Source organism: Ursus arctos, unplaced genomic scaffold, assembly GCF_023065955.2.
Source record: "Ursus arctos isolate Adak ecotype North America unplaced genomic scaffold, UrsArc2.0 scaffold_21, whole genome shotgun sequence".
Classification (NCBI taxonomy): Eukaryota; Metazoa; Chordata; class Mammalia; order Carnivora; family Ursidae; genus Ursus; species Ursus arctos.
Genome location: NW_026622886.1, coordinates 36,004,604 through 36,148,782, shown reverse-complemented (window position 1 = coordinate 36,148,782; position 144,179 = coordinate 36,004,604). Strand labels below are relative to the sequence as shown.

Below are 144,179 nucleotides of genomic sequence, written 5' to 3'. Positions count from 1 at the left end.
AGTGTAAAGGCAATAAGGAGCAGAAGCCAGATCAATTTTTTGCTGGCTTTATTATTGCTTTTAAAATCTCTGTGTGCAATAAACACCCTTACTGCCTGCACCAAGGAGAATCTGCTCCTCTTCCATCTCAGTACCATTCTATAATGGCTTGCTGCATCTTACAGGTCAGCATACAGGCCATAGCACAGGTGGATGTCACAACTAGTGGCCAGCAAAAGGCAGAAGTGTAGAAGACTTCTCACATAGGAAGGTTGGTTTTCCATGGCTGCTGATTTTGAGAAACTCTACATAATGTATTTAGGACAAAGGTGTTTTTTAGAGTGTATCTGGGATAAGGTTGAGTAGAGAGCTGAGTTTTTGCTGGTCTGGTGGTCTTTCAGATTTAACCAAGTGAAAACTCTGTTCATTACTCATGCATCTCACAATTTCTAAACAGAGACATGGCAGAGGTTTGAAGCACAAAGTGGACATAGGCAACCCCCCTATGCTTTTAATGCAACTATTAAAAAATACTTTTGTAAACAAAAGGAAAATCTATGAATATGGAAAAATAAGACAAGACCTTGGAACCACATTCTGATTAAGAAAAAAAAAAAAAAGTAAGTTGGGGTTCCTTGAGAAAACTTATAAAGATATGCACTCAGTGTGATCCCAAGCCTGGAGAGTATGAGACAGCAAGCAGTCAGGGTCCTCAGAAGGAAAACAACAACAACTCTTTTTCAGAGAACTGATCAATATCCAGAGAAAAACAATGTTATGGTGAATTGTGATTCTACTATCCTACTCTCAACAAACGGACATAAGACTTAAGAGTTGGCCTGCCCTGAGCTCCACTACAGCCAAAAACTTCTGAAATGACAAGTCGAAGTCTTGTTTAAACCCATTACTTACTTCCCTTTGTGCAACTTCAGGGCTTCTGCCTTTACAAGTCTCACCCTTACCTTTGCTCACAGAGACTGTGATCCAAAGCCTAATCCCACTCTCTACCTCTATCTCATCTATTTATCATCTATCTATCTATCTATCTATCTATCTATCTATCTATCTATCTAATCTATCCATTTGTCCATCCTATGCTTTAAACAAATTTTCTCTCGATTATTCTTTGACAAATAATCCATAGGCACCATTTGACTCAGCCCAAACTCTTTGTTTTGGATCGGGTTTTCCTGACTTGGTTTGGTAATAAACTCAGATTAATTCTCACTATAAGCATTTCTCATTTTATTGTACCTCACTTTTTTGTGCTTCATAGATACTGTGCTTTTTACATATTCAAAGTTTGTGGCAACTCCTACCTTGACAAAGTCTATTGGCACCATTTTTTCCAACAGTATTTGACCACTTCATGTCTCTGTGTCACATTTTAGTAAGTATTGCAATATTTCAAACTTTTTCATTATTATTATATTTGTTATGATGAATCATGATCAGTGATTTTTGACGTTACAATTGTAATGGTTTTAGGGTGATATGAACCATGTCCATATAAGACAGTGAACTTAGTAAATGGGTGTGTTTGGCGTGTGTTCCACTGACTGACCATCCCCCCATCTCTCTTCCTTTCCTTGGGCTTCCTTATTCCCTGAGACACAACAGTATTGAAATTAAGCCAATTAATAACCCTACAATGCCTCTAGGTGTTCAAGTGAAAGAAGAGTTGCATGTATCTCACTTTCAATCAATAGCTAGAAATAATGAAGCTAATGAGGAAGGCGTGTCAAAAGCTGAGTTAGGCTATAAGCTAGGCCTCTCGCACCAAACAGACAAACCGTGAATACAAAGGGAAATTCTTGAGAGAAATTAAGAATGCTACTCTAGTGAAGATACGAATGATAAGAAAGCGAAACAACTTTATTGCTGATGTGGAGAAAATTTGAGTGGTCTGGATAGAAGATGAAACCAGTCATAACATCCCTCTAAGCCAAAGACTGATCCAGAGCGAGGCCCTAACTTTTCACTTCAGTGAAGGCTGGAAAAGGTGAGGAAGCTGCAGAAGAATAGCCTGAAGCTAGCAGAGATTGGTTCATGAAGTTTAAGGAAAGAAGCCATCTCCATAACTTAGAAGTGTAAGGTTAAGCAGCAAGTGCTGATGTAGAAACTTCAGCAAATTATCCAGAAGACCTAGCTAAGATAATTAATGAAGGTGGCTACACTAAAACAACAGATTTTCAACATAAACAAAACAGCCTTCTATTGGAAGAAGATGTCATCTAGGGCTTTCATAGCTAGGGAGTACTCAAGCCTGGCTTCAAAGCTTCAAAGCCCAGTCTGACTCTCTTGGTAGGGGCTAATATAGCTGGTGACTTTAAGTTGAGCTAATACTCATTTACCATCCCCAAAATTCTAGGGCCCTTAAGAATTATGCTAAATATGCTCTGCCTGTGCTCTATAAATGGAATAACAGAGCTTAGAGCATGGTTTACTGGATATTTTTAGCCCACTCTTGAGAACTACTATTCAGAAAAAAAAAAAAAAAAGATTCCTTTCAAAATATCACTGCTCATTGACAATGCACCTGCTCACCCAAGAGCTCTGATGGAGATGTATGAGATTAATGTTTTCATGCCTGTTGACACAACATCGACTCTGCAGCCCATGGATCAAGGAGTCATTTTTTCAAGTTTTACTATTTAAGAAATACAATTCATAAGGCTATAGCTGCCATTAATGGTGATTCCTCTTATGGATATGGACAAAGTAAATTGAAAACTTACTGGAAAGGATTCAGTATTCTAGATATAAACTAAGTGCATTCACGATTCATGGGGAGAGGTCAAAATACCAACATTAACAGGCTTTTGGAAGACACTGATTACAACCTCATGGATGACTTTGAGGGATTCAAGACCCCAGTAGAAGAAGTAACTGCAGATACGGTGGAAATAGCAAAAGAATCCGAATTAGAAGTGGAGTTTTAGATGTGACTGAATTGCTGCAATCTCCCATAAAACTTTAATGGATGAGCAAAGAAAGTGGTTTCCTGAGATGGAATCTACTCCTGGTGAAGATGCTGTGAAGACTGCTGAAATGACAACAAAGGAATAGATTTAGACAACAAAGCATTTACATAAACTTAGTTGATAAAGCAGTGGCAGGGTTAGAGGATTACTCCAATTTTGAAAGAAATTCTACTGTGGGTAAAATGCTATTAAACAACATTGTGTGCTTCAGAGAGATTGTTCATGAACGGAAGTCAACCAATGAAGCAAACTTCATTGTTGTCTTATTTTAAGAAATTGTCACAGCCACCCTAACCTTCTGCTATCACCACCCTGTTAAGTCAGCAGCCATTAATATCAAGACAAGACCATGCACCAGCTAAAAGTTATGCTTCATGGAAAGCTCAGTAATGATTAGCACTTTTTAGCAATACTGTGTTTTTTAAATTAAGGTATATATATATTTTTTTAAGATGTAATGCTATTGCATAGTTAACAGACTACAATATAATGTAAACATAACTTTTATATGCACTAGAAAGCAACAAAAAATACCTATTTGACTCTCTTGTGATGTTCACTTTACTGCCATAGAACTTCTGTTCCATTTAATATCTCTGAGGTATGCCTGTATATCTCTGAGATTGTGTTTTCCTTTTTTCAAAGTATAAATCAGAACTGTCCTAGGCAAACCAGAGTCCACATTTACTTTAGAGTTAGCAACATGAGTTTTTCAATTCAATCTATCTTCTACTTAAATTATATCTTTCTGAAAATGTCAGAACATTCTCATCTGATGAATGGGAATTCATCAATTCCAAAGTGGTCTTTTGGAAGACCAACTGGTGCCTAAAAAAAATTACATACCATGGGTGCAATAATTTTTGATGTGTTTAAAATATTTTATTTTGAGCAAGACTAACTATAAAAAAGACACGTCCTGTTTTATGTGGAAGAAAAATCAGAGAGGTTTACACAGAACAGTGACTGAAACAACTTAGTTGATGTCTTCTCTCAAAGTCTCTTCTTCCCCATTCCTTTGTATCAATTGTTTAAATCTTACATTCCACTTCATTTGTAATTTACTCATCTGCCTTGACTTTCATTTTAGCCTAGTAGCTCTCAGTCAGTCAATCAGCAGACGGAATAAAGCTTAGACCTTTATTCAGCTGCTCAAGGGATTCTCTATGCTCTTTAATAGCAAATGCATCTTCATTAGTAGTTATTTCTAGCACGGGAGAGACAAAATCTGTATAGATACTAGAAAGCAAGTTATAGCCAGAATTAAGTGAATGGAATACTAGTGTTGAAAGGTATAAACATCAAGTATAAAATGACATTATTTCAGGTATTAGAACTCTGAGTAGCAGAATGAAAGCAAGTATTTAGGTCAATGTCAGCAAAAAAACTTCTTAATGATGATGACTTCTTAATGGTGATGAGTGTGTAAGACTCTCTCCAGGGAAGAAATAGAAGCTATCATTTACAAACTCTGTAGCTTAACTGGGTAAAGGATAAACCACCAGATAACATCCTTTTGGGAAAAATATGTACTGGCAAGTAAGATGAGATAGTCTCAAATTAAGAATGGAAAATAAATTTATGACTCTTTTTATGCTATAATTTTATCTATAAAATTAAATTGTCATTCACTATTCTGAATAAGAAAAAATAACAAACTAAAGTTACTTCTTTAACCATATTTGAATGAAAAACTCAGCCAAGTTGTCCTTCTTGGAGTTACCTTTCTAATAGCTATAGCTGCCCTACATGTATTTTGACTGATTTTACCATTGCTAGTTTTTACGTTCTTAGCTAAGGAGATAGCAAATGCTGGAAAACCACCACACTTGCTGGAAGAGGACCTGGAAGTCCTGATCCCAGTCAATAAGAAATGCACCACATGGGGGCACCTGGGTGGCACAGTTGTTAAGCGGCTGCCTTCGGCTCAGGGCGTGATACCAGCATTCTGGGATTAAGCCCCACATCAGGCTCCTCCGCTGGGAGCCTGCTTCTTCCTCTCCCACTCCCCCTGCTTGTGTTCCCTCTCTCGCTAGCTGTCTCTCTCTCTCTGTCAAATAAATAAATAAAATCTAAAAAACAAAATGCACCACATGTTGGGCGCCTGGGTAGCTCAGTCAGTTAAGCATCTGACTCTTGATCTCAGGTCTTGATTTCAGGGTCAGGTGTTTAAGCCCCACATTGGGCTCCATTCTGGGTATGGAGCCTTCTTTAAAAAAATTGTCTGTATTTTGGGTGCCTGAGTGACTCAGTCAGTTAAGCATCAACTCTTGGTTTCAGCTCAGGTCATGATCTCAGAGTCCTGAGATGGAGCCCCATGTTGGGGAGCATGGAGTCTGCTTGAGTTCTTTTCCCCTCCCCCTCCTCCTCCCCCCTGCTCACACTCTCTTTCTCAAATAAATAAATAAATAAATAAATAAAATCTTTAAAAAAAATGTACCACATGTCAATCATTAATATTTTCAGTCACATGAAAAGTAGCACCATCTACCAATTATTTTTCAATACAGAAAACGATGAATAAATTATGTCAAGATTTCCAGCAGCTTGTTGATCTCAGCAAAAGCACTTTAACTGTGTTCTTTGACTATGAACAATAAGAAATTTTCAGGGTTGTGATATAAAATAAGGTTGTTTTCTTTCTCAAGAAAAGCCTTTCTGTGAATCAAGGCTAGAGTTAGGCACAAACAGAGCAACATATAATTTCACAGAATTCTATTACCCCTTTGACACTTAGGAGAAAATACACTAGAAATGGTTTCCTGCCAAATAGAGAACATATGCATTGCAAGATTTCGTTTTGAAAAATATCTTTAATCAACTTGTGACCAATGTTCCCAAGAAACATTCATGCCAAGTGTGTTGTCAGAGTTCTTCCCTTCACACAGGTGTCTGTTAAGGATGCGAAGAAGAAAAAGAAAACCAAATAGAAAACTGTGGACCTCAGTTTTATTCTGCAAGACAATTTAGCATGGAAGAGTTTACATTATTTTTAACAGGGAAGACTAAGTGGTAAACCTTCTTAAAAATTTTAGTCAGCTAAGAAACATTATTTCATCTTTATGTATTACTTCTCATTAAGGGTTTTAGAAAGTATGTCTGAAAAATGACTGAGTGAAAATAAGTTTACTGCTCAAAACATGTTTTTTTTTTTAATAACAGCTAAAATCGATAATTGGGTGAGCTATTTAGAACATGCTTCTGGAAATTGACAATTGTTAACCACAACAAAACAAAACAAAAACAAAACACAAACAAACAAAGCACCTAAATTGGGATCCACCAGTGAATGGTACCATATTAACTAGAGTTTATTACATATTTGGAACTGTCTCTTCTGTTTTCCTAAACATTGTTTAAATTTACAAGTAAAACAAAATTATGCAGAACTTGAAATATTAATGTGAGTAAACCTTTGCTGAAGTGGTAATTTTGTGTAAATTTAGGATCGATCAAAAACTGAAAGGTAAAAGAGCCAATAGTATTGATTTCCTAATAACTTTATTTATTAGACATGAATCTAAACATTCCACCAGTATATGTCAGAAAAACACTATGTGACTATAAGGATGATCTCACTAAAGTAGATTCTATTTATAACAACTATAAATTATAGAACACTGCATTTATACAGTCTGTTACACATTTATTTGAGGCTGCATTTTTGTTTAAAAGCATTGAAAAATCTCTGCTGAGCTCTTTCTATTGTGAAACTTCCTATTTGATGCAATCAGTTTACCTTTGCTTAATCACACAAAGTATTCCTCATGGTTTGTTTCTTTGTTTATATTAAATATAATGGCCATAGGATGGGAAATAGTTCCATTACTCAGGATCCAAGACATATGTATTTTCAGGATACATTGTGCCTTTCTTCCCCCAATATTCCCAACTTGGGTAGCTATTTATATGAGCTAAATATAGATCGTGGTTAAAATAATTATCACAATCATTAAAATTATAGTTAGTATCTATATAGGAAACATACTAGGTATCTATTAGGTTATATCAGCATGGAAACAGTGAAATGTGAAATAGAATCCATTAGATTCTGGAATGTGTGGATTTTAAGAATTCTTCAGTCTTGGAAGAATCAGCAGTTCCCAAAGGTCAGTTCTGATATAAACATAAGATATATTTAGATCAAGCTATGGAGCTGGTAATGTGCCCTGCTATTCTTTAATCCTTTTTACATATTCAAAGCCTGCAAGCAGTCAGGGCAGGATTTACTTGAGTTTCACTTTACACTTAGATTTCCCACTCAGTAGCATTAAGGTGGAACTCCCGAAAGATAACAACAAGCTAAGATGAGCTCATCTAAATGCACCCAGTCATTCAGGTTTAGATAATAGCCACTGCCAAGATAATTTATGGTTTTCAACATTTGTTAGCATTGGTAACCAACCAGGCCCTAGCAACTATATTAAGTCCTGAGCTGACACAAGTGCAAAGTAATTTGCACAGGCTGAAAAAGGAGAGTCACAGAGAGCTTTAATAATGTAAGTTTTATTTGAACTTTGCCATCACCCTAGTTTACAGAAGTTAATTCCTACCCTCAGTTTCAAAAGACAAAGATTAATTGACCCTCCTTATCTGAGTGTTCTTCGATTAGAAATGTTCTTTTCTCACCTATATCTTCCATCATAGATGGTGGTCGCTCAATAAAAAGATGTGCCCTGAACGAATGCTTCCATTTTTCAGAAGAGCAATATGTGGCTACAGGTTACTACTTTTGTAAAGCTATTACTTTTACTGTCAACATGACTGCTGCCCTAAGATGTCTCATTAGGTGGAATAAATTGAAGCAAACAAGCACAACAGTTGACCAAACACCCTCTCCGCCCCCAAATATCTGCTGCAGTGATAAAAAATAATAATAAATAAATAAAAGCTTTTGTTATCAGCCACTGTAGAGAAAGTGGAGAATGGAAGTTAACCCTAACTGTTCCTCCAAGAGATATGTTGTTGGACAACACCAGGAGAGTAACAAGATTCCTCCTGTTACTCTAAAAAACAGAAAACAAGGAGCTTTTCTATGATACGGTCCACTATACCACAAACATAAAGAAAACTATTCAGATATAAAGACAAACCAAAAATTCCACATCTAAGAAAAGCAATTGATTTACTTATGAAAGCTATTTTAAACATATTATTTGTCTGTGTGACAGATTCATTTAAATTCTAATTCCTGAGGGAAAGTAGATGAAAGCTTGAATTAAGCCAACACTGAAGTTTTGGCTTGTACTGTTATTTATAATTAGGGCTTTAAGTCTCTGGTTTGATTTCTTATTGAGGAATGGTCAAATCTCTTAAAATACGCAGCCAAAAAGAATGATTTATTTGTATAAAATATTTAGTGAATGAAAAAAGCCCAAGAAGTCTTGTCTTAAACTAATCCTTATTAACATTAGCATTAATCCGTACTTATTTTTAGGACCACTCACATAATGACCCAACAACTAGCTATGTCTCATATAGATTTCAGATTTTTCTTTTTATGATATTAGATACACAAGCAATTTTATTCGTCATCTACCTGCACATCATTTAGACTCTCATACTCCCTCTAATAGTTTGAGGGGAAAACAATTATCCTGTATAATTCTACTTGTCAATATATGAGTGTTATAGGTCAAATTGATTTCCCCCCACAAAAGGATATGTGAAAGTCCTAATCCCCAGTACTTCTGAATACGACTTTATGTAAAAATAGGGTTGTTGTAGATATGATTAGTTAAGATGAGGTGATACTGAAGTACAGTGGGGTTCTGGTCCAATATGACCGGTAAGAATATGGCCTTTTGAAGATACAGAAAGAGAGGGAAAAAATTATGTGATGAGGGAAGCAGAGACTGAAGTAACAATGTGCCAAGAAATGTCACGAATTTTGGAGTAATACTAGAAGCTAAGAGAAAGGTGTGGGCTAAAGTCTTTCCTAGAACTTTCCATAAAGCATGACCCTGCTGATAACTTCATTTTAGACTTCTAGCCCCCAGAACTGTACAACAAACAACAACAACAAAGTTACAACAACAAATTTCTGGGGTTGTTTTGTTTTGGTTTGTTTTATTTTTTAAAGCCACCTAGCTTGTGGTACTTTGTTATAACAGGAAAGCAACACATTAGGTTAAACCAAATAAAGTTGTGTTTATGATAAAGACTTTTTAAACTTGGATTTTTTTCATCTGTCTCTCTTCCCCTTAAATATGAACCCAACATTTTCCTGTGTAACTGGAAAGTTGCTGACTTCCCAGAGCCAACCCAATAATGTAAGAGCCAAGCCATGTTTTATGGCTGGAGAAAAGGTCTGGTTATTCTTATTCTAAAACATACACATAAGCCCAAAACACAAAACTTGAAAACTCTAAACATGAACTGAACATTTCAGTAACTGACAAACCATTGTCAGGACAATGCTGAAGTGCCATAAATGTGGCTGAGTAGAATAGAAGGCTTGAAGAACCAATACAGGTCATAAAAGGTACAATTTTTAAAGGCTATGTATGACACAGGTATGGTTCAGGCAAACTGTTGAAATAAACTATTAGAGTTAGACTTAATGAAAGCTGAGATCTCACTGTATAACCTATACCTAAAGGAGGGAAAGCATGTAGAAGGCATTTGGATAAACAGACAGACTATAGAATGGGATTCAGTGCTAGGATGCAGTCATACAAATTGGGTAAACACAAAAAAGAGGCTAGAAAATAATTTTACTAAATCTTCCCTGTCACATTGATTACCAGAACTAGCTAGGAACACAGTGTGATTTGTATAAAATATTTAGTGAATGATTAGCCCTATTGCTTGCCAATTTTTCGATTACGCTTTACTTCTTAATCCCACCGTGACTACTACTGAAAATATTCTAACATTTTCATCTGTTTTCATCACTTATAGACCACTGGCCCAGTCTTACCCTTGTTGAAGACAGATTCTCACCAGGGTAAGAACATTTGAAACTTCAAATACCAACGTGGTTTGATAGCATGATACTCTTCTTCCCATGGCCACCATATATCCATTCCTTTCCCTATATTTTCCTCTACTTTCTCAATTTCTCTAATTCTCTTCTTTTTGGTACAGTTTGCTTTGGCTTTCCATCTTGTGTTTCTTAAAATTAACACCATCATTGTAGGTAACACGAGAGAACATAAACACATTTTTGTGATAAATTAATGCCAAATACTTTGTAGGTATTTTGTAAAGCACCATTCCTAAAGCTTGACAATTTTAAAGACTTTTTTTTTCCTTTTCTATATCTACAGTTATCTCCATTCTCTAAGTTTTTAGCTGCTTTCCCGATTTTGGAATTTTTTGATGTCCTTAATACCTCCAACTCTTACTTCATTTATGTAATAATTCTGCTCTTTGCTATCTTGCTTTTGTCTTCTTGCCTTAGTCAGGAGTCTCACTCAGTGTGTGTTTTTCATTGTAATCTGTGAATAATTGCTTAGGGAACGTTCTAGAGTCTAATTAAATTTGACATTAATTGCTTTCTAACTCTGTAAGTTGTTCTAAATGAAAGTGAGCATCTCATGGAGTATTGGAGGTTTCTTAGGATGAAATGTGATTCAAAATAGTGAGAATCACATTATGGTCTTTTCTACAGAATCTGACATCACAGAGTGTAACATAAAATAATAAAATACAAAAGCAGAACTAAATATAAAATATTGAACAATGTCATAAATGAAAAACCCAAAGTAAATGACATAAAAAATATCTCTCTTCAATCAATCATTCCAGTAAACATGTATTTTTTAAAAAATCTATTATGAACCATTAGTGCTATAAATTTAAAGAGACATAATAAGCTTTTTTTTTTGAGACATATATAAGCTTTGATTTTGGGCAATCCACCCTGTGACAAAACTCATGTACATGAAATAATAAACTCTATTAAAGTTAAATTGTGAATATGCTGACTATAAATCCATGAAATGTTCAGAAAATGAAAATATCAAGTGTAGGCAAAAACGGATTTGGAATGAAGTGGCTACATGAACCTTCTACAAATAACAATTATAAAAAAAAAACTATATCAATTATTTTCAAAAACTCATTATTTAAAGGTACTAGAAAGCATCCAAGCATAGACAGAAACCCAAGGAGAGTTTACTTTGGAAAAATTTCAACTAGAAATGTAAGAATTGTGAGTCTGTGGCTTTCTGGTTATAAGGGTAAAAAATAATAGCACAAGCTGCAGGTTTATTGATGTTGTGAGAGAAATACTGGGATGAGACCAAAAATCTGAATATAAAATCTGCCTGATTCCAGGAATGCAGCTACATTATGCAGACACAAGGGAAAGCCCAAGGGACCCAGTGATAAACATAGGTACCACCTCTTAACCTTTATAGATTAAGTTAAAGATCTGTGGGTTTCCTGCTTTATTTTTATTACTATTATTTTTATTTTTTTAACAGAGTGCATTTCCCAAGCTTACACAATTTGGAGAACAAAATGGTGACCCCTCACAGACTTGACATCTTAGAAGATAATAATAAACTAGCAGAACAGCTAGAAATTTGGAATTCTTAGGAATAAAGAGTCACAAAGAGAAAAAGCCCCCAAAATATGACTAAATATTTGGTCAAGTCCTTGGCCGGCCCCCAAATTATTCAGGCACAGAAGAGGAGGTTCACTTAAAAGCACAAGAATTCATAAAAACAAAGCAAAGACATTAGAAGCTATATAACCCAGGGAACAAAAAAGTCTGTAGTTTGAGTGTAGGCAAGTTCAGTATCTACTAGAACAAAGAAACAAAATAAAGGATCACAAAATAGAATAGAGAGGTGCAGCTAGATACTATGTACAAAACCTAGCCTTCTGTATCTCAAGGCAAGTATCCTCAGATATTTACATCTGTTACCTGATTTGATTCTCAGAATAACCTTATGAGGTCAGTAGTGACAACACCATTCACGTCTTACACACATGTGGAAATGGAAAATCTGAGTTTTTCTTTCCCCCTGAAATTGCTAGTAAAGTCTATATTACTTAGATGGGAGACTTTAAAAACACACAACCATAATGAATGCAGACTTACCTGAAGAAAATCATGGGCATTTTATTTGCCAAATAATATGAGTAACAGCTTTCACAGCTCTAAAACAAGTGCATATTAACACTGGTAATATTTCTGTGATCAGAGAAGGTAAATTAACTGAGACATAATAGATCTATATCTGTATATATCACTAAACTTCTATTTCCAAATTATATATTTTTGGTTTTTAGTTTCCTCTATCTTCCAATTATAAGATTATACTTTATAAAATATAAATGATAAAATTATTATTTGCTTTAAAATCTAGTGCTATAGGCATATATCAATCAAGTCTTTAATACATGTTTTAATAACTCTTATGCTGCTGTTTTAAATGTTTTGCCTGTAGAATCCCATTCATTTAGAAGTGGAGTGACTTTCTATAAGATCAGAATATAAATCAAATTAACAATTTTCATATAAATATCAAATTATTTCCAACACTTAGATCCAAGAACTATAGTTCTTAAATTTTACTCTGAATAAGAATCACTAGTGATAATGTTAAAATTAAACTTATCACCCTTACTCCAAAAGTTTCTGATTTAATGGACCCAAGTGGGCTTTGGAAGCTGATTTTTAACAAGCTATTTCATACACACTACATCTCAATTAATAGTAAATAATAATGTGTACCAGTTGTTCCTTGATGCCTTAATTTTACTTACTTTCAGGTCCTTTTTCAGGACAGACATAATCTTGGGTTTTTTAGAGAACCACTTTAAAACAATGGTTTTCAAATAAAAATTATCTGGGGGCATGATTAAAATTAAACGGACTTGGTTTACCAACTCCTGACAAGATGAGAAACTAGCATGGGTGTTAGTCTTATTACCCTGAAACTCAACCCTAGGATTGTCACAAAAGGGAGAGGGATCTTGACTGGTTGAATGACTAAAGAGGAAACACAACGAGAAGTCCTAAGAGAGTCCATTTTGTGAGGGAATGATAGCTTAATGCAGTGTCAATAAATATAGATGAGGCATAGGTTGGAGAAGAATTTATAAATTGTCTTGGGGCCTCTGACTCCTGGTTTCAGCTCAGGTTATGATCTCAGGGTCAGGAGATTGAGCACCAAGTTGGCTCTGTGCTCAGCAGGGAGTCAGCTGGAAGATTCTCGCCCTCTCCCCCCCACCCACGTTCTCTCTCTCTCAAGATAAATACATAAATCTTTAAAATAAATTGTCTAGTGACATTTTGCCTCCCCCATGTTATTAATATATATTACAAAAGCAGCTGGACTAACATCAGATTCTTGGGAGGCTGCGAGGAAGGGAAATTAAAAATTATTTTGGGTAGTATTATTTCTGGTCTCTGTGCTTCTCAACTGTGACTTATTCCTACATCTAGGTATACATTCTTAGCCAAAAATAGATGACAGTCTTAGGAAATATACATTTATGGAGAAAAATGACAAGATGTTTAAGGAGTACTAACACAAGAAAGAACAAATGGGAGAAAACATCTATACCAGTAAGTGACACTAGTTCAAAGAAAAGTATAAGAGTAAACACTTTGAGTCACAAATTTTAATGCACTTGTATGTGGAAGTGATAGAACATTCAGATAACATTATTAAAATATATAGACTATATAAATAACACAATTAATAAGCCTTAACAAACTTAATCCTACAATATTTTAAAATGTTTCTTCACCTTGATAACCTAAAGAAAAAATTATCAGATTATTTTGATAGAAGCTGCAAAATATTAGATATGATAAAATACTTATTTAAACAATTCTATTTCACAAGCAAGAAATATAAGAAAACATTCTTAAAAGTTATATCTAAAAATATCCAGTATGAAACATACTTAATGGAGAAATTTTAAGCAATCCTTCTAAAGACAAACACAAGACAAAGAAGCCCTTTTTTACTGCTCTTAATCACAATAGTTACAAATATCCTGATCAATATATTAAGATGAAAAATAGAATAGGATATGTAAAGAATGCGATAGAATAGAATAGAATAGAATAGTGTCATCATTTACTAATAACATAATTATACTAAAAAACAGTAAATCAATAAGCAAAAATGTTTGAAATAATAGAGGAGATTTTAGCAAGGGTCAGTTTATGAAAATTCATAGATTTCATATTTATCAGCAACAACCAATTAGAAAATTTAAGTAGAAATTTAAAAATTATAAGTAGCAACAACAAAAACTTATAGATTACCATGAAATTAAATTTGTGCAAGAAAAAATTAAAACAATTGAACAGTTGTTTAAACATTAAGCAATTTGAGTATATGAAGTTGTGTACTATCTTTTTGGATAATAAATTAACATCATAAAGGAGAAAGAAGATAATATTTAAAATATAAAAATTGATAGATGAATGCATTCATAATAAAGACAATTCATAAAAGGATACTCAACCAAATTTCTAATAGCTAACTAGAAAAATATTTGCAAAGTTTAAAATAAACAAGTGGTTAATAATTGAAATACTGAGGAGCTCTCACTCCAGTCAGAGTGCACAGGGAATAAAGATAAAAGCAAGAAAGAAAACACAAGAAAAAAAAAAAAGGGACGGGTATTAGGAACATGAAATTCAAAGAGGAGAAAATAATACTAATATAGACAAATATGTCTCATCTATAAAAAAACTAAATTAGCATAATAATAAACTATATGCATAGGACATTATAAGTTAAATCAAAATACTACCTACACATATCCTTTTTCATATTCACCAGCAACTAAAGATACATAAAGTAAAAAATACACTGAATATTCTAAAGTAGGTATCTATGGGGGATTAAGGACATTGAAAATTGAAAACGGAATGGGAGGGAAGGGGGAAATGTAACTTAAAAGGGGGTTTTGTCTGGACCAGTCTTGATAGTAAGCCATAATCAGAGAAAGATGAACACCTCAGAGGGGTTTGTGTGTGCGTTTTTAATTCCTGAGATCCTTAAACAGAAAAATAAAATTATAAATGAAAATATTGAGAATCGACTCCTGATCTACTAAAGTAGAAGATCCAAAATGGGGATCTATAACCTATATTTGAACAATTAATTTACTACCATCACAGAAACAATCACAGAATTTTCAATTAAAAAGTATATTTTCTAACGACCTGAATCCTTGTTTTTAATCTCTGTTCTTTGGATGCCTGGGTATCTCAGTTGGTTAAGTGTCACCTTCTGCTCGGCTCATGATCCCAGGTGCCTAGAATCGAGTCCTGCATCAGGCTCCCTGCTCAGCAGGGACCCTGCTTCTCCCTCTCCCGCTCCTCCAGCTTGTTCTCTCTCTCCCCCCATCAAATAAATAAATAAAATATTTAAAAATAAATAAATAAACAAATAAATAAATAAACAAAATGAACTCTTTTCTCTAATATAAGTAATCAGAGAGGAATAGTCATGAGTCCATACTGATATAAAGAAATGATTGAATAAGTAAACAAATGAAATAAAAGAGACAGTTCTTTCTTACAGAAGAATCAAATAATATATATAGATACTACATCCTCCCCAAATATGATATGGTTTTAGTTATTCACTTCCCAGAAGAATATGAAAAGGAGAAAACTAACTTTATAGTGGAGAAGCTTAACAAATACTACCTTAACTGAGTGATCAAGGTTAATATCAGTAGTGATAAAGTCATATTGATAGTATGTATGATGGAAAGAGCATTTCAGTTGCATAATATTCTTTAAAAAAAGAACCCTAGTATAATGAGGAAAACATCAGACAAACCAAAACTGAGGAACATTCTATAAAATATCTAACCCACACTCTTCAAAACTGTCAGAGTCATTAAAAGTGAGGAAAAACTGTGAAACAGTCACAGCCCAGAGGTGACTAAGGAAGTTTCACTAAATGCAACATGGTATCCCGAGTTGGATCCAGGAAAAAAAAAAGGACATTTGTGGAAAAAGTGAAAAGAGTAAAGTGAATTAAGAATACTAATTCAAGAGTAAAGCTGAATAATAAAAGAGAATAAAGAGCAAAGTTGAATTAATAATATTGCACTAATGTTAATTTCTTAATTTTGATAAATATACCATGGTGATAAGATGATAGCATTACGGGGAACTAGATGCAGGTAAATGGGAACCTTCTCTACCATCTTTGCAACTTTTCTATAAAATTTAAAATTTATAGATATTTTAATAACAAGTTTATTAAAAAGAAAAAAACAACCAAGCAAAAGGACACCCCCCCCCCCCCACACACACACTGCTCAGAAGAATTGGCTAAGGTTTGCTGACTTCATATTAGAAAAATAACCCTTACTCTTAGTCACTGGGAAAGAAAAATTGCACGGGAAAGAGTAAACAAGCAAGGAAGACTTCATACAAGATTCTTGAAATAGGAGGTAGAGATTTAACTCAACTCCCCAGAAAACAAAAGCTGGGAGTGTTTAAGAGCTAGGGTGAGTTCATAGGAAAGTACTGGAGGATGTTAGGTGGGAAGTGGGAGGTTGGTCATTGTGCTAAGGTCATTGGTTTGCTAATTGTCATCCACTGAAGTTAAGCTCTTACTTTCCCACAGAGTCTGATAGGGGCACTCTTTCTGGATGATCACATTTCAAAGGGATGCCCTTTAGGTCTTTAAGGAAGGACATTCTTAGACTGTAAAACTGGCATGAGGCTAGGAGAAGATTTATACCTGCAAGGGGGAAGAAAAATAATTTGCAATTACAAGTTTCCAAAGTAAATAGTTTGATAGAAGAGAGGTGAGGGGCCTATAGTCAGGAAGAAATCTGTGGTAAACTTCAGACAAGCTGAGAGAACATAAAAGCTGTCTTGATCATTCCTATTCTTTATGTTTCCATGTAGAGAGCTTTCCTTTCTTATAAAGCTCCATGTCTCCCTTTGCTCCCTTACTAACTAGGGCCTAGAGGAGAAAGCTTAGCTGTCTGACTGGCAGGTCTGGGAAATAAACATAGGCATGAGACCTCAGCCTCTTTTGTGAGCTCTTGCTCAGCTTTGGCTGCTTGCTTAGTGCCCACATTCTGCTCTGTTCTCTGTTAGGAGTCAGCTCTGTAGATGCTGGCCTACGGTTTCCAGATGTGGTATTTTGAAAAATTTATTCATATTTGTTCTTTCCCTCTAGATCTTTACCACTGTTTAATCCTCCTGACATTGATATTGTGTTTGGCTACATACTTGCTTTAAGTAATGGAACCCTGAAACCAGGGACAGGCTTGAAAAGGGATCCTGTGATTCTGTTTGCTCCTCTTACACTTCTGACTTCCGCAGTGCGAAGAGCATGCTCTGGGTAGCCATAATTCCTAGAATGAGAGACAAGTGGAACAGAGCTATATCTGACTTGCAGTCTGAGGCAGAGCCACTCCAGCTAACCCACAGACGATGAAGAGGAGAAATAAATCCTGTGTTAATTCAGCCACCAAGACTATGGGGTTGTTAGTTTTACAGCATTATCACATACATGATCAGTGTTAAGACTAAGTAAATAAGGGGTGCCTGGGTAGCGCAGTCGTTAAAAGCGTCTGCCTTCAGCTCAGGGTGTGATCCTGGTGTTCCGGGATCGAGTCCCACATCGGGCTCTTCTGCTGGGAGCCTGCTTCTTCCTCTCCCACTCCCCCTGCTTGTGTTCCCTCTCTCGCTGGCTGTCTCTCTCTCTGTCAAATAAATAAATAAAATCTTTAAAAAAAAAAAAAAGACTAAGTAAATAAGAATATCTAATTTTGCACAGGATTTGAAGGCAAAAACATTCTCAGCAGGTCCCGTAAATGTAGATATAAAGCCAAGTCTCCTAATCCAGATTTTATCCTTAATAATTCTGAAATGATTTTTATCTGTGAGATTATTTTATTTCTCACTCGGTTAAATTTTTTTTTTTTTTCATTTCAGACAGATTCACTAGTGGAACAATTCGGAAAAAGAAAGACTTAAAAAGAAAGTAATGTTAAAATAGAAATGTTTAAAAAGTAGTATTTTCAATCTTACACAAATTGTTAGAAAATTTAAAAAAGGAAATATTTTCTAATATGTCCTTTGGAGAATAAGCTTTACAGTAAACCTTATAAATAATTAAACAAAAGGAACTTAAAAGGCAATATCATTTATAATTGTTTTTAAGATTTTATTTATTTATTTGACAGAGAGACAGCGAGAGAGGAAACAAGCAGGTGGAGTGGGAGAGGGAGAAGTAGGCTCCCTGCTCAGCAAGGAGCCTGATTGGGGCTTGATCCCAGGACCCCGGGATCATGAATGGAGCTGAAGGCAGACGCTTAACAATTGCCACCCAGGTGTCCCCTCATTTACGATTTTAAGTGAACCTTGATATAAAAGGAAATAACCTTGTGATTAGATACAGAAAAATACAAGATCAAATTCAATGTCCATTCATGACTAAAACTTTTATCAAACTTAAAAAAGGAAATATCTTTGCTTTGATAAAGATATCCATAAAACGTATGTTAAACATCATTAATCAATGATGAAACGTTTACAGTTTTCCATTTGAGTGCCAAAATAAAACAAGGATGACTAATGTCACCTCTAGATACTGAATACATTGACCATTTTAATGCAGTGCTTATCCGGTACAATAAAGAAAATAAATTAATAAATAACATAAGGAAAGAAAGAAATAGACATTATTTGAGAATTATCCTTAGTATTAAGTTCATTTAAAACATTTTTCTGATAAAGAGTCAGCATAAAATAATTAATTATATTTCTGTATACCAAGAAAAATAACTTGGAAAATAAAATTTAAATAATACTTATGGGAGAAATCATTTAATAAAAACAAGTTAGGGAGATTTTAGTATCTACCTATAAAGTACTAGAATTAATAAGTAAATTTTACAGGGTTGCCAGGTCAAGGTAAATATATGCAAATCAATTATATTTCTATATGCTAGCAAGAATCTGCTTGAAAGGAAAAATTTAAATACATCATGAAAAAACACACACTAAATTAAGATTCAGAAAGATTTTAGATAGAGAAATGTAAAACTTATAAAGTATGTCTTCTGTTGAATTTTCTGAAATCTAGTAGACATCTCTTAGCACTAACCTGAATGAGAGATCACTGTTTTCAAGAATAAATAATTTATCTTTAGAAACTGTCAGACCTTGACTTTCCTACGTTTTCAGCTTCAATTCATTCTCTTAATAGCATTTTAAAGCAATCAGTTATCTATATATGTGTAGCAATATTAACTACTATGAACTGAGTGAGCAATGTCTCTGCTTCTCCATAATTACGTATCAGATGTCTGAAATCCAGAAGCAAGATTTCAGCTTCAAATAACCTAAATGAAATGTTGACTAGAGAGATGCATTTTGCTGGTGGGGTGTACATTTCCTGCTCTTTTTCTCCACGAGATTTATTTCCATCTTACAAATGTTCTCAGGAAAAAGGAGAATAGACTGGTAGATACAGCACCATAAAACTGACCAAGTATTAGGTAAGTGACCACTACATAGAAACATAATTCTATCAGTTTTGTTGTATTACTCCTCACAATATTTATCAAAAACTCACAACAGAATTGATTTCCCATTCTGGACAAGTCAAAGATGATTGGGAAATTTAAAATTAAAGAGAATATACTCTGCAAGTACTCACTGATGAGTCAAGAATGTTAAGAGATTTAAAATGTTTGTGAGATTGGATATAACATCAACAAGACTGAGAGTCCTAAAATATGCCTTCTTTAAGCTGAAAATTACATGTCACCTCCATGATACTTTCCCTTAACTATGGCTAATTCTATTCGGCCAGTAGTTCAAATATTTTATTCTAAATAATGTAATATCCTAAGTGTAATCTTGAGGAAGCATTGAATATGTGTGATTCATTGGGATAAACTGCCTCTTTCTGAATATTTGGGTAGGGTTTAGAGGACCAGAAGTTCAACAGAGAAGACCGAGTACACTGCTATTAGAACTATGGATGTTACAGCTCACATTCTTTGAATTGTCATATTAATACTCTTCCCTATTTTTTCGTGATTATAAATAATGGGGCTGCTTAAACCACTCCAATAAAGTCTCCAGATATTCCTTATCCTCAGTGTTGAGGCTTCAATTTTCAAAACCCAGTCACCAGTCTGTCATTTTCTTTCCAAGGATAATTTATAGCAAGGATATTCATTGTTTTCAGGGAAAATATCTGGTTTTATCACAGAATGTGTTTGACCCCCATTTTCCAGTGTAGTTCTCAGAGTCTAACTTATTTAAGCTTAAATAGCACAACATTATGGACTCCAAGATTCCAGCCCAGTACAGACTATATCAGAACTAGTCTAGTTAAAACTTAGTCTTGTCTCAAATGTGAAGTGAAAAGCATGTATGTTCTACATGGCCCTTCTAGCACGATTCTTCCCTCAAAATCTCACGTCAATAAACGTGGGGATAATAAGAGCTCATCTCTCCTAAGATCACTGTCCCTAAAACCAAAAATTTTAGGCACCCTCAACTGTAAACCCATATTCTGGAATCTATAATACTGTAAAAGTTTCTCTAACACAGCTAAAGATGCACTTAGTTTACATTGCTACGCACAACTCCTAACTTAAATCTGCAGCATTTACTTTCAGGTTAATGAACTGGTCAGAGTTTATGCCAAGAAAACCACAGGTGCATTTGCTTTACATTTCTGTAACAGAAGGGCTTATTACAGTGCTTTAGAATGTTGCTTTTGTTTACATTATTGATCTCCACTTTCTGGAGGAAAAATGATCATATTAATTACTTGTAAATACATAATCTGCCCTGGAAGCACAAGAACAAATGGAAATCCCAAAAGTACTGTGTTGTAATCTATTTTTTAAATTGTGTCAGAATCCCAGAATTCTCCAACAGCACACCTACAACCTCTGACATTGTTATTGTTTTCCTATTTTTTAAGAATAATCCTGCAATTTAAAAATCATATAAACAAATAAAAAGGGAAAAATCCTCCTTATTACCTGTTATTTCCTCTTTTCAAAAACAACTTTTATTAGAGGTATATCATTTAATTAAGAAGGTTTCAGCTAGAATAATGAAAGACAGCTGATTTTATTTTTCTTATTCACATGAGTGGCTTTAACTGCTCACTCAACATAATGAGTTTTTTTTTTAAAGGAAATGGATTTTATAAACTATAGATGTACAAGCATACTACATATATGTATATATGTATACATATGTATAACAGAATAGATCTTTGTTCATTCATTCACTTTCAATCTTTTGTGGTCCTTTAACTTTGACTCTTCCCAAAATATAAACGAACTTTGTATTTTTGTCCAATGTGAGATTTTTAACCATTCAGTTCACTGTGATCACTGATACATTTGATATTAATTCTTTTTTTCTATCATATAATTTTATATTTATCATCCCCTTTACTTTTCAAATTTTTGCAAAATAAATCATATTTTAGTTCATGTTTTCATCTTTAGATTTTTTTATTTTAATAATGGTTAACTTTAAACTCTTGACAAGACATATCTCTACTTATAAAATCCTCTACCCAAAATATATTATTAGGTTCACATATTCACAATATGCTCAATGTTAGAAGGAAATACAACTTATTTTTACAAGTACACACATATGATCATATGTGTATTCATCATGATATTCTCCAATGATACTGGCTTCCTTCTAATATGTGGTGACTGCCTGTTGTGTGATATCATTCTTTAAAATGAATACCTTTAGAAAGTGCCAACATCAATATTCCTTACACCACAGTGCCTTTTGTATCAAAAGTAGTGCTAGCAAGTCCCAAGTTTCTCTAATTAATGAAAGAAATATATATAGTTATAAACAAAACTATAAACATGATCTTGAACAGAGAACCTTTGATTGATTCTTAAATCTATTCTTAATTTCTATATGTCATGAGAACATCAGGTTTCTTGTGTGAAGAATACAAACACTTATAAATATAAGATGATGGCCTTTAGATTATCTCCTAAATTCCATAGACATTCCCTAGCATTTTAACTAGAGTGTCGAAATGGTTTTTCAAGATCATGTGAAAGTTAATTTATCTCGCCTTCTCTGTCAAATATTTCTATTTTATCCTTGGCTATTTTTGAATGCAGATTGGAACCCAAAGAACAGTAGTCTTTTATACAAGTCAGTCTTCCTGCATAATATCTAATGGTTAGATTTATCCCTGAGGAAGGATGTAAATTCATTGCAAATGATACTTTAATGGAGCCCAGCTTTTTTGTCATGCAAAGAGATCCAAATGAATGTGGCAGCCAGCAGCAATTCCTATGGGAAGCACTGCAACATGAAGCAAGTGATCTTGTCAGAAATAAGTAAATAAATACCTCTCGGTTTACCATTCTAACAATTTTATCCCATCAAAGAAATGCAGAAACATGATTTACATGTTGTTGATAATCTTTTTAAAGAACGAGTCCAAGTGCTAGGATTTGTTTGCACTTATTGTAATAGATGTGACAGGTGTCTTACTCATGATATGCTAGAGAAAATATTAACTCCCACAAAGTTGCAAAATGCTTATAAGTGAATATACATTCATTTACTTTAGATAAATGACCCCTTTTCATTGCCATAGGTTATGTTAATTTGTTGGATGTCTGTTCTAAAACACTGTATGCTATCATTTTTACATATAGTTTCCTCCACATTTGATCGTACCTTATAATAATAACACCCACAGCTTTGAAAGAATTGACAAAGCTGTGAAATTGAAGACGAAGACAAAGATGAAGAAGGAGAAAGATGTGGAGGAGGAAGAGGAAGAGGAGGTGAAGGAGAGTCAGCACATAACAATAATGGTGAAAAGTCTTCACTCTCCATCATCCTGGCTAACAATAGCAGGTAGCTCCTACATAGGGAATTCTTTAAACTTAACAACCTTTTAACCTTACTAAATTAAAATGGGTAGTGAATTTGTTATAGTGATTTTAATGATAATTACTTGAAATCATTTTGAAATGCTAACAAATATACTGCTGAATTACTAAGGGAATGGTGTGCTGTGAGAATTTACATGGGCGACAGTATAAAGTCTGGGGCCTTGTAAAAGTTTTATCTAATTCCAAAGTCCTTTTGAAAGCAGGACAAGTTGGCTACTCATGAATCAGTGAGATACCTGACTGGAGTTAACATTCTCTTCAGGGAAGAGAAGCAATTTCCGTAAGTAATTGTTGTAAACTTAATGAGATTCTAAATAGTTGCAATAGGAGATAACAGTAATTTTATATTGGAGTTAATCTTTTCAGTATGTCTCATTATAGAAGTCTGCTATGCTGTTCATTTATTTTATTTCTATTTTATTTTGAGATATATAATCCCTATAGAAAATTATATAAAGTGGTAGGTGAATGGGTAAAGGGGTCAAAAGGTACTAACTTCCAGTTTAAAATAAATAAGTCATGGAGATGTAATACACAGCATGGTGACTATAATTAATAATATTGTATTGTATTGCTAGAAGAGTAGATCTTAAAAGATCTCATAACAAGAAAAAAGTCTGTAACTATATTTGGTGGTGGATATTAACTAGGCTTATTGTGATCATTTTGCAATACATACAAATATGGAATTATTATACTATACACATGAAGCTAATATAATGTTATATGTCAATTTTACCTCAATAAAAAAGAAAAAAAACATATAACATAGATATATGTAATTTAAAGAATAATTATAATGTGATCATATATATACTACCACACAGGTCAAGAAAAGGAACATTGATAACACTTCAGAAGCTCACTATGACCACCTTCCTTAACACAAATCCCTTCATTCCTCCAGAATTAACCAATCTTGTGACATTTGTGATAATCATCTTTGCTTCTTAAGAATAGTTTACCTCATATGCATTCCTTAATAATTTAGATTTTTTAAATCATTTTAATATTTATCTATGCTGCATGTAGCTGTGATTATTTCATTTTTATTACTTATAGAATTCCATTGTATGATTATACTAGAATTTATACATTTATTCTGTATCATTTCCAGCTTTTATAAACAGTACTGAGATGTAAAGGTGTATATGTGTTTCTGTGTGTTTAGGTGAGGGTGGGGTGTGTATGCACAGTGGGGTATACATTTTCTACAGAGCACTGGTCTTCAAAGTGAAGCCGCTGGACCAGCAGAGGGAATGGCATTACCCTGGGTACGCATGTGTATTTTTTAGTTCTACCTCAGAAACTGAACTTGAGACCAGCTATGCGTTTTAACAAGTCTTCTAGTTGATTCTGACATATATTTAAGTTCAAGAACCATGTACAGTTGTAAGTGGAATAGCTAGATTATAGGATGTGTACATCTATGCCTTTATTAGGTAATTCCAAATTGTTCTAACTGGTTGTAGCAACTGACAAAAAACTCCAGTTCACATACATTGTGAACATCACATACATTGTGAACATGGAGATACACTGTTCAGATCCTCTTTGAAAGAAGAACTCCTGGGCTCAATTGCTGTCAGGTCTGACAGTGTATAACCTTCTGCTGTGAACTCCTTCCAGGATTGGCTCAGGTGCACAGAGCTTTCTCTCCATGGTCACACAATTCCACAAGATGGCCCACATCCAGTGACTTGCTCAGGTGCAGCTGTAAAAGCCTAGCCATTTCAACCTAACGCAGGACAGCTCTGATGGGACATTTTAGCTGCAGAATACCCTGTAGCTTCTATGGGAGACTGTCTTCTGGGCTTGCTTCACAGCTTGGCTTTCCCAACTTCCTATTTTGCTAATTTCCTTTCCTTCTTCAAAAACATCCTGAATGTTAAATCCTGTCTCCATGTCTACTTCCCAGAACATCTTAACTGCTACCATATTCTCTTAAATTCTTGGCAATTTACTAAATCTAACATTTTCTCTGTGTTTTGGAGTTTTAATAATACTTAATTACACTTTCCTGATTACTACTACTGTTGAGCAGAATTTAATTTAGAATTTCTCTTTTGTGAAGTTCCATTTCAAGTATTTTGTCCAATTATCTATTATGTTGCAAGTCTTTTTTTTTCTTATTAATTGGTAGAATTTTCACATATGCTACATATCGGATCTTTGTTATTACAAGCTTTACAATATATTTTATTACTTGTATTATCATTTGTATTATTATTAATAGCGGATAATTACCAAATTTTAATAAGGTTGAATTTTTCAATCTTTACATTTATGCTAGTCAATTTTGCATTCTGTTTTAGAAATCTTTTCTTAACCCTAGGACATGAAAACGTTGTATGGATTTTTAGGCAGATTAAATAGAATAATCAGTTTGGGAATGATATAAATCTTCACCATTCTTTCTTTTTTTAATTGAAGTACAATTAAGATACAGTGTATATTAGTTTTAGGTGTATAATGTAATGAATCAATTCTATACATTACTCACTGCTCATAAAGACGTTTATTCTTTTTTCTTTTTTTCAGTCTTTTTCCCGTTTGCATTTCAGTTTTGAAAGTTTCTACTGGCATATCCTAATGCTCACAGATTCTTTCCTCAGCCATGTCCAGTCTACTAATGAGCTTATTAAAGTCCTTCATTTCTGTTACAGTGTTTCTTATGTCTAATATATCTTTCTTATCCCTTCTTAGAATTTCCATAACCCATGTTTCTTATAGGTTGTTTACTTTTTAGACATTAGAACTCTTGAAACCCTTAGAATAATAATCATAGTTCTTAAAATTTTACATTCTATTTCCAAATTCCCTGCCATATCTGAGTTTGGTTCTGATGCTTGCTGTGTCTCTTCTGTGTTTCTTGCGTTTTAATATGACGTAATTTTTTGCTGAAGGCTGGACATGATATACTAGGTGAAGACATTTACCTGAGTAAACAGGCCTTTAATAATGTGGTGGTTATGCATACAGGGAGAAGAGTATTCTATAGTCCTGTAATTAGGTCTTAATCTTTTAGTGAGCCTGTGCTGGTAGGCTGTGAAATTCACAGGTGCATATCAGTTTTTTCCTTTGCCTTAGGTGGAAAGTATGGCTGGTGGGGGCTGAGTTGGTACTTCCCTTCCTCTTCATGGAAGGCTAGAGCAAACTGGAGTTGCATATTTCCCTTTTATCAGGTAGGTTAGGCTCTGATAGTACCCTGACAGGTTAAACTCTGGTAAAATAGGTTTCTTAAAAGCAAGCCTTGTTTAGAACAGAATGATCTAGTTATTTCAAATTGGTTACTTTTCCTCTCTCCCTATAAAACCCAGAATGATTTTTTTCTCTGATATTCACTGTGAGAACCTGAACTATAGGATGTGAAACCCACAAAACTGTGGGTTGCCTTTCCCTTCTTCCCCAGTTTTTAACTCTCAGATTTGTCACACTGAACCTCCAGCAATACATCCATTACTGATCATACGTACCTTCCCAGGTATTAGATCCAAAGGAGACTGGAACTTGTAAATTTCTGATCAAGTAAGTTGTGATTTTCTGCATCCTTCCTGCCTCTCAGTTTTGGAGGCAGTGGCATGCTCTATGACCTCACTTCTCTAGTGGATCTAAGAAAACTGTTGATGTTTCACTTTGTTCAATTTTTTACTTGTTGTTAAAATGGACTGGTGACTTCCAAACTCTTTCTATGCCAGTTTAGAAACCAGAAGTCTGGATGTCTTTTGTATGTATCATTTTTGTGATTTCTTTGTCATTTTGAATGTGTGGGTTGATTAATTTTATCAATTCTAGAAAACTGTCAGCCATTTATTCCTGCCAAATATTGCCTCTACCCATTCTTTCTCTACTTTCCTTTTAAAACCCAATTAGATATATGTTAAATTTTTATTTCATACCATTTTCGTACCTCTTTTTTTTACTTTCCATCTTTCCATTTTTATGTGTTGTGTTCTGTAAAAATTATTTTGACCAATCTTCCAGCTTACCGGTTCCTTTTTCATGTGTGGTCTGTCTAATCTGATGTTGAATATATTCATGGAGATTTTTCTTTATTTATATATTTCTAGAAGGTTTACCTATTTTCCATAAATATGTTAGATTTTTTGTAGTTTTTATTTCTTAGCAGATTGTTTTTGACATTTATTTTCTTTGTATATGGTAGAACATCTTTTTTCTTTAGATAATTTGTGTCTGATAATTCCAATATTGAAGTATATTTAAGTCTGTTTTAACTATTTACTATTTAAGCCATTTTTCATTCATGGGCCTCAGTCATGATGCTTATATGCTTGGATACTTTTTGTATGCGCACTTCTCATTTTCCTCATAAAATTGTTTGTGAGAAGTGTTTTTCCTATTTATTTTATTTTTGAACTTTTTGCTGATTACTGATAATGACGCAAAGAAAATATTTTAAGAAAGAGAAAGAAGAGAAAGAATGAGAGAGAATGAATTAACATGCCTACTTTTATCTTGACCCCAGAACTCTATACAATATGTAGCTTGCACAATCAGCAATTCTTCCGTTTCTTTGGGATGTTCAATTTTTTATCAGAATCATTTCTGAGGATTTTATCTTTTCATCAGTGTTCCTTATGATAGTGAGATATGTATTTTTCTCTCTCTATATTTTATTAAACTATGTGTTAGCTTTTAGCTCTCTCATGTAAGTACTGAGTATATGGATTACATATTGAGGCTTATTTTCACCTCAGTCAACACACACCAATTATAGAAGAAAAATTCCTTTAATTTTTGAATTAGCAGTTTACATCCATTTATATTGTTTTAAAGACTGAATGGAGTGAAGAAAAGTGTGTGCAAAATTTCTATAGCAAACTTATAGAATAGATATGGAAAAAGGTAAAATCTTCAATATGTTCAGTCCCTTGTTAAACATTTTAATTTTCTCTCTATTGCCTTAATAAGGCAATGTTCTTATAAATAAGCACTCTTTCATATGCTATTCAAGTTCTTTACTTCTCTGGATCTTGTTTGTTCTTATCGCATTCCAATAAGAAAGCATTACTTCTTGCCCTTGTTCTTTCTCCTTATCACCCAAAATTTATGCTTCAGCTCTATTGATTTATTTTTGTCTCAAACTCCTGCTACTTTTGAGCATGACTACCAGACCACATTCCCAACAAGAGAAGAAATCAAATGTCAACTTCCTCATTTTCTCAAGAGTAGAACTACAGATCTACCCACATTCATGCATCTTTTACCATTTTCTTCCATTCACAAAAGAGGAGCTGTCTAGCCTATCAGAAAAAAGCCCTTCTCTTTCTGTATTCTTTGGAGACAATTTATTCCAAGCATTTAAGAAATTCTCCACTAATAGTCATTCCTTATTTTTCCAACCTTTTCTCTTAATGTATTCAACCACTGAAGGACAGACACAGTATATCTTCCCTTCTACTATATACCAGAGCTAAGTGGTTTTTGTCCTCCCTGAGATCTTTTCAGGGCAGAATACTAAATGATAGATTGTCCTAGAGTAGGTCATCTTCCATTTTTGTTGTCGTTGTTCTCTTGTGAAATATCATGGTTTTAAATGAAGTCTCTACCAATAAAAAACCTGATCACATATCACACCATTCCCCTTCCCTTTTCCCTATTCCAGATGCAGAGGTCTCCTCTCTTAGCTTTCTCCTTTCCATGGAGACCAACGTTATTGAAAAAAAAATTCATATATCCATATTTCATTGACTCCATATCCTGTTTATTTCTTACTCTAAGTTTGCTTCCCTGCCAATCTCAACCATTGATATGTTTGGGTTTTTTTTTTTTTTATATATATCTATAAGCACATGAACTTACAAATTTATTTCTCTAGCCCAGAACTTCTTTATGAATGATGAAACTCATACCCCAAATCCTCCTTTACATTTACCGTTAGATATGAAAAAGGCACATTAAATTCGAAATATCCAAAACCAGAAGTAATCATTTCTTTGTGCCTGAACTTAGCCTTCCTTTTAGGTCCTCTTTCTAAGTGAATGCTATAAATATCTGTAATTCTAGAATGTTAGGATCTTTCTATTCCCATTTCTCCATATGTAAACTATTTCTAAGTTTTATTATTTACTTTAAGAGCTTTTTTCTTTAAAGTATAATATAGTTTATACAGAAAAAAGTATAAATCATCAATATACACAACTCAGTAAATTATTATATAATTAATAGTACTCAAGAAATCTGTGTCTCTTCTTAGTTATTTCTCCTCTATCCTCTCCAAAAATAAATACTATTCTGATTTCTAACACCATGAATTAGTTTTGAGTAATTCTGAACTATATAAAATGGCATCACATAATATGTATTTGTTTGTTCCTGTCTTTTATCAGTCACATTATGTTTGCCACATTCATCCATAGTTTCGCTTACAGCAGTGGCTCATTAATTTTTCATTTCTGTATATTATTTCATCGTATGAACATAGAAAATTTAATTAACCATTCTTCTGTTGATGATTTATCAGTTATTTCCAATTTTGGGCTATTACACTTAGCCTAATGTAAACATCCTTTTGTGAGTTTTTGTGCCCATACATACATATATTTCTGCTAGGTTTATCTATCAGTCTAATTCCTGGATTATAACATATGTATAGATTTGACTTAAAAAAATATTTTAAAAAAAAGATAGTGAAACTACTAAATTAATGCAATAACCTCCCCCCCGGTCTTTAAAATCAACACAGGTTCCTCTTCAATAATATTACCTTACTGTAGATTCATTAATATTTTTAAAAATAAATATATGACCCTTACTTACACTTCTATCCCATCTGCATATGCAGCACCCTACTCCCCACTTCCTGTACAACCATCACCAGAACCACACTATTTGCCTAGTCACCTCCATCCTTCCACTTAAATTATTGCTCATATTTGTTTGCATTTGTAGTATAATGACATAACACAGCTACAATTATACATATATTCCTGTGATTCTTTTATGTGTGTTTCTCTTTGCCACAAGATTGTAAATTCTGTGAAGACAGAGATTTTGGATTATTCTCCTCCAACTTTGGATCCCCAATGCCTAAAACAATGTGTAGGACATAGTAAGTGTTCAAAACAGATGGTTGTTGAATGAATACATTCATGCCTGAATACATGAATAAATGAGTGCTATTAACCCAAATAGAAAATTCTTTTCTTCTCCCTCTTCTGTCTCTCACTTTGCCAAGTAAATTACAATTCATCCTTCATATTTTGTCCTATACATTGTTGGCTAAAATATCTTTCTGAACCAAAACTTTATTAAAATGCCCTTTTACTAGTTCTTATTCTAACTTAGCATATTATGCAACAATGTCTATCTTTTGTCTATCTTCTTCACTAGTTTGTAAGCTCCCTGAGATACAGGCTGTGTCATAGTCATAAGAAAATCCCAGTTCCTAGAACAATTACTAAAATAACAGAAAAAAAGTCTTAAAATTTTCTTTTCCTGACTTGCTTCTGTTTTTCCATTTAAGAAAAAGTAATGTCTTCATTTTTATTTACTCTTAGAGTATCATATGCTTCATTACATTAGTCCCAGAATAAATATGAATTATTCTAGGAATGACAGTGTCAAAAGTAATTCATTATCTGAGAAGATAAAGATGAAGACGAAGAAAAGCAAGAGGAAAGGAGGAGGAGAACAGGATAGAGGAGGAAATGGAGAAAAAGAGAAGAGGAACTAGGAGGAACAGAAAATTTGTAATATAAAGATGAAAACTATTTTCTCTCATTTCCTCTTTTCACCTGTACTGACCTCAGCCTTCAATATTCCTAACTTTCATTGCTTTTTCACTTCAAAGCTCCAACCACAATAGATTTCTAAAATATGTCAAGAAAGGTATTACTTTGAAGTATGCCTATCAGAGTCAGTACTCACATGACTGACTTGGGGCAATCCACATTTCTGAAATTTGAATAGCTCCCCATTTCTAGAAATGACTGAAGACTGAGTAGAAGAAATAAACAGATGAGTATATTTCATCTGATGTATATATGATTTATATTTATATAGATTCTATAAATTCATTTCAAAGTTATTTTATCCAAGTTCAACAACTTGCAAAAATTCATTAGTAATGTTGACCAATAATTTTTTTTTCAAAATTTTAAGAATTCTACACATTTGATCTTTGTCTGATATTTATTAAGAATAATTAAATGTATCTCATGTCATTAAATTACACAACTGTTACAAGTTGTTTAAAAAAGAAAGAGAGTCTTGATTGCAATTCAGAATATCAGTGTTGGTTGAAATGGAAATTATGCCCTTTATATAAAGATGATATTTTTTCACAGATGGCAAAGATGATACTATTTAGTGGTATGACAACTATAGTACACAAGGAAGAGTAATGGTAAGCAATCTGTAGTTTATTGGGACATTATTAGAGTGATTTAAGGGTTAAGAAACCTCTGAGAAGCTAATGATCAATAACTGTCAGTATTTGTATTGATTAACTATATACAAAGCACATGGTTAAGTATTTGAAGATCATGCTATGAAATATATCCTCTGGGCAATAGAAATATCATTATAATTGGAAGAAAAAAGATGAGATTGACTCTCATTGGATTTATGTTATTTAAAAGCTAAAATGTCTTTTACATTAATGATTGCTTTCAGAATTAAAAGGATCACAAATATATACTAAAATTGTAAGTGCCAATAACTCCTCTATTTTCCAATAAATTAATACAGACTTAGTAATCGCACTTGTAATTTTTACGTATTAGGATAAACACAAAAAGGGATTATAAAATAAGATTATATGGGAGTCAAATGGCTATGGCTAATCTAAGCAACATAAATATTTATTATTATTATTGAATATCATCAAATGAATCCAATGTTATCTTTTTAGACTAGAGGAGCCATAAGAAAAAGTAAGTCTTTTTAATAACAGTATAATTTTATTCTATTTTATCAGTGAGTTTTACTTTTTTATTTTTTTTAACCTTATTCATGTTTACTTATTTAATTTATTTTATTCTTCATTCATTTATTCATTTTGTTTAATCACCCACTCATTTTGTAGCCTGTTTGCTGTCATCAGTGAGCTTTAAATTATTCAACAATATATTTTTCTCAAACCAAAATTTTTTCTTATTCAATTATTTCCACACAAATTAATATTATATGTTTACTTCCATTAGAATCTTCAGCTTTATCTAAAATATACATTTTTATTCACCTCATGAATTCAATTCAGGAACAATATTTAGGAGAATTTCTGTCATTAAGATACTACTGATCTAGTTCTTCATGATTTTCCAAAGATAACTGTACACTGTACCTTATAGTCTTTAAAATGATGATCAATACTGGAAATTTATGCTTTCTATTCTTGAATATAGACAGAAATCATAGTTTTATGTTTATGATTACAGTAACACAATAACAAACCTATGACTCCTAACACAACTGGTGTGGTCTCTACAGTACTTTAAAATTAAAATCAATAAAATGCAGAAGCCCTACAACTTTGGATAACCTCATGCTCTCCTTGTTCACACATGGTGAGCATCATTGCTAGAAATCAAATGTGCAGATCTAATATTGTATAGTCCTAAAAAATACAACTGTGAAAGCTATTAAAATATACTTACTTTTTCATATGTGATTAAAATCACATCTAACCCTATGTCCAAATTACATGGCAAGATATCTCTCCTGTTGTGTTGATATGTCCTACTGTGAGGATATGTACAGTCATGGTGATATTCATCAAAAGTAATATTGAGGGAAGCCTGGATGGCTCAGTAGATTAAGCAACTGCCTTCAGCTCAGGTCGTGATCCCAGGGTCCTGGGATTGAGTCCTGCATCAGGCTCCTTGCTACTTGGCTGCTTCTCCCTCTGCCTGTCTCTCCCCCTGCTTTTGTTCTCTCTCACTCTCTGACAAATAAACAAAATCTTTTAAAAAGAAAGTAATATTGAACTACAGATCATGTGATGTGAATGTAGTAGTACAATTTATTGAAAGTAAGAGATAAAAAGCATGATAAAATATCAATACTTCAAAAAAAATCCATATTATAAAAGCTCAGGCATGGCAGTAAATTCTACAAAAACAGCAGAGTAGGGAAGAGTAAAATAATGATGAGTAGCCAAAACCTATAGTATATTAAATTGCATTAAAAAACTGAATATGTTGAGAACCACTGATTTACTGGATAAGTACTGGGATCAAAATTGACTAGTTGTCAGATCCATGTTCAAATTCCATTTCTATCACATAATAGACACAGTTTTTTGGTTTTACCCATCTTTCTCCTGCTGGTGCCTATGTCCTGGCAGCTGTATCCCACTGCTGCCCAAGGCCATCTATAAAGTGGGGACTCTGCTGATGGGGCAAGGGCCTGAAACTGCAGTGGAATCTTGGTCCAAGAGAAATGCCTTACCTCCAGTCAAATAGCCCAAATTGAGAGAGCCAACGGTCTCCGGGAGGAGGAAGGGCATGTCATGGGGATCGGGGAGTCACTGGGGCAGAAACTAAGATAAGTGTCCAGCCTCCCTGATCCTACCCCCAAGCCACCAGGGCCCTTCTGCTCACTTTGTTGCTCTTCTCCAGAGACTGTCCCCAGGTGATGGAAAATAAGTGTAAAATGCAGGCACCACCCATGTGGACCTATCCCAGGTGGTGGGGAATAGGGTGAGGAAGGAATTCCCTCTCTTTTTGCCTATGTAGCTACATAATATCATCTATTTTGCCTCTTGGCCTGCAAAAGTCTAATATTTACTATTTGGCTCTTTATAGTTCTGTGATGTTGGTGGAAATCCAATCGAATTTTCATCCTCAGCAATCACATATAGATAATGAAGGATTCTTTTTTTCCCAAGAGACTTAGTGCTCCATGACGGAATCCATGCTCAACTATCTGGGACAAGGACAGCATTTTCTTCTTATGTGTGATTGGACTTTTCCTTCTTTCCTTTCCTCTCTACAGAGGAATAAATTTTTACCAAGATGGAGAAAAAATTGAGGCATCTGTGAGGTAAGGAAACCCTAGAGCCAGACCACCAAATAGAATAACTTTATTTCTTGTTTTTTCCACTTTTCTAAATTAATTGGGTTGGCACTGAGAGATATGTGGATAGAGATGAACAGACCATTAACCTCTTGCAGAACAGGAACCCTACAATTAACATCAAAGTTAATAGCAAAAGACTGAATGTTTTCCTCTAAAATCAGGAACCAGTTCAAGAAGTCTTCCTATTCAATGTGTACATAATATTCTAGCTAGTTTATAGGCAAAAAAAAAAAAAAAAAAGGTAGTGAGAAAAAAACAAACTTCTCTTTTCTTTATTTGAATATGACATGATTATCCATGAGGAAAATCCAAAGGATCTATAAAAAAGCTACTAGAACATGTTATTTAAGCAAATTTATGCAAGTTCAATAAATAGAAATCAGAAATTAAAACTAAATGAGCTATCCCATTTATAATAGCAACAAATAGTACAATATTCTTAGGGATAAATCTGTCAAAAGATGTGCAGCACTTCTACACTAAATCATTGCATTTAGTGGTCATCATTCTTCAGTTTTCTTTAATCCAGTTGAATTTAGGTGGATTATCTTCCTCAGAAGCCACTCCCACAATTTTAGTGTTTGTTATGGCAGCATACTACTCCAATATCAAAATAGTATTTGTTATCAATTGTTCTGTAAAAATTACCTGAATCTCTGCTTCAGCAGTCTTCTGGGACTGTAAACATCCTAAGGCTCTACTGGGTAAAGATATTCTTTCAAGATCACTCACCTGGTTTTTGGTAGGGCTTTGTTCCTTGATTGCTGTTGGCCAGAGGCTGCCCTCAGCAGTTCATGATGTGGCAACTGGCTTCATCAGAAAAATCCTGGGAGATAATGAGAGAGAGAAAGCTAGAATGAGATGGAGCAAGACAGAAGTCTTTGGTATCTGAATATTAGAAGTGACACTTCATCACTTTTGCCATATTGTGGCAGGATTATAGGAGGATAGGTTTGTGCTGGGAAGCATTTCCAAACTGCCTACTGCAGTTTTCCTATGATACCAAATAATTTGTGTCCCTTCCATGCAAAAACCATTCACTTCCCTCTCAAACTCTACAAAGTTTTCATCTCATTATGTCATGTCAAAGTTCACAAACTCATTATTTAAATCAGATCCAGGTGTGGATAAGCCCCCTAGAGCAGAAGTCCTCTAGATTTGAAAATCTGTGAAAATAAAAAAAATTAAGAAGCAAGTTATTTGCTCCCCTCACCCTACACAGACTTAATATACAATGATAAAACAAGCAATGGATACTCCTGTTCAAAATGGGGGGGGGGGGGGGGGATGGAGGACAGGAGACACAAAGAACCCACTGGTCCATAGCAATTCTGAAATTTGCCTGGACGAATTTGGGTAATAAGATTAGATTTTACCTGTGAATAATTTTCTACAGTTTTAGCTTTACTCTCTGGGGTCTTCCAATTGTCCCCTGAGTCATTCCTTCTTCTCATGTGTTTGCAGCTTAGTTGCTCAGTTAGCTCCCTGCTGATAGAGTTTTGGGGGCCCTAGAATCTCTTTTATTTTATACGGTCCTTATCTCTTTCAGCCCAAGCTGGCTGTATTTCCAAAGATAGTTTTCTCACAAACTTTGTGGGTGTCTGTGAATATCTTTGGGGTTTATTCCATTAGGTAAAATCCACAGCCACATATCTTTTCAAGATAATTTTTCTTCCCACCTTGGGATCCTGCTCAGATGGCTGAGGAATAATGCTCTTAAGCTCCTTAGAAGGCCTATTTTTTTATTAAAAGTATGTTAGCAAACCCACTACCTTTTTAAAGAGCCTTTGTATGACTGAATTATACTGATTGTTTTATCATTCTGAGGTCTTAATAAAAGGTTGTATGTTCTCAGTTTTGGGTTACTTCTAGACCACATCTTTATGGAAGGCCTCGGAAGCCATTTCTTCATTTTAGTACGTTTTCCTTTTAGAGACGCTGAGGATTTTCAAACCATCAAGTTCTGGTTCTCCTTGGTTTGGAGGTTGTCTTCTGAGTTTATCTCTTTCCACCTATATTTTACTATAAGCAGCAAGAAGAAATCAAGAATCTATACCTTCAAACTGCTTTGAAATCTCCTTTGTCACATCACTAAATTCATTAGGCACATGTTCTGATTTCCACATACTGCAGATGACCATGTTGTTATTTCTTCTGCTACTATGTAATAAGGATAAGTCTTCTGCAGTTTTCAATAACATTTCCCCACTTCATCTAGAATCCTTACTAGGAATTAATTTCTTTATTTTCACAGATTTTCAAATCTAGAGGACTTCTGCTCTAGGGGGCTTATCCACACCTGGATCTGATTTAAATAATGAGTTCCTTACTAGGAAGTCTTCAACCCCATATTTCTATTAACAGTCTGTCCAGAACAAGTTAGGCATTATCTAACATGCTCTTCAAAATCCTTACAGTCTTTACACACCATTTCCAAAGCCACTTGCACATTTTTAGTGTTTCTTAGACTTTCATCCAATAAAATGGTATATTAGTATACCATAAAATATATAAAATGGCATTTGTCTTCTATTGTTGTATAACAGTACACAATTAGTGGCTTTAACCCACAATACATATTACCTCCCAGTTTGATAGGTCAGATATCCAAGTACAGGTTAACAGTGTTCTCTGATTCAGATTCTCTCAAGGTTGCAGTCCTGGTGTCACCCAGGGCCTCAGTCATCTTAAGATTCAACTAGGAAAGGATCTAATTTCAACCTCACTGACATGGGCTGTTGGAAGGAGTCAATTCTTCATAAGCTGTTGACCTGAGGCCACCTTCAGTAACTTGCATGTGGGCTTTTCCAAGGTAGCTCACAATTAGGCAGCTGGCTTCACCAAATCAAGCAAGAATGAAAAGAGTGCAAGCAAGACGGAATTATACAAAGGAACTATTTGTGAGCTATTATTAGTAACATCCTATCTCTTTTGTTGCATTCTATTCATTAGAAGCAAGTCAAAAGGCCCAGACTACACAAGGTGTTACAAGGGCATGAATGCAGAGGTAGAGATCACTGGGAGCCATTTCAGAAGCTGCCCACTATACAATCACTGTCAAATTATACAATTACTTTGCACATAACTGTTGGGGAAAAGCACTCATTTTCACATTATTCCAAGGAGTTATAGAGGGGGATGGGAAATATTTGTTCAGGAGAGGCTATCTATGTTAATGGAACTAAAAATTCATTAATGTCCTTATCATTTGATTATTTTTCTAATGATGGAGAAGAGCAGACAAGGTGAGGTTGATGAGAGATCTTAGCTTCCAAAATGTATTGAAATTTTGGAAGAAAGAACTTCTAGAATGTACATAAACCTAAAGGCATTTTGATTTTATGAAATACCAGAACAAATTTTTACTCTTACCAATCAACTTTTCACTCTCCCTTTCCCAAAAAAGACAGCTTCCATTCTTATAAAGATTAAAGATAAAGCTCTCAATTAAGCCTAGACCTTTCACTATTTGGAAAAAAAAAATGTTTTAAACCTAATTCTTCAGCAATTCTGTTTAAGTGCTAATATATGTGAAATAGTTAAACAGATACATAAAATCAAAGAAATGAAACGTTCTTGCTATGATCTAAAATTTTGGGTCCTTTCCAAATTCATATGTTGAAATCTTTACCTCCAAGGTGATGGTTTTAGGAGGTGAATTTAGGATGATATTAACAAAAACAGATATATTAGAATATGTGCAGATGGAGGATTTCATAAAAGTTATAACAGTATTTATATCATCTAGTTTTTAACAAAATAAGGTATAAAACAAATATAAATATTACCATGCTTAAAATCTGGTTGGCTAAAAAAAAATTTAAAAAATAAAATCTGGTTGGGTATATATGACTGTTATCTTGGCCTCATAATTTTAAAAGAAGCAAATAAAAAAAATACCTTTTTAGTCAACATTTTGGTAAAAACCCAGGGAGTATGTAGGGGGATGAGTTAAAGAAAGCTTTGACCTTCACATACATACATTTTTCCACAGTGGAAATATGAAGGCAGTAATTTCACTCTAAAATATATAAGGAGACTGCTTTTCAAGGGAGCAAGACGAACTGCTTTGTACGTACAACCTTGTATGAAGTAATTCAGAGTATTTAATATTCTGATCGGGGACAGCTTCCTTGGAAGACTGTAACTTTAATTAATTGTTTAGAAAATAAAACAGTCACTTTTTCCTAAACAAAACTGATTAAAAAGGCTATTATTTTCTTAGAATTAATTTTAAATGTCTTGAAATGGATGATTTGGGCTGTAAGGATAATATTGTCATGGGGCGCCTGGGTGGCACAGCGGTTGGGCGTCTGCCTTCGGCTCAGGGCGTGATCCTGGCATTATGGGATCGAGCCCCACATCAGGCTCCTCCGCTGTGAGCCTGCTTCTTCCTCTCCCACTCCCCCTGCTTGTGTTCCCTCTCTCGCTGGCTGTCTCTATCTCTGTCGAATAAATAAATAAAATCTTTAAAAAAAAAAAAAGGATAATATTGTCATAAAAATGGTCAAGAGGTCAAGTGAGTGTGTAATCATGAAATTTCTATGTCACAAATTGCTCATGGAATTAAATATATATAAATCATATATATATATGTATAAATATATACACATTTATTGAATAACTATAAGAGATCATATGCTTCCATTTGCAGCAGATTACAGTGCTAATTTCCGAATGGGAACTTCTCCAGATTGGTGTAACTTTCCTTGAATAGTTTAATTACTAATGGTATACCCACAGTCTATCTATTAATTGCTTGAGCTGCTCCCAAATCCCATCATTAGTCATTATTTTTAACTTTAATATGATTGAAGATTTACCTGTGGGGATCTATTAAGGCAAAGGAAAAATCTCATCATACAGCTCCATGATTCTTAAGTCATTAGTCAGGTTACCCAGTAAATCAGTTACTAGTATGTTCAGCTGGAAATAGTAGATCATGGAAATTTATCTGAATTCCCAAAAAGAAATCAAGAGAAACACAGTCCAGTAGTCATACTGTGTGGCTTAGTGATGTAATCAAGGACCCATAATTCTTTTATATCTTTATTCTAGCTAATATTAACGTAGCTTCTATTCCCATGCTTGATGCTTCACGTTTTCTGGATGGCTCTTGCTGCTCTTAATCATTGGTGTTATAGGTAGAAAGAAGATGGAAAAGGGGGGTAAACAAAGATCAAACCCAGACTGAGGGGGGGAAACAACTTTCTAGACATCCTCAGCGTACATTACACTGGCCAGAAATGTGTCACGTGATTGCCTTAGGTAATGGAGTCTGAGAAAGACAATATTTTGCGATCAGAATATTGCTGCATTGTGCAAATTTGGGGTTTTGTTATTAAGGAAGAATGGGAAATTGATACTGGATAAGCAATCCAACAATATGAATTAAAATAGCATCTTCTCTAGGTTACGGTAAATTTGGAATATAGAAAATACATCTCATTGAAAAAGATATTAATTTACACAAAGTAAAGTATAATAATACTTAATATTAATTGACAACTTATTCTTTAAAAAAAAGGATGTCAGTACTTTGTAAGTATTAATTAAAAACAAACACTTTATGCAATGGGAATCATTATCCCAGGCATACAAATGAGAACCTGAGGCATAAATAATTTGTTTGTATTACTCAGCTATTAAGTAGTGAATCAAAGGTTAAAATTAGATATTAAATTCCCTAACTTTAATGCCCTCCTTCGTACAATGGAGAAAATAACAGTACATATTCACAGTGATGTGAAAAGGATAAAAAAAATATAGATGAAAATACCTCAAAAACTAAGTTCTCAGTAAACTTCAGCTGTTATTATTATCCCAGCTGCTTCACTGCATTTCAAAAATATTTGGAAAAAAATCATTTGCCTAGATTAGCTTTTTCATATATACTCAGTTCTATACTTGACCATTTAAAAGCGTGCCATGAATGCATTTAAAAACAGATTCGTTACATCTTAAAGATAGTCCAGTTAAATACACAAAACAGAATGATAATAGAAATTAATTTTCCTACTAATAATTTAAAAATAAAATATTTTCTTTTAAAAAAAATCTTGTTAAAGTACTGAAAGGCACAAAGGTGTCTACTTTATAGCACTTTCAAAAAGTATAAAAACTATCTTGTTTAATCTTCACAGTAACAAAATTTAAAAAGTTCTCAATTCCCTTTTTTTAAAAAAAATGATAAAATTAAAACTGCATGATCAAATAATTGCCTATCAAAAGCCTTAGAACCTGGCAGAGGAGGGACAAGAACCCAGTCTGCTGTACTAAACTGTAAATCCAGTGATTTATATAACTTGCAGTGAATACTGTAATGATAACATCTTACCTCCATATTTCTGTTGATTCAGAAATTAGAAGAAAATAAGCATTTATTCAAATGTATAAAAATGAGAATTTTTTGGCTGAATAATTTTTGAATATCCTAACTGTTCATATGAATACAGAATACTTTTTGTACAAAAGACTACTTACTTGACTTTTATCTTTTATGTGTTGAAAACAGACCGACTTAAACACAAGTCAATAAAAGGTTAGTGAAATAATTCAAAACCTTACTTTAAATACTGTTTCTGCAACTGATTTGTCGAATGGCCTCAGGAAAATGGTCTAACACATTTGTATCTCTTTCCTCATTTGTAAAATGAGAAGTAAAATGTTTATTTTCCTACCTCACATACGTGTTATATGAACTAATTAGTCAAGTGTAATTAGCAGGTAAAGGCAAGTTCTGATTAGTTACCTCTACAGAATAGAGAATTGACTGGGCAAGCTTCCTAACATTTGCTAAAAAGTAGAATTGACTGAAAAACAATGCAGGTTTATTGTAAGATATTCTGGTAAATTTAAGAGTCATTTAACAAAAGAAATAAATATTGAATTGGGTTTGTTCTTAAAAAAGAATTACCTCTGTGTTTCTAGTTAGTTACAGAAAGATCACAACCGAAAAGTTTATTAGAATTTCCCTATTACAACACTTGAAGAAATCATGGAACATAGATTCTTCGCACTAAAACAGACATGTATTCTGGAAGCCCACCAACTTCATATGTTTGAAACCTCTCTTTAAATTACCTATCAGGCTTATCTTTTCTTCTAATATTTCCAGGGCACCCATTATATTCAAGCATACATACTTAAATTTTTATGAAGTAAAACATACATCAGCAAGTACATAAAATACAAATGCTTAACTCATCAGCTATAGCTTAATACATCATCAGAAAGTACATACATATGTACTATCAAGTTGGGTAAAGAAAAACATTTTTAGCATCACCTGAGTCCATCTCAAATCCTTTTCCAATTAACATTATCTGCATCCTCCCCAAAGTAGAGTTGCCAAATAAAAATACAAAATGCAATATTTGGTACATACTTAAAATAAATACATTTCCATTATTTATCTAAAATTCAAATATAACTGGGTGTCATTTTTTTCTTTCCAAATCTGTTAATTCTTAACTCTTCTCCTTAAGTATAACAAAATAAATTAGTTTAGCCTTAAAACAAACAAACAAAAAAAAACCCTTTACGTAAGGTGAAGTCAATATATTATGAATACTTTTTTGTATGATTTATTTTATTATACTTTATGTTTGTGGGTTTTATCCATTGTTCACTCTTATTGCTACAGAGTACTATTTGTCTGAATATACTACAGTACAGTCTTCACTATAATGTTGATGGACATCTGAATAGTATCAGGTTTGGGCAATCATAATTAATGCTGAATTAATGTTCTTGTATTTATCTCTTGGTGCTCATGTGGATCAATTTTTTTGAAACTATAATTCTTCAGTATCATGTAATTGCTGAAGTTCAAATTTCCTAAATTGTCTTAAAAATGGCCTTTTATAGTTGGTTTGTTCAATCAGGTTCCAAAAAAGATCCAACATTGTATTTTGTGGATATTTACCTTATGTATCTTTTTTTCCCATTTCTTTTATTGTGGTAGAATACTCATAAAATAAAATTTACCATCTTGACCATTTTTAAGAGTACAACTCAGTGATATTAAGTACACTCATAATGTTGTGCTACTATCACCATCATATGGATACATTTTTATTTGTTACATATTTTTGAAGTGAAATTGCTAGGTCATAGAAGATAACATATATTCAATTTTAGTAAAAATTTCCAAAGACTTATCCAAAATAGCCACACCAATTCATATTCATTTATTATAAAAATCTTGCCCACTCTTTGGTTTTCTTTTTCTTAGTTGTTCACTTTTTCAGTGAACAGAATTACTTAATTTTAATGTAGTTTAATTTATCAATCTTTTTATTTATTGTTAGTTTAGTTGTTGTTGTTACATGTTTAAATTTGCTTTGTTTTGCTTTCTTTAAGGACACAATTACTAGAGCTTCATAGTTAAAACTTGATAACATGTATAGCAGGTCTTACACATCCTTGCTTTGTATTTTATCTTGAAGGATTTTTTATCTAGATTTACATTATGTCTTTTCATATAAAATTTATTTCTAAGTGTCCAATTTCTATTAAAAATTTTTCTTGGATACTGTTAAGGAGTGCAGTGAATATATAAATCAATTTGTAACAAACTGATATTTTAGAAGCCTTCTAGTCAATAACATAATAATACTTTCATTTATGTAGGTCTTGTGGTAGGCAGAATAATGTCCTTCTAAAGATAACCATGTCCTGACCCCATTGTAAGAAAATGTGTTAGCTTCCATAGCAAAAAGAACTTTGCAGACATAATTAAGCAAAAGGACCTGGAAATGGGGAGATTATCCTAGATTATGAAGATGAGCCAAGTGTAATCTGAAAGGTCCTTATAAGAGAAAGGCAGGAATCTCAGAGTCTGAGAGAAGATGCTATATTGTTATCTTTGAAGATGGTGGATTTGCGCATGAGTCAAGGAATGGTGGCAGCTTCTAGAAGCTAGAAAAGCCAAGAAACTGGATTCTCCCCTAGAAGGAACACAGCCATGCCAACACTTTGAAATTATGATTTCTCACTTCCAGAACTGTAAGATAATAAATCTGTGATTTTTAAGACACAAAGTTTATGGTAATTTGTAAAAGCAGCAATAAGACAGTGATGTGATATCAGTACTTAGAAGTACTGATGGAAGGATTTTGAGGAACTCGATAGAAAAGTCTAGATTACTTTGAACAAATTGTTAGTAGAACTATAATTATTAAAATTTCTAGTAATGCGTATAGACAAAGAAATGAGGAACATGGTAGAGAAAACCCCCAGAGGGAGGCAGGATAGTCAATGTTACTGTGATGCAGTGTGAGAAAGAATTGATGTGCCAGTGCTAGTTTTAAAGATGCAGAGAGGTATCACAAACCAAAGAATACCAGTGGCCTCTAGAATTTGGAAAAGGCAGGGGGACAGGTTCCTCCTTAGAGCCTCTAGATGAAGGCCTGCAGACACCTTGGTTTTTGCCCAGTGAAACCCATTTTGGACTTCTGTTACACCAGTAATAAATTAATACAGGTCTTTTAAAATTTCTATAAATAACATTTTGTAGTATAGAGGTATTGAAACCACTCTAAGGTTTCTTGTTGTTTTGTTGATGTTGCCTGTTGTTTTTTTTTGTTGTTGTTGTTGTTGTGGTTGTTCTTGTTGTTGTTTTGAGAGAGAGAGAGAGAGAGAGTGTGTGTGTGTGTGTGTGTGAGTGATGGGCGGGATGGGGAAGAGGAAGCGAGAGAATCCCAAACAGCCTCTACACTCAGCATGGAGCCAACACAGGGCTCAATTTCATGACGCTGAGATCATGACCTGAGATGAAATCAAGAGTCATTCGCTTAACTGACTGAGCCACTCAGGTGCCCCTCTAAGTTAATTTTAATGCAATAAAATATTAGTCATTAAAATCTGTCCTTAACTTTAACTAGTGCCCAGCTTTCTTTATCTTTGACAGATATCAGCTGCATCACCTGCTGAGGTAGGGTTTGTCTAATTTTTCCACTGTAATGTTAATTTATTTTTCCCTCCTTTCCATACCATACTCTTTGGAAGGAAGTCACTATGTAAAGCCCACATTTAAGAAGTAGGGAGTTATGCTGCCAACTCCTTAAGGGCAAAATATCTACATAAATTGTTTGGAATTCTCTGCATGGGAAATTTGTCTCTTCTCCTCAAAATTTATTTATTCAGTTACTTATTTATATCAGTATGGACTCAGCCATGGTCTGGGAGCACCTGAAGAATACTGACTTGGGAAATTACCTATGAAATAGAGAGCCTTTGTGGAAGTATGGGTTTCTGGAAGAGAAGTTATAGAAGACTGCTAGAGGGAAAAAAAAAAAAAACTACACATTTATGGATTTTTAGATCTATATTTACATATACTTTTTAAATTATTTTTTATTTTATTTATTTTTTATTGTATATAATTTGTATTATGATACACTGGAATGGGTAAAAGAAAAGGAACAGCTTACCTGCCTATATCACTACTCTCCCAAGGTGGTACAGTTTAGGGCTAAGCAATTCTTTTTTGGCCCATGATTTCTACTGTTGGGGAAAGGAAAAGCAGGTGACAAGTGCCCAGCTTCCCCACCCATGCAAATTAGTGCCAAAGATACTCATTTCTTTCTTGTAGCATCCATAGTACTAAATTGGAAGCTCCGTGACTGGGGTGAGGGAGGAACTCAGGAGAGCAGCAGAACAAATTCTCAGAGGGAATTAAAGGGACATGGTCCCTGATGACTACCCTGTGGACTCCATCAGGGAGCTTACCCACGAGCTGCTGGAAAAGAGCCCATAGATCCCTCCAATTGGCCTGTGGGCACCTCCAGTGCCTCACATGACTCACCCACATATACCCCCACTCTGTGGCCAGTATACCATGCATGCTCCCAAGGGCAGTGACAAGATCAAGCTTTGTCAGGTAGGAAGCACAAGCAGAAAGTTGGCCATGGATAAGCCACAAACCTGAGCTGTAGTGCCACCTTCAGGAAAATAGAAGAGGTTGTAAGCAGGTGTCCTGGTGTACTGAATTAAGTTTGCCCTACATAAAGCAGTGAGGAGCAGTCATTCATACATCTAAGAAAGCCTTAGACTATCTAGCAGGACTGATTGAAGGTATTTCTCCCCTGAAGACAGATAGTAAAGATTGGAGGAAGTAACTTCTACTTCAAATGTGAGGACAGCTATGCAAAATTCTAAGGAACATAAAAAAAAAAATCAAACAAATATGCCATCACCAAAGGTTCATAAAAACCTCCCAGTAACAGAACTCAAAGACATGTATCTACAATTTACCCCCCCCAAATCAAAATAGCTGTCTGAAGGAAACTCAATGAACCAGAAGAAAACAAAGAAAGATAATTCAACAAAATCAGGAAAACAATAAACAGGAGAGAAAATTAACAAAGTGACAGATATCATAAAACAAAAAACCAAACAATTTCTGGAGATGAAGAATTCAATGAAAAAAATAATGTAACAGAGAGTAGCAACAATGGAACAGACCAGACATAAGAAAGAATATGTGAGTTAGAATATAGAAACTTTGAAATTACCAGTTAGTGGAGAACAAAAGGAAAAAAAAAAAGATTGAAAAAAGTGAAGAAAGCCTACATGATCTATATGACACCATAAAAGGACCAATGTATGGAATTACTGAAGTTTCAGAAGAATAGAGGGAGAAGGTGGAAGAAAGTTTATTTAAAGAAATAATGGTTGAGAATTTCTAAAACCCAGGGAGAGATCTGACATCCAAGTTCATAGGTCATGAAGTTTACAGGCCCTTTAATTTAATCCAAAATGATCTCTAAGATGCAAGTTTATAATAAACTATCAAAAGCAAAGACAAAAAGAGAATCCTAAAAGCAACAAGAGAAAGAAGATTGTAACCTATAAAGGATACCTCAATAGACTAACATTAGATTTCTCAGCAAAAACCTTACAGGCCAGGAAACAGTGGATGACCTTGTCAAGGTGATGAAAGGAGGGGGGATAAAAAAAGCTTCCAACCAAGAATATTCCATTGGGCAAAGTTATTATTCAGAAATGAAAGAAATCAAAATTTTTCCAGACAAATAAAAGCTAAGGGAATTCATCACCACTAGATCTGCCTTATAAGAAATGCTGAAAAATGATATTTAAGCTGAAATGAAAGGATGCTAATTAGTAACATGAAAACATATGAAAATATACAACCCACTGATAAAGGTAAACACATAGTTAGATTCAGAATACTTCCATGTGGTAATATGGGGTTATTTTAACAACTTAACAGTTGTATAAAGGTTAATGTGTGAGAGTATTAAAAATAACTATAGTCACCATAATATTTTAATAAATGTGCAATATAAAAAGTATATAAAATATCTTATGACATTAAAAGCATGAAATAAGAGAAATAAAAGGGTGGATTTTTTATATACAATCAAAGTTATCAGTATAAAGCAGACTGTTATATCTGTAAGATGTTTTATGTAAGCCTCATGGTGCCCAGAAAGCAAAAACCTATAATCAGGTTCACAAGTGATAAAGAGAAGGAATTAGAGCATACTACCGTATAAAATTACCAATTCACAGAAGAAGGCAACAAAAGAAGAAAGAAAAAAGGGAACTACAAAATAGCCAGAAAGCCATTAATAATAAGACATTAGTAGTCTTTAACTATCAAAAATTACTCTAAATGTAAATGAATTGCATTATCCAATCAAAAGGCACAGATTGGCTGGATGGATTTTTAAAAAATATTCAACCATATGCTGCCTACAGGAGACTTATTCAGCTTATTCATCTTTAAGGGCACACATAGGCTCAAAATGATGAGATAGCAAAAAAAAAAAAAAAAAAAAAAAAATTCCATGCCAGTAGACACTAAAAAAGAGAAGGGGTATCTATATTTGTATCAGACAAAATAGACTTTAAACCAAAAATGGCAACAAGGGAAAAAGATCATGATATAATGATAAAAGGTCAATTCATCAAGAATATATAACAATTTTAAATAAATATATACTTAACATTGGAACACCTAAGTATATTAAGCAAATATTAGCAAATATGAAGGAGAAATAGATAGTAATAAATAATTGTAGGGGACTTCAATACTCCATTTCAACAACAGATCATCCAGGCAGGAAATCAACAAAGACATTAGACACATTAGAATTGTAGAAAGATAGATAGAGATAGAGATATCTAGTTTCATACCATTGTGGTTAGAAAAGATATATGTGTGATTTCAGTCTTAGTTTGCTAAGACTTGTTTTGTACCTATCTTGAAATCTGTTCTGGAGAATGTTCTGTGCACACTTGAGAAGAATATACTTTCTGCTGTTCTTGGATGGAGGGAGATATATATATATATATATATATATATATATATATATAATATATATTAAGAAGACTGAAATTATACGTGTATATACTGAAATCATACACATATATTTTCTAACCACAATGGTATGAAACTAGATATCAATAACAAGAGAAAAACTGGAAATCCCACAAAAACATGAAAATGAAACATGCTCTTGAACAACCAATAGATCGAAGAAAAAATCAAAAGGAAAATCAATAAATATTTTGAAACAAAGATGGAAACATAATACACCAAAACCCTTGGGATACAGCAAAAGCAATCGTAAAGAGGGAAGTTTATAACATTAAATGCGTACTGTAAGAAAAAAGGAAGATTTCAAATAAACAACATAAATTTATAATTCAAGGAACTGGAAAAAAAGGAACAAATTCAGCCTGAAGTTAGCAGAAAAAGGAAATAACAAAGATCACAGCAGAATTAAATGAAATAGAGAATGGAGAAACAATAGAAAAGATCAAATAAAACTAAAAAAAAATCTAAAAAAAAACCGAGCTGTTTTTTAAAAAGATAAACAAAATTGACAAAACTTTAGCTAACCAAGAAAAAAAAAAAGAGAAGACCCAAATAAATAAAATTAGAAATGAAAGAGGAAATATTACAATTGACACCACAGAAAGTAGTGAATCAGCAATCAAAAACGTCCCAACAAAGAAAAGCTCAGAACCAGATGACTTCACTGATGAATTCTACCACCAATGTAAAGAAGAATTAATGACAACACTCTTCAAACTGTTCCAAAAAACTGAAGAGGAAGAAATACTCTCAAACTCATCTTACGAGGCTAGCAATCCTCTGATACCAAAGCCAGTTAAGACACTACATGAAAAGAAAACTATAGTCAAATGTTCCTTATAAACATGGAGGCAAAAATTATCAACAAAAATAGGCAAATTGAATTCAACAGTACATTAAAAGGATCATACATTGTGATGAAACAGGATTTATTGTGTTGTGCAAGGATGGCTCAATGTAGACAAATCAGTAAGTATGATAAATCATATTAATAGAATGAAAGATAAAAATCATATGACCACCTCAATAGATGCAGAAAATGCATTTGACAAAATATAACTTCCTTTCATGATAAAAGCTCTCAACATATTGAGTATAGAAGGAACATTCCTCGACATAATAAAGGCCACATATGATAAACTTACAGCTAACACTGTACTCAATGGTTTTTTTCTTTTAAGGTTAGAAACAAGACAGGGGCGCCCATTCTTGCCACTTTTATTCAACACTAACCCGAGTAACCAGGCAAGACAAAGAAATAAAAGAAAGGAGAACAATTTTCTTTGCTTGCAGATTATATGATCTATACATAGAAAATCCTGGGCACCTGGGTGGCACAGCGGTTGAGCGTCTGCCTTCAGCTCAGGGCGTGATCCCGGCGTTATGGGATCGAGCCCCACATCAGGCTCTTCTGCTATGAGCCTGCTTCTTCCTCTCCCACTCCCCCTGCTTGTGTTCCCTCTCTCGCTGGCTGTCTCTATCTCTGTTGAATAAATAAAAATAAAATCTTAAAAAAAAAAAAAAAAGAAAATCCTGTAAGCACTGAAAACATTATGCTAAAGGAAGGAAGCTAATTACAAAAGAACACGTATTGTATGTTTCCATTTGTATGAAATGTTCAGATAAGGAGAATCCAGAAAAGACAAAGTAGACAGTGGCTACCAGGGGGTAGGTTGAGGGGGAAATGGGTGCAGGGTTTCCTTCTGGAGTGATGAAAATGTTCTAAAATTTCCTGTGGTGATGAGTGCACAATTCCATGAATACACTAAAAGCAATTAAACTGTACACTTTACATGAGTGAATCGTATAGTATTTGAATTATAAATCAATAACCTGTTTAAAAAACTTAAAAGAAAGAAAAACCTAAAAACTCCACTAAGAAACTGTTAGAACTAATCAAATTTGGTAAAGTTACAGTATATAAAACGAACATACAGAAATCAGTTGTGTTTCTACCCATTAACAATGAAACATCTGAAAAAGAGATAAAGTTTTACTACTTTCTTTTCAGCCCTTTATATGTTTTATTGATCATTCCCATTGTACCAGCTAGGGCTTCCAGGAAAAATGTTGAATTTGTGAGAGTGGAATTACTGGAGTTGGTTCTGATCTTAGAAGAAAAACACAATGTTATCAGTGGATTTTCTGCACATGTCCCCAACGTTTGGAAGACTGCTGTCTTGCACCGGGGCAAGGCCCTCATGTTTTGGTTCTCCTACTGTGCCCCCAACCTTCTGTACACTACCTCCACGAACTACAAAAGCCTTGTGGGAAAATGTTGGTGAGTCATAATAGACAAACTTCATGTTTGTGGTGCTCAGCACTCCTATCCTTCACAGTACATTATCATAATGCTAACGTTAAAAGTCTATTCAAAGTTTGGCAGGTTTCTTCTTGTACCTGTATGTGGCATATTCCTTTAATTCCCACCTCTCTGCCAAGGATGAATGCAGCTGTGAAAATTTTCTATCCTAAGAAAGACTTGTCACTTTCTGAAATTTAGTTAATTTAAGGTTCTTCGCTTCTTTAACTATCTTACACGTTGAAAAATATCTGATGTTTTAAGCTTTCTGGCTTGTTATCATTGTTAGGATGGAAGCATCTGTCTCTAGTGACTTTCTATATCCTCATCACAAGCAAAAGACTGAAAAATCTGTTTTTAAATCTGTAGTCAATCTTGAAAACTTTGTTATTATCAAGAGAAAAGAGCAGTTCAAAGAAAAACACATACTGTTTTTCTAGAGCTAAGATACCACATCATATAAGACATTTCATATATTTAATAAAAGTTTTCAGCTTTTGAAGTAAAAAAAATAGTGAAAACAACCATGGAATAACACCATATTAAAGGACATTTCATTATGAAGCTATACCTATATTTTATAGGTAATTTATCATCATGACCATAAGGAGGGAATGTGTTTTCAAATTGTTATTGGTAAACTTCTGTTTGCAAGTTTGAAACATACTAATGTGTACATAAGGCTTTATACTCATAATAAATGTGTTGTGGACATTACAATTATAGTTGTCAGTCAAGCAAAAGAAATGCCATAATTTGATTAATTTACCCAAAATTCTCATGGAGAAATCAAAATGACCTAAAGAAAACTCTGCAGCTGTGGAGATATTACCAAATTAGGTCCACCCATTCTCCTCTACCAGAAAACACTGGAATGGAACAACAGAGTCACTCACTGCTGTTTGTACAAGGCACAGTGTCTAACAATATTAATAATAGTGATGTGAAAAATATACAAAATAGCACCAAAATAGCCATTCTTAAGAATTCAGATAATGGTTTCAGATGATAATTTTGGCAATCTAATTGAAATGAGGGAAGGAACTCCAAATACTTTTTCCCTTTACTTTAAATATCTAATCCTTTGAGAGCAGTAATTTTTTATTAGAGACTCTAAAAATACCTCAAATGGAACTCTATGTGAGGATGGTTTTGTAAAAGTGCAATTAAGTGCCTGATCACATAAGGAGTTACAATCTTGGATTTACTAAAAGACAAGAAGCATGTTAGCTACTTCCTGCTGGAAATCTATGACATTATAAGAGCATAGAAGTGAATAAAGTAAGATAACGTATGTAGAATAATTATTTGAAATATCACACTTGTCTGCTTTAAAAAAATCCTGCGAATTTTCCTATGCTATCTCCTTCAGTAATTGCTCTGTGTATACACCCTAATGTTTGAAATGCTGTACAAATTTTGCAAACATTTGTTAAGAAAATTAATAAATGAATTAATTCATACTTTATACTTAAGTGATAATAATTTATTTTTCAGGGTAAATTATACTAATATTTTCCCTCCAATTATGCAGTTCTATGATGTATCTGAGGGAAAGGAGGTGAGTTTAGGTAAATCTGGAACTACTGGGTTTTCTCAAAAATGAAGTGAAGATTTTTCAATTTTAATTTCATAAGTGACTCTAACGTTCATTTTATCCAATACTGTTTTTCGTTATTCACTCTTATTATTAATTTTTCCTTAAAATATTTATTTTTGGCTAATAAACTAAGATGATCCTGATCATAATAATATATGAAATGAATAAAAACAAAAAATAATATTTAAAAATAGATTTGTATAGATTCAAATTTGAGAAACTTTTTTATTCCAAGAAGAAATTCTGTCTAAATTCTGTTCCTATGTTATTAACCCAGTATTGTCATGTTTTGTCTTTTTTTCAAAGATTTTATTTATTTATTTGAGAGAAAGAGAGTGTGCGCACAAGTGCAGGGGGCAGGGAGGGGCAGAGGGAGAGGGAGAAGCAGACTCCCCACTGAGGAGGGAGCCCAACATGGGGCTTGATCCCAGGACCCTGAGATCATGACCTGAGCCAAAGGCAGATGCTTAAATGACTGAGCCACCCAGGCACCCCTGTCATGTTTTTGTCTTAATAAATTTGAAGGAAAGAAAGACAAATGGTAAGCCATTAAAATCATGTTATGGGCCATTAAAATCATTATGAAGAATTAAAATTTTTATGCTAAGAGGAAAAAAAATTCACACATTTGCTATGTCTTAAGAGAAAATTATTTTATATCTCCAGAGACTGGCACAGTACCTTTCACATAGTCAACTTTCATTACATTTATTATATGTATTACTTTTACTTACATGCATTAATTATGTTAATTGACTATATTACTACTATCTAATAGGGCTATGTTATTTCTACATATTATTTTATTCCAGCAGGAGATAAAGAGCAAAAAAACTGACTTGTGATTCATAAGAATATTTGGAATTGGTTTTACAGTTACTGCTAGTGCCTACCCTTGTTAGATTTTCTTTTTTCTTTCTTGTGCCATATAAGAGTTTGTTATGCAATACCAAATTAAATACTACATTTATTCATTCAAAAGTTTTGTTAAAAGGCTTCTATGTGCCAGGAATTCTTTATATTTTTGATCAGGATAGAGTAGTTTCCTTCAGGTAGCAATAGATGTTATAAAGAAAGTAAAACAAATAGAGACATTTTCTTAGTGAGGGTGGCCAAGAATGAATCATTTGAAAATGTACAAATTAACTGGGACCTGTATGAATAGCAGACACCATCCATCTGAAGATCAGAGGGAAGACTCAATAATTGGGTTAATTAGTTCAGTTCTAGGAGCAGAAAAAAAAGGCCAGTGTCTATTGTAATGTAATGAGTACAATGTAGGCTGGCGTGCGATAAAATCAGCTAAATTATGTAAATAATAAGAAAAGTACAGTTTGAAGATATTTTAATTGCAACTGGAGCATATTAAATTTTAAACTAGAACTCGTCAAACCCTGGCTTCAAATTTAGATCGCTAACTCTAGCTGCTATCTTTGGTATTGAGAAGGTAGGATGAGAGACAAGTTAGGAAGTTATTATTTCATTCAGGTGGGAGTTGATAGTGACTTAGACTAAGATTGTAGTGGTGAAGTTGGAAAGGAGTAAACTGTCTGAATACATTGTGAAGCCAGTCTATAGGACTCAATCATAGATTGAGTTAGAGTTTGAGGAAAAGAGAATAACCAAAGAACACTCAATGAAAACTCCATGAGGTAAGTGGTATACCATATCAAGAATTTGGTCAAAGAGTACCAAATGGTTTTGGTTGGAGCAATGGGATGGATGATGGTTCCATTTACTTAGATGGGGAAAGCTAGGAAATTAAGACGTTAAATTGTTATTTTCATATTGTATTAAACAACAGGCAACATAATAGTCACCACAAGCTTGCTGGGAACCTAGGACTATCCATTGTCTTTAATGTAATATATTTTGAATATACTATAAAGACATTTTCATCTGCACGTTCAAGAAGCCTGATTAATTTGGACAATGTCCAGAGCACATCTTGCCCAGGATGTATTTCAAAGACAAATTAATGGACAGCTTGATCCCTCAGTGGGGAAAACTTGCTTATGCTGTTTATCTAATATTTTCACAAGCTTAGAATAACAGCTCTTATTCATCATACATTAAAGCATTTGGACACCATTGGCTTTAAATATGACTGATTTATTAAATGACTCTAAGAAAAAAATTGCCTGTATCTGTTTTGTTTCTCAAAGTGAAGATCATAGATCATTAAATTAACAAAATTAGAGAAAAAAATGTTTAAAAAAAATCTCTTCAGTATTTAAGGAGCCACTTGATTATTGGAATTTTCTTAGCTACTCAGGACAAAATGATTTATTCGTTTTGTGCTACTCCTTTAAGTTAAAAAGCAAGGTTGAAAAGTATAAAATAGCCAATTAAAAAAAAAAAGCCAAGCATATAATGTGTTATTTTTCTGTGTATTATATAATGTGTCATTATCACTTCCCAAATTACAGGTGCTAATTTTAATGAATATCCTCTTTTCATAATGTCAATTTTAGTTAAATTAAAAAAATTAAGACTTAGGCTTAAAATAATTGTATTATGAATATTATTGCATTAATTGAATTGATATTCACTGAATTAATTGAATGAATATTATTCAATATTATATGGATACATATGGATTTCAAAAGAAATATTTATCTTCTTGATTATGAATTTATCACTTAAACCATGAATTGCATGTGCATATGCATACAGTTCTCATTACCTAGTTCCTAATATTAGTCTCTTCCAGACAAACATAAATTTTTAAAATGCAGAATAAGTATTTAAAAAACTCTAATAATATACTTTTGCAAAATGCAGAATAGTTGTATTCTATTAGCTACTAGCATGTTCTGGAATTGTGTGTTACAGTATCACTAGTTTTCTGTACATGGAATATTGGCAATGCATCTTGTAATGCAAAATTACATTCTGTTTGTAGGAATTCAGAGGTGAAAAAAGAAATGAAGGTCGTTTAACTATTGAATTATAAACCTTCAAGAATGGACACTTGGAAATGAATTTTTATTATCAACTGGTTGGATAGTAAAATTTTAGTTTACAATCCAGCCTCCCAGAATTCTCAGACCTCTGGAAAGACTTACAGAATAGACCTTTTTCCAAACATTTCAACTCTAGAGAGAAGAAAACTTCACAGGACTCTAAACAGAAAACACATACATTCACACTCACAAAATAATAGAGACCTGAAGACAATACTGATGAAAAGTATCTAGAATGTTTCATAGGGAGGGGAAGGGAGAGTGTAGGAAAAAAAATGAATTGTAGTAAAATGGGAAATACGTAAATCTAGTGAAAAGATGACTACGGGGAATGAATGGTGCCAATTCTACCTCAAACAGGAGAAGCTCTTGTGAAATGTGTTGAGAGTTATCCATTGGAGAAATTGAAAAAGGAAGCTCTTATTTAATAGTTCTCACCCCCCCTTTCTCAAGAATTTCCCCCTCAGGGATGGGGACACCTAGGTGGGTCAGTCGGTTAAGAGTCTGCCTTTGGCTCAGCTCATGATCCCAGGGACCAGGGAGTGAGCCCCACATCAGGCTCCTTGCTCAGCAGGAGCCTGCAGCTCCCCCTGCTTGTGCTCTCTTTCTCTCTAATAAATAAATCAATAAAAATTTTAAAAATAAAAAGATAATTTCTCCATAGAACACAAATAGAGCACAAGAAAGTACTGAGAAAACTTTCAGAAGAACCATCTAGGTGCTGGGTACAGCTGAGGCAAGGAGCTGATTGTTTACAAGAGTGAAGCTAGTTGATAGAACTTCACAGACAGCGTCTCACTGAAAACTCCATGAGGTAAGTGCTATATTATATTAACTTACAGAGTAGGAGAGGTTAAATAATTTGATCATGATTGCTGATCATCTGAATGGTGGAAGTATTAGAATCTATCGACTCATCCCAAAGTCTGAGCTCCTAATCACCATTTTATCCTGTCATGATATGATTGATTTCCACTATCTACAAAAGATCAACTTTTTCACATGAAATGTAGATCTATAAAACAAGCTGGATGACACTGGGGGGAAGAAAAAAGTAAGAACAGTGGAAATGAGCTATGGTAAGAACGGAGACAGCAACACATTACTAGTTGTAGTTTTATAAATGTGACCGAGATGAGGGCAGTGACTGGGAAACTTGGGAAAGATGAAGGGCAAGCGTCTTCCAAAGAAAGGAAAATGTGCCAATTAGACATCAATGCATATTAATGACATGTACATATTGCTGCAAGGGTACTTCCAGTTTCAGGTTCTGCATTTACAAAAGTGGAAGTTGCCACTCCCTCCTAAAAACAAGTAAATGCTGAAGAAACTGAGAAATCAACTCTTGGATCTGCAGGAAGGGGGAGGACACAGGGAAAACTGCTGTCTCCAACACTGGAGCGACAGAACGACCAATACAAGCAGTGTCTGTTTACCAGAACTGAGACCCACAGTAGAAACTTCTGCAGAAACTAGTGCCAGGCTAGGAACACCACAGCTGTAATTGACAAATTACTGGACGCTCAATATAGACAACTCAGTTAAACATTCCAGGGTGCCCAATTATGGAGTGGAGGGGGGCACTAAAATTTTGTGAGATTTACCTCCAATAGCTTGACCAGGTTCTCACAGTAAATAGCGAAAAATCCTCACATGCTTCTAACAGGAAGAAAGGAAGAGGAACTATTTTGAAATTAATTATAGCACTCTGTTCTTCTTTTCTTTTTTTAATTTTATTTATTTATTTGACAGAGAGAGATAGCCAGCGGGAGAGGGAACACAAGCAGGGGGAGTGGGAGAGGACGAAGCAGGCTCCCAGCGGGGCAGGGAGCCTGATGCGGGGCTCAATCCCAGGACTCTGGAATCACGCCCTGGGCCGAAGGCAGACGCTTAACAACCGAGCCACCCAGGAGCCCCAAGCACTCTGTTCTTCTTAACAAGGCCTGACCTCAGGGGAAACTAGTTAATCAGAGGCTAACTTGCTGGGGGAATGGAAATACCCAACTACACCTGGTTTTAGCTGTCTACGTGGGAGAAGGATGCTTAAAAGGTCAGCTAATGTTTGATAGGACACCACAAATACACAATGGGAAAGTATATTCTGTTCAATAAAAGGTACTGGGAGAACTGGATATTCACATTTAAAAGAATAAAACTGGATCCCTACCTTACATCATATACAAAGATTAACTCCTGATATTATAAAACTCCTAGAATAAAAGATAGGGAAAAAGCTCCTTGATTGTGGTCTTAGAATTTTTTTTTAATGTGACATCAAAAACACAAACAGCAAAATAAAAAATAAACAAGTATTAGTACATCAAACTAAAAAAAAACACACAAAAGAAAACAAAAAACCCTTCTATACAGCGTAAGAAACAATCAGCGAAGTGAAATGGCAATCTATGGAATGGAAGAACATATTTGCAAACCATATATCTGATAAAGAGTATCCAAAATTTATACAGAACTCATATAACTCATTATTTAAAATCAAATAATCTGATTTAAAAATGGGCAGAAGACCTGAATAGGCATTTTTTCAAAGAAGACATACAAGTGGCCAACAGGAATGTGCAAAGATGCTTAGAATCACTAATCAACAGAGAAATGCAAATTAAAACCACAATGAAATATCACCTCACACCTATCAGAATGGCTATAATAAAAAAGACAAGATAATATTGGTGAGAATGTAGAGAAAAGGGAACCACATGCACTGTTGGTGGGAATGTAAATTGGTACAGCCATTATGAAAAACAGTATGGAGCTTCCTCAAAAAATTAAAAATAGAACTAGGATTTAATCCAGCACTACCACTTCTGGATATATACCCAAAGGAAATGAAATCACTGTCTTGAAGAGATATCTGTACATCCATGCTCATTGCAGTGTTATTTATAATAGCCAATATAACGACCTGTATGTACATCAACAGATCAATGGATCAAGAAAATGGAGTTTGGAAACAGATCAATGGATCAGAAGATGGATCACAATGGAATTACTAAGCCTTTAAAAAGTAGGAAATAATAATTTTGTTCCATTTTATCTGTAGTACTTTTATTGTAACAGTACAATTGATTATATAATAATGCATATTTCAAACATAAAGATTTATTCAAAATGCAATAAACTTGATTCATTTTTCTCCTTAGAGAACATACACACAATATATTTTGCTTATATGTCAAAAATATAATGGGTAGTGAGTTTGAGAGAGTCTATTATCTTGATCATATCATAAGATTCTAGTTAGGTACTGAAAATACCTAATGTTGGACATTTAATAGGGCTTCAATATTTTTTTTTTTGAGACTCTAATGAATATATTGTGCCTTTAAACCTGGCAATGAATTTTGTAAACTTGAATTAGCTAAATAATTTCTCTCTACAGAGTAAGTGTGAGATCACTGTACTACACTAGGAAACCATGAAGCCATTTATTTGGTGTTTTTCAAGTTATTTATTCCCAATTATGTTATTAAGTTTTAAGTAGAAAATTACCTTAGGATGTTTGAAAATTTGGATCTTTATTTCCTTAAGATTGTCAGTGATACTCCCTGACCAGCTTGACTCTCAATACCAGTGCTCGCTGATGCCAGAGTTCAGAATGGTCAAAATTGAACACTAGAACTACTATACTTAAAGTTTGCTGAGAAAGAAAATGTTTGTTAGATAAATTCTGTTCACTTGTATTAATGTAACAATTTAGAAAATAATCAAATACTGTTTTTCATTTTTTTTTCCTTTTTTTTTGGCAGGGGGAGGGATAGATGGAGAGGGAGAGAGAGAATCTTTAGTAGGCTCATGCCCCGTGAGGAGTCCAGTGCGGGACTTGATCTCACAACCCTGAGACCACGACCTGAGCTGAAATCAAAAGTCGGATGCCCAACTAACTGAGCTACCCAGGAACCCCCATTTTTTTTCTATTTTTTAAGTTATAAAATCCCTCCTTTTTTTTCTTATAATGAAAATGAAACCAGAAGTAGGCACCCATAGGAATTATAAGCATTTCCACACTTAACTGAATACTGAAGCATATAAAATCTCACTATAAATTTCTTGATTGAATTTTCCCCACTTTCTGACAATTGTCTTTCGTCATTTAAATACTTATTGTGAAAGGGCAAGGAACAAACTTAATTTAGCATCTAATTCTGAGAGGATCTGATCAGTGTTATGGTAATAGTCCAGTTAAATAAGATGAGGTATGTAGGGTTTATTAAGTCCTAACTCCAGAGTGTAAGCACTCTCCTAAAGGAAACATGATTTGATGTTTCTAACACTAGTTGCATGGTTGAAAACACATTTATAAAGACACTCATTTCTTAGTATGTGCATTTAGATAGAATAATCCCAACCTGCACATTTGATGGCTTAGCTGTGCCTCATTAGGAATGTCAGTTGGTCCAGGGTAAGCGAGATTCTCTGGTTAATTTTGCCTCAATATAGGCACATTTTCCATCATTGGTTTAAATAAAACCCTTAAAATGTTAGTGAAATAGTCCCTTAGTCTTTGTAAATGCTGGAAGGATGTGTGTGTGTGTGTGTGTGTGTGTGTGTGTGTGTGTGTGTGTGTGGTGGTAGGCAGGGAGGTTAAATTCTTATGTTTATTTATTCAAGACATTAGATAATTTATTCCAAGAAAAAAAGTACCTCATTTTCTTTCTATAACCTACACATATTTGGAAATTTCAAAAAAAATTCAGTAATAGAAGAAATGCATAGTTGCATAAAGAGAAATTTATAAAATCTTATGTAAATGATTACTTCTATGTATACTCCTGAAATCTATGCAGAATTATTTTTCAGCTTATAGCTATTTAAATGTAAAAGGGCCTCCTTTAAATAACTACTATGATTCCATTAATTTTATTATAGTTAATAATTTAAATTGTTTCATTAAATTTAATTTGGTATTTAGTGTTATACACTCTGTAATTAATTATCATCTAATTGACATACTTACATCTATCAACCATAATTTAAAGAAGTAGCATTTTATCCCTCTTGTCAGATTTCATTTGATGAAGTTCACTTCATTCTTATTAACTTATTTAGGAAAGGATTTTGTGATACATAAAGGAATGACAATAAGATGAAAAAGAAAATACTCCCTGTAAGTATACATTATATTCAGATGGCAAACAGTTTGTAAAAAAATAACAGTGAAAAGAAGATCATAATATTAAAATCTTTTAAAATCCAAGTTAGAAAAAAATTCTAGCATTTGGTATAGACACAGTAACCATAAAAATCTGCTTTTTAAAAAAGTATCAGTTAAGGCCAAATTTTCTTTCCTTTATGGCTTTCTAACTTTTAGAATTTATAGGACTTTACATAATTATAAAGGATAATATTGCTAAACCCCAAATTAAAATTCTGGACCTGGTTGGCTTACAGAAGGCCACCTTTCCATTGTATCCTCACATGGTCATTTCTCTGTGAGTAGGCAACCCTTGTGTCTCTCATGCATCCTAATTTCTCCTTACTGTAAGGATTCCAGTCAGATTAGATGAGGGCCTCATTTTAACTTAATCACTTTTTTAAAGGCCCAAATACAGTCACATTTTGAGGTGATGTGGGTTAGGGCTTCAATACATGAATTTGGGGGGGAGGCACAATTCAGCCCATAACAGACAGGGAACTTCCACACTACAAGGGAGGAGGTTATAAAGAAAATAAGAAAAAAATAAAGAAAATAAGAAAAGCTTTCAATTACTCTGGAAAAGATGAGATAGCATTATATGTTGAAAGGAATAGACTAATGACTAATTCAGTGATCATAATAATAATTATGAATAGGTAGAATTCCTGTATAGGGGGAAAATGTACCCAAACTTGCATTGAAAACATATAATAAAGGCACAGAAATTTAAAATAATATACCAAAACCAATACAAAAAAGAAAGAAAAAGAAAAAAGAAAAAGGAACCCTCATGCACTATTGGTGGGAACGCAAATCACTGTGGAAAATAATATGGAAGTTCCTCAGAAATTTAAAAATAGAATTACCATATGATCCAGTAATTCCACTACTGGATATTTACCTAGGAAAATGAAAACACTAATTTGAAAACATAAATGTACCCCCATGTTTACTGCAGCATTATTTACAATAGCTGAGATATGGAAGCAACCCAATATCCATCCATAAATGAATGGATAGAGTAGATACAGTGTATATATATACATACATAAATATATTTACATACACAGTGGAATGTTACTCAGCCATTTAAAAGGGATGAAATCTTGCCATTTGCAACAACATGGGTGGACCTAGAGAGTATAAGGCTAAGTGAAGTAAGTCAAGCAGAAGAAGACAAATACCATATGATTTCACTCATATATGGAATTTAAGAGCAATACAAATGAACAAACAAATTAAAAAAAAAACAGTAAAACATACAATAAATGCAGAGAATAAAGTGATGTTTGGCAGAGGGAAGGTGTAGGGGATAGATCCAGAGTACATTTATCTTGAGCACTAAGAAATACACAGAATTGTTGAATCACTGTATTGTACACCTGAAACAAATATTCTAATTATACTTGAATTAACTAACTAAATAAAATATCCAAACCAAATAACACAAAAAAGATAAAAATCAAGGAATGGGAATCATGGAAGAACACATTTAATAACATTCAAAATTAAGAATATATGGCAAAAAGATAATTGATAAACAATAATCAACGTATGTGACATAGAGAAGTATGAATATTTGTAGTGAAAAGTGCTTCAAAGGCAACAAGAGAGAGTTTTAAATGCAAGTGGAAAGGACAAAAATTTTTGTTATAACATGAAATTCAACATTGGAAAATACCATCACGTACGGTAAAATTAAAAAAGAAACAAGATATATAACAATAGCATTGTACGGGCTGATGTTTTGCAAAATACTATACAAAGCTATCTGTATAAAGAGTGTAATCTGAATTATGATTTATATATAAATCAAGGAGAATGTGCAGAAACTTTCACTGCGTGTCACTGAGAGTAAGGTTTTACTTTTCTTTCTTTTTAAGATTTTATTTATTTGAGACAAAGAGAGAAAGAGAACATGAGCGGGGGAGGGGGCAGAGGGAGAGGAAGGGCAAGAAGCTGTCTTCCCATTGAGCAGGGAGTCTGACGCAGGGCTCCATCCCAGGGTCCTGGGATCATATCTGAGCTGAAGGCAGACGTTTAACCAACTGAGCCATCCAGGTGCCAAAGGTTTTACTTTTCTTCCTTCCTGATATGGTTCTGGTATGCATATTTTCATTTTTTTGTGAAATCCCTCTCCCCTCCCCCCACATAAAAAGTCAAAGATACTATAATTTTCAAGAATTGTGGAGGATTGTCTGGAAAAAAAAAAAAAAGAAGTGCTAACTATATGTGTTTTGAAACCCTAGAGATTTGTTATTTTCATAAAGACAATCAGAGCTGTCAGTGTGATTTTTACATGGAATCAATTTCAACATCCTTTGTTCTGTTTGGCATTGCATCATTTCCCTCCTCGAAAGAGCCTAAAGATTTCTGTCTCTGACAGCTTCTGCTAAGTCATACATATTTTTGGGTATGCACAATTTTTACTTTGTATTCCATTTACACAAGTTGAAAAAAAAAGTGGAAGAGGATAAAGAACAAGAAGTAAGAAAAAAACACATTTAGTTGCATAATCTTATCTATATAATGTTTACACTTCAGTTTTATATAGAATCTTAGTTGCTCTATCATCGCCAGGCTGCATGGATGATTTTACAGCAATCTTCTCTCTTGAGGTACCTGAGTGGCTCAGTCGGTTAAGCATCCGATTCTTGATTTTGGCTCAGGTCATGATCTCAGGGTCGTAGAATTGAGCCCTGCATCAGGCTCTGTGCTGGGCAAGGAGCCTGCTTAAGATTCTCTCTCTCCCTCTCTCTCTGCCCCTTCTGCCTTCTCTCTCCCTCCTTCAAAAAAAAAAAAATGCCTCATTAATTAATATTGAAGAATCATGAGACAAATATTGCTTTGAAGAAACTCCTCTCTTAAACCACATTTTATCGATAAAATAAGTCAACATCATACTGTAGTCATTTTTCTCTTTGTATAATTACTTTTGACAGGTAAAAAATGTGTTTCCAAATATGCTAATAGTTACCTTATCGTATGTTTTAAAATTCTATGTAAAATACTAATGAGAGTAATGTTGGCTGTCAAAAATAAATGTAAGTCTGGAACATTCAGATAGACCCTAGTATAGATAATAATTTGCTATATAGCAAAACAAAACCCAGAATTAACCAGAAAGGTACTGAAGTTAGCCTACTGCATATCCACTCAGAATATATATGTAAATAATGTGAATATATTATATTTAAATAAGCTCTTTATTTTAAAACAGTTCCAGATTCACAAAAAAAGGTGAAGATAACACAAATATTCAAACACCCCTCCCATACAGTTCCCCTATTATTTATGTCTCATTTCACATATGTATGGCAAATTTATCACAATTAATAAAGCAATATTGATACATTATTATTAACTCAAGTCCATACTTTATTCAGAGTTTTTATTTTTTTATGTAATGTCTTTCTTGTATCCATGATCCCACCCAGGAAGGTACATTATATTTACTCAACATGTCACCTTAGACTCCCCTCAGATATAGGTTTCTCAGCTTTTCCTTGGTTTTGTTGACATTGACAGCTTGAGTACTTATCAGGTATTTTGAGGAATGTCTTTCAGTTGGGATTTTTCTGAAGTTTTCATCATGACAAGAATGAAGTTATAGTATTTAGGGTGGAACATCACAGAGGTGAAATAGTATTTAGGGTGGAACATCACAGAGGTGAAATATCAAAGGTATATGTTATCAGCATGAGTTTTCATTGTTTATCTTGATCAACTGGTTGAGGTAGTGTTTTTCAAAAGGTTTTTTTCACTGTAAACTTAATCTTCCTTTACTCTTTTCATAGTGTACTTTTTGGAAGTTACTATGCACAGCCCCACTTATGGAATGGGAAGTAATGCTCTACTTTTTTGATAGTGAAGTACCTATATAAGTTATTTGGGATTTTTCTGCATGGAATATTTGTCTATTTGCTCCCATTTATTTATGCATGCAATTCTTAGACAATTATTGTATATTTTGTGTTATAATTGAATATTATTTTATTTTTGGTTCAAATTATTCTAGATTTGGCTATTGGGAGCTTGCCAGGTTGGCTCCTGTGTCCATCTGAAATATTCCAATAGTTGTGGGGTTTTTTGAGCACTTCTTTGTTTTTGGTACTATAAGATACTCCAGGTTCATTTCAGATATTTCCTGCCCCAGTCCTAGAATCAGCCAGTTTTCCAAGGAGCTCTGGTATTTTTATCTGGTATTAGAAAAAAAATTCTTTGTGCTAAGTGTGCCTCTTGATACTAAGCTGTCTTTTCTTCTAGGCCCTCTAATCTGAGAGAACAAAAAAAAAAAAAAAACCTGTACATATGCATATGCATATAAATAGCTCCATATATAATTATCTGTATTTATATTGAATGAAAAATGAAATCATATTGATGTTTCTAGTTCCAGTCTGCTAGCACATAATTGATTGGTCACATATTGATTTATTTTCAAGCTGAGTAATTCTTTTCTCAGTTTGTTATATCCACTGATGAGCCCATCAAAAACACTCTTATTTTATATTACACTCATTCTGATTCCTAATATTTTCTTTTGGCTCTTTCTTATAGTTTCTATCTCTCTGCTTACTTTACCTATCTACCCATGCATATTGTGTACTTTTTTTCATTAGGGCCCTTAACGTATGAATCATGGCTTTAAATTCCCAGTCTGACAAATCTGACAATTACATTATTTGAGTCGGGGTCTGACTACTGTGTCTCTTCACACTGTGTCTCCTCTTGCCTTCTGGCATGACAATTTTTTTGTTGAGAAGTGGATGTGCTGTATTGGATTATAGGAACTGAGGTTAAAAAAACCTTTTAGTGTAAAGACTTATGTTAATATGGCTAGGAGTTGGGCTATGTTTAATATTTAGATATAGGTGACAGAGTCTTCAGTTTCCTTTGGTGGCCTTTTCCTGTTTCCCTTCTGGACTATGGGCTTTCCCAAGTAATCCTCCTTAGAGAGAGTCTGTCTTACAGCTCTTTCAGGTGAATTGACTTACTTTTTACTGGAGTCTTGTTAGTAGGATGCTATAATCTTCCTACTAAATCTCAAGCGTTTTTGTGTTTGTGTGTCTTGAGGCTTTCACCTTCACAAGTGCTTATCCAGTAATATAAACCTTCCTCCTGCCTCTTTCCCCACTATAGCCTTCTCAGTCTATTTCCTTGAAGTCCTGACTGGAGTTGTTGATTTTTTCTTTTCTTTTCTTTTCTCTTTTTCCCCCCCACTTAGATTAGATAGAATGGCTGGAGGGGGATGGAGTTGGAAGAATGCCCTTCCCTCAGTGGAGCTAATGCTCTGACAGTCTTTTTCCCTGAACACAGGCCTTAGCACAGAAGATGTCTATTTCTCAATGATTACTCTTCCTCTCCCCTGCCAAGATCAAAAGCGGACATTTGGGGGATCTTCCCCATCAGAACCAGATGTGGTTACTTGATATTAAACACAGAAAAGAGAGGGTCACCAACAGCTTCTCACTAATATACTAGTGCATCTTGAGTCTCCAGCAATTGGTCAATATTATCATTATGTGTTCCAATCACTTTATGGCTCTAGAGGCTCCTGCTGCAAGTAAGCTGACCTAGCTGTGTCTCTGGATGAATTTGTCTTTTCAGATTCCAGGATAGCAGTTTGATCCGAAATACAGTTTTCTAAATTAGGTTAAAGTAAACCTAGGTTAGGTTGAAGAAAAGCCATTGATTTTCAGTTTGCCCTACTTTTTCTTGTTGTAAGGATGGGAATTCCAAGTTCTTTACATGCCAATATGAAACTGAAAGTCAATATTATTTAATCTTGAAAAATTTTTAATGAGCAATATATTTAATGACATGGGAAACATCTATGATGTAATGTGAGGTCAAAAATGTGAGATAAAATGGTATATGAAGTATATAAAGCATGATCTCATCCATGCAGGACAGTATCATTAAAATTATAAATATAGTGGTTATTTCTAGATAGTGATACTATTGGAGATAATTTTTTATCATTTTTACTATTATTTTTCCTAATAAGTATTTGTTAATGTATTGTCACATAACAAATTATAATCATTACATATATAATAATATATTTATATATAACATTTGTACATTTAAATTTATATAAAACTACATATAAACATATTTGATACATATTTTATATATAATGTGTCAGAATATTATATATAGTAAAAAGTTATAATTATATAATCATAAATAATTACCTTTATACAGAATTTAGTCATTATATATAACATTTACTGATACATTTATTGATGTTTTCATAATATTAATGTTGTCATCACATAAAATATTTGAGCATGCAAATTACTTTAATAATCAGATGACTCTGCTCTTTAACAATAAAAAATAAAAATATATTACTAATCCCCATTTATTAAATACCATAATTTACCTGGCCATTAATCAACAAATATTAACATATTAATGAATTTTGGACTGAAATAGTTGAACAAAGTTGATAAATACTGGGTCATCAAGTATGGATAAAATTCAAGTAATAATATTAAGAAAAAAGGTATCTATCTATCTATCTATCTATCTATCATCCATCCATCCATCCATCCATCCATCCATCCATCCATATTTCTTAGTCAAGTAAGTAGCTGTTGTTTTAACTAGAATTAAAAAAAAGCTGTGTAGAACTGTCTGTGAATGCTTTGTGAAATATTATACAGAGGTCACTTAAGAACAGAGCTCCTCCCTCTCCTGAAGTGCTTGTCACTTGACTTTCACAACACACCCACCTCCTACAGTGCCCCATAATTTACAGCACTTAACCATCTGTCATACATAATGAGAAGAGATTATGTAATATATCTGACAATAATTTAGCAAGTTGTCAAACTAGATTATCAGCTCCATTAAAATTCAATCAGACACAATAAATGAGATGTATGATTAATTTCACCATATGTTGGCTGTAGTCTGACCTCTGGAGAAGCAAAAAAAAAAAAAAAATATATATATATATATATATATACACATATATATACATACATGTATATATACATACATACATGCATATATATGTATATATATGTATATATATATATATTCATAGGACACACACACACACACAATTACTTCAGGGAGAAGTTTCAGTTTAAATAAAAGCCAATAATAAATTGTATAGTAGCTTTGTTTTTGAGTTATTTTAAATATTGTGATGCAATTCTTATCTGAACATGGAGTATTCACTGACATCTCCATATCTCATATATATTCCCCTTAAAAGTGACAGGTTAGATTTGTCCTCTATGACACAAGGAAATAAAGCTTGTTTTGTACGTCTATAAAATAAGTGCCTTACATGAATATGAGGTTTTCCGGCAGAGCCAAATGGGCCACATGTCCTATGATTTTATAGTGCCAGTAAATTTTTCTGGTTATAAGTGTAAATATTTCTCATCTTAAGGAAAACAACAACAACAACAACAACAACAACAACAACAACAACTAAAAAGAAGCCATAGAGAAAATGCCTTAATTTTTCTGAAGACACTATGTGGTCTTGTTTTAGGACATCTTTGTTTGATAGTTGTTTTGGGGATATTTTGGCTTACATGAAGTCATTATTTTAAAGTTTTACTCCTGTCATAAAAAGTGAGGTAACATCTGTCCTTAAATCTTTTCTTTAAGATTACAAAAAAGGTCACTATTTTGAGTATTGGAAACCCTGGGTTTATATTCAAGCTCTTCTAACTTACTGTTTGCTTAACCCTCATCAAATTATTTACTCTTTTTGAGCTTTAGTTTCCTTATCAGTAAGCGAGTCTAAGTAAACTGAACTCACATTTTTTTTTGTGAGTATTAAATACAATTTGAATATAAACTTTCTAAATTTAAAGGGCCATGCAAATGCAAAGCAAAATTATAGCAATGACAATTGTTATTTGGGCTCACATGATTCATGAACTATAAGCATAACAGTATATTTAAAATATTTTTGTCAGTGGTATAGAAAGCCATTTATGTCCAAAGAAAATTTGATGATTTTTTTGTAACACTTCAATTTTCTTTCTCACATACCCCATCCCTGCAGGGCAAGACTACAACATTGTATCTAATGTCAAATTTTGATATCGCACAAAAGGAAATTACTTCCATACAAAAGTATCTATAATAACAGCTAACCTTACATGAGTGACTACCTTAATTTAGGTATGCTCCTAAGCATTTTACATGGATTAGGTATTGAAAGCTCACAACCTTATAAATTAATTTGTTTTCATCACCTTAGTTTTATAGATGCAGAAACTGAGACATAGACAGATTAAGTAACTTCTTCCCATCAGTCATCCTGTAAGGGAAAAAGTAAAGAACTGAACAAGAAGCGCTAACTCTAACACAGTATTAATCACTATGCTACACTGCCTTTAAAATCTAGACTGAAGTGTGGAACTGAACTCTGATACACAGATTTTAGCTATTTTTTTTTTAATCTCAAAATTTATGTCAGGACAAATAGCCACACTATGCCATTAACAGGAAAAAAAAAGTCCCAGAGCTCTGGGAATAATAGCTGAAGGGTCAGGACATACGCTAAATGCTTACATGATGTGCTTTTATGTAATTCATATAGTATTGTAGTTATTTTAGTCCCCTTTTATGAAGGACAAAATTTAAGAATTAGGTAAATCCCTTAATCATACAACTAGTAAGTGAAGTATCTGGGATTTAAGCCAATGATTGTTTTGCATCTAACCACTACCCCAGCTCAGTAATTTTGCAAATATATTTTTTAAGTGGTAATCATTTCTCCATTATATATTATATTATACTACCTAAGATAGATTAAATGTTACCTAAACTTCATGACAAAAACAATTGTCAAAGCAAAAACTGTTAGATAATTTTAAGATTAAGCATTTACCACCATGTTTTGAAGGACACTTTAGGAATTTACAATCTTACCTAAAGTGCCTGACATAGTTTGATACCTGGTGTTGAGATTCAGAGTAGAAGACTTTAGAATCACTATTCTTTCTTCTGCTAAAATTGAGAAGTGTTGTAAGTACAGAAACTGAGATCAAATATATGAATACGTGTTGAAAACTTTATAATGATATAAAACAATAATTTACTATGAATAAAGAATGAAGGATACTAAGGTTTAACAGAGTTTTTGTTACAAGATTAGAAATCAATTGCTTTTATTATAAGAAAGTAATGATTGTAACTTAATTGAAAGCATACTAGTTGAGGAGTAATAAGGTCATTTAAAAGATGCATGAGACTCACACCAGGAAAATTAATTTAAAATCATATTCCCAGGCATAACAACTATATATTTTTATTAACTAGATCTCTAGCAGGGCAAAAGAATTTTGTTGTTGTTATTGTTTTAAACTTCCATATGACATTCTAAGAAATGGGGTTTTGAAGCATCTATAGCTTGTTCCAAAATCATTCAATAAAAAATTCTTTCAGCCACAGAACATGGTATCCTTTGCACCATTCAAAGCTTTTAGTTAAAAACAAATAAAAAGGAAAACAAACAAAACAAAAAAACCCAAACAAACCCACAAACTCGCATTTTCTGCCAGTCTGTTGGTATTTCTGGCAATAATTATGAGAAGACCGTGTTCAGTAAGTTGTTGTTCTTTGACCCTGGGTTTTAGTACAAAAAATATGTGGAGGAGATTTAAGACTAAAAATGGATGTCCTAGCCTAATGCAGACCTACTCCAGCAGACCCAACAACCCATGAGAGAGCAATAAATAAGATTTGGTGAGCTGTTTGTTATGAAGCACTACTGTAGCAATGGATGACTCAATTCAGAATCTATAGGGGAACTCTGCTCAAATCAGATTTGCTGGTCTAGCCAAACACACCTGGGTACTGTGTTTGGGCATTTTCACAGAACGCTAGAAACTAGATGCTAGAACCATGTTCAATGCTTCTCTAAGGAGGCAGATACTTCTGCCTGCTTGCTAATGAAAAAATCAATTATTTGTACCATCTGCTTAATTATGCTGCCCTTTTCTAAAATGAAATCTCATGTGAGATCCCCAAAAGTTATCCTCACACTAACTCCTGGTGTATGTCTGTGTATGTTCAGTTACATGAAAAAGAGGACTTTGCAGACTAAGTTTATAGATCATAAAATCGGAAGACCATCCCAGATTATCTGGATGGATTCAATGTGATCATATGGCTTTTAAAAATTGAAGAAGGCAGAACACTGCAGTCAGAGATATGAGACTAAAAAAAACAAAGATATTGAAGTGTGAGAGAAATTCAACCCACTACTGCTGGATTTGAAAACAGAGGAGGGAAACAACAGACCAAGGAATGAAGCAACTTTTAAGTTGTGGACTGCCTACTGACATCAAGAAAAAAGTAATCTTGGTCACATGAAGGTAAGAAACTTAGGTCTGCTGACAATCTGAATGAACAAGAAAGTCAAATTTTTCCCTAGAGTCTCCAGAAAGAAATGTAACCTGCCAACCTTGATTTTAGCCCTATGGACTCATTCCAGACTTCTACCTACAGAACCATAAATTAACAAATCTGTGTTATTTTAAGCCACTAAATTTGTGGTAATTTGTTATAATAGCAATAAAATAAACTGGTACATCTTTATATGCTTTATAATATGGGGATACCTATATATCATGACCTATTAATTCTATATTGTATTGCATGACACTCTAGTATATGAGAAAACTAGTGCCTCTTTGCCTCCTTAGTCTCTCCCCACCTCTAAACATCAGGCTTGTATACTGTAAACTTACATTGTTAAGGTAAGGAACAGCTTTAGTTTCATTAGCAGTATTTTTAATCTCTCTCTCTCTCTCTCTCTCTCTATATATATATATATATCTTGTTTTTAATTTAAATTCTAGTTAGTTAACATATAGTGTAATATTAGTTTTAGTAGTACAATTTAGTGATTTATCACATATAACACCTAGTGCTCTACGTTTATATAATAAAGAAATTTGAAACAACTAACTATAATAAAATGTTCTATGTCTTGTCTGTGGGTCATTGTGTAAAAACTGAAAAGCCCAAGCATACACATTAATTATAATGCTTCAGTAATGCAAATATGATTCACTGCAAAACAAGTAATTCCATCCACAGTGTTATAGAGAGCCTATCCATAAAGTACATGACTTTCCATTATACTTAATATTTGGACTACATACCACTTGTACCAATGCCAAATGATTTTTTCTTTTTATACACAAAAGTAGCCGAACAAATATTTATCAGATACTCACTATATAATAGGTATCCATCAGAGAATAAAACTCACAAGGCACGTTTACATTTGGGGCTCACTTAAAATGTGAAAAACTATTCCCTATCTTAATTTACTTCATATTCAATTAACATTACTTTTCAGGTTTTTTTTTCTGGGTTATCCAATTAAATTTCATTTTCATTTTGGGAAATACAATATATCTCATAGTAATCATATCACTGAATTTTCTAAATGTTCTCGCCTCTAGGCCTGGCTTATTTTCATTTCATTTCATTTCAGTATAATGTAGGATTGGTATTTTCTTAGACCTATGGAATCCTTAACTTATCTTTGATTATTTCTCATTTTACTTTAGTTCACCTGAAAGTTATTTCCTTCTTTCAAAACCAGAGTTGAAAATAAACTTATAGCATTCTTCAACTTTGCGAAAACGTCTTCTACTCTTTCTTTGACAGTATCTTTCCACCTTTTTCTTTTTGTTTTCTTATTCTAATATGTCTAATAGTCCTTTGTTGGTCATCTGATATGAAATCTGTTATGTATCTCAGATTCTCTCTCATACTTTGCATCTGTTTGTCTTTTTACTCTTAATTCAGAGATAGCCTCATATTTTTTACTCACAGGAGAATTATATTTTTAATTTTTACTAATTCTTCTTGATTTCTAATTGTTCTTTTTTCACAAATGTTTGTTCCCATCTAGTAGAAATATTATCTTCTCATATCTCTTTAAATTTACTAAGTAGAATGTTTGTTTGCCTTTCTCTTATTTTAATTTTTTAAAAGTTATATGCCTTTCTCTGGCTTATCTACCTTTCTTCTATAGTTGCTTATTCTTACTAGGTAAATTATTTTTTCAAACTGATTTTTTTAAAATATCTATTGTCCAGTTGTATTTATGAATGAAAGCCTAGGTTTATTAATTTGGGTAGCTGGCACAGTTTCTTCTGCATAGCTGGCCATTTTTCTGTACCAGGGTGCTACCTGTAAGTTCACTTACAGCAGCAAGACATATAAGATGCCATGTTTTACTTGAAGGGTTCAGGTAAACTTACCTTCCCTTCACCAAAAACAATGACCAAACCATACACCATACAGATCATACTCTGGGGCTGTTCTGAAAACCCATGCTCAATTTCACAAGAAGGTATTTACCTGATTTTCTATCTGGAGAAAAAGACATTAGTATATACACTCCAGAGTTAAGGGGAGGTGGTAAGAGAACTCAGTAAGTGGGTACAAGAGGGTGACCGCAAGTCATTGATAAACATTTTAAAATTTTTGATAGAGATAACATTTTTCTAACCTGGGTCTCTTTTATCTTACCTAGAAGAGCAGTAACATTGAGTAGCCTTTGCTGTCTTTTTTCCTTTGAAATATACAGAGAAGATCCCTATTCTGTAAATTTCTTTTCCCTCAATAAAATTTCTCAAGCTATTTTCCCAAACTTTACTGTAAAGTAAATGTATTTACATAAAATACATGTTTTATGTATATAGTCTAGTCTATATTATTTTTCTCTGGGGCTATTATTCTTTGGTGCAATTATATTGGCTTATTTTTGCTTTGTCTAACTTATCTTTTTATTCCATGGTAGGTTATGATATTTTCTCAGCAAATCATATAAGAGAGAGACAGATGATATAATGTGATAGGTAGCTGCTGTGAGGTGCTCAAGTACTTGGGGTCTAATAATTTCTGAATGAAACTTTTGCAAGTTATGGAAAAGAGAGTCTTTCAATCTGACTGTTAGAAGAGAAAACACCCACTTCCAGCTTAGAAGTTCTTGGTTTAGATCTCTGAGTATAATTTTTAAAAATTTCTTACATTTAAAAAGTATAAAAATTTTTTTTGGTAACAAATTTGTATGTTCAATGAAATAATATGGGAATTCAGAAACTACTCAACCAAAGGAGACCATATATTCGCTTCCATATGCCTAGAGAAGCGTACCAGCTTCATAAAATAGGCCCCTGAGTCTAAATTTCTTTATCTAGTTTATAAATCAAAATGAGATGATGCAAATGGGATTTTAAACACATAAAACTTATAAGTGATAGAGCATATTTTCAGTTCTGAAATGAGTTATAGTACTTGCATTTTCAGGCCATTTATTCCACATACTAGAAATTTTTACTTTAGCCACATTACTTAGAATATTTTCTTAATTGTTAATGTATACTCTTTTAAATTTTTCTAAAGAGAATATGTATTTTATAATTTTTAAACATATTTGTGGAGTAGTATTTAGGTTTTGTTTTCATTAAAGCTGTAATTTAACTGTAGTCCTTAAAAAAAATCCAAGGCCATCTTAGATTCCAGATAACATAATACACCATTCTTCTACTGTTTTCACAGATATTTATTCAGTATCTATTCAGATTCAGACTTTGTATAGGTACCAGATATGCAACAATTTATAAGGCAAATATGATCCCTGTTCACTGTGGTAGAGAAAACTAAATTGACAATATTTTTAACAATTATTTATTACAGAGTGTTCATAGGCTTGAGTTTAAAAAATATATAAGTCAGAGCTCTTTTATTTCTCACATCAACACAACTGTGATCTCTGATACTACCTATTGCCATGGCATTGTTTTCTTTTCTTTCTTTCCTTTTTTTTTTTGGTTCCTCCTCCAAATGGATAAAGCCAAGAAATTAAAGGCTGATGCAGATGAGCTGCTTCCTCATACCATGTTGCTGGAACCAGAGCTGAGATGACTCTTTGATGGTCCAAGAGGAGTGTACCTGCTGTTCCTCTCACCCAAACTGGAGGCTTAATATGCAGGTAATTTTGATTTTTGAATGCTTTCTTTCTGTATGTCCTATTTTTAAAAATCAATTCTGACTGTTCTCACTTCACAGGAAAAACAAACAAACTGACATTCACATGTGGAAATTTATTTATTTATTTTTTAAAGATTTTATTTATTTATTTGACAGAGATAGAGACAGCCAGTGAGAGAGGGAACACAAGCAGGGGGAGTGGGAGAGGAAGAAGCAGGCTCATAGCAGAGGAGCCTGATGCAGGGCTCGATCCCACAACACCAGGATCACGCCCTGAGCCGAAGGCAGACGTTTAACCGCTGTATCACCCAGGCGCCCCCACATGTGGAAATTTAAATTAGAAGGATCCTGTAAGAGCAACTGGATGCTGTTTTCACTTTAACCTGATTGACCTGACATTCCAAGGTATCTTACTCTAGTGATACAACTCTCTCACCTTTTACTTATTCATATGTTCCACCTGTTCTTCATGATATACTTATAGTGCTGGAATGGCTGGCTCTTAGCAATCTTTTATGACACCAGTCCTTCTTCTATGGTGAATTCCCCTTTAGAAGCTCCTAGGCCTATATGTGTCATCCTAGCTCACTTTTCCAGATCATCTCAGGCCACTAGAGATATTCTAATGAAATTGGATCTCAAAAGTGGTGTGGTTGGAGTCTTGAAACTTTTCCTCTCAAGGGATTTGCTGAACCTTATGCAGACTGGGCCACCTCATCTTAGTAATATTAAAGTCCTCTAACAATGAGGGAAAGAAAGGGCAGGTTTTACCATGCCAAAAACATCCTATTACATCCTTCCTCCAGGAAGACTGTCACGTAATTGTGAGATCAAAATCTGTAACTACTCCAGTGGTACAGGCACTGACTTATAATAGAATCTCATGCAAAATTTCTGACTTGATGGCTTATCAGTCTAGTCTACATTTCTTACATACACAGTACTTTCCAGGATGACTATGCTACTAGAAATAATATTCTTGAAATGCTTAAATCTTAATTTCTCTGGCTAAAGATAATAAAAATTAATAAATGGCTCACTTACGAATTATCACCTCAACACAAGTATGGTAAATGCATATGGGTAGTAGAAAGTGCTTTAAGTACAAATTAAAAAAAAACCCACAAATATTCTGGATATGTAATTTCAGGGAAGGATTTGTGAAGGAACTGATGTCATAGAGTCTGGAAAAATGAATAAGGCATAACAATGAAGAACTAGGATTGAGAAACTGTTGTAAATATTGTATACAAATACCTCAAGGTGAGAGGCCATGAGGTGTCAGACAGCTAACAGTCATTGAATCCGGCAGAGGTACAGAGTTCAGGGAGTGCAATTACTAAAAAATATAATGCTAGAATTATTAATAGGGATCAGATCATGAAAGCTCTTGAATTTAATGATACAGAGTTTGAGCTTTACTATGAAATCAATAAAATAGGTGAATATCTTAAAGACAAAAGAAGAAAAATTAATTTTTAAGAAACTTTATAATAGAAGAGTAAATAAATGTTCCACAAGAATAGAGAAATAACAAGATCAATTTTATTTATAGAGGCTGTTTTATATTTATGGCATGTCTTCAGGCTGAAGGTCCTTCTGAGGCTTGCCTACAGTGAATGCCTCAGGAGTTAGAATTGTTGGAAAACGTCTAACTTCCTAAATTAATGCAGTAATCTGTGCAAGTAATTCTGATAAAAGCAGAGGAATGGAGAAGACTCTTTCCTTCTTTGACTACCTTATTTGTATCAAGCTTATTGGCTATGTGTTTTGTACATGTTGTAAGATCACTTTGTAGAGATAAAATATTTTTTCTGTTAAAAAGAAACCAAACATTCCTTGCATGTGAAGCAAAAATATGAGCACAGGCTGGGAATGATTAAGGGGCTGGGGAAGAGAAATCAAAACCTATGGAATGGAACAAACAATTCAGCTCTTAAATAGAGGTGAGTTAAGCTGATCCATGGAAAGCAGTGTATCACTGCCATCTGTAATTCAACATTTTCTCAGGTCAACAGTCCACTTCTTTTGGGAGTCAAAAGTATTTCATTTTAGTTTCATCATGTATTAATTACCATTACAGGTGGATTTTGTATCCATTTGTATCCATCTCTGCCCACCTTTCCCCCAAACTCTTCCTATTTTCTGAGCTTGGCTCAGGAACTGTGCTAATAAATAAAGCATGAGGGACCCAACCTCACGCAGCCAGACACTTCCTTATGTGGGAAGATAGGGGAGTTAGGTCAAGAACTGTTGTGGAGATAATCTATGTGAGGCAGATAGACTGATGATTATGTATGTTACAGGTTGCAAAGGAGCTTGATCAGATAGACTTGAGGCAATTTGTTCACATTTAGTCATAAAATCCGAACATTTGGGTGCATGATATTAGAATTTGTATAGACTAGGAAATCTGAAACAGAAGGATATTCAAGCCTTGGTCATTATTTTATGAGAAAATATTCAAGCTGGACATATCAGGAACTGTTTTCTTATCCTATTATTATGCTACCAGCTCTACAGCCTTCTCTGTGACAATTTACTCATTATAAAATGAGAAGTTTACAGTAAATATCACTACAGTCCTTCAACCCTAGAATCATGTGATTCTGTGTTTTAGTTTAGGAAAACATATATTTATTTTTAAGCCTTCAGATATGTATTTTATTCATATAAATACTAGACTAAAACCATAGATATACGAAGCACATCTATATAAAGAAAAAAATGTTCCAAATGAATGACAAAGAAATATAATAAAAATGTCATATGTATCTGAATATATGAGACATATAAAGGTATACTCTTTTTTCTTAAAGATTCCATTTATCCATTAATTTGAGAGAGAGAGAGAGTGCAAACGAGCTGGGGGAGGGGAAGAGGGAAAAGGAGAGGGACAAGCCCACTCTGCAGCACAGAGCCCATGCAGGGCCTAATTCCATGACTCCAAGATCATGACCTGAACCGAAATCAGGATTTGGATGCCTAACCGACTGAGCCATCCAGGTGCCCTAAAGGCATACTCTTAAATTTAATTGTAATTTATAAATTTTCAGAAGTTGCAATGTGTTTAGGATGAAACAATATAATAACTGATTATTAAATATAATGAAAATTTGTAAGTAGAATGATCTAACATTAAAAAATAATAATAACAGTTTACAGAAAATATAGAGCCTATCGTTTTTGGATAATGATTTCCATCTAAAATTGTTCAATATTCATCTTCATTTTGGAAATACATGACAATGTATAGATTTATAAAGAATAAAGAAAAAAATAAATGAAGAAGAAGAAGAAAGAAAGAAAGAAAGAAAAAGAAAGAAAGAAAGAAAGGAAAAGAAAGAAAGAAAGAAAGAAAGAAAGAAAGAAAGAAAGAAGCCCATGTTCCTTTCATTCTTAGTGTGTCAGCTTAACTATTCTCATTGTGATGCAGAAAAGTGTTTGTTGTGGTTCTAGGAATCATGAGCTAGGAAAGTATCCAGTCAATGAAGAGGAATTCCACTCCCCCCAACACCATAGTAATCTCTCTTTATCAAAATAATAATTCAAAAAATTCCCAGAATCCTCTCAGTAGACTTTCTCTCAAAAAAATCTTTTGGATTGCACTGCATCATTGTCCCTTCCATATACAAACAAATCATTACTAAGGAAAATGGGGTTGTTATGTTTTGTCATACATGGTTGTTTAGAAAAAGGAAGATTGCCCAAATATAATCATAAGATTTTACCACCAAGAAAAGAAGAAAGTGATTAATAGCCAAAGGCCAGTTTTTCACAGAGCCATGTGCCAGCCTGCCTTCATATTTTAAGCCAAGAGATAAATTATTAAAAGTTAAACAGAAGGCATATTTTCTGTTCTTTAAAAATTTAAGATCTTTGCAACAAATCAAAATGTACATAAGAATACAAAACTGTATGCAAATACAATATACATATGAAGAAACTTAATAGTGAAAAACAGCCACCAAAAATATCTAGTATGGTAACTAAATAAATTTTACTGCTACATTTTATTTAATAAAATATATCAAAAATATTTTTACTTCAACATATGGCCATATTTTTAAAATAGTGCTTATATATTTTACTTTTTTCCATACTAAGTCTTTGAAATTCAGTGTGTATTTATACGTAAAGCACATCTCAACTTGAAGTATTCACTTGAAGCACTTAAAGCCCATTTTAGTTTCAAATGTTCAATAGACACATGTAGTTACTGACTATCATACTGAAGAACTCAATGACTCTTTCTGGGAACTGTAACTTTTGTAATGACATACCAATTTGATATCTCTGTCTCCCACTCCCAGGAAATTATGTGCAAGTAGTAAGAATGATTCAGGTATATTCAGGAGAATTTAATAAAGGGTCTTCTAGAACAGCCACCTACTCTGCTTCTGACCTGAGTGATCTTGGACAAACTATTTTATTTTTACATAGTTCAATATGTCAGTCAATGAGTCTCAGTCAGTTCATCTATAAAATGGGGATACTATTCCAATCTAGTAATACTTATCAGATTGTTATATACATTAAACAAAATGCTCACAAGTATATACCATCATTACCAGCATATAGAAACCCAATAAATATTAGGTATAATTATGAAATTAGTAAAATGACATACCAAAAGTAGATAAAAAATTGTTGGCTGTATTTTTCCCATTCTTTCAAAAAAGATGTTATTATTTGCATATTCATAATTAATATTCTGATATTATGGTTTCCAATAGACAAATTTAAGTAGTTTGCTTTTAATATTTGAAATAGTGCCATTTAACTAATACATAATTTGGGAAAAATATATTTAATTCTAAATTTTTCTCAATTTATGTCATAGGATAGTCAGGAATTATTTTGCAGACAATTGTTCCCCAGTTTTTCTTTGGCTGAAAAGTGAACAGATTGAAAGTAATAGCACATACTTCTCAGTACTCATTTATTTGACTCAATACACAAGCTATGAAATAACTCCATAGTATTAAGATATTTGAAAAAGAAAAAGATATTTGTCTCAGATGACTCCAGTGAAGGTTAGTACCTAGAAACAGGAAATAAAAAGCATGTTCCAACCAGATACACTTAACTGATTAGCTAAGATCTCAGTTGTAGAGAAAATTAAAGCTTTGAAAGCAGGAAACCTTATTTTTGGTATTATGAGCTCTGTATTGAAAAGAGTAAGTAAGACAAATTACAATCTATAATGCCTTTTCCCATGATATGGCTCTTGAAAGCAAGGGACATAGTATAGCTCTTAAAAATAAGTGATTTGGTAAAATTTATTTTTGTTTCTTTTCCTTTTCTTTTCTATTTCCAGAAAAAAAAAAAGTTGTGACAGAAGAAATAAATTTGACTACAAATGGTAGGAATATTATAAGTAAATCAAATTCAGAAATCTTGCTGTCACTACATTAAAATGTACTGACTGAATGATAAGTACTTTGCAAAAGGGACGTAATTAAATGTTTTAACAAAGATATTCATATCAATTAGTCAAATGCCTGTTTTAAAAGGTTTGTTTGTAGGGGAAAAAGTATTAATTTACAGCAAATAGATTCTCCATATTCTCTTCAAAGTTTATTTTTTTTTAAATTAGTTGTTGTTACAGCATTAAGATGCATACATTGCTTGAATGTGTAGGTTGATAGGGTGAGAAATTCATGGTGAATTAATAGAGATACAAATATAATGAATCAAATATAACCTATGTAGTTTTACCTGTTATATATAGTAAGCATTTACCTATATGCCAGTTTAGCATATAATTAGCATAAAAATTAGAAAAGATCTAAAATAATTTGAGAGTTGATATTTCAAAATATGCTAAGACATACATGAGAGAAATGTTATTTCTTTAAATGCATTTTTGAGGTTAGTGTTTATTTTCTAACGTCACACAAAACAAGGATCTATATTTTTCTGATGCTTAAAGCATTTAAATATCTTAATCTGACCCTGTCCATTATGTAGAAAATGAGCCATGTATAGATTTTGTGCCTGATTGACCATGAACAAATTAAAGAAACTACTTTGGGCCCCTCAAAAGTGTTAGGTCTATTAAGTCTGAAATAGAATACAGAGAATAAATGATCCCCTACCAAAGTCATTTCAGGGCCTCTCAAGGAGTTTTGTGTTAGGTTGGGCCCAGAAAGGTTAACCAAGAAATTAAAACCAAGTTAGGTAAAGGTAGTACTGGGTGCAAGAGGATGGACATTCTTTCCTCCCACTACTGATCTGTCTCATGTGAGTTTGCAAAGGGAGCTCCCTATCATTCTTGCTCATGCTTGTTCAGTAGAAAGAGAAATTCAAGAGTTTACATGCTTATTTTGAAAAGTCTAGTAATTCAAGAGTTTACACACATATTTTTAAAAGCCTAACAGAATGTTCTATGATTATGAGAGACTTGAAGAAACCAATTTAGAGCCATGCATAATTTTCATTGACAAAAGAAAAATGCATGATGCTAATTAATTTTTCAATTTTGCTCTGACTACCAAGAGACTCAGAGATAAATGTTACTTAACTGTCTTCTCATTATTATGAACTCTTTTTTTTTAACCATTCTTTTCATCGGTTATAGTCACTACAATTATCCCAAGTGTACACATTATATTTGCATATACTCAGCATACTAATAATATGAAGTTTATTAACTATGAATAAATAGGGGTGTGATTTAGATCTAAACTGAGTAGATCTAGTTTATTTCTGGGATACTTGAGTTGATATTATACTGTGCTACAATAAAAATAATTTAAAATCTACTAATGAAGTCCTTAATCAAATGGCCTGTGTTTTTCAAACCATTAGGGAGGAAGTTAACTAATTGTTAGTTATTATTGGACCTTCATGAGTGTGAGAGATATTAGTTAACCCCAAAGAAAAGAAAATTGGTTTATTTAGTGTTTGGCTTTCCTCATACACTGTTTAATTATTTCAAGTTTTCAATACAATCTATTTATTGTTTTCTTTGCCTCCCTGTGATCATTAATTTTCCTGTCAAAACAAAGATTTTTAGATTTGAATAACTTCTAATCTTCAAGTACCTTTCATACATTATTTTACATCCTCCCCACAACACCCACATGCAGGTGGGTAGAGTGGGGCTTATTTTCTAATTTATTTACTGATAATAAAAATGAGGCTTAACTGACTTGGTAAAAATTTCATGGCTACCTAGTAGAACATTTGGAATCAACCATAGTCTTTCTTATTTCAAACCATGGCTTTTTTTTTCACCCATTTTTACATAACATTTATATACAATTTCTGTCCAACTTCTAAAAGATGTACAGAGGTTTTCTTTGTTTTCTTTTCACCTTTGTGAGATATTCATAATTTCAGGTTTGTACTAATGCAATGAGAGTGAAAAAGTAAAAACCACAATTTAAAAATTCTTGTTCTATTGTTTTTTGCTCTACTTCTCAACTTTATTAGTCTCACCAACACCATAAAATCAAGACAGATAAACAATATGTATAATACCTAGTACTTTATTACATTATTAGTTATACCATACTTGGTTACTGAATAGAGTATTTCATCTTTCAATTTAAAGTTTCTAACTTTAGGGATGCCTGGGTGGATCAATCAGTTAAGCGTCTACCTTTGGCTCAGCTCATGATTCCAGAGCCCTGGGATCGAGTTCCGCACTGGGCTCCCCACTCAGCAGGGAACCTGCTTCTCCCTCTGCCTGTCACTCTCCCTGCTTGTGCACTCTCTCTTTCTTTCTGAGAAAATAAATTAATAAAATCTTTTAAAAAATAAAGTTTCTAACTTTATGTACCAGATTTATACCATTTTTCTGCTCAGAAATACAGTGCATAAAACACATATTATAAAATTTAGAAGTTTAAGCAAATCATCCATGATAAAAAATTTGGAGATGTAGAAAAAGCAGATTGAATATAATAAAATATGATTTGTCTCTCAAGAAAAAGCAATGATTAATATTTTAGGTGCTATTTTAATATTTAAAATTAATATCAAATATGCCATATTTCATATCTTATATTTCATATTTATATTTTATATTTTACTGCATGTATTTTTAAGGTGTCCATTCATTCATAAGTATTTATAACATTTTATATGTGCCTATGCACCCATGCTTTTCATATTTGTATAAAGATGTTTACAAAATAAACATTATTTTAAACTTTGTCTTCCCCACTTAACATGGTTTTGTGAAAATTTTCCTGTTATTCAATTTTTTTTCTAAGACTATTAAAAATTGGGGCAGCTGGGTGGTTCAGTCAGTTAAGCATCCAACTCTTGATTTTTGGCTCACGTCATGAACTCAGCATCCTTAGATCAAGCCCCATGTTGGGCTCCATGCTCAGCAGCGAGTCACTTGAGATTCTCTCTGTCTCCCTCTGCTCCTCCCCACAATTGTGGGCATGGATGTGCTCTCTCTCTAAAATATATAAATAAATCTTTAAAAAAAAAGACTATTAATAATTTTCAGAATATACAAATATATTAAAATTTGATATAGCAAGATTGACATAGCCATCCTTCAGTGGCTGAACTTTAAATTATTTATTTCAGTTTAGGAATACTTATATCCTGATTATACCAAACTTCCATAATTCCTTTTACATAACATCCACATGTGCCCCCCAAGCAAGGCATTCCGTAAATGGAATCAGAGTGCTCTTAAAATTCATCCTTGATGGAGTTATTTCCCTAAGTGCTAACTATTTTCACCAAGATATAAATACTTTAAGATCTTTTCAGGCCCTACCAGGTGCTGCATGAACTGGCCCCTGATTGCCTTGCTGTTCTCATACCCAACAGACCAGTTCTCACCATTTTCCAACCACCTTGGCGAAAGTCCTTCCCATCCCACAACTGAAATTGTTCTCTCTGTCTATAGTTACACCTTCATTGATGTTACCTTAACTAACAACAGTTAAAATACTGATACCAAAAAGCTAATACTCTCAAAAATTTTGTACAATCTTGTTCAACCTATTGGTTGAAAAAAAATTATTACTATGGACTGAATTATGTTTCTCCAAAATTCATATGTTGGAGTCCTAACCATCCATGTATTGGAGATAGGGCCTTTAACGAGATGTGATTAAGGTTAAGAGAGGCTGTAAGGGTGGAACCTTAATCTGCTTTAAATACAGAAAGGAAGAGACACCAGAGCTTTCTCTCTGTCTCAGCCATGTCAGGACATAGCGAGAAGGAAGCCATCCGAAAGCCAAGAAGAGAGCACTGACCAGAAATTGAATTCAGCTGCAAACAACCTAAAGCTGATAGTATATTCAAAAATAAAATAAAATAAAATAAATAACTCAAAATACATCACAGGTATAAATGTAAAATGTAAAACTATAAAAATTTTAGAAGTTAGTTCTCATGATCACAGGTTAAGCAATGAGTTCCTAGACATAATATAAAGAATAACCTATAAAGGGAGGGAAAATAGATAAATTGTATCTTATCAAAGTTTAAAAATGTTTGCATATATACAGTAAAAAATCATCACGCTGTACTACTTAAGTTTACCAATGTCATATATCAATTATATGCAATAAAACTTGGGAAAAATGTTTTAAGATCTTGTTCTACTTTTACTCTAATAGTTATTTAAGTGAAAGTTAAAATAGATTGTGTAAGAATCTTATTGCTAGACTCAATTTTAAATCAGAAGTCCTAATAACCTGATGTCTTCAATAGTCTATATTTTTAAAGACAATACATAACAGAATGAAAAATTGTATTTTCAGGTGTCAGTGCTTTATTTAGGATGTGAGATCCACAATAGTGTAGAAGCTGTGATACTACCTTAAGTTACTTCACCTTTTTGTGACTTGGGTTCCTCATCTGTAAAATTAGGGTAGTGATGCCATCCATTAATCCACTGCATGAATTAAGTGATGAGGAACATGTGGAACACTCAAAAGCATGTTTAGCAAATACCTAAATCATCATTAGTATATTATTATCATTGTCATTGTTATTTCAGCATACATTCTTCAATGCAACAAAATGATAAACATTTTGAGGGAAAAATTACAAAGGTGGTAGTTCATAAAAAAAAGTGCAGATAATAAGAATTCTGCCTCGTTTTAGGGAGAGGTGGTTAATTAACTATTAATATATCATACTAATTAGGTTAAAATAAACTAGGTCATGTAAAAGGGCTACCAGGTCACTGAAATGAGATGAAAATCCATTAGCTATATCAGCATATCAGCCAAAGAGGAAGATGATAATTGGAGCCCAGAATAATAACAACAACAAACAAACAAAAAAACACCAAAACATAAGTTTTAACTAGTGTTTGAGCAGTAATGAGCCTTGAATATAATGACATAATGCAAATATTTTTTAAAAAATGACAATAATAACCACCATTTATTTTGGCAAAAAACTAAAACATTTAGTGACACATTCAAAATCACTAAATTTAAAAAATATAAACTTGAAAAATATGAAGGCCATCAATGGTTCTTTATATGTATATTTTATGTTCTAAATACTAGTCTTTTGTCGGCTCTGTGGTTTGCAAATGTCTCCAGTAGGTAAGACTCCAAAAGGGCCACGTGAGAGAAACTTTGTGGTGACGGGATAGCTATGTATCTTGAAATGAAACAAATAATAATAATAATAATAATAATAATAATAATAGTAATAATAGGCAAGAGAGGAGCACCTGGGTGGCACATTCTGTTAAGTGTCTGACTCCTGGTTTCAGCTCAGGTTGTGTTCTCAGGGTTCTGAGAGTGAGCCTCGCCTTGGGCTCTGCACCCAGTGCAGAGTCTGCTTATGACTCTCTCTCCCTCTCCCTCTGCCCATCTCCGCTGTGCTCTCACTATCTCAAATAAATAAATAAATAAATAAATAAATATTTAAAAAATAATAATAATAATAGGCATGAGAATTTACATAGAGGCTTGTTTCCAGCAGCTGCACTGGCCAGAATCTTAAAAGTTTATGTAGAAGCCTTAAGTGGGTTTAATCATATACTCAGTCCAATGGTCTCAAAAACACCTCACTCTCTCAATTATGTTGTTAACTAAAATTTTACTGTGAGATCCCTGAAATGGCTGCTAGTGTGTAGGCAGGACTTACATTCCCTGGAGGGGGAGAGGATGAGGAACCTCCAATTGCCCGGATCTAGCTGGCAGATCAACCTTCAGTCAAGTCCTCTCCTTCACCTCCTCCAACAGGGACAGAATTTGGTCAAGAGATTCTGGCGACTTGCACTCTTGTGGTTCAGTGGAGTCAAGAAGTGGTTAGACTGTGTATATATTTTGATGGTAGGGGCAACAGGATTTATGGGAGAGTGGAAACAAAGAGGAGTCAAGAGTGACCACAGGATTGTTGCCTGAACAACCATAAATTGGGCAAAAAAAGATTGAGGGGTGGCAGGAGCAGATTTGGGGGAAAATGAAGCACTTTGGAACTAAACATTAAGGTTGAAACATATTACTACATAGCTAAATGAATTCAAGAATGAGAAAAATTTAATTATGTTAAAGTAATTGGAAGTAATGAAATGTAGTTTTATTTAGAAGCAAACAACTTTTTAATATCAAATGTTTATCTACAAAGTGTACAAATTAATAGAGCCCACATTATGTTACGAGGATTAAGTGGTAGAGTGCACATAAAGTACTTAGCAGAGGACCTGGCAAACGGATAGTGATCATAAGTGGTCACTAAAACAACAATAATAATACTGCTATGATGTTTATTTATGTATGTGGATAAGGAAAACAAGCAGAAGGCAACATAAACGATCTAAACTATTAGACTAATATTGAAAAGCTTTTCTTTCTTTTAAAAATTAGTGTTGTAATAGTGTTTTTAACTTGCACATTAAAATATCACTTTTCATTTGTATTTGTTTTTCACATTCTACCTAAGCTATAGATCAGTATGTGCTCTTTTTAGCACTTCTGAATTTGCTGATATAGATTCATTTTAATGCTAATTCCATATAACTTGTTATTATAAGTGCATGTATGTTATTTGTAGATAAATTAGAAAATCAGATAATAAAATAAGAAAAATACTTATAATTCTGTAATAGAAATAATAAACAGAAACAACTATCCCTTATACATTGCCAAACAACTCTTTATTATTAAATCTATACCTGTTTCTATTATTCATTGTTTAGATAAATATTTATTGAATGGTATAATCACATACTGTTCTGGCCCGTGAAGAAAAAGCAATGAAAAATCCTTGCTTTTATAGAGAATACATTCTATCTGGAGAAGAAAGGAAAAAATGAATGGATGAAATGTATTGTTTGCTAGAAGTTAAGTGATATATATATCAAAAGCATGGAAGGGATATTAAGTGCTGGATTGGTGAGAGGGCTATGAGGTGCAACAGATTGGGAGGACTTCACTAAGAAGGTGACGGGATAAAACTGAGGGAGTGAGGGGCAAGCTCTGCAACCTTCACTTCATAGGAGTGGTCAGACCCAAAAGTAGCAGAGAAAGGTTGGAGATATAACAGGTGGCTGAGCAATGGTAAACCATTGTATATTTCTTGACCTTGACTCTGAATAACTTGGGAGTCACTGGAGAGTTGCAATCTGACTTATAGTTACAGAAACTCTGGATCCTTTTTGAGAATAAACTCAAAAAGAGCAAGAGGAAAGCAAGGGGACATTTAGGCTTTGGCAATTACCTAGACACATCGATGATGGCAAAGTCTGTTAAACATTTATTACTTCAGGTCATTAGTTTTTAAATTTTTATCAGAGTTAAACATTCTTGGTTTTAAATGCCAACTAGATCTTCATGGGTTAGAAGGAAACCTCTATATCTGACTCGGGTTCATTTCACAGAGGCAACCGTTTTCAAGTCTTTCAGCTGGGCCCCCTCCCACACCCACTATAGTTAGCCGCATATTTCTTAGATAATGTGTTTGCCTTTTTCATGCAAACACCTTTCTTTTTAAAAAAATTTTGGATACTATCCTTGGTATTATATCATGAAAAATGAAGATTTAGCTTTCTTAGCTCCCCCGTACACACAAACACATGATACATGTATGCCTACAAACATACTTCCCGTTACCCCATTTTATCAGTATAGTCAGACTTGGCTAGTCCAATATCCAGAATTTATATTCTTGTGATTCTGTATTAAATATTTTAGGTTCAGCTATGTAATGCACTATGATTGGGTTTCATTTTATCTCTTATATAATCTTTTTGTCTTCTCAAAGTTAATAGTTGTCTAATACATATATATGCTTAAATTTTTATGGATCTGTCATTAGTTTATTCCCAAACTCTTCATTTAAGTGTAAAACTTGTCTTGGCGCATGCAGGTAATAAATTAGTCAGTTAATTTCATCCTTTTAGCCCCCTCCTCCTGTAACCCTATATCTCTCTGCTCCAGTGATTCCTCACCAAGTCATTAACTTCCAGTATTTTAATATTTCCTTGGAAATTACCCTCATTTTTCTCCTCTACTATATCCTAACCCTAGAAACTTACTTTCCTGTTTCCTGGCTTAATACATTTTCCCTCTAATTCCTGAGTCTTTCTGGGCTATAATACAAGCTTATTTTCCGCATTTTACAGTAGCTGTGTAGATAATTACTTGTTGATTTGTGTTTCAACTTATCTCCACTGTTTTCTCTATTCATATTTTTAAATAATTTAAAAAAAATCTCTCTATGGTCACGAGTGGAGTTTGGGGAAGGAAGTACAGTGAGGGAAGATAACCAATAAAATATATGTAACTGAAAATATTTCATTGGACCTAATTTCACTTAACCATAGCATATGAATTCTTTCCCAAATCAAAAAATACCCTAATGTGTTACATTCAGATTGCATTATATGTTGTCGTTATAAATATGGCTAAAATCAACTTCCCTGAAAAAATACAATGTATGTGATATACACACACACAATTTCATATATCTCTAACTATATATGTAGGGTAAATCTGGCTAGATAGAACAAATAGGCACATTTGAGAGTGAGATTAGCTATTATTTCTTACTGTTATGATACAAGTGATGTATGCTTAGAAAACACAAAAAAGCTACTTCTTTTTTTCTTCTATAATTAAAAAAGACAATAAATTCCACTATGTTTTAACAGCACAATGGTACAATTCAGTATTTTAATATTTAATGATTTAGGCTTTCCCTCTCTCTCTGTTTTATGTTGTATTGTTTTGTTTTCCCCTGTCTACCTCTATCACATGCTATAAAGGCCATATTAACATATAAGTAATCATATACTGGTAAATGTTTAACAGGCTTGGGAGGGTGGGCCTTGATTTGTAGTGCTTGACAGTTTCTGTGGTATAATTAATTACCTACTGTGGCTGATTTCAATCTCATATCACTTATGAAAGCAGAGTTGGGAAAAGATGAGCAAAACCGACACTTGTGAGCCCATGAAAGCCAGCTCCAGCATACTTTTAACCTTGCCATATCTTTTTATCTCCCTCCCTACCTCCCTCCCTTCTTTCAATTTTTTTTTTTTTTTTTTTTTTGAGGGAGGGGACTGGGACAGGGACTGGGAGACAGAATCCTAAGCAGGCTCCATACCCAGCATAAAGCCCAACACAGGGTTCAATCTCAGGACACTGAGATCATGACCTGAGCTGAAATCAAGAGCCAGATGCTTAAGCGACTGAGCCACCCAAGTGCCTCTTGCCATGTATCTTTTAAATATATTCTAGCTTGCATACATTTCATCCTTTAAGGCTTTTTGAAAACTATCATTTAACTATTTGTTTAGATGTACAAAAAAATACACTTTTTTTTGACCTCTTCTATTATGTTAAAATATTTTATCTGGGCTCCAATAGTATGTGGATTATTCATTTATATTTTCTACTGGTGCTGTTTTAGTTTCAGCTTTATTTTATTTTATTTCAATTTTTTTATTTTTTTAGGAAATCTCTATATCCAGTGTGGAGCTTGAGCATCACCCTGAAATCAAGAGTCAGATGCTCTACCAACTGAGCCAGCCAGGTGCCCTTCAGCTTTATTTTTTCTTTTTTTACACTTGTTCGTTTGTAATTTTTTGCGACATAAGATGTGGAATAATTTAATCTTATATCTTTAAAAACTGTTATCTCATCACCATTTATTGAATAATTTATCATCTCTAATATTAAAAATATTAACTTTTACATACCACGTTTTCTATTAATTGGATCTCTATGTTCTCTTTATTCATCATCTGCCTATTTTTGCATTTGCATTGTGCTTTTAAAATAATTTTAAGTTTACTATATATTATACTATCTAATTGTTTAAGGTCCCATTCATTTTCTCTCTAAATCTTCTTTATTATTTTGACTTGATTCCTTTATATTGACCTCAATTGCTTTTCAAATCCAGAAATAAATCACCATAGGAAATACTAATAAAATTGTTTTAAATATTTTGATCACTTCAAGGAGAATTGATATATTTAAATATTATATCTTCCCATCCACAGAAATGACATTGCTTAACTTGTTCATCTTCTTTTATGTATGTTAAGCAAATTATGTGGTTCCAATGATATATGCCCTAGATTCAACTTCTTAGATATATTTCCAGATATTCCATTCTTTATTTTATCATAATAAATCATTTTCTTTTATTGCTGTATATTCATTTGCATATAATTTGTACTACATACAAAGCTATAAGTTTCCATATATTTAGTCCTAGCCACGCTCTTCAAAATGTAAGCACAGTATGAAGAATCTTGAGCTCATATTTGGCAAAAGCATTTAGTTATTGCCTTATGATAAGTTCATAGAAATGAGATTGCTGGAATACAAAATAAGTAGATTTTTAACTGTCAATATGTGGAGCCAAACTGGGCCTCTAGGAAGGTTATATCAATTTATAGACCCAATGCTATTATTAATACTTGATAGTACTTCCTATTGAAAAATAGTTTGCTAAATTTGATTTACAATCAATATCTTTTTTATGTAACATAAATTTAATTAATTTTATATTGGGAGTCAACTAAAATATTAATATTCTAGATTTTGCACTTAGAAAGAAAATGGCTTTGGGGCACCTGGGTGACTCAGTCAGTTGAGCTTCTGTCTTTGGCTCAGGTCATGATCCGCTGGTCCTGGGATCGAGCCCACATCGGGCTCCCCGCTCTTCAGAAAGCCTGCTTCTTCCTCACCCTCTCCCTCTGTTCCTCCCCCTTCTCCTGCTCTCCCTCAAATAAAGAAATCAAATCAAAAAAAAAAAAAAGAAAGAAAAAAGACAAAGAAAGAAAAGAAAAGAAAATGTGCTTCAAAATGTAAAACAGAAGTGAAAGACCTAAAACTTCCTAGAATATACTTATAAACTATCTCAAACTAATTGTGGGAGAATATGCCTGAAGACTAGGGTTAAGCCAGTGATTTCAAAAGGCTCCTACTAACCTAAAGACAATGTTCTTTTTTATATATTTGAGGAACTTGTTTCCTATCTGATTAGAAATGCAACTTCTTTTATGAATGAACATAGTTTGGAAAAGAATGATTTTAATTTTCCATATAATTATAATATTTTGACATAAGCTATGTTGATTTGATAAATGAAACCATAATGAATTTGGATGTGTTTAAAATACCACCATTCCTTTTTCTAAAAGTGTATGACTCTTTCCAGACAATGTGAAAGCATTTCTCTCTTAGCCTTTTGTTTCCCCTTCGTGTAACTTGGTTAGAGAAGAAAGGCAAGCTGAACTTTAATTATTTCCTAGTTTATTGTTGTGAATTTTAAAATATTTATGGGCTAGTATGACTGTACACTACCTATAAATTGAAAAGTGAAATAATTTTTTTTCAAATAAGTCATGGTCAAAATATGACAAGAAGATATGAGGTTATCATAAATGAACTATGATAAATCATATTTCAACAATGAACAAGACAAACAGTGTCATCCTCTCCTTTTACTAGTAAAGTATGGCACTTATTTCATGAGAAAAGTAATTACCTCAGTGACATTAAAGACCTTCTTTTTATATTATTTCTAGTCTTTCTGTACATCTTTTCCAGCTGTGTTCCATTTGCAACATTTTATCCATTCAAGCACTGAAATACAACTTACTTCAGATGACATGCAAAGCCCATTTTGTTTTATACTGTCTTTGAGATTTTTCTCTATACATATGCAAAGATATAGCTGTAGAGGTGGTGACAGATCTCTCTTCAAACTACTCAATCAACTCAATCAACTTCCAATTAACTTTTTTGTTTGTTTCTTCTATTTGATTCTTTTTCTTCTATTTGCTAGGCAAGGAAAGAATATTATCTGCCTTGCATATACTTGCAACAGTTTCTCTATAATGGAATTTTAAAAATAATTATTTCTGTAACAAATTAATCCTTTTAAACATTTTTTTACAGAGTTATCAGTTCAATTTGGCAATTTATTCACATTCTGTTTGAAGAAGAAGAAAAAAAAACAAACTAAGTGAAAGAAATCACTATCCCTATATAGAAAGCCAAATGATTTTCACCTGCTTGGCTTAGTAATCTTAAAGGCAGGTTTTAGGTTTGGCATTGGGAACATACTAAATGCATTTATGTCATGAACCAACTATGCTTGGTCCTTGTGTGTTCAGTTTTCATCATGCTTCACTAGTGTTCTGAAAATTGGTGCTCAGATTATACACCACACAATAGCCAGAGTGGATTCTCCCAACACCATTCCTTGCTCATGCTTTTCTACTGGCCTAAGTTGGCTTTCCATGATCACACTATTCAGATTTGTATTAACTTCTTGTTCATTTGATAAGAAATACTAACACTGACAAAAATAACCTAAATCTCAAAGTATACAACTACAACAGGATGTCATTGGCAAACTGGTGAATGAATGTTATCGAAGAGGAGGATTTGTTATTGCACAGGAAAACTTGAAATTCTAGAAATTTTACAGCTCACATATGAAAGAAATTTGATAGGAGTTTCTTAAAATTTGGCAACCATCCTAAAATTTCCTTGCCATTACCAGTAATGAGTCATAAATCTGAGATAAATGTTTTTAAGCTATTAATAATAATTTATTTTAGTCAACCTTGGCTAAAGGGAAATTAGAGTTCTTTCTATAAGAAACCATACCACAAAATTGTTTCCAGATGAAGATATAGTCAAGGATAAAGCAGCCAATAATTGTAGAAGAGAAAGGTAATAATCAAATGTAGGTATAAAAAATGTAACTTAAATGTCAATTTATTTGTTTGGATTTGACGATTTAGTGGTGAACCAGATGGCCTCAATATTCTCCTCAGCCTGGTTAAACTTTAGACAGGCTTCTTTCCATCTCCTTTTCTTAGAGCATTTACTTTAGAAAACTTGCAAGTGTAAATTATTTCTCTGCCTCTTTGAGATGTAAATCCTCTGTGTCCAGTAATGTATTTCTCAAGGAGAAATGAGAGCCATCAAGAAAGATAGCCACAACCCCCACACACACCCTGCCCCGCCCATCTATAAGGAAATGTAGGAGCCTAACTTATATAAGCAACAATTAACAAACACTTTGACCTAAAATATTGACCAACCTTCCCACCAACGTCCTCCAGTACTTTTTCATGACTTAGACCAGTGTTTAATAATGTCCCTGCCTTTTTTTTCAGCAGAGTTGAGTTCAATCTCTCTTCTGTTGCAATAGCCTTTTTTTTTTTTTTTAAGATTTATTTATTTGAGAAAGAGAGACAGAGTGAGCAGGAGGAGAGGCAGAGGGAGAGAGAAACAAACAGATTCTCCGCTGAGTGGGGAGACTTATGTCGGGCTCAATCCCAGGATCCCGAGATCATGACCTGGGCCAAAATCAAGAGTTCAGACGCTTAACCGACTGAGCATCCAGACACCCCTATTGCAATAGTCTTGAATGAAATCTTCTTGCTGTTTTTAACAAGTGTCCAGTGTGATTTTTCTTTAACAGTCGTATTTGTCAGGGTGCCTGGGTGGCTCAGTCGGTTGAACATCTGACTCTTGGTTTCCACTCAGGTCATGATCTTAGGGTTGTGCGATCAAGCCCTGTGAGAGATTCTGAGCTCAGGGCAAAGTCTGATTGTCCCTTTCCCTCCCCCTCTGCTCCTCCCCCTACTAGCAAGCCTCTCTCTCTCTCTCAGGTAAATAAATAAAATCTTTAAAAAATGGTATTTGTCAGTTTTTTTTAATGTATAGTTTGTTACAATTTTTCCTCTTTCTAAGTAAATATTAGCATGTATACCTAATTTATATTTGTAAGTATTATTTTGTTTGTTGTTTCATTTTTCCTTACGGATCTCTTTCGGCTTTATAAGCGCAAGACTCCGCAAAAGTGTATTCACTTTTCCTCTTGCTCTTCACCTTATTTTCAAGTATTTAAAAATATAATTTGTTCATGTTCATCTCCATGTCTCTCTTCAACATGCACTCAAGGGCTGATAAGTTTTTGTCCTCACATATTCATTCACGAAAGTGTAACCAATATATCAAGAACTAAATCAACTACCCTTCATTCTTTTAGAAAACTTCCTATGAGCCTTCAATTGGAATTAGTTTTTCCTGTGTGTTTCACAGAACTGTTTATAATTTTGTAATATAACTTAGGCTGACAATTAATGGAGTTATTTGCCTGTTTCCCCATCCTTTCATAAGAGAGACTGTAAGTTTTTAGATTTCAGAGCATTATGTTATTAGTTTTTGTATTGCCTTCATTACCTTAAAGCAATAGACACAGGAAAGTATGTTGAATTAAGTTGCTGCAACTTGATATTCTTAAATTTAATTTGAAACCTGATTCTCATGAAAAAAATAACAAAAATCTCCCAGGATAATAAGTTACTTAGAGAGAAAAAGTAATAATTGTGAAAAGAATATTCATAATATCCCACCACGTATCTCAGGGAGATAACCTCCTTTGATGGCAAATTGAACTCAAATGCTTCCTCTTCTTTTGAAACTTTCCCTGACTTTTATAGGCTGACTTAATCTTATTTCTTAATCTGTTGGAATGCTAAATATCACCCTAACTATCTGATTTCCCTACTAAACTAGAAATCCTCCAGGTCATGGAAAGTGTTCCTATTTGTCTTTCTATACTTGGTGCCTAGCATAGGTTTTTTCATATAATGAGGTGCTAAGTCAATACTAAAAAGTAGGAAAGAAGGAAGGGATGAAAGGAAGAAGGAGAGGAAACAGGAAAGGAAAGAGAAAGAAAGACATATTACCCAACAGTAGTCAGGTCTATCCCTGACTTTTAAGATCTTTCTTTTTTTTTTTTTTTTAAAGATTTTTTATTTATTTATTTGACAGAGATAGAGACAGCCAGCGAGAGAGGGAACACAAGCAGGGGGAGTGGGAGAGGAAGAAGCAGGCTCATAGCGGAGGAGCCTGATGTGGGGCTTGATCCCATAACGCGGGATCACGCCCTGAGCTGAAGGCAGACGCTTAACCGCTGTGCCACCCAGGCACCCCTAAGATCTTTCTGATCTTAAAGCCATGGTTTCTTTTTAGGACACAACGTCTCCCATCCCAGGACCAAGATCCAGCTGCAGAGAACACCCAATTCTGCCGACAATTAAGATTAAAAGAAAAAAATGAAGGCAAGCACTCATGAAGGCTATGAATCATCTCCTTTTCCCATGTAAATTACACAGCAATCAACATAAATGGGTTTAATAAAAGATGTATAAAGAAGTTACTTTTAAAAAATCCAAATAAGCTGCTTCTCACTATTTGATGCACATATACTATTCAAAATGTTTTATTTTAAAACATAGAAAACTTCTCTATAGCCAGTGATACACCCTAGGCAAACACCATGTCTTTTCACACATGCATTTGCAAATCTTTCTTTTACTGTTCTGTGTCTGTGTATTCTTTTCCGGTGGCATCATTTATTTCAATATAAATTTTCACTAAAATTAATAAATACTTATTTGTGAAATTTATAACATACAAATGAACAAAAGGAAAACTAAGACTACCCAAAATGATTCAACCTAGAAAACTGTTAGGATTCTGTTGCAGTGATTAGACTAAAGGGCTGGCAGCAGAGACAGAAATGGACATAATCATGATATACATGAATATATATTTTTCATGTACTGATAATATATTATGATGAATTAGAAATGAAGGGCAGGAATCAAGGATAGTTCTTAGGTTTGTTGGCATAAGCAGCTGAGTTTATGGTGGTAATTCCTTTTTAGGAAGAGAAACAAGTATAGGGACATAATAAGAATTTTGTGTTTAGAAAAGTTCCATTTGAACTTACTATTATATATTCAAGTCAAGATGTCAAATAAGCAGTTTGATATGTGGATTTATAGTTGAAGGTAAAATAATTAAGTCTGGTCATTTAAAATCAGTGGGAGTAACTTAAAATAATATTTTGTTTTTAAGATTGCTTTAATATGAGGATTTTTTAAAAACAGGAGGCTATCATTCATTCAGTACTTTTTTTTATAGCATACTATATATTGTTCATTTGACAACCATCCTTATTTTATAGTCCTGAAAATTTTTAAAATAACAAAATGGTTTTGGGTTTTTTTTATTATTTTTTTTATTATGTTTCAGTTAGCCAACATATAGTACATCATTAGTTTTTGAGGTAGTGTTCAGTGATTCATTAGTTGTGTATAACACCCAGTGCTCATCACAACATGTACCCTCCTTAATACCCATCACCTGGCTACCCCATCCCCCCACACCCCTCCCTTCTGTAAACCTCAGTTTGTTTCCTGGAGTCCAGAGAGTCTCTCATGGTTTGTCTTCTCTCTGATTTCTTCCCATTCACTTTTCCCTCCCTTCCCCTGTGGTCCTCCACACTATTCCTTATGCTCCACATATAAATGAAACCATATGACAATTGTCTTTCTCTTCTTGACTTATTTCACTTAGCATAATTCCCTCCAGTTCCATCTATGTCGATGCAAATGGTTGGTATTCATCCTTTCTGAAGGCTGAGGAAACAGTCAACAAAACTAAGAGGCAACCCACAGAGTGGGAGAAGATATTTGCAAATGACATTACAGATGAAGAAGGGCTGGCATCCAAGATCTATAAAGAACTTCTCAAGCTCAACACCCAAAAAGCAAATAATCTAGTCAAGAAATGGGCAGAAGACATGAACAGACAATTCTCCAAAGAAGACATACAAATGGCTAATAGACACACGAAAAAATGTTCAACATCACTAGCCATCAAGGAAATACAAATCAAAACCACAATGAGATACCATCTTACAGTTAGAAGGGTTTTGTGTGTTTTGTTTTTAAAGATTCATTTATTTATTTTAGAAAGAGAGAGGGGGAGAGGAAGAGAGAGAGAGTAAGCAGAGAGAGGGGCAGAGGGAGGAGAGAGAGAATCTTGAAGCAGACTCTCCACTGAGCACAGAGCCCCATTGGGGAAGGGGAGGTGGTTGATCTCACAACCCTGACACCATTACCCAAGCCAAAATCAAGATTTGATGCTAAACCAACTGAGACACCCAGGTGCCTCTACAATGGTTATTTTTGAATGCTGATGCCCTCATTCTGGCTTTTCTGAAAAATTCTACTTTGATGCTAAAAAAATATGAAAGTGTGCGTATATTCAGGCTAGACATCAGCGGTTGATTTGCCAGGACAGTTATTTTTCCTCTGTTTCTGAAAGCACATTTTATGTTTTAGAATTCTATGGGGCGCCTGGGTAGTGTAGTCGTTAAGCATCTGCCTTCGGCTCAGGGCGTGATCCCGGCGTTATGGGATCGAGTCCCACATAGGGCTCCTTGGCTGGGAGCCTGCTTCTTCCTCTCCCACTCCCCCTGCTTGTGCTCCCTCTCTCGCCGGCTATCTCTCTCTGTCAAATATATATAAATTAAAAAAAAAAATCTTAGAATTCTATAACTAGCTTTTAATGGGTTATATACATTGCTTCATATGAGAAAACAGGTATCACATTAAATTGTATTGAGCCACTGAGATGTTTGATATTACATAGCTCTGGCAACTTAATCTGCAAGTAATTATATACTACATGTCATGGGCCAGATACTCAGCTAAATGCCTTGGGGTATTAAAAGATAACTATTTTTATTTTTTATTTTTTTTATTTTTTATTTATTTTTTTTTGTGTGTGTGTCTAGGTTCTTATGTCTGGGAGATTCAAAAGATAACTATTTTTAAATTATACCAGTTATCTCACTAATATACTAGAGCAAGAGATTGACACACATATATTCCTCCAAAAAGATAAATTCCGTCCATAGAAGAGTACAGTTAAGTTCTATAAGATGTCTGAAGAGGAGGGAAATATTTGAATAAATTACTTATTGATAGCAATAGTGTAGTTATTTTTGTATTGAATAGGGCATTGGACCCACATAATAATATTAATATCAATATACTGACTGAATACCTCATGGTAAACTAAGCCTCATAAAGCTATCAGAATTTCCCATATTTTAGAATGACCATTATTGTAGATTATTGGCATATTTGTACAAAAGTATTTTCCCCTTTTTGATCTCATGACTGTTTCTAGTCTTAGATTATTTGATGATGTCATAGCCTAGTGTCTGTGATATTTAAATTGATTACTGAGGAAAAAAGGATCCATGGTGAGAACATGCATAGTAAACTAAAGGAACAGTCTGCTGATTACACAGAAGAAAATTTCTATTTACATGCAAATATCTTTGTAATCAGCAGTGATAGGAAAGGAAATGTATGAGCCTAAAGCATTCCAGTTTTCAAGTGTTCCAACTTTCCCTTAGCCCTTACCTCAGAAAATGTTTCCTCATATCAATGACAAAGCTTATTTCACTTAAACACTGGGGCATATTTTACTTGAAACAAAGCATATTAATGAGTCTTTTCTCATTTTGTCTTCAGTGTCATTCTTTCACTTTTGGATTATCTTTAGCTGGAATTTTTCTCTGGCCAATATTTTAGTCTTTAGCTTTCTAAAAATGATAACTCAAAGCCTTACTTTTGTTATTTTTAAAAGGGGGATAATATTGACTACACAGGTTATTCAGGCCATACCACCCTGAAAGTGCCTGATCTCATCAGGTTTAATTAAAATAATGTATATTTTAGTAACTGAGTGCTTGACATATCATGTAAGTATTCAAAATTGGTGGTTGTACACAGAAAGTGAAGTGCTATAGGCATTAAGCTACAATGTTAACATAATTCTGGAACTATGAAATTGGAAGTTCATAAACATTTAAAGGAAAGGGACTTTTCACTAGTAATCATGTCCCAGAAAAAATGTCAACTGATCTTACTACCCCTGATTTAAAGACTGAAATCTTGAGAAAAAAATTAGCTTCAACTTGTATTTAGGAAACCCATAAGGATTCACTTCTTTGACAAATGACATTAAGCATGGTCATTATTCTAAATTCCCTTACCCAAGATAATACAAGATAAATATTTCACTGGTATGAGGCTGAACAACCACATGCTAAAGTGGATTAGAAATGCTATAAGTTTCAATTAAAGTGATTCCTACAGTGTGATGATACTTATAGACAGGACAAGGTTTAGGGACCTTTTCTGTTAGTCTGCAGGGCAAATATAAAACGTAGGAAAGACGTTAGGGTTTGAAGCTGATGGTCAAGAAAGAATTCTTGAGACATCTTTGGTGCAAAAAGGTGGTTTTATTAAAGCACAGGGATAGGACCCGTGGGCAGAAAGAGTTGCGCTGGGGTCATGAGGAATGGCCCATTATATACTTTCAAGTTGGGAGGGGGCTAGGGATAGTGCAAGTCTCTAAGGAATTTTGGAAGCAAGGTTTCCAGGACCTTGAGGGGGCTAGCTATTGTTGGGAAAAGGTCATTTATTACTGTCTAATAAAACCTGAGTCATGAGGCCCTTCAGAGGTATATCGGGTGGGTCATATGCTTGGGGGATGATTTACAACATGTATCTTGGGTGGTAGAGATAAAGGGAGTTTCCAAAGGAATTTTATATGTTAACATAGCCTTACCGTATCCTGGAGGTTGGGCTAAGATTGCCTTTTGCCCTTAGCAAAGCATTGACAGCGAGGCGCTTGTGTCCCTAGAGGAATGTCACTCTATTTCAAGGACTTGTAAATGGGCTGCAGATAGTAAGGAAATTTAATAATTTCTCTTCTGCCTTTGTTTCCCACATCAATATATTTTCAAAATAATACTACATTCAACAAATGTTGCTGAGACAAATGGTTAATAATGCAAAATTATAAACCTGAAAACCTACCTCATGCCATACACAAAGATTAACTCTACATGGATCATAGACCTAAATGTTAAGAGCTCACATTGTAAAACTCTTAAAATAGAAGAGTAAATCTGGATGACCTTAGATTAGGCTATGATTTCTCAGGTATGATACCAAAAGCATAAACAATAAAGGAGAAGATTCATAAGTTGAACTCAAACAAAATCTTTAAAAACTGTGCTTCAAAGGACAGTATTTTAAAAAGTGGAAAGACAACCCACAGACAGAGAGAAAATATTTGTTAATCATAGATCTGATAAAGGATGGTAGTAGTCACAGTTCTCCAGAGAAATAGAATCAACAGGATATACTTATATACAGAGAGATTTATTTTAAGGAGTTGGCTCACATGATTGTGAAGTCTTGGTAAGTTCAAAATCTGTAGGGTAGACTTTCAGGCTGGATACTCAGACAAGAGGGACAGTTTGAGTCCAAAAGGTACTCTTGGTGACAAAATTCCTTCTTGCTTATGAGAGGCCAGTCTTTGTTCTATTATGGCATTCATCTTTTTTTTTTTTAAAGATTTAATTTATTTATTTGACAGAGATAGAGACAGCCAGCGAGAGAGGGAACACAAGCAGGGGGAGTGGGAGAGGAAGAAGCAGGCTCCTAGCGGAGGAGCCTGATGTGGGGCTCGATCTCAGAACGCCGGGATCACGCCCTGAGTTGAAGGCAGACGCTTAACCGCTGTGCCACCCAGGTGCCCCTATTATGGCATTCATCTGATTGGATGAGGTCCATTCACATTATGAAATGTAATCTGCTTTACTCAAACTCCAAACCAATTTAAATGTTAATCTCATCCAATAAAACACCTTTATGGGAACATCTATAATTCTGTTTGACCAAATCAGGGCATGGTGACCCAGTCTATTTGACATATGAAATTAACCATCACAAGGACTTATATTAAGAATACATAAAAAAATTACAACTCAAAAATAAAAAGACAAATGACCCAACTAAAAAATGGGCAAAGAAGGTAAACAGTGTTTCTCTAAAGAAGACATATGAATGGGTAATAAGTATATGAAAAGATGATCAACATCATTAGTCTTTATGGAGGTGTAAATGAAAACTAAGATATCACACATGTTAGGCTGGCTAAAAAAAGAAAAGAAAAGAAAAGAAAAGAAAAGAAAAGAAAAGAAAAGAAAAGAAATAGGACAAGTGTTGGTAAGACTCTGGATAAACTGTAACTTTTATACATTAATGGTGGGAATGTACAATAGTGCAGCTGTTGTGGAAAACAATCTGGAAGTTCCTCAAAATCTTATATAGAGAGCTACCAATGACCCAGCAATTCCTAGGTATCTAACTAACAAAATGAAAAAAAAAAAAAAATCCAAAAAACCCCACAAAACCCTTGTACACTAATGTTCATAGCAGAGTCATTCACAATAGCCAAAAAGTAGAAAAAAAAAAAAACCACCAATATCCTATACCTAATGAATAAATACAACGTAGTATATCCACACAAAGGAATGTTATTTGACAATAAAGAGGAATGATGTACTGCCATATGTTGCAATATGGATGAGCCTCAAACAGGGTATAAGTAAAAGAAGCCAGTGACAAAAAGCCACATATCTTATGACACTATTTATATAAAATATCCTGAATAAGCAATTTTATAAAGACAAAGAAAATTAATGGTTGCAATGGTTACTATGGGGTGGAAATGGAAAGGGACAGGTAATGCAGATAAGGTTTCTTTTTGTGTTGAAAATGTTCTGAAATTAGGATTTTAGTGCTTATTGCATAATTCTGTGAATATACTACAAAACATTGAACTGTACACCTCAAACAGGTGAACTTTGTGGTATGAAAATTATATCTCAATAAACCTGTTAAGACAAAGATGCCATTTGCCTTTTTTTTCTTACTCTTTAACGAGTATAAATGAGATTTTGCAGAGGCTACATATCATCACAGATTAATACAGGAACAGATATAAGAATATATAAGAATCCTGATGACTTCTATTAATCCATATATTAGAAGAGATTTATAAAAAATAAAACAATGATTTTGAAAACGTAAAACAGTATCTTGAAAAATACATTTATTTTTTCATAAAATTCTGTTATTTTTGGTTTACATATTTTTATTAATATGCTTAACTTAATAAAAATCTTTAAATGTTCTAAGTTTTAATTTTTAATACAGAAAATATATAAAGATATAATCCACATAAGCCAAAGTTCTTTGGTGTCTTCAATGATTTTTTAAAGAGTAAATAAAGGGAACTTCAAAGAAAAGTATTTGGAAATTGCTGAAGCAGGGTAATGAAAACACAAATAAATGGTTGAGACAGTGCAGGAGTGTCACCAATTTCATATGCTATGACTGGAAGTTGAATGCAAATTGTATTGTAGAAAAATCCTCTCTTTTCCTTATATATTCTGATGCCTAAATATTGTAATGAATTTTTCTGATGATTGTAGAAGGATGAAAATGTGAAAAGGAAAAATTATTTTTAGTTTAGGTTTGGTTTTGTTTTGACTTAGTAAATGATCATAAAGGGAACTGAGCAAAGAGACTGCCATTTTTTCAGACATCTTTGTTTCTGCAAAAGCTCTCCGTGAAATAATTAATGGTAATAGAGCACTTTGAAAATGATCTACGATACAGTAGTCTTCGTGATCAAAGGTAGCTGTGCTTATAAACATACTAAAAGAGCATATTTTAAGGACAGTAACTCCAGCTAAGAGAGAGAATTTCTGAGAAACCCTGAGTGCTAAGTTTAGTAAGAAAAACATTCAACTAAGCAAGAAATACATATATTAGGTGGAAACACATAGCAGAGAAAAGACACTTTACGATGGTTTCTAGCATCTCTTGCTCTTTCCAATTATAGAACCACAGGCAAATTCTAATAAAACACTGATGAAATTTCAGATCAAGGCTTGACTTTGCCATTTAAAAATTCTGATTTAAACTCTGCTTCACCATTTTCCAATCTGAGAACTGATGAAAATTATGAAAATCTTGTAAGGATGGAGGGAGAATTAAATGAAAACTGCAGTTCAACAAATATTATTTATCTTCTTCTATGGTCTACTTCCCATTACATAGATGGAGTGATCAAGGCACAAAGGATTATCAACTTGCTGAAGATGATACAAATGCTAATAGGTGCCAGTATAGGTACTAGTTCAAATCTTATCTCAAATACACCAACCTGTTTTATAACACCCACACTTTACTTTGCTGGAGGAGGTCACTGAGAGGACATGACTGCCAGATGTCCCACAGGCTGGTCCTAAGCAATCAGAGTCTCCTTGCCCTTTCCCAGTACTTGAAATATATGTTCTTCTCACCATTCCCATAGCCAGGGATGTTTCAAGGACATATCCTTGAAAGAGTAAGGTATTGTTGAGAACTTCTGGACTGATAACAAGAATGAACCCAATTAAAGCCTCTGCATAAACTTTTAAGGTCCTGCTGGCAGGTATGGAGATCTACTTGTCTTAAGGCCTCTCAAGACAAGCCTCAAAAGTAAGTTTAATTAGTTGCTAACAACATTGTAGAATGTGGTTATAAAAAAAAAAAATTCCAATTCAGTAAGATCTGGATCTGACGATCTGACCATTTTTTTTCCTGCATTACTTCAAGGCAACAAGTGTCTGTAGTTTAATTTTGGTGGCCCTCTTTGACTGAAGTGATTTCTCAAAGTGATTTGTAGAATACTTGGTTCTCCGAGACCCTTTCAAGAAGTTCATGAGGTCAATACTATTTTTATAGTAATGCTAAAATGTTATTTACCTTTTTTCTCTGGGTTTATATTTGCATGATGTGGCAAAAGAAATAGTGGGTGAAAATGCTGGCTCTTTACCAGGAATCAACATAGTGATACTGGTACTTGTAGCCCTGATTTTCACTGTTATACACACAATTAAAAAAAAAAAAACTGGATTCATTTTAAAATATTCTTGTTGAAGCATTAAAAATAGTAATTTTATTAAATCTCATCCCTTATGGGGCACCTGGGTGGCTCAGCCGGTTAAGCATCTGCTCAGGTCATGTGTCCGCTGGTCCTGAGATTGAGCTGAGTTGATTCTGGCTCCCTGCTAAGTAGGGAGTCTGCTTCTCCCTCTTCCTCTGCCCTTCCCTCCTGTTCATGCTCTCTCTTTTGCTCTCTTTCTCTAACAAATGAATAAAATCTTACAAAAAAAGCTCATCCCTTATATATGCATTTAATATTCTGTGTAACACAATGCACAAAGCACCTCTGCAACATACAACTCTACCATGTTTGTCTTGATGAAAAACACCTGTACAATTTTTTGAGTTGCATTGGACTGGTTGCTCTCTATTCATGAACACCATTTTAATAGAAAGAAAGATTGACAGACAAACTGTGGTTATTCAGACTGGGTATGTGGCAGACATTTTCTCTAAAGTCAACAATGACAGCCTGCCATTTCGAGGAAAATAACTAACAGTGTTTGATAGGAAATGCCTCAATCTTTGGAATATCTACATAACTTAGTAACCTGAAACTAATTTTCTTATAGAACAGAGAAAGATAAATAATCTTTATTTGTAAGTAGTATAGTTTTTGTTCATATTAAGAATAGACCAAATAGCTTATTGATGTGATGGATTCCACTGATTGATTTTTGAACGTTAAATCAGCCTTGTGTACTTGGGATAAATCCCACTTGGTCATGATGTATAATTTTTTTTACACATTGCTGAATATGATTTGCTAATATATTGTTGAGGATTTCTACATCCATGTACATGAAAAATACTGGTCTCTAGTTTTTTTGTTTTCTTGTAATGTCTTTGTCTGATTTTGGTATTAGGGTAATGCTGGTCTCATTGTGAGTTAGAAAGTATTCCTTCTGCTTCTATACTCTGAAAAATTTGGTAGAAAACTGGTATAATTTTGTCCTTAAATGTTTGATAGAAGACACTACATCCCAAGATTGCAAAGAAAGCAAAATTTATATATATATATCTGAATAGAGTGAAAAAAGACTAAAATGAAGTCTATATCTATAAAATGTTGATGTAAAAAATAAAAGTTAAAAAGCAACCTAAAAACAAAAGTTGGTACAATAAGTTGGCACAATAAGGTGAGATGTCCTTCAACAGATGAGTGGATAAAGAAGTTGTGATTCATATATACAATGGAATATTACTCAGCCATCAGAAAGGATGAATAACTACCATTTACATCAACATGGATGGAACTAGAGGGTATTATGCTAAGTGAAATAAGTCAATCAGAGAAAGACAATTATCAAGTGATTTTACTCATAGGTGGAATAAAAGAAATAGTGTAGAAGATCATAGGAGAAGGGAGGAAAAACTGAATGGGAAGAAATCAGAGAGCCAAACCATAAGACTCTTGACTCCGGGAAACAGACTGTGGGTTGTGGAATGGGAGGTGGGTGGGAGGGTGGGGTAAGTGGGTGATGGGCATTAAGGAAAGCAGTGTTGTGATGAGCACTGGGTGTTATACGTAATTAATGAATCATTGAACACTGAACCAAAAACTAATGATGTACTATATGTTGGCTAATTGAATTTAAATAAATAAACAAACAAAAAATATTTCATAGAATTTATAGTGAAACTATTTGGGCCTAGTACTTTGCTGTGCAAATGTTATTAATTTTGATTCAATTTATTTAATAGATATGGATCTATTCAGAGAGCTTATTTCTTCTTGTGTGAGTTTTGGCAACTGTGTCTTTCAAGTAATTGTGCTATTTCATCTAGGTTATCAAATTTGTGGGCCCAGAGCTTTTCGAAGAATTTCTTTGTTAACCTTTTAATGTCCATGGAATATGTAGTGATGATCCTCTCTCATTTCTGATATTAGCAATTTGTATTGTTTCTTTTTCTTAGTTTAGAGGCTTATTGACATTATTGATATTTTTTAAGGAAACACTTTTAATTGATATTCTTTATTAATCCTATTTTTAATTTTATTGATTTCGTCTGTAATTCTTTCTTTCTTTTCTTCTGCTTTTTTTGTATTTAGCTTACTTTTGTTTTTCTAGTTTCCCAAGATAGAAACTTACATTATCAATTTTAGGTCTTTCTTCCTTTCTAACAATTGCATTCAATGCTACAAATTTCCTTGTAAGAACTGCTTTCACCACATCCCATAAATTTTGAGAAGTTGCGTTTTCATTTTCATTTAGTTCAAAACACTTTAAAACTTCTCTTGATATTTCTTCTTCTGAAACTTCTTCTTGATATTTGGAAGCGTGTTGTTAATCTCCATGTATTTTGGAATTTATCAGTTATCTTTCTGTTACTGATTTTTAGTTTAATTCCATCGTGATCTAACAGCAGATATTGTATGACCTAGTCTTTGAAATTTAGGAAGGGGTGTTTTTAGCCCAGAATGTGGTCTATCTTGATGAATGTTCCATGTAAACTGAGAAGGATGAATATTCTGCTGTTGTTGGATTAAGTCGTCTATGGATGTCACTTATATCCAGTTGATTTATGGTGTCATTAAGTTGATTGTCCTTGAGAGGCGCCTGGGTGGCTCAGTCATTAAGCATCTGCCTTCGGCTCAGGGCCTGATCTCAGTGTCTTGGGACTGAGCCCTGCATCGGGCTCCCTGCTCCCCTGGGAGTCTGCTTCTTCCTCTCCCACTCCCCCTGCTTGTGTTACCTCTCTTGCTGGCTGTCTCTCTGTCAAATAAATAAATAAAATCTTAAAAAAAAAAGTTTATTGTCCTTGATTTCTCTTTTACTTTTTAAGGATATTTTTGCAGTACTGTTTTTGTTTTGTTTTCTCTTAATACTTTAAATATTTCACTCCATTCTCTTCTTGCTTGCATAATTTCTAAGTAGAAGTCAGGTGTAATTTTATCTCTATTCCTCTATATAAAATGTGCTGGTTTTTTCATCAGTATTTCTTATTTATCTTTGACTTCATGTAGTTTGAAAATGATATGCCTAAGTATAATTTGTTGGCATTTATTCTACTTAGTGTTTTCTGAGTTTCCTGAATTTTTGGTTTGGTGTCTGACATCAATTTGGGAGAGAAAACAAAACAAAACAAAATAAAACATTTCTTATTGTTTCAAATATTTCTTCTGTTTCTTTCTTTCTCTTTTCCTTCTTCTGGTATTCTCCTTGTATGTATGCTATTTTTTATGTATGTATACATTGATTGATTAATTACAACTGTCCCACAGTCCTTGGATGCCCCCTTTTTTTTGATGGGTATGTATGTGTGTGTGTTTTTCTTTGATTTCTGCTTTTTGATTCTGGAAGTTATTACTGACATATTCTCAAGCTCAGAGTTTTTTTTCTAGGATATGTCCAGTCCATTATAAGTCTATTAAAGGTACTCTTCATTTTGATTATAGTGTTATTGATCTCTAGCATTTCTTTTTGGTTCTTTCTTAGTATGTCTAGCTTTCTGCTTACATTGGCTATCTCTTCTTGCGTACCACTTTATTCATTAGCCCTTAGCATATTAATCATAGTCATTTTAAATTCCCACTCTGATAATTCCAACATCCTTGCCATGTCTGGTTCTGATACTTACTCTGTCTCTTTAAATTGTGCTTTTGCCTTTTGTTGGTATTCCTACTAATTTTTTCTTGATAGTTGGACATAATCTACCAAGTAAAATGAAGAGCAAACAGGCCTTTAGTAATGTGGAGGTGAGGTTTTGGGGGAAGGGAATTGTTCTATAGTTTCATAATTAGATATCACACTTTTAGTGACTCTATTTCTCTGGACTAAGAATTTCAGAAGTGTTTTTCAGTTTTTTTCCACCCCCTTATGTGGGACAGGATGGTTAGAGTGGGCTGGAGTTGAGTTTCCCTTCCCCAAGGTGAATTAGGCTCTGACAAGACTCTGGTAAGTAGGTTAGGCTCTGGTTAACTAGTCCCTCCTGAGAACATCTCTTGTTAAGAAGAACAGAGTACATTGGTGTATTTCAAATACACCTTTTCTCCTTGCTGTGCCAGAAGTAGGAGGGGATTTTTTCCAGATATTTACCATGAGAACCTGGTTGACTTCCTTGGGGTAAATTTCACAAAAATTTGGAGGACCCTCTTTGGCTGGATACCTCTAGAGTTTTTAATTCTTAAATTTGTCCATACTGCATTTCCAGTAACTAATTGATCACAGTTAAGGTTCTTCTATCATGGTACTCCTTCATGTGGTGGTTTCCATTTGTGAGTCTCTATTCTGATAAACCAACCTCCTATACTCACCCATCTATCCCTCCAGTTTGAAGGCAACAGTTATCCTGTATCCTTCCCTCTCTTACAGATCTTGGAAAAGTTGTTGATTTCCCATATGTTTAGCTTTTTACTTATTATTATGGAGTGGAAAGTTCTAGGCTCCTAACATGTGGAGTCAGAAATGAGAATGGCCTCTTCTTTTTTTTTTATAATAATATTTTTTTTTATATTATGTTAGTCACCATACAGTACATCCCTAGTTTTTGATGTAAAGTTCCATGATTCATTACTTGCCTATAACACCCAGTGCACCATGCAATACGTGCCCTCCTTAATACCCATCACCAGCCTCTCCCATTCCCCCACCCCCCCGCCCCTCTGAAGCCCTCAGTTTGTTTCCCAGAGTCCAGTCTTTCATGGTTCAGTCCCTCTTCTGTTTACCACCCCCTTTCTTCTTCCCTTTCTTCTCCTACCGATCTTCCTACTTCTTATGTTCCATAAATGAGTGAAATCATATGATAATTGTCTTTCTCTGCTTGACTTATTTCGCTTAGCATTATCTCCTCCAGTGCCGTCCATGTTGCAGCAAATGTTGAGAAATCGTTCTTTTTGATAGCTGAGTAATATTCCATTGTATATATGGACCACATCTTCTTAATCCAGTCATCTGTTGAAGGGCATCTTGGCTCCTTCCACGATTTAGCTATTGTGGACAATGCTGCTACGAACATTGGGGTGCATATGGCCCTTCTCTTCACTACATCTGTATATTTGGGCTAAATACCCAGTAGTGCAATGGCTGGATCATAGGGTAGCTCAATTTTTAACTTTTTAAGGGACCTCCACACTGTTTTCCAGAGTGGCTGTACCAACTTGCATTCCCACCAACAATGTAGGAGGGATCCCCTTTCTCCACATCCTCTCCAACATTTGTTGTTTCTTGCCTTGTCAATTTTTTGCCATTCTAACTGGCATAAGGTGGTATCTCAATGTGGTTTTGATTTCAATTTCCCTGATGGCTAATGATTTTGAACATTTTTTCATGTGTCTGTTAGCCATTTGTATGTCATCATTGGAAAAGTGTCTGTTCATATCTTCTGCCCATTTTTTGATTTGATCATTTCTTTCTCATGTACTGAGTTTGGGAAGTTCTTTGTAGATCTTGGATACCAATCTTTTATCTGTAGTGTCATTTGCAAATATCTTCTCCCATTCCGTGGTCTGCCTTAGTTTTTTGACTGTTTCCTTGGCTGTGCAGAAGCTTTTTACCTTGATGGCCTCTTCTGATTTCATGTTTTTTAAAGGGAATATGGAAAGCTAAAATCCATATATTATGAATGCTTCAGAAAAATGGGTTTTCAAAGTATAGGATCAACATGTATGAGATAGAATATTTTAAATCCACATAGATGTTCACCACTAAGACATATGATGGCACTCTGATTTGGGTTATGGACCTTTATATCAAAGATAATATTGCATTAGAAAGGTGTGTTGTAGCTGGTATGGATATGTTACACACTGTCCAGTTCCTGGTGTATAATGAACTGTTCTTTACCAGAGAGACTGCATGTTTACAATAGTCAATTAATACATCTGGCTGACTTTAATTGCATTAGCTTTGTCGCACCAGAGGTGGCATAACTTTCATGTGAGATAATTAGGTTTGCTCAATTTAAACAGACACATTAATGCAGCTCAGCAAGGCTCAATTAAATCTGTTTTCAAAGCAAAATCACAATGTGAGGCATTGTGGGTAATGTTATGTAAATTGTCATATTGGCAGAGAAACTGAGTAAGATTTCCACAGTGCCTATTGGCACAAAATGAATTTCTCCATTTGGAATATCAAGGCAAAAACAGCAAGATGACTGTGCTGTGATTTCCCTTTTTTAGCGCTTATCAAAGTAATACAGCTGTTGGCCTTGTCAAATAATTGGTTTATTTTTTTTCTCCACTTTGGTCTTAAAGTAATTTTTTTTAAGTTTTTATTTTAACGAGAGTATCCATTGCTCCACAATCTAAACACAATTTGTCTTCCACTGGACATTATCCATAATCAAAGATTCATCTTCTTTATATTGCCTTCATTTCCAATAAGGGTGTTTATCAGTAAGCAAGGAGGACCATGTAATCTTACTCAGATACTTATAATGACCATTCTCAATGGGTGGCAGCTTCTATTTGTATGTTTATGTGTGACACAGCTTGGCACTTGAAGAAAATATAAACGCTCTTACCTGAGTTAAATATGTGAATTTTACTAAAATTATCCACCACTGCCAACAATATTTGAAGTAATAATGACTTCTATTAACTTCATAATTTAAATATCTATTCTAGTAATAGAATCCTGATTTTAAATATATAATTTTTAAACTACTAATAAATTAAAAATTAAATTTTTGAAGTCTGATGTGTGATTGTAATAAGTCAATTCTCACTCTGTATATGTATACACATACTTATATTTATATATATTTAAGTAATTATATGATTTATCAATAATTATATATTACATAATACATACTTAAATACGCATAAACCTGAATATATAAAATGAGAATTAAATATGTAAAGTGTGCACTATATAGTATATAAGTATTATATATATATTTTTTTTCTGTTGATCAAATTACCAAATCTTCTATGCCTTTAGCCCATTACATGGAATATTCCCTCTCATTTTATTTTTTCCCAAGTTTTTATTTAAATTCCAGCTAGTTAACATACAGTGCCATATTAGTTTCAGGTGCAGAATTTAGTGATTCATCACTAATGACTGAGTGCTCATCACAAGTGTACTCCTTAATGACCATCACCTGTTTCACCCATCCCCCCCTCCCCCACATACCTGTCCTCCAGCAACCCTCGGTTTGTTCTCTATAGTTAAGGGTCCATTTCTTGGGTTACCTCTCTTTCCCCCAAAACATGTTCATCTGTTTTGTTTCTTAAATTCCACATATGAGTGAAATCATATGGTATTTGTCTTTCTCTCATTGACATTTCATTTAGCATAATACTCTCTATCTCCATCCATGTCATAGCAAATGGCAAGATTTCATTCTTTCTGGTGTGTGAGTAATATTCCATTTACATATATACCACAATTTCTATTTTCATTCATCAGTTGATGAACATTGGACTCTTTCCATAATTTGGCTATTGTAGACAATGCTGCTATAAACACTGGGGTGCACATATCCCTTAGAATCTTTTGTATCCCTTGGGTAAATACCTAGTAATGTAATTGCTGGATCATAGGGCAGTTCTATTTTTAGCTTTCTGAGGAAACTCCACACTGTTTTGCAGAGTGCATTCGCACCTCATTTTAATCCTATAGAGAATTTGAAATCATTTGGTGTTTATTTCTTCCACTCTCTTTGGAAAACATATATAAAATTATATTTTTAAGAGCCTATTAATGTTCGTTTTACATGATAGCACAAATATTTATTATTAATATTTTTTAAAGATTTTATTTATTTGAGAGAGAGAGAATGAATGAGAGAAATAGAGCACAAGTTGGGGGAACAGCAGAGGGAGAGGGAGAGGGAGAAACAGGCTCCCTGATGTGGGGCTCAATTCCGGGGCTCTGGAATCATATCCTGAGCCAAAGGCAGATGCTTAACTGACTGAGCCACCCAGGTGCCCCTATCATTAATATTTTATAATGTCTATCTAACATCTATATTTTTGAAGAATTAGTATCTAATTTTTAAATTGTGTAACATCAATACATAAAAGTGAGCAAATTATTAGAAATAAAGAAAAACATGATACAACAATGCTTATAGTGGGGATATGATTTATAAACAGGGATCTAGTTAACAGTGGTACATTTTTCTTTATGGTGTACTTCTATATCGAGTTTATGTAACTTTTTTTTATGAAGGACCTTGGAAGAAATAAAGCTTTGAAAAATGGAAATGTAGTATCATTTTGATTATTTACATAAAATTAGAACACTGGATGAATTTAGATAATCTTTGTTTTAAAGAGATAAAGCATTTACAGAAGAAGAGATTCATACCAGGAGATATGATCTCATTTTCGATATTAAGATCCAGAAAACTGATGCTTGGTGTTAGTGTTTATTAATATTTTGAATAGTATATAAGACAGCAAAATTATTCTGCTGATATAGAAAGACAGTGCAACAAACTTGGGAAGTTTTTATACAATAAAATTTAATAATGATAACAATAACTGGTAATAAAAAATAACAGAAAGATAGCTAAGGGCTTCTCATTTTGATGTGCATGAAGTCTTTATTAATACATCTATCACCACTGAAGTATGAGCTCTACCCTAGCAAAATGCAACAGTTTACATTAAGTTATACAAAAGCATTATAATTATCTTGAAGTTTTTTACTGGTGGTGTTGGTAGCTTTAAATTTTTTTTAAATTCATATGAGAATGGAGATATATATATATATATAGAGAGAGAGAGAGAGAGAGGGAGAGAAATAGACATATAGATATCCCACCTGAGAATTTTAGGGGTACAGAAAAATGCTGCTTTCTATTGCACCTTTTTTTAAAGAAAATAAATATTAATTTAAATGAGTAAGAAATATTTTTGTCTCAAAAGCTAGAGCTTTTATTTTCCTCCAATTCTAATTCTAATAATTTCAAATAGCTGAACTAATTAATATGAAATTTGAATATCCATTAGTCATTTATAGGGAATGAAGTATTCTACATGATTACATTTTCCAGTGTTGAAGCTTCCCCTTTCACACATGCTTATGCCATCAGAAGTCCTGTATTTATTAAGCAACACTTCACTTATTGGCTACAAAGTACAGGGTACTTTGTTAGATGTTAGGATACAATGGTAACTAAAGACTGAGTTCATGACCTCAAGAAATTTCTAGTGCCCCTGGGGATTTTTTTTTTTTTTTTGGAACTTATCAGTTTTGAGATAATTATAGATTCACATGCAGTCATAAGAAGTAATGTGGAGAAATCTAGTATACCTTCACTCAAAGATAATGTTTTGGATAACAATTGTATCAAACCCTGGAAACTGATCTTACTAGTTTTACATGCAATATACACGTGTATACTTAGTTCTATGTGATTTTAGCATACGTGTAGATTCATATAACTACTACCACCACTGTTAAGACACAGGACAATTCCATCATGCAGGGGGTATTTTTAAATAGGTGTTTTAACATATTTTATTACTTAAATGATTACAATAAATAATTTATAAAATATATGACCCATGCCACTGTTTTATTTTAAGATTATATGCAGACACATAGCACACAATTTTGGTAACTTAGAATAGTCTAACATTATGAACATGCATGTTTTCATTACATTGTAAAATTTACCCAACTGCTTTATACACAGGTATCTTATTTTCCTTCAATAAATGTCATTTCTCCTGTGGTCACATTTACTATTCCAAATTTAATCCCTTATTTATTTTATCTTTTAAATATATCAAGAATAAAAAATTGAGATACCAAAACTTGTTGAGCTGCTGGTGACCTCAGGGGTGATGTATCCATGTGCGCAAGGATTATGTGCAATGTTTTCATTTAAAGTTTTTGTTCACAATGATTAATTTTTGGGACAAGAAAGTGTAAGCTTCTGGATTTCCTTTGCAATTTTCTAATACTCAAGAAAAATTTACTGAAGATTCACAAAATCTCCGTAGAGACTAGACTGCAAAAATATCTAAAGACAATCTATATTTGACACGCTAGAACAGAACAAAATATAGGTTTTCTTTTCATTTCTCTACAGGCATTCCAGTTATTTATGATACACCTGCTCTACTGTGTTTCCAAATGACCCTTTACATTATTTTCTTTATTAGATCTTTATTATGTGCTCAAATATGTATCAAATAGTATACCAGATAAAAAATGGGGAATTATTTAGTGGAATAAACAGATAATAATCACAAAATTCTGGTTCATGTCATGGATAGGTACATGAGAGAGTACAACAAGTGATTTAACTTGATATTCAGGTCAGAAAAAGGTTACCCTGAGAAGCCATATCCATATTAGACTTGAGTAATAAATAGACATTGGTCAAGCGAAGAATAGGGAAAATACATTCAGACTGTGAGGTAGGAAATGACAGACACATTCAAGAGGCTGAAAGAGCTCCCTTATATCTATACGGTAGAAGAATAAAATGGCAATCTACTGTGTAAAAATAAATGAACATTTTGAGGCATGTAAGAAGAAAATTGCCTCACAATTGGGTTTCAGTTTTCAAAGCAATTACCTAGTCACATCTCATTTGAACCCACATATTCAATGCCTGGGCATACATTTATTGAGAATATACCATTTTAAATTGTGTTAATCTGAGAACATACCAGTTTAAATTGTGGTGAAGAGTGTTCTTTTTGTTAGATGAATGCAAATTATATTTCACCTTAAGCCATTTTAAACCCAATTACCAAGAATGGCTCATTTTCTGAGATTTCAGAGAAAAATATATCATAGTAGAAGAAAATATTCTCTAAGAATTTGTTACAGAGAGAATTACCATTTAGCATTTTTAGATTTAACAACTGTGGAAATGCCAATCTACAATGCATCCCTATTCGAGTCCCTAAAATAATAGTTTCAAACACACTAATAGTTTCAAACTATTTTGTTATCTATATAAAATCATATAAAATAGCTCTCATCGGCACTGAGTTACTATACCAAAAATAGATTAAAACACTGATTTTCATGTCTCTTATTATACTTAATTTGTATTGGTTTAAAATTGGGGATAAGTATCAAAGAAATTTATCTGAAGCTTTAGATAATTCAGATATTTCAAAAGGTTAACATCAGCAGGAAAAAGTAAAATATATATTATTACTAACCTTACAATTTGCATGAAATTGCTACAAGATATGAAGCTGCAGTGTAATCTTCCTTAATTTTAAAGAAAAATAACCTAATTACCAAAGTTATCCCTTTGTTGAATATTAGAAATAGTTTAAATAATTCTAAAGAATTTGCCCATGATATAAATGGATTGACTTGACTCTTCTATATCTTCTTGCTATGGGAGCCTAATGACCTTCAGTTTAAATAAGAAAAAGACACTGGCTGCCCTTATAGGGCTAAATATGGTAGTCTGATGATCGTCTTTTTCTTTTTTTCTCCTGTAGTTTTTATTTATAAACATAAGCATTTAATATTTACTCTCTCACATTAAGTACAATATTTATTAGTGCATATACTGAAAAACATGTTGAAAATTAATCCATGAGGAAAACAGAATTTGAGACGAGAAATGCTGTTGCTCTGCATCCTTGCCTGCAATTGGTATTGTCATTTTTTTTAAAATTTAGCTATCCTAATAAGTGTGTACTTATTGTTGTTCTATTTTATTTAATTTATTTTTTTTAGATTTTATTTATCCATTCGACAGAGAGAGAGAGACAGCCAGCGAGAGAGGGAACACAAGCAGGGGGAGTGGGAGAGGAAGAAGTAGGCTCCCAGCGGAGGAGCCTGACGTGGGGCTAGATCCCATAAAGCCGGGATCACGCCCTGAGCTGAAGGCAGACGCTTAGCCGCTGTGCCACCCAGGCGCCCCTCATTGTTGTTTTAATTTGCAATTTTCTAAGAACAAATAATAGTGAATATATTTTCATATGCTTATTTTCTAAATGTATACCTTTTTTGGTGAGGCGTCTATTTAAATCTCATGCCCACCTATAGAAGAGTATTTATTTCCTTTTTTTGTTCGTTTTTTGTTTTTGTTTTGTTTTGTTTCTGTTTGCTTTAAGAAATCCTTGAACTTCTGGAGAGAAGTGCTTCATCAGATATATGTTTTGCAAATTATTTTCTCCTACTCGTGTCTTTTGATTATCTCAGGAGCGCCTTTCCCATACCAGTTTTTAATTTGAACAAAGACAAACATCATTTTTTTTCTTTCATGAATTATGCTTGTCTAAAAACTCACCACCAAACCCAACTTAAGGCTATATAGGTTTTCTCATATGTTCCCTTCTGGAAATTGATAGTTTTGTGTTTTACATTTAGGTCCATGGTGCAATTAGTGTTAATTTTGGTAAGAGGTGTAAAGCATGCATCTAGATTCATACTTTTTGCATATGGATATATAATAGTTTGAACAAAGACTATTCTTTCTCCATTTTGTCATCTTGCTCCTTTGAGAAAGATCAGCTGACCATAAAGGTATGAGTCTCTATGGGGGGATTTTTTTGTTCCATTGATCTATGAGTCAATTATTTTGCCAATACCACTGCCTTGAGTACTGTAGCTTTGTAGTAAGTCTAAAATCAAGTAGCAAGAGACTTTAAACTTTGCTCTTCTTTTCAATATAGTGTTGGCTATTCTAGGTAGTTTGCCTTTGTATACATTTTACAATCAACTTGTCAATATCTACAAAATGGCTTGCTGGATTTTTGAGTGGGATTGCTCTATAGATAAAATTTGGAAGAACTGACATCTTAAATTTGACTTTCCAAATCAATGAATACATAATATCACTGCAATTACCAAAATCTTTTATTTCTTTCATCAGATTAAAAAAAAAAAACTCTGTGTGCATATTTTGATTGATATATACCTAACTTTTTTGGTGCTATTATAAATGGTATTTCTTAATTCTCAAATTTAAATTGTTCATTGCTCATATATAGGAAAGCAAATAATCTTGTGTATCAATTTTATGTCCTGAGAATTTTATTATACACTTATTAGTACAAGCAATTCTTTTGTCGATTCCTGGGCGTTTTCAAAACAGACAATCATGTCACCTCTAAACAAAGACACATTTTTCTTCCAAATGTTTATTCCTTTTATTTCCACGTTCTGTCTTATTGAACTACCTAGGACTCCCAGTAAGATGTTGAAGAGACGTGGTAAGAGGAAAAATCCTTGCCTTATTTTTGGCCTTAGGAGCAAAGTGTTCCTTTTCTTATGGGTTAAGTCTGATGATAGGTATAGGTTTCTTACACAAGCACTCTATCAAGTAGGAAATCTTCCCTGTTCCTGTTTGGCTGACAGTTCTTATCATGAATGGGTGTTAACTTTTGCCAGAAGCTTTTAATGAATGAATTGATATGATCATGTGATTTTTCTTCTGTAGCCTGCTGATGTAACAGATTACATTGACTGATTTTCAAATGTTGAACCAGCTTTGGGTAGATGAAAAAAAAAAACACTTGTTCATGGCATATGTTTCTTTTTACATATTTTTGGCTTGATTTACTAATATTTGTTGAGAATTTTGTCTCAATGTTTATGAAAATGTTATTTTTATTCCCTTGTAATATTTTTATTTATTTTTGGCATTAGGGTTATGGTGGCCTCATAGAGTGAGTTAGGAAATATTTTATATAGTACTATTTCTGAAAAAAGATTGTGGAGAATTGAAATTATTTTCCTTAAAAATTTGAAATAATTGACTAGTGAAAACATCTGGTCTTGTATTTTTTTAATTTACTAATTATTAAATCAATGACTTTAATATATACAGACCTATTTGGATTTTCTGTCTCCTTGTTTGAGTTTTGATAGTGTCTTTCAAGAAATTGGTCTATTTAGTTTAAGCTTTCAAATTTGTGGGCATATAATTATTGATAGTATTTCTTACATTCTTTTTAATGCCCATGGTATCAGTGGTGAAGATATATTTTTCATTTCTGGTATTGGATATTTGTATCTTCTCTTATTTCCTTAGTTTTCCCACCCAGAGATTTATCAATATATTCTATCTTTTCAAAGAATCTGCCTTTGATTTAGTTTTTTCCTCTTTTGTTTCTTGCTTACAATTTCACTCATTTATTGTCCCTTTTTTCCTGTTTTTCCCTCCTTTCTTTCTTTCTTTCTTTCTTTATATAATTATTTATATAATTTATATAATTATTTATATAATTTATATAATTATTTATATAATATATATAACATTATATATTTATTTAGTGGTCTAAATTTCCCTCTAAGCATGCCTTTTACTAAATCCCACAAGTTCTGATAAATTATATTTTCATTTTCACTGAGTTTAAAGTATTTTTTAGTTTCCTTTCAGAATTAATTAATGTGATTTTATAAGTTTATTATTTAATTTCCAAATATAAAGAGATAATCCAGCTATTTTATTTTTTCTAGTTTCTTACCTATATTATTTTTCTTCTCCTTGAAGAAGTTATTTTAACATTTCTTGCATGATAGGTTTACTTGCACTGAATTCCCTCAGTTTTTGCTTATCTAGAAAACTTCACTTTTGAAGGATAATACTGGTGAATATAGAATTGTTTATTGAAGATTTCTTTCTTCCACATTTTAAATGTTTCATTCCATTCACTTTTCGCTTGCTATGTTTTTTGAAGAGAAGTCCAATGTGATTCTTATTATTTTAAACTGGAACCTCAGAATATGATCTTATATGGAAGTAGGTCTTTTGCAGATGGGATGGAGATGAGATCATATTGGATTAGAGTGGACCCTAAAGCCAATAAGAATGTCCTCATAAGAGAGAGAAAAAGACAGACAGGGACACACAGAGAATAAAACCATGTGAAGATTGAGGATAAGATTGGAGAGATATGCATACTAGCTAAGAGATACTGAGGATTTCTAGCAACCTCCAAAACCTAGCAGGGAGGCATAAGACAGTTTCTTCCCCAATCTCCAAAAAGGAATCAAATCTCCTGAACCCTGATTTTGTTTAGGGGGACATCTGGCCTGAGAGTGCTATGATATGATGGGCCCAATAAAATCACTGATTTTCAACAGTTGAGCTTTTTCTTGTAAGAGTGATGGCTTCCAAACTGTTTCTATGTCTGATCTTGAACTGAAGTTGGCCTTTAATTTTTCACTGATTTGTAAGATCTATGATACCCTCCTCCTGACAAGTTTTTAGTCCTTCGTCAAGCTTGCTTCCTTGTTCTTAGCAAGAGTATTGTTCCAAATTATCATTATGTGAACTTTTTCTAGTTTTGATTGCAAGGACTATATATATTTTTTTAGTTTCTAGATGTGTTTTCTAATTTTCTTTTGCTTAGATATTTCTTCCTTACATTTTAATACCATCTTTCATAATTTTAAACATCTCAAGCATGCTTATTTTATTATTATCTAATAATTCTATTATCTAACATTTAAAAAATTAATCCTGAATCCTGGCAAATTATCTTTGCTTGTTTGACCCAGCAGTTGCACTACTGGGTATTTACCCCAAAGATACAGATGTATTGAAAAGAAGGGACACATATACCCTAATGTTCATGGCAGCATTGTCCATAGTAGCCAAACTGTGGAAGGAGCTGAGATGCCCTTCAACAGATGAATGGATAAAGAAGATGTGGTTCATATTTATAATGGAATATTATTCAGCCATCAAAAAGGATGAATACCCACCACTTGCATCAACATGGATGGAACTGGAGGGGATTATGCTAAGTGAAATAAGTCAAACAGAGAAAGACATTACCATATGGTTTCACTCATATGTGTAACATAAAGAATAGCACAGAGGACATTAGGGGAAGAAAGGGAAAACTGAAGGGGGGAGACGAGGGGGAAATGAACCATGACAGACTATGGACTTCAGGAAACAATCTGAGGGTTTCAGGGGTGGGGGATGGGGTAGCAGGGTGATCCGTATTAAGGAGGGCGCATGTTGTAATGGGTGTTATACTCAAATAATGAATCACTAAACACTGCATCAAAAACTAATGATGTACTGTATGGTGACTTACATAACATAATAAAAAATAATTTTTTAGATTTAAACATATTTCTTAGTGCTTTCTCTAGGAGAATCATAAGAGATTTTGTTGAGACTGTGTTCTTTTAAAAATATGTTCAGTTTTCCAGTCTCTGTCTTCCTAACTTATAGGTAAATTCATTCATTTATTCATCAAATATTTATTGAGTGCCTGCCATGTGTCAGGGAATGTTTTATATTGTGGGGATATATCAATAAATATCAATAACCACAACATAAAAAAATCTTGTCATCATGGAGCTTACCTTTCAATGAATATTAGTATACATTGAATTATTTGTTTTGCTTGGGATTTCCCTCTGCAATACTGATAGTACACACTAAATCTTCAAAGCCACATAAAGGAGGTTTATATCTCATAGAACTGTCTTTTTTTTTTCCCCCTATATAGGGGTAAGGCTGGAGCAGACAGTTTTTTTTTCTTGTCATCTCCTTTTTGATAATTGAGTGGGTTATATAGTCCACCCTTTTGATAACTGAGTGGCTCTTACAGTCCACTCATTCATCTATGATAGAGAGCTTTGAGCAAATTAACTCCATGCAGAGTTCTGAATTCCAAACTTGAAACCTTTGTTGGTTTCAAAGTCTTATCCTTTATTCACAAAGCAGCCTTTAAAAACCAAAGCTTTTTTCTTAAAAGCAGTCTTTAAAAACCACAGCTCTTTTTAAAACGTCCTAAAGGCAGCTATAACCTTACTTTTTCATTTTGGTGTCTTGCTCCCTCTTTTGCTATATGTCACATTTTATTCAGAATTTTTTTCAGTAGTTTCGATTTGAGACTTGTACATTAAGACAGTATGAAAGATATTTATTTATTTATTTATTTATTTATTTACCCTTCCTGTACCTTTATATTTTGCTCATTGCCAAATTCAAAATTTTCTTCTAAAGTGTAGTATAAATTTTCTATCATAAAAATGGTTCTATGCCTTTCGAACATAAGGGAATCCAAATGTTGGTGAAGAGACTATCAGGTTACCCAGTTCTTATTTCTTTGAAACTAAAAAAGAAAGTGTATAGTTTCTTGTTTTCTTTTAGCTAATGGTTTTCATTTATAAACTACTTATTTCTTATTAAATCTACTTTTTCTAATGGTTTATTATTTTAATCATTGTTTAAAGTCTTATTTAGGTTTTGCTTGAAAGCTATTTTAACATAGTTCCAAAAGTAAATACTAGGTTAATATCCACATGTACTATGCTCAGAAAATGGTGTAATTAAAGAAATTATAATTTCAATTATCTTTTGTTATAAAGCAATTGGAACAAAATATGTGCTTTTGCTTGCAAAACAAAAATTAAATGGGCATTAGTGGTCTAAAGAAAATTATAGTTTAAATGGTTTCTTATTTTACACTGAACAAGTATAAATAATATACCTATTTGATGATAATTATCTAATTTTCCAGTTACATAAAGAATGCATGTATCTGTGCATTTTTAATATAGTTGCATTAAAACTTAACAGAGGGAATTTAGTATTTGTATAAAATTTATTTGCATCTTAATTAGAACTCTGAAAATGTGATACAATATTGTGTTATGTGAATAAATATTGTCTACATACACTGCAGTTGAATGTGTAAGTCAAAATCCCTTAGGTAACTCCAGGCAAACTTCTTCCTTTCCTATATACACAGAACACACTTGAGTTTGAAATGACAGATCAGCTCACTAGGAGAGAGAATATAAGACTTTTCTTTATATATCAGTGCTTCAGCTTGAGCAAACATCTTGTACCACTTTAAACTTGACTACAAAGTGTTTTATAAGCTTCTCTATAGCCTTTGCAAGTTATTGAGGTTAATGGTCAATGCAATTGCCGTCTCTTATGCAATAAACTACTTTATTTTGTCTGTGAGTTCTCTAAGGAGTAACACAAGCATAAAGGGTGTATTCAGCATACATGAAATATAACCCTATTAGAGTAGCCAACTAAATTACAGAATCTCTGAAGCAGAAAAGCTGCCAACTCTGTAAAATGATGGTCTTTCTATTCTTGAATGAAATGAAATGATAAGGCTGCTGATTTCAATAAAAGAATTTGAACCAAAAATTCAGAGTCATACAAAATGAACCCAATAAAATTGGAATGGCAGTACACATAATCTATTTGATGACTGCATTGAAGGGGGGAAAAAAGAAGATGATCAGAATGGCTATGAATACTCAAGCTCATTTTGAAAAAAAATGATAAGAAAAACAGCAGTAGAGAGAAACTACTTCATCTCAAGGATTACTATTCCAAGCCACCTGTTAAAATATGGTGCCATCATTGCATTTATTACAGTCAAAGGCTTGGCTATTAAAGACGGTAATATTTCTAGACACTGAAAAGAATTTTTAACTAGGGACCTAAAAATATGATGCTTAGTCATGTTACAAATGATGTATTTAATAATGGTGATTTATGTCACTTTGAATTTTATTTTATGACTTAAATAGCCATCCATATTGTAGTTGGAGCTTCCACAAATTTTATATATTTGGTATTCTGTAATATTTGCTATTTAATCCGTCTCCCCCCTTTCATTATATTTTTTAATTTTTTCTTTGTTTTTTTTCCACAAGAGTAACTATAAATTCCCAATTAACCTCTAACTAAAAGCTAGCATTTATTCATATTCAACTACTAAGGAATTCAATGCATGAAATGAAGTAAGTCAAGAAAGACAGAGTTCAGAAAGCATGCCACTTTTAACCCATCTCCTTTCTGCTGATATATTTTGTGCAGATTCAAGTTTGTAGAAAAAAAATGGTTATGTATTTCATTCTTCACTCATGTGGACAGTAATATAAAGATTTTTGCCTACTGTATAAGGTTATACTTTTTTTCAATTTAATACAAATATTACTGAGGTATATTTATAGAATAGTCAATGATCTGGAGCTGGCAATGTGTTTCACACTCCCCACCCCCATATAAAGTCTGTATTTCTTACACATTCATGGTCAGGAAATGCATAACTAGGAAAATTATGAAAATATTTGGTAAAAATAATGAACATTTTTTAAAGCTTACCAAGTAAGTTATTAACCAATGAGATTTACTCTTCATTGAAGTTGTATACTTTAAGTACCTAATATGTATGATGAGCTAGGGATATAAAGACAAGCATAACAGAAGTCCCTATCCTCAAAGAATTCATATTAAGATACAGAAAGGCATTGCCATTTATTGATTGTTGGGCAATATTAAATAGCCACATGTCACGACACTCAGCAAAATATATGCTAGCATTCCTATTCTATAGATGAGATGATATAATATGTTAACACAAAAACAAAAATTAATGGAATAAATATATTTCAAATGCTATTTAAGAACAAAAAAACAGTTGATTCCTTGTTTAACACAAAACCTCACCAAGGCATTCAACTGTTGGCATTCAAGTATGGTCTTTCAGATTAGCCAAACACTAAAGTAAGCCTAAGATAGTGAATTGCTCTCTAGTTATCTATTACTAGTAAGTAGTAATTACCACAAACTTAGTAGCTGGAAACAAAACGTATTTAGCATCTCACAGTTTCTATGAATCAGAAATCTGGGCATGGCTTAGCTGAGTCTTCTGCTTAAGAATTCACAAGGCTACAGTCAAGATGCTGGTCAGGGCTGCATCTGATCCTTACATGAGGAAGAACCAAGAAAGACGGAATTCAGTTCCATGTGGCTATAAGACTGAGGTCTTTAGTTTCTTGATGGTTGCTGACTGGAGACCATTCCCACTTAGAAGTTGCCTATAGTTCCTTGTAATATGGGGAGCTTTAACGTGTTCCTCAAAGCCAGTAAGGAAGAGAGACTCCAGCAAGGTGAGCATTATAATCTTATGTAAAATAATCACACAATCACATAAACATTATCATGTACATTCTGTCATATTTACCATATTTTATTGGTTAGAAGGAAGCCATGGGTCCCACCACATTTAAAAGTAGAGGAATCATACAAGGGCCTGAATGCCAGGGGGCAGGGTCATGGGGGCACATTAAAATTTGATCTGATAGAGATGGTATTAAATGAAGAAGATAGCTTCTGAGCAAAATATAAAGAACAAATAGATAGTAGAGACAAAGGTGGAGAGAAATGAGATTTAAATTTGTCTTAGAAGAGTACAGTTGATTATCTTTCTGGTAATACTGAATCATAGTTGTTTCAAAACATAAAACTCAAGGAACACTCCAAGGGACTGACATCATCATCATCATCATCATAACAATAGCAGTTATCACTTTGCTGCCATCATATATCACAAACTGTGGTGAGGTTATGTATATGGTTCTCAAAGTTGGCAAATAAAAACATGTATGCTCAAATATTTGGGACATATTTATACTAAAATATTATTTGTTATTTATTTGAAATTCAAATTTAACAACCATTAACTCTTGTATCTGACAACCTTAGTTATATCTGTAATATCTTATGTATTACTGACAAAATACATGCAGTAGATACTATTATTATCATTATTATTTTCTTCATCATCCTAAAGATTTTTTTAAATTTTTTAAAAAGATTTTATTTATTTATTTGACAGAGAGAGAGACAGCCAGCGAGAGAGGGAACACAGGCAGGGGGAGTGGGAGAAGAAGAAGCAGGCTCTTAGTGGAGGAGCCTCATGTGGGGCTTGATCCCAGAATGCCGGGATCACACCCTGAGCCGAAGGCAGATGCTTAAAGACTGAGCCACCCAGGTGCCCCGCATCCTAAAGATAATTTAACTGAAACTTAAAAAGCCTAAGCCCTTATTCAAAGTGCAGACTTTTTTAAGTGGTAAGGCTGACATTCAAATACAGTTGTAATACAGTTAAGACACTGCTTTTTTGACCTTTATCATTTACTGCCTTTCATTTTAAGAATAATATTGTAATTATGTAATTACAATAATGTAACTATATTTTTACAATAATGTAATTATAATTATATAATTCAGTTGTATATTATATAATATATATTACTTTAATATAATTACAATAATATTTATTTCAATCAGTAACTTATTTACTCAGTGAGTTAGAAAACTAAAACCAGTATCTTAAGGAAAATAACTAGAAACTAAATATCCTTACTAGACACATTGTGGACAAATTGCAGTGATCGAATCTGAGAGATGGAGAAGCTATGCAAGAACAGCCATTCCTGTGGCCTTTTAGCAGGGGCAGACCTGAGAAACAGACATCTAACGGGAGATGATGAAGGGTGCTGATGGAGTCCTGCTATGTTACAGCGATTACCATATGTAATATTCTTTATAATCCTTGATTTATTTTGTTGGTAGTCCCCTGTTCTCAAGTCCAACAAATCTATGCTAGATTCAGCTTCAGCAAAATCTCTTTTCAACTTGCGTCTTATGCTCCTATTGACGTTGTTTTAATATTTGTTATAATCTAGCAAATTATCTCCTCCTCTCCCTGGAGAATGGGAGTTGATATAAAATCCAAAATAAACCTGAGTCCTTTCTCCTAAGAAGACACTGCATTCCATACATCCAGTAACTTTATAAACACTTACAAACATTCGGTTTGGAGGTCTGACATGTATGCCACAAAATAAAGTGTTTCTGAATTTAATTCCTCACTGTCATTAGATGGAAGGATTTTAAAAATGTTCAAAAACATCCACAGTGGCAAGAGTCATTAAGAAGAGAACATTAGGGATGAAGGAATATTAGAGTTGATGAATGTTATATTAGGCTTTTTTAGTCATCAAAATTACAGTAGATGACATAATTTCTTACTAACTTTACTGTAGTTATTAAAATAATACACTACTTCAGTATCTCTCTCTTCTCTTAACCCACTCCACCTCACTGTTTTTTCATTTCTTGCTCATCCCTTATACCTATTCTCTAATCAAAGCTTAGATCACACAGTACAGAAATGGCAACTATACACTTATGTCAAAAATTGCTCAAAGAAAGCAAGAAAATAGGATTCTTACATGTCTGTGATGATAAGTTAGTTTATAGGTTCTGCTTTAGAAAAAATAGCCTTCAAATCTCTGTCTAAATACAACCAAAATTTACTTCCTGCTAATCATTTGTTCCCAAAACAGGTTGGCAGGACTTTGTTCTTTGCACTTACAAAAGGACCTAGGCAAGTAGAGGTTGCATCCAGGAAAAGGGAAGTACAGAATTACACAATCATGCACTGGTTCTTAAAGGCCCTGCCCAGGAGTAACTCAAGTCACTTTTGCTCCATTATGTCAACCCAAAATTGCATGGGGACAGGAAGGTGCAATTCTACTGTTGGCCTAGAAAGAGAAGCAGAAATGCTTGGCCAAAAGCAACAAGGAATATTGTTCAAAGTTATGAACAAACTTAATTTAAAAGGCTTTTATTTAAAAGTCACCTTATTGAATGTTTATGGAAGGTTAAAACAACAGATAGCATTTACACCTGGAAATTAAAGAAAACACCAAGCTGGGCAGGCATGTAATTGGTAGTGCAATAGATATATCATGAGTATATATTTATAATTTTATCAAATAAGTTCCCTCAAGAAAAATAAATGGCTATCTTGATACATCAATTAATGTGTACTTTCTTTTCCACTAATTGGAGTAAATTTCTTGAAAAAGGTCTTCAATCAGGTTATTTGAGAAAGGATAAGAAGCAAGCAACCGATGTGCTTTCTGAACTACTTTCACACTTCCTTATTCTTGGGGCAATCAACCCAAAGCTGTTATCATCTAAAAGATTTATGAGAAATGTGTGAATTCTCACTTCATATATGATTATCAATTTGCATTTAAGAAAATCAGAATGTTTATAGATGCCAGAATGTTTTCTTCATCATGAACCTAAGGTGATATCACTAGATGTAATTTTTATGTGAAATAATTTTGGAAACTCCATCATAGATAGAAGGTACACATTTTTCATAATTCTTTTTATATGACTTATTTTCACTAGACAAAAATATGGAGTAAATTGACACTAGGTACAGTTTGAAGGGATTGAATATATGTAAGTTTTAGTGTGGATATCACAAAAGATGATAGAATTGCATGATTTTATATCTCAGCTTTCCCTTCCCACTTACCCACCACACATAAAGGAAAAAGATTATTAGAAAAGATTAACTTACTGGCTTCACCCTACAATATTTCAGTTAAACTATTATCAATAACTGTTCATTGAATCCATACATCTTATCAAGAAACTTACCAGGCATTTAGAAGACATAGGTAAAAAATACATATATTTAATTTCTGCCCTTGGGTGTATTTTTACAACATTTTTCTCCCTGCATGTTTACATGTCTACTCTTTGGGGGTTGCTACTCATCTTGTTTATGGTGATTGTTGCATGGTGTAGAGGCAGCCAAAAGAACACATGATGGACCTTTGTTCTTTGAGACTGGCTCCAATAGTACAGCCTGTTGCAATTTTCTAGGGTGTTGAGGGGAGTAAATCATCTTCTTTTAGGACCTAGAAGTCATAATGCTACGTGGAGGGAGGGAATAGAAAGTGCAGTGATAGCAATCTCTCTGGGGCAATGAAGAAGAGAAGCAAGCAGATTGTGGGCTTGTTTTAACAATGGGTGATGGAGGTAATAAGTACAGATGGGATTTTTGGTTTGACCTTAATTCTGAAAAGCCTCAAGAGGCTGCTGATATTGTATATAGTTCATTTTTTCATTTCTTTGGAATCTTGTTCTATAACCTAGAGTCTTGACCTGTCACATAAAAGCATGTTTAAAAAGAAGAAAAAGAAGAAGATTGTGTCGGCACTTTTGTGCTTACTTTCCTGGAATAGAAGTAGAAAAGGTGTAAAATGGTTTCAGTTTATGTAAACAAATAGTATTTCAATGAACATAAGAAGTTGCTGTACTTGATTAGAAAGAGGAAAGATCTGATTTTTTCCCCTACCATATCATTTGTTACTAATTGGCTTAAAAATATATATATATATATATATATTTCTTTTCTATAAGCCTAACTTTGTAACTATTGAATAAGAATGAGAAGTAAAAAGCAACTTCCATCTAATTGATCAGGCATCTCCTCAACCACTCAGTATGTGGTAGAAGGAAAAACAAGGCTTGAAATTTAGGGTACTCTTTTTGGCACCTCTAACTACTTCTATATCAAATATTAAAAGTTGCACAGAAAGACAAACCACTGAATATTCAAAACATATAGTAATAAAGGTATAAATCATGCCAGGAGGTACAGATCCTGATCTGCTGAAGTTCTGACGTGAGGGAAAATGGATAACAGACTATGACTTTGTGACATGTTACAGTAATGAGAACTTCAGCACTATGATTATTTTTTCTTTGTTATATATTTATTTGCATATATTTACTGTTTTCTTTGTCTTCATCTTTTTGCATTTTCCTCTCTCCTCTCTCCATCCCATCCTTCCTCCCTACTTCCCTCTTTCTCTCAATATTTTGTGTAAAGATTATTGGTGTTTAATTTTATAATTTTTGCTTAGATTACTAAAAGTAGAAAGCACTGTTACTTTTTTTTTTAAAGATTTTATGTATTTATTCATGAGAGACAAAGAGAGAGAGAAGGGCAGAGGCGAACAGAGAAGCAGGCTCCCCATGGAGCAGGGAACCTGATGTGGGACTTAATCCCAGGACCCCAGGGTCACGACCTGAGCCAAAGGCAGACACCCAATCGACTGAGCCACCCAGGTGCCCCAGACTGTTAACTATTTTAAAGGAGCAGTTAATATCATTTAGAGATGGATGCCATGTATGTCACCCAGAGATGGATATGTTAAGTGTCTGTACTTTGAAAGAGGATGATGGCATTCTGAACAAAGGGTAGTTACATGCGGTTAAGAGCAAGCGCTTTTGTTTTGTTTTGTTTTGTTTATAAGGCCAAAAATAATAGAAGGGCATGTGTAGATGCTAAACAGTCATTAAAGAGGTGGACAGTGCTAGTCTTATGCTAGCATGTCTCAGTTCCAAACCTACTCTTTGTTTTGTGATGGGAATTGGGATTCAACAATGTCCTTCTCTCCTTCGCCAGCTGGATCCCCGGTAGATTTAATGAATAATTGAAGGTTTTCAAAGGAAACTGAGAGCCTGAAATATGGAGAAAGGTATTTCATCTTTGTGGATTGTTACTTGTCTCTACTAAGGTCACTACAGCAATAATACAGTTGATTTCAGTTTTCAGGATTTTTTCCCCCACATTTCAGAAATTGCCTTACTACATACCTTAAAAGACAGAATTACCAGCCACCCAATTATGCCCCCCTCACTTGACTATAACCAATTCAAGGGCAGGTACCATGACTTTTTATCTATGTTAATCTATAGTTTTTGTTAAATCAGCAAACAGCAGATTTGATTCCCATGTGGTATGAAGTAACTGTTTGTTGACTTAAATTAAAATGAGAAAAAAAGAGGCACCTCAGTGGCTCAGTCAGTTAAGCATCTGCCTTCAATTCGGGTCATGATCCTGGGATCCTGGGATTGAGCCCCCTTCGGGCTTCTTGCTCAGTGGGGAGTTTGCTTCTCCCTCTCCCTCTCCCTCTGCTGCTCCCCATGCTTGTGCTCACTCTCTCTCCTTCTGTCAAGTAAATAAATAAAATCCTTATAGAAAAATAAAAGTAAATGAGAATAAATTAGCTACATAATGGCTTTCTTTTCTTTTCTTTTTTTTTCCCCCACACTGTTATATTCATTCATTAAACCGATGTCCACAATAGTCAAAATATGGAAAGAGCCCAGATGTCCACTGACAGATGAGTGGATAAAGAAGATGTGGTACACACACACACACACATGCACACACACCCTGGAATATTACTCAGCCATCAAAAGAATGAAATCTTGCCATTTGCAATGATGTGGATGGAACTAGAGGGTATTATGCTAAGCAAAATAAGTCAGGGAAAGACAAATACCATATGATTTCACTCATATGTGGAATTTAAGAAACAAAACAGATAAACATAGGAGAAGGGAAGGAAAAATAAACTAAAAACAGAGACAGAGGCAAATCTTATAAGAGACTCTTCACTATAGGAAGCAAACTGAGCGTTGCTGGAGGGGAGGTGGGTGGGGAAATGGAATAACTGAATGATGGGCATTAAGGAGGGCACTTGATGTAATGAGCACTGGGTGTTATATGCAAGCAATGAATCAATAAATTTTATCCCTGAAACTAATAATACATTGTATGTTAACCAAATTTAATTTAAATAAAAAAAAATTTTAAAAAACAGATATTCATGTAGGGCCTTCCATGATGAGCAAGGCATTCTCTTGGTTTGTGTAATTCCTTGGTTAATAAGATTTATATTAATATGAATCTGAGAAAATACAAACCAAATTACATTTCTTGCCATTTACATCACTAATATTTTATTAGAATCTCTATGCTGGTGAAACCACAGATTTATTTTTAAATTATGAATGATTACCTAATGTTCAGGTAAATTATTCTTTCAAATACTATATCTCATTGTGTTTATTTTTGATAGGTAATGATTCTTACCATGCTAAAATAAATAAAGGTAAAAATAGGTAGTAGATTTTGATTACTGAGGAACTGAGGTTAAAAGCTAGCTATTTACTTTTGTATGAGATCGATAAGCTTATTTAATGTTTTTATTTTTTAATCTTTTTTTTCTTTGTTTCAGGTTGAAAAGTTTCTATGCACGTATCTTTGAGCTCCTTCGTTCTTTCTTCAGCTCTGTTGAGTCTACTAATGAACCTGTCAAAAGCATTATTCATTTCTGTTACTATGTTTTTGATTTACAGAATTTCCTTTTGACTAATTCTTACTATTTCCATCTTTCAGCTTCCATTATCCATCTGGTCATACATGTTGTCTACTTTGCCCATTAGAGCCTAAACATACTAATCATAATTATTTTAAAGTCCCTGTCTGGTAAATATAATATCATGTCATATCTGAATCTGGTTCTGACAATTGGTTTGTCTTCAGACTTTGTTGTTTCTTGTCTTTTGACATGCTTTCCAATTTTGTTGTTGTTGTTGTTGAAAGTTGGACATGTATTGGATAATAGGACATGTATTGGCTAACAGGTAAATAGACATTCAATATGATAATTTATGTTAATCTGGCTAAAAGTTGGGACACATCCAATGTTTGTTGTAGTTATAGATACCAGAGACTTTAATTTCCTTTAATGTCTTTATTTTGGTCTCCCTTCCTGACGTTGGGGCTTTGCTTTGTACTGCTTCTTGGGAGGCCCTGTATCCTGCAGCTGTAATCCATTACTATTATACTGTTGGTATGGTAGTAAAGGGGGAGAAGGAGTCTTCTATAACCCTCTGATTAAGTCATAGTCTCTTACTGAGTCTGTGTTTCAGGAGTATAGCCTTTATAAGTGTTTCTGCCTCCTCTAAGGGAGGCTAGCTTTTCTCCCTCTTCTCATTACTCCTTTCTTTAGCTGCAACATTCTCAATCTATTTACTCCAATGTTCCCTGTGTTGACTATGGGTCCCCCCCCTCTTAGTTGAGTCAGGAAGGCTGTAGGAGGCTAGAATGAGATGGAGTCCCTTTACCCTAGCTAGGATAAGGGTGCAATATTGCCGATTGGTAACATCCTTTTCCCTGGAAGAGCAGGCTTTTATCAAGGAGAAGGATTTGGGAGAGTTTCACAGAGGTTACTCTTATCTTTCCATTGCCACAGTCACAAGGAGGATCATTCTTTTTTTTTTTTTTTTAAGATTTTATTTATTTATTTATTTGACAGAGATAGAGACAGCCAGTGAGAGAGGGAACACAAGCAGGGGGAGTGGGAGAGGAAGAAGCAGGCTCATAGCAGAGGAGCCTGATGTGGGGCTCGATCCCATAACGCGGGATCACGCCCTGAGCTGAAGGCAGACGCTTAACCGCTGTGCCACCCAGGTGCCCCACAAGGAGGATCATTCTTAATACTGGCCATAAGAACCTAGTGGAGTTCCTAGAGGAACTAATGAAAGAGTGGGGTCCCACAATGACTGTTGCTCTAGTCTATACTCAGCCTTTTGAGAATTAGTAAAAATTAATTATTAGATAATTTCTTACTGTTCCTTTCAACTTATGGTGCCCAGCGGCTTCTGTTCCAGGTAAGCAAATCCTGGATTTTATATCTCCGTGGATGAACCTGTCCATCCAGATTTCATGGTGGCTGTTTGCCTTGCGACTTCAGTTCTCTACCAGGTCCAAGAAAAGTCACTGATTTTTGTTTGTTTGTCCAGCTTTGTCTTGTTTTAACAACAGGTGTGTTAACTTCCAAACTCTTTATATATCAGAGCTGAAGTAAATACCCCATCTTTAAAAGGGGGGTTAAAAATATATTTTACAAAGGATAGAGTATTAAAGTTGAGAATGAAAATAACTTATTTTTATAAACTATTAAATGTTATGCAAATGTTTGATACTCTTGCCAGATTTAAATTAAAAAATGTTTTAACAATTGGTAACCTTCCTTTTTTCTCTCCCACTCAAAGTGAGTGGATAAGTACTTGCTTTGGTTCTTTCTAACATGATAGATGACTGTTTTTCTTAGACGTTTAGTCAATAATTTTTTAGTAGGGACTTTCATCTTGTCTTTAAATATCCATCAGAAACTGTGACCATTCTTTGTTCACTTTTTTAGTGCCTGTGTTGAAACTACTAGAAACAACACTTTGTAATCATAAAAATCAATAAGGCTTTTGATCTAACTCCTTCCAATGTCACTTCCCCATCTGGAGTTTTAGGTGCCTTCAGGATTCTTCTGATTGAAAGTATTTCTTTTATACATATGCTTTTTGCTTCTGTTACTTGAGGGGATGATTGATCCAGATCAACTTGTCAGCATTTCTTTTTATTTGGTCAGCAGGATACCTGTTCTTTTCGTACAATTCTGGAAATATTTCTCAACTTCATAGAAATATAGATTTATGTTGCTTGCGGTAAGTTTGAACATAAAATTGTGACTTGTGATAATAAAAACAATAAGAGAGTTAGTCCAAATTAGCATGGTAAAGTAGAGAGGTAATGGAACCCAGATCCAATAAACCAGCTGTGTGTCTTGGGCAAACAGTGCACCTCTCTGAAACTATTCCCTAAAATTAAAAGAAGTGTTCAGCTTGGAAATCTGTCTGATTATTTAACAAACATATGTTGAGAACCAACTCTTTGCCAGACACCATTCTAAGTACTAGGAATACTGTGATGAAGAACAAAGGCAAGGTTCTTGCACTCATGGAGATTAATTGTAGGGAGATGAGGTTAATAAATAAGGAAAAAAGAAGTGAAGATTGAAGAAAATAACATGTGGTTATTAGTATTCAATGAAGGATTTAAGTAAGGTGGTTTGATAGACTTGTTGGGTGCTACTTTAGATAAGGTGATTAGGGAAGGCCTAATGTCTACATGACCAGGAGTCAGCTCATAAAGATAGAAGAAATGCTAGTACAACTCCTAAGGCAGAAATAAAGTCAGCATAATTTAGACCTCCTGGAGAAGACTAGTTTTGCCAGAGGGTAGTGAGCAAGAGAGAAACATTATAAACTGAAAAATAGAGAGGGCTAGGGTCTCATTACATAAAAATCTCTAAGTTAGGTAGGGAGTTTAGATTTTATTGCAAGTTTGATCAGAAGCCATTGACAAATTCTGTTTCAATCCCATAATATACTATTGCTTCTTTATTCCTTACCCTCATTCTTTGAAAATACAGAGGTTAAAATATGCTTACATGATAACAAAATAGCAAAGCTGCATTATATCTGTGAAATGTTTTCCATTATAAAATACCTTTAAATTGATTATCTCACTGGTAGATTACTAAAGATTGTAATCTACCAATAAGATAATTGATTTGGAGGTATTTTATAATCTGTGTAAAGATTTGTATATAGGTATGATCTTTTGTAAAAGTTGTATTAATTGTTTTATACATGAAAAGAAGTCTAGCTTATGATTTTTAAATGATGTGTCCCAAATGATTGAATCAAATAGTGTTAGAGATGAGATCTGAACCTAAATTTTTAGGCACTAAGTACTAAGCTCCTTATGATAACTACAATGCTTAGACTACAACCTAGAATTCATCTTTAATTCTCTAATTCTCCTTGGGCCAGAAGGCAAACCAAAGCATTCTCTTCTCATGATGATGAGAGTGGTAGGAGAAAAAGAGTTGAAACCTATGATGCTTCTTAAAGACCAGGCTTGGAAGTGGTACTCGGTTGCTTCTGCCTACCTATGATTAGCCAAAAAAAGTTTAAATGACAAACCTATAGTTAAGGAGTAAAAATTTGGATCAACAAGTTAATCTATATGCCATTGGTAAAACTATTTCTGAAACATTACTGGAGTTTTAAGTAATAACAAAACACTTGTTTAGTAGAGGTTTGTAAGTATGTGAAATATTTTCACATGCATTGTATAGTTATCCATATTATCCCATTTGATCCTCAGGCAATACTGTAATGTACAAATTTTCACCATTTTACAAATGAGAAAACTAAAGATCAGAGAGGTAAAATACATTTCCCAAATAACTCAGTTATATTTGAAAAGGCTTGGAATCTACTATTTACCCTTGTTTAGATTCTAGCCATCTCCTCCCTCCTTTTATATGGCAACATAATATCTCCATAACTTAATAAAACAAAACAAAACAAACTTTGGAAATTAACATGTTATAAATTGCCTGTCCATGAACTAATTGTTGCATACTTAGTGATAAATATGTGTTCAAGTTGCTAATAAAACTTCATTTTGTAAATTTCTCAGTGATTTTTACAGTCTGTTTTGATAGATGATGCTGTTATTATTGAACTCAAATTCTTTGACAACATCACTGCCAAATCAATAACCTTCCCAATGTATCATGAAGTGGTCTGAAGGAGATTCCTAAGTAAAAGTACCTCATATGAAAGTATTATGATGATACTTGTGTCTAGAAGCTAGGTAATAAAAAGGGATTTTTTTTTTTTTTTTGCAGTAAAAATGGTATGTCAAAAGATTAGATTTGGGATTATAAAACAAAGTTCTGTCCTTGTTCTGGGTCCTTATCTTAGCAATTATTTAGCAAAACTTACTGGGCTCCTTCTAATATATAAATTCCTGTCATTTGAGTAAGATACGTGATATAGGATTTTTCAATAAGGACATCATTTTCGAATGTAGTGAAGAATGGGATGTTTGTGATGTTTTAACTGCAAAGAAATAGCTATATTACCATCAAATCTGCAGCATCATGTAGGGAAGGGGAATTTCTTTCAAGCACGAAAGGGCTCCAAATGACTTTCTCTCCTGTTCTTCACCGGAGTTTTTGTCTTAGTCAAGCTACACTGTCTGTGAAGGAGGTTGACCAGGACCTAGGGCAACCTGCAACTGTGGTTAGAGGTGCAATGGTAGGAGGCTTTAAAAACTGCACCAAATATTCAGTTTCTTATTTTAAAAATTTTGCTCTCTCTAGTATTTGAGGCAAAGTTCATCTCATCTTGCTACTTCCTTGACTCTGCTCCAGAGCATAATTCACAAATAAAAGTAGCTTGAAAACTCTTTTTTAAGTGTAGTTAAATCCATGATTTGAAGGATCAGTCATGGTCTGTTTTTCCATTATTTTCACAGTACCTAGCAAGTGTCTGACACCTGGTAAGCAATCATAAATATTTAATGAATTAAATCAGTTAACTTGTGTGAAGTTTACATAAGGGATAAGGAATGAATACAAGTCTAGTGGAAATTATTAGTGTTCTGCTTTCATAAAAAAATTATAAAGGAAAATAATACTTAAATATAAGGTTTCAAAATGTCTATTAGTTATCATGGATTACAACAAAAATAGAATTCTCAAATAAATAAAAGAAATAAACAGTTTCCTTGAACAGAAAAATGTGATTATTTGTGAGACTTCGAAAAAGATATAAAATAAAGCTCCAACAGCACCGTTGTAAAGAGTGACTAGCAGGGTGGCGCCTGGGTGGCTCAGTTGGTTAAGTATCTGCCAACTTGGGTCATGATCCCAGAGTCCCAGAATCAAGCCCCACTTCAGGTTCCCCGCTCAATGGGGAGCCTGCTTCTCCCCCCACGCCTCACTTCGCTCATTCTCTCTCTCTCTCTTGCTCTCTCTCTTAAATAAATAAATAAGATCTTTTTAAAAGTCACTAATGAATCCCTTCTTGCACATGGGTTCTGACCTAGGGGAAGAGTTTTCCTCCTCTGTGTGCACTCACATCACTGTGCCTCCTCCCTCTGCACCTCACTCCTTTCTCCTTGGTTTATGCTACCCACCCTTCTCTTTCAAGGCATACAAGGTCTACCCACATTCCTGCATTACCCAGGGGATTTCTGCATTGTAATCGTCATTGTATCTCATTGCCATTGTCTGATTATCACCACAGGAAATGATAATATGCAGAGATGGTATTTTAGATGCCTCAGCCAGTGGCCCCATTACAGAGATTACCCTTACCCATGTACACAGGTTGTGGAAGTGACACAATGGAAAGAAAAATGACATAAACAAAAACCCAGCCACCATTTGAGGGTGCTGCAAGAAAAGCAGGAGCTGTGGAGGATTTACAGGGTTTGAAAGAGTAGGAATTAGATTCAAATGCCAAGAAAGAACTTGTAAAGATTTAAGGGGTTTTCTGTTGCCAGGGGTACATTTCCTGTGTTTGGGAAGTCAGGAAATTGTAGGACATTGAGTCCAATTTAGGGGATGGATAGAGCCATATGGGTGACTGCAGAAGCTTTGGGATTTTAGTTGTTTCTGAAATAAACATGGCTATAAAATGATTAGATTAGTACTGATGGTTTCTTAAGGGAAATTGGGTAATCAATTCTAATTACACCTTCCTTTTTAGGATTAATTTGTTAAACAGTCTGTTAAGAGTCAGCACGTAGGCCAAGGGATGGGCCAGTCTTACCAGGAGCATAAGATGCTCTACAGACCTCTGTAAATCTTCTTTGGGGTTGTTCCTGTTAAGGGGAATAGTGACAAGGAAAGACAGAGCTTTGTGTATCTCCTAAGTATGAGAACAAGAGTTACAGCTAGAAAAGGAGCAATATTGTGGCGAGTACTTGCTCCTTTAAATAGTTTTCCAGCTTGAAAACCTGCAAATAATTACAGTTTCGACTTTAACTTTGTACTGTTAATATTTTATGGTGTGTGGTTACAAGCACAAAATCAGACAAATCCAGAACCATGGGTATGTATCCAGATACTTCTTAGTTGTGCTCTTAAACAAGTAACAAACTCTGGGCTTCAGTTTACATATTTCATAACTGGGGAACTCTACCAACATAGAGTTCTAATGAAGATGCGGTATTTTATGTAAAACATTTAGGAAAATGCCAGACATGTAGTTTTTTAAATATTATTATGCTTATTACTATAAATAACTGTTATCTTCTTTAATTAAATAGCCCTTCCAGAATGACTGAATCATTTTTCTATTTTTAGTGTAAGCTATACTTGGTCATAGTGTACTGGTAATTATTTATGGAGATCTCTAAAGAAGATGACTGGGCTTTGTTTTTGTTTTTGCATTAAAGGAGAAAATTAAGGATTTGTTTTTAACTGTAGATATTATATTTCAGATCTGATACTTAGATCTAATATTTCAAGAAACTAACTTAGAGATTATTTTGTATTTGTAATAAATGCTAAACAAGAAGGTGTATTATTGTTTAGAGATTCTAACCCTTACCAGGAAAGCCAAGTAGCTAAAACAACCACCAGAGTCCTCTCTGTAGGGTATTTCAGAAGTGAACCAATTAAGAATTATGTATTATAAGAACCATTATTGAATTTTGGGTATTGTTCCTTTAAAATTATTTTGATGCATTATTTAGTTTTGATATTTAGTGTTATGTTTGCTAATGTCGACATAGTCCAAAATTTCTGTTTAATTTTCTCCTTCTCTCTCTCTAAGAAGACATTTACTTTTGTACAAATGAGTGGATTTAAAATTTTTCCACTGACTCCAAACTTGTGTTATGGTTAAAGAATAGGGCTTGCACAGCTTCAATGTTTTAAACTATTTTAAACTGAATTAAGCAATTGCTGTTGCGGGTTTTTGAAATGTTTTGAGGTCACCGACAAAGAAAGTACCTGTTTATACAATAAAAAGTTTAATACATACCTCTTAATGTAAAAATACATTTAGACCATCATGATCACATAGGAATTTCTATTGCTAACCCATCCCCCCAAGGAATATCAATTTGGACACTATCTGTGTATGAAAATTCACAATATTGATTAAAGGGCATAATTTTTATGACAATTTTATCATCATAGAGAGGTACTGAACTTAAAATCTTGGTCTCTCAATTCCGCTGGCCTGGATTTCAGCATGAGCTCCATTAATTCCCAATCATACAATCTTGGAGAAAATTAGCTCCCTTTATTTATCTTTAAAATGAAATTCAGAGTACTTTAGAGAAATACATGAATTAATCACTATAAAATTGTAGACTAGTCTTTGGCATAGTATAAGTACTAATTAAATGCAACTATTATTAATACTCTGTATGGAATTCTTCAAGGGAAAATATCATGTAATTTATCCTGTAAAATGGTCATCCATTTGCTTTGCCTAATATATATGTGCCTATATTTTCATTTTTACTGGTACTTCAAGTCTATTTCAAAAATCATGTAGATTTTACTTTTTGTCACACAGTGAGAGTTTTATCTTAATAAATAAACCCAAATTTGATGTTTTAACTGATACAGTTTGTCTTGAATCTGTTTTGTCAGCTTATTTATGCTTTGGTTTTTAAATCTGCTTGCTTCCTTGTTTTATGCACGCCCACACACGCACACATATATATATTTTCTAACTTTGGGATTTACATTAGTTTTAATTTTTTAACAAAGTTATCCTTAGCCTACATTTTTCTAGTTGATAAAATTAAGAAAGACATATTTTTGAGTAACCTATGTAACAAAATAATTTAATGTGCTTTACTTTTGCTATATCCCAACCAGCCGAAAAACTTTCTCAGTGATCTGTCATTTTAGATACAGAGAATTTTTCTTATATTTAACATATACCATCTATTTTTGTACAGATTTATAAAAAGGATTGCAAAATTTTGCTATTATCTTTTCTTAGCAGTTACAATTAATTACTTAAATGTTATTGCTCTCCTTCTTTAGCTCTTACCTTTTCTGTTTTTAAGATTTATTTATTTATTTATTTGAGAGGGAGGGAAAGAGAAAGAGCACGAGTGGGCACAGGGGGGGAGAGGCAGAGGGAGAAGCCGACTCTCCACTGATCAGGGAGCCTGGCATCATGACCTGAGCTGAAGGCAGACACTTAGACTAAGCCACCCAGGTGCCGCTGTTTTATCTTTTTTATTAGATACGTGTTATATTCTAGATAAAAAGGTACAAGACTTAATTTTTAACATTATGTACATAAGAATATTTTTATTTTGTGTTGAGTCCACACAAGAAAAACTACATAGCAAGACTTGACATTTTGAGGTCATATCTTTTTCTACTCACTATTTTGAAAACTGTGTCTTGTGAATTCTGGCATTTACTTTGTGCAACATTATAACAACAACTGACTTTTCTTTGTTCATTAGTATCCATGTGTTTGTCTCTTTTTCCATTCCTGATTGCATAAATAATGTATCTCTTAACTTTGTAGTTCAAAATTGTATCATAATAGATCCTTTGTATTAATATTTCTGAACAAACCATGAAATCATATATCAATATTTTTTTTAGCTTAAGTTTTTTAGTTATTTAGTCATTTGCTTCTGGTAAAGAAAGTAATGGTATCTTTTCACTTTTTTATTTAACTGTATATTTATCATTTTTCTTTCAACATTTTAAATTATTTACCCTTTATTCTCTGCATTCCAGGAGGAATTCTCTTATTTGTCTTCCAGTTTAGTGATTCAATTTTCTGTGGCATCAAATTTTCTCCTTTTTTCCTACAATGCAGATTTTTCCCTACTCTTATCTTTCACTTATCTCATTACCTTTTAATCTCCTCTGGTTCATTTCTTATGACTTTATTTTTCTCATACATAACAGCAAGTGATTAAGAATGCAAACAACAGGGGCGCCTGGGTGGCACAGCGGTTGGGCGTCTGCCTTCGGCTCGGGGCGTGATCCCGGCGATCTGGTATCGAGCCCCACATCAGGCTCTTCTGCTGTGAGCCTGCTTCTTCCTCTCCCACTCCCCCTGCTTGTGTTCCCTCTCTCACTGGCTGTCTCTATCTCTGTCAAATAAATAAATAAAATCTTTAAAAAAAAAAGAATGTAAACAACATTCTAAATTTTTTCTTTGGTTCTTGCGTTATATAATTTCAGAAGTAATTTCTTCTTGTGAGTCTTCTAGATACTAATACACTATCCTACAATGTAGACCTTTTTTTCCATATACTCTTCTTGTTTTTATATTGTGGTTATAACTCATTGCATTACTTAGGGTAAGCTAAGTGGTACAGAAACAGAACCAAACAAATTACTGAACACAAAAGAAATTTATATTTTGCTCTCAAAACAATAGTTGACAAATGTACAGGGTGACAGATCATCTCTCCTCCATGACTTTATTCAATGACCCACACTCCTATTTTGTATTTCTCTACTAATGCATAAATCTTTCTTGTTCTCTCTAGGCACCTGACAGGAGAATAAAAAACAAAGGACTGAGTGGATAAGAGGTTTCAACTGACCATAACAGGAAATGGAACACACCATTTTTGCTCCTATGCTATTGATGGGGGACTCAGTTACATGGATACATCTAACCCTGAATGAGTCAGTAATGAGGCCATCTATGTGTGTCAAAGATAAGGAAAGGGGTTGGGTTAACAGCTAGCAGTCTCTAAGAAACTCTCAAACAAGGCAATATATGATCTGTCAATATATAAACCAGGTTGAAGTAGACTCAGTAGGGTATCTCTAGAAATAAGTAGTAATTTGCAACACTGCCCCTTTAAACCTCTTGGTAAGATCATTCGTCACCCATGCATAAAATCTCAAATCTATTCCATAGTTTTTCCAGTCATTTGCAAATACTAGCAAATATCTTAGTCTTTGATTGTTAAATAAATACTGTCTATGCTAATATCAAAAAGTAAATTTTCATCCAATTTAAAACTGCTTTCTTACTCATCTTAAGCATGACTTATGATTAGAGGTCTATAGTGAAGGGAGCAAGTGTTGGTCTTTTCCACTATTCCTCAGGCAAAGAGTAGCAATTATTAGTAACTATTGGTTTTACAGAAATCAAGAGTCACATTGTTAGTTCTCTAGATGGAGGACATTGTGATATGCAAAGATCCAAGCCAGTTTCTGATTTTTAACAGAATTTAGGCATTTGAATTTGTTCTCTATTGAAGTGCAATCTTGTGTGTGTGTGTGTGTGTGTGTGTGTGTGTGTGTGTGTGTGTGTTTCTCAATTTCTTTGTTCTATGTAAATCTGAATGACTACAATTCATGGTGGGGAGTACATTAAATGTTCAGTAGGATTCCTTCCTATCTGGATTTTTCATGTTTCCTCTTAGCCTCCTGGTTTTAATCAAGATACAACTTATTGGAAAGCTCACATTCTCATTAGCACCCCACAACTCCTCCCAGTTACTACTGACTTTTCTTCAGAATCTCGCCTCTCCTACTAAGTTCTTCTCTGGGATATGCAACCTCTGTCTAAATGCAGAAATATGGCAGGTGTAATAGGACTCAGGGCTGTGGAAGTATTATTGCTCAGTTTCTAGAATCCATATATACTGAGTCAGATGATAGATATTAGGAGTGTTATGAAGCATAACCATAGGTTTCACATAATAAAAATGGTATTTCGTAAATGATGCTTGGATATGCCATAACATGAAGCCTGAAAATTTTTCTTAATCCAGATTCATATGCCTTATCATTGGTGCAAGTTTCTTTTTCATTAAATTTTCTGACAGCCTTAATTTTAAATACTTTTATGAGTTTTCATCTTTGGTGATTTCACAGGTATTTTTTAAGTGAGTACCTTGTCCTTTTTTTGTTCAAATGCTAGTATATAGTATATTAACACAGTGGTGCATGTATATAATTTACAAGTAAAAATAAAATTTCTAACTGAGTAAGTATGCTATAGTTTGTCTAGATTTTATTGCTGTTGGATTCGCAAACAAAAATGAGCACACTGTTCTAAATTATAGCTTTATCTAGTTTCTCATCAGACTTATCGAAGGCAGTCTTGCTCAAAGGGTTTGTCAAATTAATGTCAACTGGCAAATTTTTTTTAATGGTCCACAAAGAAGTAATACAGAAATTCAAACAAGCGTTTACAAATGCTTATAGAAACTGGCATTGTTGCAGTATCCAAGTATGTAATTATTTTCCCAGAAATTCATTTTTTACACAAGCATTCTTCTGTAATGCACAGGGGGAAAATAGTCTTTCACCACAGATAGTTTGAGAAGTATTGTCCTGGAGATATTCAGCACTGATCCCATTACATTTCATTTCCTTGTTTTTCTGAGTCAACCTCTGTGTTTAGGCTTCCTGGATCATTCATCATTAGCCAGATTTTTATCTCCAAACTGCACTATACATCCATTAATCTAACCCGTCTTGCATTCTTCATCATCCCAAACTCTTTCACTGGGCTGTCAGCAACATATGTTCTGTTGTCAAGACTCCCTATATCCTCAGCCTCTTTTCTAAATATTTACAAAATCACATTGATCTATCCCAGCCCTATCACTCTCTAAAGTACATTGTTCCCACAATTTTTTTCTGTCACTTTCTTTTTTTTTTTTTTAAGATTTATTTATTTTGAGAAAGAGAGAGAGCATGTGCGAGAGTGGGGGGAGGGGCAAAGGGAGAGAATCTTCATAGACTCCCTGCTAAGCACAGAGCCTGCCTTGGTGGCTTGATCCCACAACCCTGAGGTCATGACCTGAACTGAAACCAAAAATCAGACACTTAACTGACTGAGCCACCCAGGCACCCCCCTCTGTCACTTTCATAAATATTCTCTATGCATTGATTTTTTTTCCTATTGACATATAAACATGATCTGATTTCCTCCATCTAAAATATCTATCTATCTATCTATCTATCTATCTATCTATCTATCATCTATCTATCTATCATCTATCTATCATCTATCAACTATTTATCTTCTCTTTCTCTCTCATACACATCTATCTCATCTTTAATCTGTAATCATCTGTCTATTCTGACCCCACGTTCCTTTTCAAACACTGCCTCATTCCACTCTTCTGTTCATCGAAAGAGGAAAGAAAGAAAGAAAGAAAGAAAGAAAGAAAGAAAGAAAGAAAGAAAGAAAGAAAGAAAGAAAGAAAAAATGAGGGAGAGAAGAAATGAGGGAGGGAAGGATGAGTGGAAGGAAGGAAGGAAGGAAGGAAGGAAGGAAGGAAGGAAGGAAGGAAGGAAGGAAACTTGAACAAACAATCTACCCTTAATGTCTGTACTTCCTCATTTTCTCTTTCCTCTTCACCTCATCTCTGTTACTACAGGGAACTGCTTTTGTCAAGAAAACCTATAATTCTTATTTTGGCAAATGTTTCTTTTCCATTCTCATCTTAATTGATGTCTCATTATCATGGTATAAAATACCACTTTCTATTCTTAAACCAGTTTATTCCTTTGTATTCTGCATTCTTTACTGTAAGCTATTTTCTCCTACCTTATTGCCCATTTCTTCTCTTGTCTGGTGCTGGATCCTCTTTTCATGCCATTCGAATCTAGGTGATGACTGCTTCAGTGCTCAATCATCAAATCTACTTCTCTCCTCTGAATATATCTTCCCCAGGTAACTTAATGCAATTCCATGACTGAAGATAATATCCGTATGCTGAGACTCCCAAAGGTCTATCTCTAGCCCTAACTTTTCATTTGAAATCCAGACTCATATATCCAATAGCTCCCTGGACATCTCCACTTAGATAACTGTAAATATATCTAATTCAAGACATCCCGATGGAATTCATGATTTCTTCCCCCTGAATGTCAGTGGTTTCCCAGGCTTCCCTTTCTTGGGAAATGGCACCAATACTAACTCAACTGCTTAAACCAAAAGCCTGAGAATCTTTATTAATTTTCACATGATTTCTTTCTCCTTTCCTTTGGCAAATATTTTCAGCTCTATCTCCAAAATATATCACGAGTACTTTCACTTTTCTCCCACTGTATGCCTGACATACTTGGTCTGATCATGATTATCTCTAGACCAGACTACCAAACTCTCTAATCCCTGTATGAGCACCTTTCCTCCACATTTCAAGCACCAGTCGGAGTAAATATTTGAAACATCCAACATTCAAAGAATCTAAAATACTCTGGAAATTTTTCTCTATACTTGTAATAACACCCAAATTCCTGGCAGTGGCCTACAAGCATTTAGTCTTCCTCTTCTCAGAAAGCACCTAAATATGGGTACTTCTTACTCACTACTACTATAATTGGCTCTTTCAGATAACTCAGGACACTTGTATTCGCTATTCCTTTTGCCTGTCATACTCCTCCCTCAGAACTCCAATGGAGGGCTTCTTAGTATTTATTATGTCTTATCTGAAAGCACACCTCCTAACTGGTCTCCCCTAGGCAATCAATTTAAAGGTATTTCCCCCATTGTTCATTTCACAGTGCTCTCTTCTATTTTCATCAAAGCATGTATCCCTAGCTGATAATACCTTGTTTTGTGTGAAATTTTTCTTTTTCTTGTTTGTGGCTAGTCCACCCTTTCTCAAACAAAGTTTATGCTCCTTAGTTCAGAGACAAAGTCTGTCTTCTTATGTACTATACTTAGAATAGGGTTTAGAATATAGTAAAGAATTGATAAATATTTTTTGAATGAATAAAATTTAGGAACAGCTGGATTGGCAGCTAATGCTCAGAAGACATTTTAAACAAGAAATCAGCTGTGTCATGTTTTATTTATATATTATCATTCAAATTAATTTTAGTATTTCCCTAGAGATTGATACAGTTGTGCTGATTTAAAATTGTCTCTAATTTGTCTACTAAAAGACAAGGAAGATGGGGGGGAAATGATGTCATGTAATGATTTCTGGTTGGCAAAGGAAAGGAAATAAAAAATATATTGAGCATCAAAAGTTCATTTCAAGTGCAGTTATTATAAATAAATGAAATCTACTTTAATAGACCTTGTAATTTCAAGGCGGTTAAAGGAAAAAAATATCATTTATTTTTACAGATTATTTGCCTTTAAACTCTAAGGACATGGAAGAGACTAAGTTTACTGACAAAGCAAAAAATAATTTCATTAACCATGCTAATTTAGATCCCTCTAAAAAATACCAAACAATATTTTACAACTTTTTCAATTACAATTAATCTATTTTTGAAGTTCTAATTAAATCCCTGAATAATAAAAATGTTCTTGTTTTACTTTTTAAAGAATTAGTGGTTGTTTCATTGACTGCAACACGAAACACACATTTGGAAAACCATTCCTGGATTCAGTAACAAAGTGTAAGATTTTGAATGATAATGCACTCTTTATGTAAATGTAAACTTTAAAATATGTATGTGCTGCTTTAAAATATATACGTGCTGCATTAATTGTATTCTCTTAAAATATTGTAAAGTATCTATATATCTATATATCTATATCTATATATCTATATCTATATATCTCTATCTATCTATCTATCTATCTATCTATATACATTTCCAGTTTAAGTGGTATGCATATTTTAAATTTGGGTTTGGGGACTCCGTAGCTCAGAAATTGATATTAGCACCTATTAGTATTGTTATTATTCAATTATTGGAAGTTTTGCTTTGTTTCATCAGAAAAAATGGCAATTGCCATAGTTCAAGTTATCATTATAGATTTCCTCTATGGTATCACATTTTACT

The 144,179-nt window shown here is 33.7% G+C and overlaps 1 long non-coding RNA gene across 6 annotated transcripts; it reads left to right on the top strand.

The window, feature by feature from the left end:
• The first annotated feature begins 23,071 nt into the window (after window positions 1-23,071).
• LOC123001128 (uncharacterized) lies at window positions 23,072-93,931 on the top strand. Of its 6 annotated transcripts, none has more exons than XR_007189762.2 (7): window positions 23,072-23,130; window positions 49,298-49,525; window positions 54,777-54,926; window positions 57,051-57,134; window positions 73,129-73,266; window positions 88,169-88,247; window positions 93,728-93,931. It is a non-coding gene; the product is annotated as an uncharacterized LOC123001128 (long non-coding RNA). The 6 variants fall into 6 exon arrangements; XR_007189760.2 differs by lacking the exon at window positions 23,072-23,130 and adding an exon at window positions 29,858-33,857 and having other exon boundaries at window positions 49,294-49,525; XR_008960783.1 differs by lacking the exon at window positions 23,072-23,130 and adding an exon at window positions 78,586-78,630 and having other exon boundaries at window positions 48,790-49,525.
• Window positions 93,932-144,179: the final 50,248 nt, after the last annotated feature.